Here is a 129,863-nt window from a genome sequence, read left to right on the forward strand (position 1 = left end):
GCTAAACCCGGACTTTCTGTTTTGCCACATTCATGTCTGTTAAGCCACTCATTAAAAACTCCACGTTTATTTTTAAATCTGCTTCAGTGTCTGCTCCTATTACCACCCCGGGTCCACAACAAAACCAGAACCTCACATAACAGTGGTGGGGAGAGAGGTGTCTCTCTAGAATCATTGTGTCCCCCTGTTGCTATTGGGCCCAAAGTTCTAGCTACGCCTCTGATTTGGACACCTGGATGTCTAGATCTGTCACAATCTATTTTACTGACGGGACAACAGGAATAACCTCAACCAACATTATGTGCATTTCATATTTTTTTATATACGTAAAGTATTATTCTATGATCCATATGTTATTTGGGGGTTTATATGAGAAGATACACTTTGGGTATATGTAAAGGAGACTATAGGAACAAAAACAACAATCAGGAAAGAAAGTTTCCTAAAGTGAATTCAGATAAGCCATTACATTTAATTTTCTGTTACAAGTTGTGATTCAAACACCAAAGTGTTTATTTACAGCATTTGAAAATATACAGTGACGTTCCGGGCAGCCAGGTACTCTTTCTCAAGCACCTTGTTTCCCAAAACATTGCTGAAGTGCCTTTTCCTCTATATGCCTGAATATAAATATATATGCCTATATAGTATATACTGATTTTCTAACTGGAACATTAATGATTAGTAAGGAAATTCCATAATTCGCGGAACTGGCACCTTGTATGTGTATGTTCTCGAACTGTGTGAAACTGCTCCTCATTCTTCTACTAAAATGGAGTTTCCCTTGTCTTTGTTACGGTTAGCTACTATTCCAATATATGCTGATCTTATACCCAAAGCTAAGTAAAACATCATTTGCTGGTGTTATTTGGTCTCCTTGTTTTCTATGGTGTTTACTGAGGTGCAACCTAAAACAGATTACCACACAGAAGGGCCTACAATCACTGCTCTGCACGTGCACTTACAGTATGCTCTATGTGTTTAAGAACAAAACCAAATAGTCACATACTGTAACCAGGGCCAGCGCTAGGCAGTTCTGCGCCCAGCACCGTCCTGTGTTGCCGCCCCTTCCCTCCTCCACTCCCTCCCCGTGAGCTTAAATATGTACTATAGTGCAGGGAGGGAGGTGGGCGTTTCCTGCGCCCTCCGGAAACAGTAGCGCTCAGGGCGACGGACCGGCTTGACCGTGCCTGGAGCCGCTACTGACTGTAACAGTAATAATGCTAATAACATCTACAGTATACCTCACAATCATTTACCAACATTGGGGCCTGATTGAGAGGTGGAAGTTACTGCGTCCGCTGGTGCGTCAAATAATATGCAAATGCTGGTATCGGGGTTCCCCTGGTGCAGTAGCCTGCGTCTGAATGTGCAAGCACTGAAATGCCCACTATCAGTGTCTCTGCACGCTGCAACAGTGATTAGGGACAATGCATGCACCATTAACATTTGCACCAGCCCTATGGCAAGTGCAATGTCTCCTTCTGAACATGGCCTCTGTGGCTGCGGCCTGTGTGTCTGAGAACACAGCTGCTTTTGCTAAAACGCCTGCGCCACTAGATGTATTTTATTTGTGCGTTCACTTCAGGCCACCACCCAGGAATGCCCATCGCTTTGTCACCCCATATATGATACCGTCACTGGTGTCACAAGGAGGGTGCGGGGCGCACCGGGTGATACCATCTGAAGGGGTGACTCCAGAATAGCAGAGCTGCTCTGTCACTGAGCAGCAACATTGCAGTGAGAGGCTGGGGGCTGCCCAGAGGCTGCTGCTCCGCTGTGCAAGCCAGGCGTACTCAGCGGAGCAGCACAGCAGCTACTAGGCAGTCCACAGCCTCTACCCTACTTCTAAGCCTATTGAGTTCCGGGAACAGGAGGTGTGACATGCGGCCACGCCCCCAAGAGTGGCACACACGAGTGGGCGTGGCTTTGCCGCACAAGGCCACGCCATCCCCTCCCAAGCCACTGAAAAAGGCACATGTGTTGGAGATTTCATTCTTCTTTTTCAATTTGGGAAAAGTCAATAGGGAACTTTAACCTTGGCAATAAATATATGCATTTAAAAAAAACCACAAACTGTTTATTTCAGTGCATATAGGGAAACAGTATTTTCACAAAATCTCAAAGAAAACATAATTGACAAAAATGAGCACAATATAAAAAGGTATATAATGTACATGGTTATAAAAAATATAATTTGGCAAGTAAATATAAGCATATATATTGTACTGACATGCACTGTATAGGTAGTAAAAATTCAGGCTTGTTAGAACATCATTACAAAGTTAAGTTTACAGATGAATATAAATTGCTGTCAGGCAGAAAGATACAAGAATACTGTTAAGCATTTCAAATCTGTTTGTAATCTTCTATAGATAGGGACTGTTTTGCTGGCATCACATCACACCATGGGTTCCCCACCTATAAAACTGAATGCTCAACGCAATTTTATAAATTCCTTTCATACTTCAGGATGCACAGTTCCTAATAAAGGTGTCTTAGAAGATACTGATCTGGAAGTGTCTAGTTGGTTGCTATGGGTTACAGCACGTGTACACATAGTACAGTATTATTAAATGGGACCAAAATGAGGGGTGTGAAACTGATGCCGCTGCCTACAGTGCAAGGCTGAGGGGAGGCAATGTTACTGCCCTGACTCCAGCTTTTACGTGCCAGCTGCCTGGAGAGCTGCATCAGGGGCTTTTTCTGTTCTGTGACCTGCTACAGCTTGCTTTTTATATAGGCTATTTATGCAACGTGATTCAAACAAAGGTGTGCTGTAACCCATAGCACCAATCAGATATCAGCTTGTTTTAGTCAGATGAAACCTAAACATGGTTGTTTGCCGTGGGTTATTACATATGTCCTATTTGACCTGTTTTATGAAATAAGTGCTAACTAGTTTCATCAACCGTTCTGTGCCAATGCGTATAGTACTGAGGAAGTGGTGAGAGTGATATCTGTCATCTAACACTCTAGGTAGACGTTTTAGCAGAAAGCCCTTTCACAGATCCTGATGCCACCAGACATACAGTAGGGCTTTTGCAAAGCAGATTTGGTTAACCAGGGAACAGCAATGAGTCTGCAGCTAAAGATCACTTATGCTGGGTACTCACTGGCAGATATACGGTATTGGAGCATCGTGCTACGTGCATGGGCAGTAAGCCAACCACTCGTACACTTGCAGCAGAGGCCGCGGGGAGGGGGGCGCGATACGCCCCCTGGCTAGTGGGACCTCCGGCCAGATGACAGATGATGGTTGTTCAGTGTGCATGAACAACCATCAACTGCAGATATATCTGCAGATCACTCAATCTGCAGATATACAGTATCTGTTAGGTGTGTACCCAACTTTAGTAGCTCCCAATTTGAAGTGACAAATGATTCTTTACATTTTCAGCAATAAATCACCCATATATCTGGGTACAAGAGCCCTTTTAAACGTTCATAACAACTTGTATCCGTTAAATATCTGAGTTCTATTACATACAGTAGATTATGACAGATAGTAATGTCCATGTTTTATACACATCTGTCAATCCAATTTAATTTATTATACTTTCAAAGATGTCCTTGTAAAAGAAGACTGACATAGCTGTAGCTCTAAATATGCATTGATAACCCATCCACACATACGTCAGAATCGGAGTGATTTACCGCCGGACCCCTGGCCGGCGGTTCAAATCCCGACAGCGGCAGCCCGACAAGGATGAAAATCCCGATCGTCCCCAGGTAAGTATTCACTAACCTAATTCTACCCCCTAACCCTCCCTTAGGGGTGCCTAACCCTAACCTTCCCCCCCAGTGCCTAACCCTAATCCCCCCTCTAAGTGCCTAAACCTAACCCCCTCTTCCCCGCTTTCTAAACCTAAGTACCCCGGAGGGGTGCCTAACCCTCCCTCCCCCTAGCCTAACCCTAACCTCCCAGGGGGGTGCCTAACCCTAAGTCCCCCCGGGAGCCCTAAGCCTAACCCTCCCCCCCGCGCGGCTGTCCGCACTGGCGCCCGGCATCACTTCGATCGCGATGCCGGGCGCCGGTAAAATGACAGGCGTCTAGATTTAGGATTAGGTCCGCCGGCTTCCCGGCTGAATACCCATACGTCGCACCTATTTACTCTATAACACAGGTTTTCACGGATGTGTAAGAGGCTCTTAGTGACACACTGGTGGCAAGCATTCAATATTTCTGCTTTCTTATGCAGGTAGGGCACACCTAACCTCCCTTCTAACTGTTCTACATTGAACATTTTGTTGCTGGATAAATGGAATTGATGATTGTTCAATAGTCATGATGTCAACAACATCTATGGGGACACTGAAATGCCAGTGCCATTATGGTGACACAATTTTACAGGCGATGGCATTCTGGTAAAGCTGCATGTTTTAGCTTATAATGTCGGCCCCTTTAAAATGTAGTCAGCAGCATTACAGCTGTGTTGCCATAACAGTTCCAGTATTTCAGTGTCCTCATAGAGATTGCCGACATCATGAATGTCGTCAATCTAACTACATCCCAGATAAATGACTGCAATTTAATGAGACTTTCCTTCTTGTTTGGGTAAAATGCATTATTCTTCCTGGACAGAACATTATTGTATTGATACAAAAATATATTATGATTTTAAATATTATAAATTTACATCACACAAAAATGTATATGAGTATTTTTCAAGTGCATTGTTTCATCAAAAGATTATTCAACATGAATGACTTTCAAATACAATAAAACCATGTTAATCTCTCTGTCGATACTGAGCTGTAATCACCATGCAATCTCAGCCATCTCTTTGAACGTGACACTGCCCAATGAGCAATAAACAGATAGTGGCAGCTATAACAAAAACTTCTGAAAAATAGGATCTGCTGCAGTTTGTACAGTTTGAGAAAGTGATCATTTAAATTGAAATTATTATGTGAGGGCTGTTTATACTGTATGAGCGCTTTTCTTTCATTCCTCTCATGCGGTCTGATCAGGCCACACATAGAAGGAAGCAGCAGCCAATTCTTAACAGCCACAGGGGTCTATTTACTAAGCAGTGTTAGGAGAAAAAGTGATAAGGTGCCAGCCAATCAGCTCCCAACTGTCATCTCACAGGCTGTGTTTGAAAAATGACAGTTGGGAGCTGATTGGCTGGCACCTTATCACTTTTCACTCTGTCTCCTAACACTGCTTAGTAAAGAGACCCCTTAGGGACCTCTCATCCCTATGGCAACACACAACTTCTGTTTCCATGTTCAAGCTGTAAGAACCGGTCCAAAAGATAAGAAATTGTGACATGAAAAAGGAAGAAACTACCATAGGGATAAATGGTCCCTTGGGCGGCTTAAGATTCACTGTCAGTTCTCTTTTTGTGCTTCATGATGCTCAACAACCTAAACTTATCAATGTTTCAATTAGATGGGCTTAAATGGTGTATATATTCATTATTACAAATAAAGTATAGAGTACCGCATATACAGTATAACAAACATAATGTGTCACATTCTATGACCTTGTTAGACACGGACAATCTTACGTTTATACATGAAGTTCGTGTCCTGAAAAACTGTACAATGTTGTTCACATGATTTAGTAGTGATAGATTAACTGTGTCACCATTACAAGCCAAGTATGCATATACTTATTTACATTAAATACTGTATCTTTATGATAATGAATCGTTTCTTTCAGTGGCAGAGAGATTTGATATCTCATCCAAATATAAAACAATTTGGGTATCTTACACTGTAGCGTACTGTACCTTTGGCTATAAAGCTGGGTACACGCTATACGATGTATCACACGATATATCGTTTCGGCGAGGATCGTAACAATATATCATACAAATCATGCAGTGTGTACGCCCGATCCATTGTTCACTACGGTCTTTCATCGCATCGTACTATCTGCTGTTCTGAACGGCACATGATTGATGCAATGAACGACCTGGTGCTGTTACATGCAGCATGTAACAATACATCATGGATTGTACAATGTGTATCGTTACATCGCATCTCATGGTCGCACTATCATATAGTGGGCATGATTCAGATTTGGGAATAGAGTAAGGCAGAGCAAATAACTCTGTACCTGGACAAACCATGTAGCAATGCAAGGGGGGCAAATACATAATTTTGTTGCATGTGAGGTAAATACTGTCTGCTTTTGCAAGTAGCCCACAAATGCTGGACAGTTTTATTTTTAAACTGCAATTTAGATCTCAGTTTTGATACACCCCTCCCAAATCTAAATCTCTCTGCACATTTTACATCTGCCCCCCTGTAGTGCAGCATGGTTTTACCAAGATGCTAAATTACTTGTTCTTTCTTAATCTATCCCCGAATCTGCATTAGGCCCAGTCTGTACTCAACTTAGGCCACAGTCGAACTGTCCTTCCTGGAGGACTATTCCATAAAACAGCTGTCTCCGCTCAGTGTGCGTTACAGGACCACCTTTATAGAGGAAATCCTTTGGTCATACCATAGTCCTAGCATAGTAACGTAAGCAGAAGTTGTGAAACAGGATATTCACCTTAACGTCTTTATGTAGCAACTGAATTATGGGGCTAGGTAGCTTCAAAAAATGAAAACTGGTTGTGTTGCTTGTATCATTCAATCAGGTTCTAGCTATCATTTACTAGAATGTACTAGATACATGATAACTTGGTTACTAATGGCTTTACTAAATCTACCCCAATGTATTAAGAGGGAAACTTATCAAAACTTGAAATGAGGACAAGTGGAGGTGTTGCCCATAGAAACCAATCAGATTGTTACAATCATTTTATGGAATGTACTAGATAAAAGATAGTTAGAATCTAATTTTTGCTATGTGCCAAAGCTTCACGTGTCTTTTTTAGAAGGTTTTATAAATCTCCCACAAAGGGCGAGATGTACTAAGCATCTCTTCCGCAATGCCATACATACAGATGTGTCAACATACACCTTTCCTAAATACTAGCCGTATGGCCAAATTTACCATGCCATAACAAATTTCTCTGCGACTTAGCCACACCTTGTGATTTTTCTTAAAATTTGCTATTTTAAACTGTTACTTTAAACAAATTATTTTGCAGCAAAAAAATTGGGAACTTATCCAATTGCACTCGTGGTGAAGCGTCTTAGACGTGCTAAGCATCTCGTACCAAATGAAGCAAAAAAGGAAAGGTGTTAGAGGACACATCTGTACAACCCATTATTAGGTACAGACCGGGGGTAATACCATCTGTATGTACCTACAAAATCACAAAGGACCGGTAAGAGCTGTCCTTTGCGATAGATGGACTTTCGGGTTTATGACCCAGAAGTCTCTCTGGTGTCCTTCTGCGTATGCGCAGAAGGACGTGCGCACTGCGGGGGGCAGCTGGGAGGGATCCGACTGGATCCCTCTCAGGAGGAATCCCGAAAAGAAGCCCATAGGCTTCTATTGGGTGACGCAATATAAAGATTGCATTGCATTCCGGTGCTTAGTACCTTTGAGAAATGCGGTAAAACATCCGAAAACAGGGGGGTTTTCCTGTATTTCTGCCCTTAGTACATCCCGTGCATAATCTTTTAAAGCTCAAAAGTGCTTAATTCACTAGCAAATTAATATATTACATGTATAAACATACATTATGGTGTTCTAGAGATGCACGTTGTAACATTCGTTGCAGTTATTTGTATAGTACAATAGATTCTCCTGATGCCAGGTGACTCATTACATATGCTGCGTTCATGACTCAAACTTGCCGGTGTTCAGCTTAACTCAAAATACATATTAATGACAAAGTTTCTGGGGGACCAACAAAACATAGAAACATAATCATTGTCCATTTCTCTCTGTCACTCCTCATTAAGATGGCAATTGAAATTTTCTTCTTGAACTTGGGTGTCTCTGTAAGGATTTTGGTTGATACTGTGAACCTGGATAAAAACAAAATAAGTTCAAGTTTAAATATTACTTTATATATTTATTTATTTATTTTTAATTTTTTTTAAAATAACTTCTTTCTTTTTTTGTAAATTTCTAAATGGATTAATTAAGGTGTGACTTTTACTGCTCATATTAGCATGTATTTGTGTATTGGAAAAAGACAGTGGTGACATTATCTGGATAATGAAAAATACAATTTACTTGAATGCTTTTGTACAGTAGATTGTGTCACTATATCTCAGTGTAGCCTACAGAGCATAGAGAGGAAAGTAAATACTCCATTACACTGTTGTTTGTTGTTTTGGGTTTTCAGTGCAAATTATTTAACTTGATTATATCATATATACTTATTCTTTTTAAAGTACTGTATTTTATCTGCTGCCTATAAAGTTGTCCTAGTGTACGTTTGCACCATATAAATGATGTTCTACCTAAGTGCACCCTTGCATGTACTCTTTACTATTTGAATGCTTCACAGTTCATAGAATGATCAATAACACATGATCCTTATCAGTTTTGTATAGAAAGCAAGGCCAACTGTTTAAAGTCCATACTGATAAATAGCAATGATTTAAAGAGAAAGCATATAGGTAGAACATTAGTTGTATATTTTAGAAGTAATGTGCAGAGTTCAACTAATGCACAAATGTTCTCCTATTTCACACCACTGTGGGATTCAGAACTACAGACAGGGCCAGATGGGCATGGGGCTGAAAATGATCAAGGGCATAGTGAGAGAAGCGGAGGAGCTATGCCAGTGCTGTGTGGATGTGGGCACTATAAGCCCCAATATCTCCCTAAATACAGTCAGGTGCATAAATATTGGGACATTGACAGAATTTTCATATTTTGGCCTCTATTCACCACCACAATGGTTTTGAAATTAAACAAACAAGATGTGCTTTAACTGCAGACTTTCAGATTTAATTTGAGGGTAATTACATCCAAATGAGGTGAACGGTGTAGGAATTACAACGGTTTCTATATGTGCCTCCCACTTTTTAAGGGGCCAAAAGTAATGGGACTATCAACTCAAAAGTTATTTCATGGACAGGTGTGAGCTATTCCCTCGTTATTTCATTATCAATTAAGCAGGTAAAAGGTCTGGAGTTGATTCTAGGTGTGACATTTGCATTTGGAATCAGTTGCTGTCGACTCTCAATATGAGATCCAAAGAGCTGTCACTATCAGTGAAGCAAGCCATCATTAGGCTGAAAAATCAAAACAAACCCATCAGAGAGATAGCAAAAACATTAGGTGTGGCCAAATCAACTGTTTGGAACATTCTTAAAAAGACAGAATGCACCAGAGAGCTCAGCAACACCAAAAGACCCGGAAGACCACAGAAAACAACTGTGGTGGATGACAGAAGAATTTTTTCCCTGGTGAAGAAAAACCCCTTCACAACAGTTGGCCAAATCAAGAAAACTCTCCAGGAGGTAGGTGTATATGTGTCAAAGTCAACAATCAAGAGAAGACTTCACAAGAGTGAATATAGAGGGTTCACCACAAGATGTAAACCATTGGTGAGCCACAAAACCAGGAACACCAGATTAGAGTTTGCCAAACAACATCTAAAAAAGCCATTACAGTTCTGGAACAACATCTTATGGACAGATGAGACAAAGATCAACTGGTACCAGAGTGATGGGAAGAGAAGAGTATGGAGAAGGAAAGGAACTGCTCATGATCCAAAACATACCACCTCATCAGTGAAGCATGGTGGTGGTAGTGTCATGGCGTGGGCATGTATGGCTGCCAATGGAACTGGTTCCCTTGTATTTATTGATGATGTGACTGCTGACAAAAGCAGAATGAATTCTGAAGTGTTTCGGGCAATATTATATGCTCATATTCAGTCAAATGCTTCAGAACTCATTGGACGGCGCTTCACAGTGCAGATGGACAATGACCCGAAGCATACTGCAAAAGCAACCAAAGAGTTTTTTAAGGCTAAAAAGTGCAATGTTATGCAATGGCCAAGTCAATCCCCTGACCTGATTCCGATTGAGCATGCATTTCACTTGATGAAGACAAAACTGAAGGGAAAATGCCCCAAGAACAAGCAGGAACTGAAGACATTTGCAGTAGAGGCCTGGCAGAGCATCACCAGGGATGAAACCCAGCGTCTGGTGATGTCTATGCATTCCAGACTTCAGGCTGTAATTGCCTGCAAAGGATTTGCAACAAAGTATTAAAAAGTGAAAGTTAGATTTAGGATAGTTTAATTTGTCCCATTACTTTTGGCCCCTTAAAAAGTGGGAGGCACATATAGAAACCGTTGTAATTCCTACACTGTTCACCTGATTTGGATGTAATTACCATCAAATTAAATCTGAAAGTCTGCAGTTAAAGCACATCTTGTTTGTTTCATTTCAAAGCCATTGTGGTGGTGAATAGAGGCCAAAATATGAAAATTCTGTCAATGTCCCAATATTTATGCACCTGACTGTATGTAAAAGTAGCAACATTGCATCGTGTATGGCCAACCGTGTGGTTAGCTGGAAGGTTGGTCATCATCATGCTGTCATGGTGATAGGCCTATATTTATATGAAGGCCTGGGGCTGTAAACCATCCATTCCACTGTAAATCTGGCCCTACGTACAGATAATGTTACTATGTAGTACTTTAATGGGGCTAAAAAAAATTATTGTATTAGTGATAAAAAAAGTCAATGGAATTTGTGGACGTATGAAGTAGTGATAATAATTACTGAAAAGATTATCAACCTATATTAGGAACCAAATACAAGTGAGCATCACCCTTCTAGTCAGATGAAATAAATTATGCTCTGAACACCTCACAGGAATAGGATTATTTATGTATACTCAGAAGGTGCTGTCAGAAAAGAGAACCAGTAGCTCATGTATACCTGAAATCTGTGCTCCTCTCTTCAGGTGGAGGGTTTCCATATATATGTGATGTAACACATATACTGTATATGCGAACGCCTTTTTTATTAATATTACAGATCTGCTTGTTTGGGGCTTGTTTCTCCTTTGTAAAAGCACTTTCTGATTATGTATTAAAACCTTATCACTAATTAGTATTTTAGATGGTTATTGACAATAGTTTTGTAAAGCTAAGATGATGACTCATTGTAACGACTTTGGGTCCTGAACCATAGGTTATATTAGGTGATATTGTAGAACCTGTTGTCAGTGTTGATTTAAGATAAAATGCAGAACATGAAAATAACCAGTTTTATTCAGTGTTAGCCAAGATGTTTTCTTACTTGTCAGGAACGCTTGTCCCGTCCACGTAGTGTTAGCAAAATCCATAGGGGTAAAAGATCTTCTATGTGATGTCTCTGACTGGATTTACAAATAACAATTATCCACTTGCATCTAATTGTACTGTAGGTCTATAAGTTAGTAATATTTTAAATAAAAACACTATGACATGTACATTATTATACCTAAAATTTCCGTAAAATGAAACTCACCCTGTAAGTGTGAGTTGTATTGGGCCTTGAAAGTTGTTCCGCAATTATTGTTCTTTCACGTAGGGGGCGACGTCCTGTGGTGTCAGGTACGGCACTAGATACCCGACTGTGGAAATGCTTACCTCTGTTCTGCTGGACAGGTAAAAAAGCTATTGGAACGCCTGAACACAAAAGTATTTTTTTAATTACTTGTTAAAAATTAGGTTCTTACAGCTGAATGGCGAGATCCGGGAACTGACAGATGTTGGTCAACTGTTTCAGAGCTAATTGGCGGTAATTTATTCCTATTGGTTTGGATGGAAGGAGATGATAATCTGTCTATTCCAGTGTATCTGGAATGAGAAAAGCAAATACTGTACATAATAACATATATAGATTTGATAAAGACACTTTTAATAAGAATATTATAATTAAATAAGACTATATTAAAATCAAATGCTTTCATTTTATTATACATGAAATACTGTATATGCATTTTAAACAACATTATGCTACGAACATTCTTCTTCAATTATTGACTTTATACTATCTGTCTACTACCAATTCATTTTTTTTAAGTTCCTGTGATGCCAATGACACTATATGCAAATAAGGCTGCAGAGAGAGATTCTGATTGGCCCTCAATTATGCAGTAGGGTTCATAAACAGATCTATGCGCTTGCAAGCGGGTGGATGGTGAGGGTCTGCACATGCGCAGCGCTCGCACTGTGCGTGTGCAAGCCCTGCAGCGAGTGACAAATGCACTCGCTCCAGGGCTCGCTACAAAAGGGGCAGCTGTCGATGATGATCGACAGCTCGCCCCGTTTTGCAGGCGGGGTGGGGGGGTGGCCGGACAAACGCGTTTGTAGGCGGCCCTACTGACATCAACAGTGATGTTAGTAGGGTGCTTCCTGCTGTGTTAGAGCAGGAAGCAGCCTGGGGCTTGCGGTAGACGAGACCCTACCGCAAGGGTCTCGTCGCAAGCCCCGACCTAGTCACTCGCTAAAGCCGTGGGTGGCTTAGTGAGCGGCAAATGTAATACCCCGAAAAATGAGAGAATAAAAATGTTAAGGTACGGGAGAATGCTGGAGTTACCTCAGTGGTGGATCAGTCTTCTAGTTATTCCTTTGGTGCAACTCTCAACTCATATCACAGACACAAACAGAATTGCAGCAAAAATGTATTCTAATAATTCTTGCATTTATTAATAATGACACCAAACGGTGACTGGAATGGGTCAGTTTGACTTAAATTAATCATTGAATTAGTTCACACATAACGTTCAATACAAGTATAAATATGAACAACCTCAACTTTAATAATGAATTATCTGGTTCTGCACAATGAGTCTAAAATAACAATATTACTACAGACTTAACTAACGCTGACTATAATACCTGCAGTTCTAGGTCACAGTTGAGTTCCTGTGTGTACACGTTGGGGCCCGTAATTGCATGCATGCACAAAATTAGTTTTAACTTAAACAGTATTGTTGCAGCGCTGTTGATGAGATAATAGCTGTTATATATCCATGCCACAAAGCGACTGCTTGTGTGTGTAATAAATGTCTGTCACAAAATCTGAGGCAGGATCTTAGGATGCAGCTTCCCCTCCGGAAGGTAGGCACAGCTTACTGGAACTTTGTGTTAATAACATGGAAATAGACTGTGGCACTACAAGTCCCAGCCACTCTTTTGCTGTAGCTTGTTTTCTCTGCTTCTGTGCAGGAGCCACCATCTCAGCACACGCCCCCTCATGTGTAATGGCCGCCTCTCTCAGCTCCTCCTCCTGCTGCCATTTCAGCCTGCTGCCCATCACTCTGCTCTCTCCAACTGTTGTTTTTCTGTTTAAATCAACTTTATTAAAAATGTCACTGACTTTCACTCCCTTTTCCAAAATGGCCAATTAAATATCATCTCTTATGAGATGGCCGTTGTCAGAAACACTTGTAAAATAATAGTCTACAATGGCTGGGTATTATCTGTGGCTGGGACAGGTCTTTAAGTGATACCACATACCTGCAGGGTATCACACAAGGAGGCCGCCTTTCAAATGAAAAGCGATTGCCCTCCTTCAGAGCGAGTGCTCGCATTTTGCGAGCGGCTCTGAATGAGGTCCAAAGTATTAGCAAGCTGTGAAATAATCATAGCGCCCAACAAATTGAATATTCCTGTAAAATACTCACAGCTTTGTACCCCTGAGGACTTCATCACTGTAAACATTGGGTGTTTTAGATCGCATGGGATCTAAAGCGAGAGCAGGCAGTCTTCTTTGGGTGGGTGTCTTCCTAGAAGGTGTATGCAGAATCCGAGAGGATGATATAATACTGTTGTCAATTGACTTTCCTAGTCGATTTCTTGCAGAGTTTATTACTCTTGGCATAATACTCAAAGATTTATCTTCTTGTTCACTTTAAATGAAAAAAAATGTAATGTAAATATGTAGACTAGATCATTTTATATAGTTACTTTCAGGAGATGAAACGTTTTAGATACATTACTGTGTTGAAAAACCAAATACAAAACAGAAAGTGCAGATGTGTCCTTAATAACCTAGAATTTTTGCTCCACATGGCGCAAGACACTTGGCACGACTTAAATGTTTTGCCACAGGTAGCGATTCAGACTTTTTCCTAAATCTGCATTTTCTTGGCGGGACTTAGTCAGCATCCTGGCGTACAGGATGCCGACAGTCATAATACTGGTTCCGGAATCCCGACGGCGTCCCAACATCTCCAGCATCCCAACTGCCAGCATGCAGGTAAGTATTGGGGGTTAGGGGATGGTCAGGTTTAGGGTTAGGAACCAGGGGGAGGGTTAGGGTTAGGCACTAAGGGGGGAGGGTTAAGTTTAATGTGTGGGAAGGGGTAGGTTAGGTTTAGGTACTAGGGGGAGGTTAGGGGTAAGGGTTAGCGGTAGGTAGCTTACCGTGTAGTGTCAGGATTCTGACTGTCAGATGCCGCTGTCAGTATTCTGACTGGCGACATCCCGACCACCGGGACCCCATACACAACCGCTTCTTGGCAGTAATAGTCGCTCACAGTGTACCACATACACTAGATTAGTACTTTTGTTGCAAAGGAATTGGTACAAAGTCACAGATTTAGAATAACGAAACGTGGCGGGTGGCATGGCGAGATCGCTTGCATGGGAACTCTGGGCCTGATTCAGAGCCGGACGCTCTTTAACAGCGCTCGCTCTGAATCAGGGCGTTTTTTTTTTGTTGTTGTTGCGGCCTCATGGCCGCTCGCTAAGCTGTGGGTGACCACCAACAGCTTTTGCGGGCGTCCAGGTGATGGTCACGATGGTCGCGACCATCGCGACGAGACTCTTGTGGTAGGGTTTCGTCCGTCGCAAGCCCTAGAGAGCTTCCTGCTCTAACAGAGCAGGAAGCTCTCCACTGACATCACTGGTGATGTCAGTGGTGCCTCCCACAAACGGCAGGCGTTCCTTCGGGAACGCCTCCGTTTGTGTAGTCACCCCCCGCCTACAAAACGGGGCGAGCTGTCGATCAACATCGACAGCCGCCCCTTTTGTAGTGAGTCCCAGAGCGTGAGAATTTCTCTCTCGCTCCGGGGCTTGTGCATGCTCGCGGCGCGCGCCGCACGTGCGCAGCACCCCACCATTGACCTGCTTGCGAGTGCTATGCGCCCGCGAGCGGGTCTAAATCAGGCCCTCTGTCTTTTGCCTTTTTACCCAGATTAGCAACTGAGTCACATACACAGAGGCTTCACCAGGTGTGGTGACACCCGGTTTGCACCTCATAAACCCCCTCGCGCGGCATAGCCTTGTGCGCCCGAAAAGGTGGCATGGTCTAACATAAGAGGGCGTGGCCTATCCCTGGAGCTGCTAGGCTGCCCCCGGAGACTAGTGCCTGCGCTATCGGCTCCTCCTCTGTGACAGGAGCCGAGTGCTGCAGGAGAATGTCACACTGCAGCACCCGGCTCCTGTCACTGAGGAAGAGTCAGCATTTTGGTGTCACCACCTCTGAGGATGACACCCGGTGCGGCCCACACCCCCTGCACCAGGGGCGTATCTATAATGGGTGCAGGATGTGCGGTGCACATGGGCCCCCGGGTCCAAGGGGGCCCGTACCGCACACCCTGCACCCATATTATGTAAAACTTACCTCCGAGATCATGTGTTGGGTCTCCCAGGGCTGCTCAAATGCCAGAAAGTGGCCGCCACGGCCATTTTTCCAGTGTTTTGCGCATGCGCTGTGAGGAAATCGCTGGGAAAATGGCGACTGTGCCATTTCCCCGGTGATCTGCACAAGTGCAATAGACTTCGGGCACACTCTAGTAGCCAGAGTCTATGATTCTGCGGTAGCTGGAATGAGAGGAGGGGGCCCATGACGGGGGATGCACACGGACCCCCTGCTCTCTAAAGATGCCCCTGCCCTGCACCCCAATAGTGACGCCACTGCACATACAGAAGCTGCATGTAATGCCAGCCTCAGCATTCAGGGGACCCTTGCATTGTATTGTTGTCAAATTAGTGATGCGAATAAGATGCACATTTTGAGAAAAAGTCTCTGGCATGATGCTTGGCGCAACTAAGTTGCAAAGTAGATGGTGCGCCAATCGGGGCTATTTGGAGCAACTTGAGGACAGGTGTACAGATGTAGCCGCCGTCATCGATGCCGCAATGCGCTTGCTCAGCGTCACGTATCGTGGCATAGCGCCTCTCTCATCGGGCTGCGACTAGGCGCGGACGGCGTTCTCCCCATTGCAGTCTATGGCGTGCACGTGACACGGACACACTAGTCGCGCCATCCATGCGGCAACGATGATGGTGACTAAATCTGTATGTGGACAAATCTGTAGCATAGAAACAGCAAGCACTGTATGTATGAGAGTCGGGGCAGCATACAGGACTATGCGGCCTTCAAAGACTTCTATCACGCAATGTAAAAGGAAGAAACTCTCAGAAATGGCGCTTAGAATTACAACAAGGTAAAAGCAGCTGTAAGGAGGGGTGTCAGGACTTCTGTGATTCACAAGGAATACAAAGAACTGGAAATATATAGCACAGCGCTTATAACACCCAATAAAATATGGGTATTAAGAAGAATACATAAAATATAGTAATTATTCCTGAGGTCAGGAGATTAAATCTCCTGACCTCAGGAATAATTACTATATTTTATGTATTCTTCTTAATACCCATATTTTATTGGGTGTTATAAACGCTGTGCTATATACTTCTATCACGCAAGCATGAAAGCTAGGACATAGGCTGCATTCTCATTGGGGCAGCACAGATGGTGTAATGATTAAGGTGTCCATCCACTAGAAGACAGGCAAAAGACTGCACGATCACAACATTGTAATCGTGCAGTCGTTTGTCAGCCTGTGATGTGCTTACACTGATCGAGCAGTCGTTCAGTGTAGGCACAATCAATCATCTGCAAACATGCTCAACCTGATGTTATCGTCAAGTTGATAGATGTCTAAAAGATCAATTTTTTAAACAATATGCAAACGATTTTCAAACGATTATGGAATGATTAGCGAACGATCGAACGATCTTGTTATCGTTCAATCGCTCATTTTAATCATCTAGTGGATAGGCACCTTTAGCATTACTGCCTCACAGCACTAAGGGGTCGATTCAGACCCGGACGCTAAGCTGCGCTCTCTCGCTGCCAAAAGGGACCAGGTATGCAAATTCCGCAATCGCACTGTCTGGTATTTGGACGCCCTTTATGTTTTAGAGAGCGACAGCAGAGTGAGCGCACGCCGGTATAAAGACGCCCACTTTTCTTTCTTAGCACACGTCATCTCCAGGAAGTGTATGATTAATCGGAACCATCGAGAGCCATCGGAGCTGCTCGCAGCCCTTGAGGTCGACCCTACCCCGCCGCAAGCACTGCAATCACTGCAGGCTGAAATACAACCAAGTGACGTGTACAATAACGATTCCATGCTAATTATGCACATCCATAAAACTCTGGGGGTCATTCAGACCCACTCGCGAGCGGCAGTACGCTCGCAAGTGGGTCGATGTTCCCCACTGCGCATGCGCACGACGGAGGGAGCTCCGTCGTGTGCATGCGCGAGACCCGGCGAGCAAAGGACTTTCCATCGCTCCGGGTCTCGCACCAAAGGGGGCGTGCTGTCGATGTTGATTGACAGCACGCCCCCTTTGGTGGGCGTGCCTACCGTCTGAAGCCGGCCCCACTGACATCACTAGTGATGTCAGTGGGAGTGATTTTGGCTCTGATATAGCCAAAATCACTCCAGGGCTTGTGGTTGAGAAACCCGACCACAGGGTTTCACTCGCAAGTCCGATGGTCGCGATGGTCAAGACCATCGCGACCATCTTGTTGGACGCTCGTATATGCTGTGGGTGGTGACCCACAGCTATACAAGCGTCCAGGAGGACGCTCCATTTTAATGGAGGAGGGCCCTGATTCAGAGCGAGCGCTCTGGTCAGAGCGTCCGGCTCTGAATCAGGGCCTCTGTTTTGACGCCCAGACACGCTTGCGCTCGCAGCACCACTCCCCCGTTCACAAGCACCTCCCCGTTACCACCCACAAACGCCACATTCTGTCACTCAAAGTAGGGTCCAGTCTGTGTACTACGAGCGCACTATTCCCGATCGCAATGACTGGTTCGCGCACAGCGATGCATATGCATGACTTCACCCTGACTTCTCCACTGGCCATACTCCTCCTCAGACGTCAAAATATTTGCTTTATTTGCCTTGACAAATACATCTCTTAGCTCTGATTATATGTATGTAAACAGGTGAAGGAGGCAAAACACCCTCAGCTGGTAACATGTCAGTATTTATATTAATGCTGCAATTGTTCAGCTGAATGTGATCAATACTACACAATACATACCGTGTCTTCTCCACCAGGCCAGCATGTCGGTGTTGTAGAGGTTTAGCTTGTATTGTCATTACTCCATTTAAGTCACTGCTTAAATTACGATTCACCTGCAACAAGACAACCAACATACTTTAATGCATTTTACTATTGTCAGATATAGTCAAGTGATATTTAGTCTCATCAGTTACACAGGTGACAGCTATAGGGGGATGGCCACACTAGGGCAGACTGAGAATTCATGAAGGAAACAGCTTTGCTCATTTACGAGATGAAAGCTGATTTTGACTTGCATATAATGAGACTGCAATGCTGGCAGCTTAATGCGATCAGAAGTCTCAGGCAAACATCCTGCGGTATTCGGCGGTGAACGCATCTATGCAAATGCACCATCCCCAGTCCTATGCTTGTGACAGCAGTTGTCATTACTATCATCAGCATTGAACCAGCCCATGGGGTAAATTTATAAAAGGTCGATTTGGCATTTTGAGTGATTTGAGGTGCGATTTTCATTTGATTTGTGTTCGATTTTGCTTTTGGGTATTTACTAAAGGCCAAATCGAATGTAAAATTGAATTTCAAATCGAATGCTTAGTCAAATCGCCCTCAAATCGACCATCGGAAAAATATTGGTACTTTTACATAGACCAACACACAAAACTCTTATTTACTATCATTTGATTTGAAATCGGACTTCAAATCGAACTTCAAATCACCAAATGAATAGACCTGCTTCATGCTTTCGATTTGAGCATGAGCAGGTCGGATTCACACAGATACATGCAGACATCAGTGAGATGCCTGCATGTATCTTACTGTAAAAAGTAATTAAACAGTTAAAAGTAAAACAAAAATTGACGTGAGGTCCCCCCCAAAAACAGAACCAGCCCCGGACTGTTCAAACCCAGGTCTGGTTGACTAAGTACAGGGAAAAAATTACGTAGGGTCTCCCTGTACTCAGTACAACCAGCACTTGGCTATGGGAAGCAGGACTGGTTCTGGAATTACAGGGAAAAATTTGCGTAGGGTCTCCCTGTAATTCACAGAACCAGCCCTGGACCCTTTCTAACGGGAGACTGATGCCACAGCCAGGGGAGCCCTTTCACCGGGCCCCCCAGCCGCAGCAACAGCCCTGACCACTAGTCAGCCCAGGCCAGGGATCCCTGCCGCAGGGTAACTAAAGTTTATCTTGCTGTTCCCACCATTGAGTTCAATGGAGGGAGCCGTTCATTGGCTGAGGGGCGGGACCTGACCTCTCTCAGCCAATGAACACTCAGACCCGGAGCTCTAAAGGAGGAAGCCGCGTCTGTGTGCTTCATTCGGGAAGGAATGTTCATCCTAGTTAGGATGAATATTGCTAAGTACGATGGTCGGTTTTATCGTTTTGTTATTTTGGATGCCTACTGGACAAGGGGACCACTCGAGGTAATATAGCTGAGTATGTGTGAGTGTGTATGTATGTATGTAGTAAACTTATACTGTGTAAGGTGTGTGTGTTTCTTTCAACATTTCTTTATAGGTGAACTACAGGTCCCAGTGGGCCCTTAATGCCCCGCATGCTGGTATATGCGGGTACTTGTGGTTCTCCAAGTACCAGCATGCGGGGGAGGCTTGCTGGGACCTGCAGTTGTACTGTAAAGACAATGTTTATATTATTCTATATTTACACTACACTAACACAATCAACCCGCCACCCACTGCCCAGGGGTGGCGGGAATAGCCCTGGGCTATCATCTTAGGCTAGGGGTGCCCTGGAGAGGGAGACCCCTTTATTGGAGAGGTCTCCAACTCCCCAGGGATCCCTGGCCTGGGCTGACTAGCGGTCAGGGCTGATGCTGTGGCTGGGGGGCCCGGTAATAGGGCTCCCCTGGCTGTGGCATCAGTCTCCTGTTAGAAAGGGTCCAGGGCCGGTTCTGTGAATTACAGGGAGACCCTACGCAAATTTTTCCCTGTAATTCCAAAACCAGCCCGGCTTCCCATAGCCCAGTGCTGGTTGTACTGAGTACAGGGAGATCCTACATAATTTTCTCACTGTACTTAGTCAACCAGACCTGGGTATGAACAGTCCGGGGCTGGTTTTGTTTTGGGGGGGGACCTCACGTCAATTTTTTAAAAGTTTTAACTCTTTACTCTTTACAGTCAGATACATGCAGGCATCTCACTCATGTCTGCATGTATCTGTGTGAGAACTAACTGCTCATGCTGAAAGTGAAAGCATGAAGCAGTTCTATGCTATCAGGGATTTACAGTTCGTTTTGAAGTGTGATTTGCCGTTCGATTTGTACATGAACATGCCAAATCGAACAGCATATCACTGTTCAAAACCGACTCAAATTGAATTTGTTTTGCAAATCGCAAAACAAATAGAAAATGCAGTGAAAAAATGGTTTTGACTCAATTCGATTTGAGAAGAGCTAAATCACTCCTCAAATCGACCTGCAAATCGACATTTGATAAATTTACCCCCTAGTCTTGGTGCAGGAGATGCAACTGAAATTAGACGGGTCTCTGGGCCTGATCCAGAGCCGGACGCTCTGAAAGAGCGCTCGCTCTGAATCAGGGCTTTTTTTTGGTGCGGCCTCCTGGCCGCTCGCATAGCTGTGGGTGACCACCCACAGCTATTGTGAGCGGCCAGGATGATGGTCGCGATGGTCAAGACCATCGCGACCATCAGGGCTTGCAACAAGACCCTTGTGGTAGGGTCTCATCTGCCGCAAGCCCCAGAGAGCTTCCGGCTCTAATGTCAGTGGGGCCGCCCACAAACGCAGGCGTTCGCTTGGGAACGTCTCCGTTTGTGAAGCCATCCCCCCACCACGCCTACAAAACGGGACGAGCTGTCGATCAACATCGACAGCTGCCCCTTTTGTAGTGAGCCACGGAGCGAGAGAATTTCTCTCTCGCTCCGGGGGATGCGTACGCGCAGTGCGGCTGCTGCGCGTACGCAGAGCCAACCATCGACCCGCTTGCGACCATCGCTTAAGCGCTTGCGAGCAGGTCTGAATCAGGTCCTCTATGCGCACAGCTTAGAACAGAACGCCTATGCAATTCTATTCTCCCGCTGCCCTGTTGCCATGCAGTAAATGTAATCCAATGCAAAGCATCCCATGCATACGACTCACTTGTAACTATTTTAAGAGGTATATGCAGCCCACGAATATGCAGTTTGCTAAAAATCGCTCAATCTGCATTCGGAATTGCATGCTACTCATAAGAAAACCCAAAGTGTATAGGCAGGTCTGTGGGGGCCATGTGACTCAGTCTTCCTTAGGTAAGTCATCTATAGTTCCATTAAATAAAGCTAAAATCAGTTAGATATAAGTTTCCATAATTTGTACCTGAGAAGTAAATACGTAGGAGCCAAATGACATACTCCGTGCTTCAGAGCCTCGTGATGGGGGAACCCCTGTTGTCCCTGACATAATCCGTGGAACTGGTAGTTGAAGATACTTGTTTGCAGTTATATGAATCATTCCAGCTTTTTTTATTTCCTCTGAAAAAGGATATGGTTTATCATTAGAATACTTTATTATCTTTAATTTGTTAGGCACACAAGGTGTATGCAGCCCAATACAAGGGGTAACAAACACAGAATAAATACAACTCAAAGTAAACTACACAGGATAAATACAACTCAAAACAGTGAACAGTACAAAACATAAATACAAACATTGCAATAAAATCACAGACAAGTACTTCCTCACACCTAGAAAGATTAGGATGTAAACATTCCACTAACTGTACAAAGTGTGGAGATACCTCTGGAATATATTATAAAGACCTTATTAGGTGCTTTAATTGCACTGAAATTATGGGCATGCTGTTGGCCACAGGTGGATGTCTTTTTGGCTTAGTAATACTATGTTAAAGCTAGCTGAGGTATGCATATCTGTAACATGGGTGGTACCCAGCAGCTCTAGGTTTCAGGACTGGGTTACTTTAGTCAGTGGCATGGTAGGTCATTAAATAGTGCCCTGAAATGTGACTGTATTTTGGGTCAGATGATCTGAGTTCCCATATGCTATAGCAATGGTTGTCGGAAAACGGGACACTGCAGGTAACCAATGGGAGACCAGTGCTCATGGAGCGAACAGAGGTGATATCAATGCACTCTTTGGCAGTGGATGTCTCAATGGGATGTAGTCAGCAAGCCGACTCTCTAATCCCGGCGTGGTACTAATGACAGACTCGACGCCTGTCATTAACCATATGCCGAACGAAGGTAAGCAGGGCACGGACAGCTGCGGGAGGGAGGGTTAGGTTTTAGGGTCCCGGGGGGACTTAGGGTTAGGCACCCCCGTGGGAGGGTTAGGTTTAGGCTAGGGGAAGGGAGAGTTAGGGTTAGGCGCCCCCGGGGGGAGGTTAGGGTTAGGCAACCCCCGGAATACTTAGGTTTTGGCTGCGGGGAAGGGATATCGTTATCGTTCAGTTGTTCATTATACTGTGCAGTGCCCATACTGAACGATATGTTGTTCAGTGCAGGCACCCTCCCTCATCCCCGAACATGCTCCACCTGACGATAGCGATGACGACCAGCGGGAACGCGCATCGCTGGTTGTTGCCGACATTTTTCTGCATGATTACTGAACAATTAATGAGCGACTGAACGATAACGATGTCGTAATCATTCAATCGCTCATTTTTCACGGCAAGTGGATAACGCGCCTTTAGACATAGCTAAGATAACTATTTTATAAAACTACTCATATGTAATTAATAATGTCTCTCAGACACCTTACTGTAGTAAAACTTGGTATCCGGTCATTAGGTCTACATTTTCTAGATAGACAATGTTTGGGTAGACAATGGAAGATAGACAGCCAATAGATAGACAGGGTCTGAAGGTCGACACACTAAAGGTCGTCTAGTAACAAGGTCGAAAAATACTGAAGGTCAACAGGCAGTAGGTCAACAGGGACTGAAGGTCGACACACTAAAGGTCGACTGGTAACAAGGTCGACAGGTATGAAGGTTGACAGGCAGTAGGTCAACAGGGACTGCCTAACCCTAACCGTCGGAGTAAGTGCCTAACCCTAACCGTCGGAGTAAGTGCCTAACCCTGACACTAACCCTAAAAAGAAATAAAAGTAAGTGTCGACCATTTGACTATATATGAGTGTCGACCTAGTGCCTGTCGACCTTCATACCTGTTGACCTTGTTACTAGTCGACCCGTCGGAGTAAGTGCCTAACCGTCGGAGTAAGTGCCTAACCCTGACACTAACCCTGAAAAAAAGTGCCGACCATTTGACTATATGAGTGTCGACCTACTGCCTGTCGACCTTCATAGCTGTCGACCTTGTTACTAGTCGACCAGTTGGAGTAAGTGCCTAACCCTGACACTAAACCTGAAAAATAAATTAAAAATGTGTCGACAATTTGACTATACGAGTGTCGACCTACTGCCTGTCAACCTTCACAGCTGTCGACATTGTTACTAGTCGACCCATCGGAGTAAGTGCCTAACCTGACACTAACCCTAAAAAAAAGTGCCGACCATTTGACTATATGAGTGTCGACCTACTGCCTGTCGACCTTCATAGCTGTCGACCTTGTTACTAGTCGACCAGTTGGAGTAAGTGCCTAACCCTGACACTAAACCTGAAAAATAAATTAAAAATGTGTCGACAATTTGACTATACGAGTGTCGACCTACTGCCTGTCGACCTTCATACCTGTCAACCTTGTTACCAGTCGACCTTTAATGTGTTGACCTTCTGACCCTGTCGACCTTCAGTCCCTGTCGACATACTGCCTGTCGACCTTGTTGTACTTGTTCAACGCAAAATGAAAAACTTTATAAAACACAACCCAGATTTAAAAAAAGGAGTGTAATGTGTAATGATATATGATGGGTAAAAATATATCCTAATACTTGGCCAACACTCCAACAGGCCAAAAAGTAAAGCGCATCTCCGTGAGTAAAATTCCCAGATTGTATCACATATTCCCTAGTAAAAACATTGTAAGCCAAGATGTTTGGGAGAGGTTGCTCCAATGGTATTGCTGATTGCAGACATGTCTTACTTGCTCCTGCTGACTGCTTGATTTGATATTCTGGAATGTAGTGAAGATAGTAAGTAAAAAGAAAGTAACAAGTTTAAAAATGTGATTTCTGGAAGCCCTGTGATTACTTGTGCAGAACAGTATACACACACTCATTAATGCACACAAGTACATCTATATCTGTTCCAGAGGAACTGACTCTTCTCTGCAGGAATGAGGGTAAATATAGGAAGTTCCTCGCAATAACCAAAAAAGGAGTTTGTGAAACTGGCCAATGTGTAAACTGTATAATAGTGCTTTGTCTTTCCCTGACTGCAGAGGACCTGCCTAGGCATGAATGTGCTACTTTGTAAACAGTAAAGGGAGCCAGAAGACAGTCAGTGTTGGCATACAGGACCTTATTCAGACCGCACGGCCGCCTCGATGTTTTGCCAGTGCGCATGCGCACGAGGGAGCCGGCTCCCTCGTGCGCATGCGTGAGACCCGCTACAACCGACAGCGCTGGTCGTAGCGGGTCTCTTTCCAAAGGGGGCGAGCTGTCGATGTTGATTGACAGCTCGCCCCGTTTGGAAGGCGGGCCGGGGGGGTGGCAGCCCAAACGGAGGAGTTCCTGTGGGAACGGCTGCCGTTTGGGGGAGGCCCCACTGACATCACTAGTGATGTCAGTGGAGAGCTTCCGGCTATGACAGAGCCAGAAGCTCTCCGGGGCTTACGACAAGTGAGACCCTACCCTAGGGTCTCGTCGTAAGCCCCGATGGTCGTTAGAGCTGTGGGTGTTAACCCACAGCCTAACGACCGTAACAGAGGCGGGCGGTCAGGATGCAAGTGGCCGCCCAGTTTCTGAGCGACCGCTTGCATCCTCCGACCGCCTCTGGATGAGGCCCACAGTACCTGTTTCACTAGAAGTCATTTAAATTGACCCTGGTCCAAATTTTGAGTCTGTGTCCCCCAAATGGTTGAAAGTGAAAACAATTTATATGCTTGTCACAACATAAAGGTCAATGTCATGTTCATTTCATGCTTTTGCATATTTACATACAAAATAATCCTCTTTATAATCCAAACCAATTTTCCTAGTTAAAAATACTAAAAATCAGTTACAAATAAAATAACATTAAATTAGGAACACAATAAGATGGGAAAGCAGTAAGATGGAAATACCCTTTTTCTAAAATTGCTTTTAGTTGCTTTTGGGTTGTACTTACAAAATAATGTAGGTAGAGTTTCATAACCCTAAGAAAGAAGCACAGTGCCTGTAAACGTGCATGAGGTTAGCAGTGCCTCTAAGCGTGCATGAGGCTGGCGGTGCCTCTAAGCGTGCATGAGGCTGGCTGTGCCACTAAGTGTGTAAGAGGCTGGCAGTGCCTCTAAGCGTGTAAGAGGCTGGCAGTGCCTCTAAGCGTGCATGAGGCTGGAAGGCTCTTATCTACATACTATATTTTATTCTGATATAAAGTGTTTATATATAACTTTGCACAATGAATATTTAACTAGTATCGCACTTAAGTGCAGAGAAGGTACATACAAGGAGTGTAGAGAATCCTTGGGGTCAATCCAATTAGGTGTGAATTGTGAGTAGCGAGTTTGTTTCATGGAACTCGCAGACTTTGCACAAATGCGCGCTCCCGAGAATTCTCCAATCCAATTAAAAATGTCCATTCACTGTGGAGGTTTGCGAATTGACTACCAAATGCGATGTGAGATAAGTGCTGGAAAAAGTTAGAAGACCATCTTGGACCCCCCAAAATTGATGTAGTTAGCAGGACCGTATAGAATGCTGTTTGTGGGCATTAGGAAAGTACTGAAGGATTTAAAATGATGTCAAATGGCTGATTTGTGTTTTGTTTTTTTTTTATATGCAAAAAAAGTTACAAAAAGCAAACTTTTTCGTTTAAACTCAAACGAGTTAAACAAAAAATGCAAAAGAAAAGTAGTTTGGGGTACTTTGAGGGCACTTTGAAAAATTAAAAAAAAAATTACAAAAAAACTATTATTTTTCAATTAAAATAATACTGTAATTACATTTGGGGTGCCTAATCTAACAAAAAAGTTGATTTTGGGGTAATTTGGGGCCATTTTTTTACCACAAAAAAATTACATGTAATTATTGAACAAATTAAGCTAATTGGAAACTTCCAATTGCCTAATTAGTCATTAAGGGGGTGTCCAAGGGGTTCAGCCCGATGTCCCGACATTTTAACCTTAAAGGTGCATACACACGTAACGATTTTAGAAACCAACGATTTTCGTTAACGATTTTCATTCAGATTTTTTCTTGAAAAAGTGAACGAAAAACGTTTATAAAAATCGTTGGTTACTAAAATACTGAACGATTTTGTCAACGATTTTCATGAACGATGAACGATTTTTAATCATGCATACAGTGAATGGACATCGTTCATCGTTCATTCTGTACAACATGAACGATTTTCTGAACGAAAATCGTTATGTTGGACAGTCAGAATGGACGATGAACTACAAACTACAAACGGGAGCACGCTTGGACTATTATCGTTCACCCCCAAAAAATGAACGATTTTTAAAACGATTTAACGTTGTTATAGTTAAATCGTTCAAAAAATCGTTACGTGTGTACGCACCTTTGCATAAAGAATTTCCTTTCCATCTGTCACCCTCAAGGTGGTGCTAACGGAAAAACGTGAATTCACTCGGACTGGTTCATTGCGAGTTGCTCAGGGCCGGATTAAGGTTTGTGGGGGCCACTGGACAACAAACTTGTGGGGGCCCCTATTAATATGAGGAGAGAGGTGGACCTCCAGTGTAGTGTGGTTCGGAGTGGAGATGGACGTGGCGCTTAACATCCTCCTTTTGGCGGGGGTGGCTACGAGCAGTGAACTGCACCGTGATGTGGCCAATAAGTCGCGTTGCGCTGACGTCAGTGCAGTGCGACTTTTGCCAGGGAAATTTTGCCAGATGGACTACTGAGAAATATAGCGTGGGGGGAGAACGCTTGTGTGTGTGTTACAGTTCTGGGGCTTTTTATTTACTCTGTTTATCAGTGTAATGTGTGTGTGTGTGTGTGTCTCACTGGAAATAAAAGGGGCCAGAAACCTGTAATATGTGTGTATATACAGTACCAGTCAAAAGTTTGGACACACCTTCTCATTCAATGGTTATTGTTTATTTAATTATTTTCAATATAGTAGATTAATACTGAAGACATCAAAACTATGAAAGAACACATATGGAATTATGTTGTAAACAAAAAAGTGTTAAACAAAGCAAAATATGTTTTATATTTTAGATTCTTCAAAGTAGCCCCCTTTTGCTTTGATGACAGCTTTGCACACTCTTGGCATTCTCTCAATAAGCTTCATGAGGTAGTCTCCTGGAATGGTTTTGAATTAACAGTTGAACCTTGTCAAGAGTCAATCTGTGGAATTACTTGCCTTCTTAATGTGTTTGAGACCATCAGTTGTGTTGTGCAGTGGTAGGGTTAGTGTACAGTGGACACCACTATTTGACTACTGTTGTAATCCATATTATGGCACTAACCACTCAACTCAGTAAAGAGAAACGACAGTCCATCATTACTTTAAGACATGAAGGTCAGTCGATGCGGAAAATTTCAAGAACTTTGAATGTATCCTCAAGTGCAGTTGGAAAAACCATCAAACGCTATTATGAAACTGGCTCTCATGAGGACCGCCCCAGGAAAGGAAGACCAAGAGTTACCTCTGCTGCAGAGGATAAGTTCATTAGAGTTACCAGCCTCAGAAATCGCTACTTAACAGCACCTCAGATTAGAGACCACATAAAGTCTTCACAGAGTTCAAGTAGCAGACAAACATCAACTGTTCAGAGGAGACTGCGTGAATCAGGCTTTCATGGTCATATTGCTGCGAAGAAGCCACTACTGAGGATGAACAATAAGAAGAAGAGAATTGTTTGAGCCAAGAAACACAAGGAATGGACATTAGACTAGTGGAAATCTGTACTTTGGTCTGATGAGTCCAAATTTGAGATTTTTGGCTCCAACCGCCGTGTCTTTGTGAGACGCAGAGAAGGTGAGCGGATGATTTCTGCATGTGTGGTTCCCACTGTAAAGTATGGAGGAGGAGGTGTGATGGTGTCGGGGTGCTTTGCTGGTGACACTGTTGGTGACTTATTCAAATTTCAAGGCACACTTAACCAGCATGGCTACCACAGCATTCTGCAGCACCATGCCGTCGCATCTGGTTTGCGCTTACTGGGACCATCATTTGTTTTCAACAAGATAAATGACCCCAAACACACCTCCATGCTATGTAAGGGCTACTTGACCAAGTAGGAAAGTGATGGAGTGCTGCTTCAGATGACCTGGCCTCCACAATCACCCGACCTAAACCCAATTGAGCTGGTTTGGGATGAGTTGGACCGCAGAGTGAAGGAAAAGCAGCCAATAAGTGCTAAGCATCTCTGGGAACTCCTTCAATACTGTTGGAAAAGCATTCCAGGAGACTACCTCATACAGCTGATTGAGATTATGCCAAGAGTGTGCAAAGCTGTCATCAAAGCAAAAAGGGGCTACTTTGAGGAATCTAAAATATAAAACATATTTTGATTTAACACTTTTTTGTTTACAACATAATTCCATGTGTTCTTTCATAGTTTTGATGTTTTCAGTATTAATCTACTATGTTGAAAATAATTTAAATAAACAAAAACCATTGAATGTCCAAACTAGTACTGTATATACACACATAAATACAAGGAAGTAAAAAGGGGCCAGACACTTTTATGGATATACTGTACTTGCCTGACAGACTGAATGTCTCCTGACCACTCTGTGGAATTCAGCAGCAGCTCAGCCTCAGCCACGGGCGCCCTATGCTCATAACCAACATTGCACTAACTGCAGCAGCTCTATGGGCCTGTCCGCTCTCACTCAGTAAGTACCATGACAGCCTCTGACACACACACATACACATACATTGGGGGTCATTCAGACGCGCTCGGACCGGGTCGATGGCCCCCACAGAGCATGCGCACGACGGCGCCGGCGCCGTCGTGCGCATGCGTGAGACCCACTACGACTGCCAGCGCCGGTCGTAGCGGGTCTCGATCCAAAGGGGGCGAGCTGTCGAAGTTGATTGACAGCTCGCCCCATTTGGAAGGCGGACCGGGGGGGTGGCAGCCCAAACGGGGGCGTTCCCATGGGAACGCCTGCCGTTTGGGGGCGGCCCCACTGACATCACTAGTGATGTCAGTGGAGAGCTTCCAGCTCAGACAGAGCCAGAAGCTCTCCGGGGCAACGACAACTGAGACCCTACCCTAGGGTCTTGTCGTAAGCCCCTATGGGCTGACCATCGCGACCATCACCCGAGCGGTCGTTAGAGCTGTGGGTTAACCTAACGACCGCAACAGAAGCGGGCGGTCAGGATGCAAGTGGCCGCCCAGTTTCTGAGCGACCGCTTGCATCCTCCGACCGCCTCTGAATGAGGCCCATAGTCTTGTGAGATGTTATCATCTCATGAGACAGCAGGGTAGTGAGCTCCGTGTTGGCCACTGTATATGGAACAGCTGAGCCATCGCTGAAGAGAACCGAAGCGCAGGCAGCGATATGCTGCTCTGCTCTTCTGTGTGGTGGCCCCTATGTGTGGGGACCCCGGGGCGGCCGTCCCTGTCCTGTCCCCCCCACCCCCCATCCCTACAATTCGGCCCTGGAGTTGCTAATTGGATTGCAAAATGAATTTGCTGTGCGTATTCAAAGAGAGAACAGCAAATCGCACTTCACAATTCACACCTAATTGTATTGACCCCTTTGTGTTTGTTCTCTGTGGTGAAAGCTATGAGTATTAATATGTTTCTCTATGCTAGGATACTCTTAATGGCTAGCAAAAAAAAGATTACTATCAGAGGCAAGAAGGCCCCATCTTCAGACAGATTTACAAACCTTTTATAAATGTTCCTGATGAAACGGCCTCAGTGTCTTGACTCAAATGGCATCTACAATGTCTGTTTTCCATCACCCTCACACAGTGCAACATTCATTTGCAGCTATATTGATAAATATCTTATTAAACTTGTGTATGAGAAGTGCATCATTATATACTGTACCTGTAGCCACCTCCCACGATTTAATGATTAGTTCTTGCATGGACTCCGCAACACTTCTCCAGGTGTCATCAAAGGCTTCTGCAGCCACTGTGTCTATGATGCAGTCATTAGGAGACACAGGGGGTATACCACGCCACGACTTCTTTTGGCGAAGCTGAGCTTTACTCGGATCTAATCCCTCTTCATCACTAATAGTTATAGAAGATTTCATTTTACTATGATTAAATGTAATGCACACTTTTCTATAAGTAAAAACCAGAGGGTGTCTGCTGCAGCCACATACCAGCTCTACTGTTATTGAACTGCACTAGACTCTGCACATTAGAAACTAGCTGGGATACCTGGCATTGCCCGGATTGAATACTGGACCCTGAAGTACACCTGCAGCCTTTATTTGTTTACATTATCCTCGCCTATAACCCCATGATCCTGAAAAGGACCCCACTGTTTGCTAGCCTGCATACAAACAGTGGCGTAACCACCGTTGGTGCAAGGGGTATTGCTGCTATGATGCCTCAGTGACTCGCCACTCATTCTGCACCCAGTCACGCACAAAGGTGGGCCGGTCCAGTCAGGACCGCCAAAGGGGGCCCGGGTGGCAGCGGTGTTGATTTGGTGCCAGCCCACAGCAGTGGCGGCTCCTGATTGGCTGCAGGTCCGCGAGCTCCAATTGGCTTACAACCGGCATCAGATTCAAATTGTGCTGGCGCTGTCTGTCCATGTCTGCCGCTGCCAGCTGTAAATAACTGACGGCCCAACCCCAAATCCACACTTGCTGGCTGCTGATGGCACACAGGGAAAGGTGAGAGGCTGCTGGAGGGAGATGGGGAGGTAAGTTGCTGGGAGGACGTAATGTGTAAGGGGCATTACTGTGTGGCATAATGTGTAAGAAGCACTACTATTGTGAGGAATAATGTTTTATATGGGGCACTACTACTATGTGGCATAATCTGTAAAGGGCATTATTGTGTGGTATAATGTGTAAGGGGCATTACTGTGTAGCGTAGGGGGCATTATTGTGTGGCATAAAGTATAAGGGGCACTACTACTGCATTGTATAATGTGTATAAGGGGTACTACTGTGTGGCATAACCTGAATGGGCTCTGTGTAGGGGCAAATGTATGTGGTTGTTTTTTACTTCTGGAGGGGCCCTTTTAAGATTTTGCTATGTGGCCCCCAAAGTTCTAGTTACACCCCTTGCATGCAAACACAGAGGGTTGACTAATATGTATGGTCACTTCAAAAGGACTAATTGCCCTTACACACTGCACAATATATTTAACGATTTGACCAATTCCGACACATCGGAAAGACAAATCATTAAACTATGTGTAGTGTGTATGCACTACATAGTGTAGTGCGCACTCCCGTGGCTTCGTCAGCTTCATCGTCTGATCTTATGTGCAGCATGTAAGATCAGGCGATGCGGCTGACAATCCCATGCAGCGCAATGGGGGAAGGGGGGGGCGGCATATCGAGCGGTCGGGCACCAAATCGTCCCAGTGTGTATGGACCACCCGATATGTCTGCCCTTTGGCAGCCGGGTTGTGTGTCGCATCACTGGGTACATACATTCCGTGTGTAGGCATATCGGCCACTGCGCACTCCTGTGAGGTCGTCCAGATCTTTCTGTCTGCACAAGGGATCTGGAGAATCGACGGACGATCTCATGCTAGTCTATGTGGGAGGGAGGGGGGGCGGCATAACGGGCAGCGGACTGTTCGGTGCGTGTGGACCGCCCAATATGTCGGCCATCAGATCGTGCATCACTGGGTGCACATCGCCCCTTGTATGGGGCCCTTAATTCTGGATTTAGTATGAACTTGCATGAGTCATTAAGTTTGACACTTGCACAGACTGTTTGGTTAAAAAAAGATACTTTTGTAGCTTTCACACAGGTTTTTGGCAGACTGCCAATTTCCACAGGAGTCAGCCCTGGAATCTGTGTCATTTAAAAGTGTCCCAATTTTTATGGATTATCTGACAGTGTGTGGCCCTGACACAGTTCAAACCTAGGCAAAAACCTAATCCTGGTCAAACTGCACCACCCTGCCAAATTTAGTGCAACTATGTCCAAAATTCTGGCCGTACATAAAGGACAAACAGACAGAAAGACACGCATTCTCGCTTATTATATAGATAAATGGAAGCACATTAAATAGATAGTGCATACGGTAAAACATATATAAGCAAGTACATTTTCTTTACAACAGTAAAATAGAAAAATTATTATTTACTGCTCTCTGCTGTCATAGGCGAGGTACTCCTCAATACTGCCGTCTGCATCATAGATCTCTTCTTCCAGGAAAGAATAAACCGAAAACTCAGAACCCAGAGAACTTGTGCTGGATGTGGACTTGTCAGGTCTTTGCAGTGGCGATGCTGCAGGAACTAGCCGTGACCCAGAGACACAGAGTCTGCAATAAATTAGAAACAGGACGTTTTCAAAGAGGTGTTTCAGCTTTTAAAACATGGAATCTACACCATGGGAAGTGGCAGTGGGTCACATATTTCTGAACCGTGTCCTTTTCTGGACTGTGGCACATGGGCAATTTTAAATGCCAACATTCTCCAGACACAAAATAGCAGCTTCCATGGTATGACATTGCATTACATGGGGAAGGCTCCCAAGCACCATTCCATAGATTGTAAAGCTGCAGTGGGGGATGGTGGGCGAAAAGTTATGAGTTCTAGGGGCCCATACAGTTGCGATGGATTGCCGCAATTCCCTGTTCTGCCGATGTGGGGGCCAGGGGATCGGGGAAATTCAACATGTTCAAAAATCACTATTCCCCGAAATTAGTATTAGTAAAATTGTCAGAATCTGCAATTCGGTTATGTTTAACATGTTGAATTTCATGTGCTTGGATCGGCGGTTTTGGTTGCCGATTAGTGGGTTGGCGTTGGCAGAATGGGGAATCGTAGCTCATGTGTATGGGGCCCCTTAGTTTGAATGCAGAGATTATCTGAGCTTGGAAATACCTGTGTGCTACAGATCTAAGATTCATAAAAATGAACAAAAATAAAAATCTTCATTAGTGTCTAAAATGGATTGCTGAAATATTTCATGGTGTGAAGATAAATAATACCGGGCACATATACATATAATTATAATAGACATACATATATTTATAATAAGCTCTACTTATTTGTGCATTAAAACATTTGATAGCATGAGCTCACCTTTGTCACAAGTGGGAAGACAGTGCACATATGTTATAACTTTGTCACACGTTGGGGAACAGTGCACCTATGTTATAACTTTGGCCCTCATTCAGAGCCGTTCGCTATTTGCGTTCGTTCGTTCAAAAACAAGGGGTGGCTATGCAAATGATCCGTTCGCACATTGCAGTCTGTTCACACCTCTAAGTCTGAACGAGCGAGCAAAACATACGCTTGTTTATTTGATAAAAACGCCCCCTGGCCGCTCGCACCATACGTCATGTCCGCTATTTATTAGATTAATCGAGTACATCGAACGGGATATGAACTGCTCGCTATTCTTGTGGTTGGTTTTTTCAACCGCTATTTTGCGAGCAGTTCTGAGTTAAAAAAAACCAAGTGACGTGGTCATTGACGCTGCTGTATTAATTATGCACACCCATAAACCGCCCGTTTTGACCTTTAAGCACGCCTGCGATCGGATCTCCACTCCCCGTTTTCAAGCACCTTCCCCTGTTACCACCCACATACGCCTCATTCTGTCACTCAAAATAGCAGGCACTCGCTATATTGCGTACAAATGATTTTCGGCCGCACTGACTGGTTCGCGCATGCGTACTAAAAACCATACGCATGCGCAGATGTGCGAACATCGCTCGGAACGAGCGTACTGCTGCTAGCGAGTGGCTCTGAATGAGGGCCTTTGTCACATGTGGTGATACAGTGCACCTATGATACAGTGCAACTATGTTATAACTTTGTCACACGTGGGTGGACAGTGCCTCTATGTTATAACTTTGCTACATGTGGGGATACAGGGCACCCATGTTATAACTTTGTCACACGTGGGGAGACAGTGCACATATGTTATAACTTTGTCACACGTTGGAGAACAGTGCACCAAAGTTATTACGTTGTCACGTATGGGGGGCACCTATGTTATAATTTTGTCACACGTGGGGGGACAGTGCACCTTCTAAGAAACTGTCCTGTCAATCATGTAGTTTTTGACAGCTAATATATTTACAGTCAACTCCATTATGGCCCCCTTTTTATGTTTTGTTAGTTTTTTTGTGCAATTTGCAATATTCCAGTGGGTGGCTGCATATTAGTTTTGTGTATTTAAGTTTTGTTTTACACCAAAGAACACCCCCCACCCCTTTTCTCCAATAATGTAAATGCCTGTCTCACAATACATTATAGTACCAGTGCAGGTACACCATGTGTGTGACTGTACAGAGCTCTATTCAATGTTCTCCCTACAATATCACCTAGGTAGGTAGAGGTTTTCTTAGCGGTCTTTTCGGCGCCATAATACTTGTTTCTTATTATACTAATGTGCTTCGTCATAGCTCATTGGAGACTCTCCCCAAGGTCACTTAGCCATATCCAATAACACATATATAAAAATAAATCTCCTTACTGCGTCAAGGAATTGGTGCTCGCAACAATACTTTGAGGACTTGTAGATGAACCTGTAGATGAGGAATTTGAAGTCCTGCTCTGAAAATGCTGGAAGCCTTCATCCTTTGGAAACATAAGTTGTTTTCCCAATATTCTAAAAAACACAATTAGAAACCTTTAGATTTAGTAAGACACAACTGAATTCTGCATAAGGCTCATTAGTAAAGACTATTTACGAAACGCACATGAGAAGTAACACAAAAGACTAGCATGTTATTTTGATATCACTGTACCTGGTTTGCTTGGCAAATGGAGTGTAGTGGCAGCTCTGCAAGGATGCACAAAATGTGTTGTTGTATTTGGGTAAGAGCCAAAGGACAGTGAGCCTGATTCAGAGCCGGACGCTATTTGCGCTCGCTCGTTCAGAAAAAGGGGCCGGATATTTAAATAGAGCGCTCGCTCTTTGCGGTCTGTTGACGCCTCTATGTCTGAATGAGCGAACGAAATATGCGATCGCTATTTTTTTAAAAACGCCCCCTGGCCGCTCGCATCCTACGTCATCTCCGCTATTTATTAGATTAATCTAGTACATCGAAAGGTGTATGAACTGCTCGCAGTGCTTGTGGTAGGATTTTCCTACCGCAATCATGCGAGCAGTTCAGGCTAAAAGACAACCAAGTGACGTAGTCGATGACGCTGCTTTGTTAATTATGTACACCCTTAAAACGCCCGTTTTGACCGTTTGGCACGCCTGCGTTCGGATCACTACTCCCCGTTTTCAAGCACCTTCCCCTGTTACCACCCACAAACGCCTCATCCTGTCACTCAAAATAGCAGGCATTCGCTATTTTGGGAGCACACAATTTCCGACCGCAATGACTGGTTCGCGCATGCGTATTACAACCCATCCGCATGCGCAGTTGTGCGAACATCGCTCGGAGTGAACGAGCGGCCGCTTACGAGCGGCTCTGAATCAGGCCCAGTGCCCATATTACACCCAATCAACAGCAAAAACAAGAAGCTTTAAAAAGCCTGATCTCCAAATAAGCAATCTGAGTCACTGGACACAACTGGAAACATTTTATGATGTACATGGATATTTTCTGGTTACATGTTAGAAAAAGAGATTTTTTGGAAGTACATACAACATGTCGACAGTGACAATGTGGACTATCGTATACATGGAGGTTACTGTCAGCAGAACTATGCTGGCACCGCAATGTCGACAATGCTACTTAAAGCATTTTGGCATTATAAAATGTCACTGGAGACATAATGAATGTTTTCACATTTCTGTACTTATGTGAAAATGCTTGCCTTGCAGTACATTGGGAGCCATGGGAACCATAGTGTACTGAGTAGTGTGCAGAAGCTTGGGCACTTATAAAGTCTTAGGGCCTGATTCAGACCCGCTCGCTAAGCCGCGTACGCACGCTTTGGGCGATAGTTTCCCGTTTGCGCATGCCAATATGTGCATGCGTGCGTCACTCAGTGCGATCGGGAATCGTGCGCTCGTACTGGACTGGACGCTATTTTGAGTGACAGCGCCGTTTGCGGGTGGTAACAGGGGAAGGTGTTTGTGAACGGGGGAGTGGTGCTGCGAACGCAGGCGTGTCTGGGCGTCAAAATGGAGTTTTATTGGTGTGCATAATTAGCAAAGATGCGTCATTGTACATGTCACTTGGTTGTTTTTCAGCCTGCAGTGATCGCAGTACTTGTAGCGGGGTAAGGTCTACCTCAAGCGATGCGTGCTGCTCCGATGGCTCTCGATGTTACTGATTGTTCCTACACTTCCTGGAGATGACGTGTGTTAAGAGAGAAAAGTGGGCGTCTTTATACCGGCGTGCGTTCGCACTGCCATCGCTCTCTAAGACATAGAGGGCGTCCATTCACCAGACAGTGCGATCGCGGCATTTGCATACCCGGCCCCTTTTAGCTGTGTGAGAGCGCAACTTAGCATCCGGGTCTGAATGAGCTCCTTAGTCCCTCCCTCTCTATAGAGAAAGTATATTGAGACATCCTGCATAGCGCTTATCGCAAAGATGCAGGATATCTTAGCGCAGTAATGTATTAAAATTGGAGTCACCGACTATCTCATTCCAATCTGTATGACAGCAAGCTAGTGCTGATTGTTTTCATGCGCAAGGTTAAGAAATACTGTGAGATCACATTACGAGCAAATCGCATATGCGCAAGGAAGCCTGGCAGCAGCTCAACATGTAAGTAACCATAGCACCATTCTGAAAGTGTACTATGTGTAGCTAGACAAGTGACGAAAGGCTCAGCTTTTTATCCCTTAGTAAATGCCCATCATGCATCACCGAAGGCGCCGCTAGAGAAATTTTTGATTTTTCCACGTTCTTCCTTTGAATGCGGTTTGGAGAAGCAGTGATTACCCCTTTATTGGAGGAAAACACAGAAAAAATGGACTTTGAGAAAAGGCTTTACAGATGTGTCCTTATACACTATTGCTGCAGTCACGCCAAACAGCCCTTATCGGCGTGCCAGGTCCTGTACGATTCAACTTGCACTTAGCGTCTTTTTAAAGCGAAATCGAGTCTTGGTAGCAATTGTAAGTGACAAACCGCTTCCTGAGACTGCACAGATTAATTTGATATGCAACACTCTTATATCTGTGTGCAACTGAGTCTGGATCTGTATACGAAGTGCTACGATGCAGCAGCCCTGGTTTTTTCCACGCCAAGTTCTAATGTGCTTCGTATACAGGCTCAATCGCACACAGATATACAAGTGTCGCATATGAAATTAATCAGTGCAGTTTCATGTAGCCATTTGTCATATCTTATTGTGACTAAGGTGCATTTTCAGGTGAACAAAACACGAAAAAGGAACGAGTATAGGATCTGGCGGCTCTCTTGTGCCAGGCGTCTCGAGCCGCATAGCATATTGAGGCTAGGTTCCACAGAATCCAAAGTTTCAAACAGAGGATTTTGTAAGCCCATCAAATTAAGGTTAAGATCACACAAGGCAATAGGAGGTATATATGGAGGTTTGACATGCAGTACTCCTTGCTAAAATGTTTGTACCCCTGGAACCAGTGCCCGTTTTCTCTGAGAAAAGACTGAACAAAATTTTCAGCTTCAACCACTTAACTGGCACGTTCACATGGGATATGCCCGCAGCCAGCGGGGCTTTAACTTTTAATAACGAAATACGTTCTGCACATGTGCAGAATGGATTTCCTCTGGCTCCCTGCCCCTTCCACCGGCAGTGGTGTAGCAGTCTGTGACTACAGTCATAACTCCCGGAATTGCGTCCCAAAACGCTGTGCTAACAGCATTTTGGAGAGCATGCGCCAGGGTCAAAAGTACGAGGTGCAAGGAGATGGACTTAGTCCCCCCCAGCACTAATTGTCTCATCTCTGCCAAATAGTGCTACACTCTGCATATGAGAAGGAGGAGGGGTAATGTCCTATGAGGGTTGGGGAATAATACCCCTGGTGGTAGCTCTACCTGCACTGGGGATGGGGGTAATTATTATTATCCTTTATTTATATGGCACCACAAGGGTTCCGCAGCACCTCACAAAGAACTTAAACAAATGAGGAATAATAACCCTGGTGGTAGCGCTACCTGCACTGTGGATGGGGGGTAATTATTATCCTTTATATGGCGCCACAAGGGTTCCGCAGAACCTCATAAAGTACATAAACAAATGAGCAAACAAGAAAACAGCGACTTACAGTACAACACAATGCAGGACAAGGACATAGTTTATAAACATTGCTGCAATAGCGATCGTAGCACTCGGGCAAAATCTTGGATACGGGAGTGGGAGAAAGTAATCAGCTGGCAAGAGAGGCGGCGTGCATTTGTTGAGCAAAGTGGGTATTCAGGAGTGTGTAGGGAGATGAGGTCACAGATGTAAATGGCAGAGGATTGGGTGAGGGCTTTGTAAGTGAGTGTAAGAACCTTGAATTGGGTTCTGAAGGGGAAGGGGAGCCAGTGTAGGGCTTGTAGGAAAGAGGAGGCAGATGTAGAACGTTTGGAGAGGCAGATGAATCAAGGGGCAGCAATGAGGACAGATTGGAATGGAGAGAGGTGGGAATATGGGAGGCCAATTAAGAGGAGGTTACAATAGTCCAATCTGGAGTTGACTTGTGAGTGGATGAGGGTCTTAGTTGTCTCCAGGGTGAGAAAGGGTCTGATCCTGGAAATATTTTTGAGATGGAAGCAGCAGGACTGTGAGAGGTACTGAATGTGTGGTTTGAAGTAGAGGGAGGAGTCAAGGATAACTCCAAGACAGCGCACTTGGGGGCTAGAGGAGATAGTTGTGCCGTTAATAGATAATGAAATTGTGGGAAGTAAGGTCATGCGGGAGGGTGGGAAGATTATCAGCTCAGTCTTAGATATGCTAAGTTTAAGAAAGCACTGGGACATCCAGGAAGAGATAGCAGAGAGGCAGTTGGAGATACGAGTAAGGAGAGAGGGGGAGAGATCAGGGGAAGAAAGGCAGATCTGAGTATTACCGGCATAGAGATGATATGCGTTCACCTAAAGAAGATGTACAGAGGTAGAATAGAAGAGGTCCAAGAACAGAACCTTGGGGAACACCTACCATTAGTGGAAACGGGGGGGGGGGAAGAGGTGACATGAGAGTAGACAGAGAAGGAACAGTCAGAGAGGTAGGAGGACAGCCAGGAGAGGGCAATATCACATAAACCAAGGGAGTGAAGGATCTGCATGAGGAGAGGGTGGTCGACAGTGTCAAAAGCAGCAGAGAGGTCAAGTAGAATGAGCAGAGAGTCGTGGCCCTTGGATGTGGCAGCAAGGAAGTAATTGTTGACTTTTGTAAGGGCAGTTTCAGTGGAGTGGAGAGAACAAAAGCCTGACTGAAATGGGTCAAGCAGGGAGTGGGAGGAAAGAAAGGTGGTAAGGCGGTTGTAGACAATACGTTCAAGGAGCTTAGAGGCAATAGGGTAGGTTTTTTAAGAATGGGGGAGACAAGGGCATGCTAGGTTTGGATATCAAAAACTCTGAGGGAATGATTCATTCTCTAAGGCATCAGAGGGGGGCACTGAGGAGGGAGCTACACAGGGTGAGCAGATGTAATCTCTGTGATGATAGGGCCAGGGTTTTTGCACAGACTAGCTCAGCCATTTCAGCTGTCCATCCTTCAAACATGCATGGTCCACGGTCCCCATTTTCACAAGCTGCACATTGGGCATCAAGCTTAGGTCATCAATTAAGCCTGACAACTAGATCAAGTAAAATAAATAAAAAAATAAAATAATAAAATGACAAAGAAAATATTAAGGAAGCTGCATAGAAATGCCTTTGCTCCCAGGCACCTAGTTAAAGGTGAGTTTCCCTGATGGGAAGGTGATATAGATAGGTGGGAGCTTTTCCAATTTGTGAAGAATTCAAATGAAGTTCCTAATTAATGGACTGCCCTCTAGATCCCATGGTCGCAGTCTCCCAACTGGATGAAAGAAAATGGAGATTTGCATTTTCTGTAGCAAATAAACACAAACGACAGGAGCATACAATGATGAAAAAGAATGTCAATGAAAAACATTTGATAGTATATTAAACTAACACATGTTCAAATAATACAATACAGTATGAATTACCTAAGGTGAAGAGATCTCTTGGTCCAGTCCTTACACTCTGCTTGCAGGTTCTTATTTTGAGAAGTCACGCTGTCTTCAAACAGCATCTCATCCACGTCCCAGAATAGTTGATGAACTCTCTGTGTGTTGGCTTTATCAAACTCCTAGCAAGGGTGGCACAGAATGACAAAAAATGTTTCAAGCAATGGCATATACATATTTAATTAGTGTTTTTTTCTGTGAGAAAAGTTACTCATTTTATTATCCACTCAATTTCCCTATCTACTGTATAAACACAGCTGCTTAGTAAATGACAAACATATCAACCACTGTACAATAGTTCAGTTTGTTTTATACTGGTACCAATTTGTTTATTTTGATTATGTAACCATGTAACAGAACATATTAGTTGGATATGGCGGTTTTGAAGAAAACTTTGGCAAGGCAGTACATACTGTAAGGTTGAGAGGTCCTGCAAAGGCAAACTATATTCCAATAAGGTATCCAAATTATTTCTTTAGCCATAAAAGTACCATAAATTTGGTTACTTGCTGTCTTAAACCCAAGTTTTAGGAATTATATTTGGGAGGTGCTGCTGATAATGGTAACACTGATGGTGATAATGATGATGACAATTATTATTGTAATTAGAGGCTAGAGCTAAATTGAAGTGCAACCACTAGGTCACACATTGTTTATATTAAACAATTTAGGGCCTTATTCTGAGTTGGACGCAAGTCAAAATGTGAACGGATCTCGTAGATAGCTGCAAACTATGCTAACGCCACAGAAAGCAATCGCTGACTGCGCACTCGCCATACCATGCATATGCCCGTATGTACAGAGATTGAAAGTGAGGGCTGACTGATCCGCCCTTTGACAGATCTCTCTTCTGTGGCTTATTGTAGCGTGCAAACAGAGATGGGATGCCTGTTTCTGACGGATCTCCTGTACCTAGCATGAGGTGTGTGTAAGACCTGATACTAAGGATGACAGCTGCGTATGGAAAAAAAAGCTGCAGATGAGTCTGACTTAGACCCTTAAGGGCAGATGTACTAAGCTCTGGAAAGTGATAAATTGGAGAGTGATAAACTGCCAACCAATCAGCTTCTAACTGTCATTTTCCAAACACAGCCTGTAAGATGACAGTTAGGAGCAGATTGGTTGGTAGTTTATCACTTTCCAGAGCTTTGTATGAGGTCACATCACTGCATTGTAAGCTGCAATAAACTCACCAGGATAACAGAGTTTAAGTGTTAAATCTGCATCTCCAAGCCTCCTTACACCAAGGCAGCTGCCTATCCTGTCTTGTGAACCACATGTGGTGGCTCATTGAGTTTTCCCAAGTCTTAGACATGCCACATTTGGTTCAAAAGTATTTTATCTGTGACCCTTGCAACCACAAATGCTATCTTCCTTTTACTAGTTAGATGACCTGTGTGATACCCAGATAATGCCCAAACCCCTTTAGATATATGACCAGCTGACTATGCCTATCTACCCTGTAAATAGAAACACCAACTAGTCCTGGCTGGTACTAATGCTGTGTGTACATGCAACAACAGATCTGACCTACAACCATGGGTACTGTGAACATCTTCTGGAAGAAGAAATGATCATACTAATCTCATCAGCTATGTACAAATGTTCACGGTTAACTTAAAATCCATGTATGAGTTTCTTGACACCATATCCCCAATATAAGATAGCAATGAGAAGGAACATACATCATCTCTCCAGGAATAGACTGAGCTCCTTTCAGTGGACAGTCCAGTAGTGTAGCTTTGTATCCCTGACCAGGAATTATTTAAGTCTGTTGGGGTGGTTTGTCCACTGGAAGACAGAGATGAAACCGATTCACTGTGAAAAGATAAAATATATAAATATGCATGGAATTTACTATGTGTCATTTGAAACTGTTTTCCATTTTCTTTTATATACTGTATGTGTATATATATAGGGATGTACTTAACAATAAAAACCTAAGATTATGATGCTGGCTGATGATACTGACATGAGTGAAAATGGCGACGCCGGGATCCCGACAGCTGGCATCCCAATCATAAGTATAGCATGCGCCCTTATCTGCTAGCCACGTAGGGGGGTGAGGGTTAGGCTGCAGGAATGGGGGGTTGGGGTTAGGCACTAAGGGGGAGGGATAGGTTTAGGCACTAACCGAGGCGGTTAGGGTGTGGGGTAGGGAGGGTTAGAGTAGAGAAGAGGAGGGTTAGGGGGTGAATGGGGAAAGGATAGCATACTTACTTATCCCCTGTCGGGATCCTCAGCATCGGTATGACGCTATCGGTGTTTTGACACCTGGCATCCCGAGTGTCGGGATATACATACACACACACACACACATATATACATTTACGTATTCATTATACTGAACATCATTAAAATAAGCAGGTAAAAAAATTGATGTCAAATAAATAGCCTTCATTCCAAACATTGCTGTAAAGTAGCACTTACACACAGAGCTCATATTTATTTAACTACTTAACTGACGATTTTTTCCGGTCAGATATTGCCGGGTCCATTGGAGAGTCCGAGGAGTCAGCGGACATCCATTATGCACATGTGTAGAACAGATTTCCTCTTCAAAAACACAGCGGGCGGTGCGCTAACACCTTCGCATCTCATGCAACCACATCGGTTAAGTGGGGGGTGGGATTTATTGTCTGCATGGTACACACATCACTACTACAAAGTACGGACATAATTTAAGATTTACAGTACACTCCATGCACAGCACAGATATTTTGGTTTTGCATTGTTGAATGTAGTATGTAGGTCCACCCTGTGCAAATCAAGGTGCAGTCTACTCTCCATTGTAAAGGAGATAGTCAGCAAACTAGAAGCATGTCTAGCGGTGCATAGAAACAGTAATAATGGAAGATGTGAAGCGTGCATCATGTAAACATCAAAAATCAAATCATACTGCTGAGTGGACATTGCTGTAAGCCAGGAACATAGCTAGTGACAGCTGAGGCGAGTTCTTTTGTCTCAACAGATACATCAGTGTAAACTTGCTATTTACAGATGTGTCCTCACTCATCTTTGCTGCAGTCACACCAAACAGCCCCTCTTGGCGCGCCTGGTCACGTGAGACTCTGCTAGCATGCCTTTTTGACACCGTAACTGGCTCTGGCAGCGGCATTATTGGGCAATCACTAAGGCACCATTGGAGAAATCTCTGAAGCCATAATTCCCGTTATCAGAGAAAACTATGGAAATGTGGGGTTATCACCACTTGATAAATCGGTATCAGTATGTAATGCCAGCTGTCGGGATGCCTCCTGTCAAAATACCGACAGCGGCATCCTGATGGTTGGTATCCCAACAGGGGTCGGGTAAGTATACTTACCCTCCCCCCTTCTCCCTATAATCCTCCCTCTTTGTAGCCTAACCCTAACCCTCCCCATTAGTGCCTAAAAATAAGTCTTCCCCCTTTGTGCCAAACCCTCCCCCATTAGTGCCTAACCCTAACCCTCCCCCCTAGGGGTTCCTAACCCTAAACCCCCCTCTAAAACCTAACCTAACCTCGCTACATTGCCTGAACCTAACCCTCCCCCCCTGCGGCTAACAGTAAAGGCGCCCTGGACTTACCTCGTTCAGGCTGCCGTCCTTCTGTATCCCGGTGTCGGAATGAAAATAGGCGTTGGTATTTCGACGCCTATCTTAAGTACCTTGTCGGGCTTCCCCCTATTTAGACCTGTGGCATTGCGGCTGCCGGTCCCATAACTACATACTGATAAATCTACCCCTTAGTGCACTACACTTTTTAGGATGATAGTTACCCATTGATACTGAGCTGAAAGATATGAATCTATGTTTATATGTATACATTTATCTCTCTATATATTTTCCTTTACTGTAATAATTAGAGTATACATGCTCATGAATCTTTGTATTGTCAACAAACAGAACCCTGAGATTTAGAAAAGCATATGAGTGCATACAGTACCAAGTGTAGTTATGGATGGCTTCCTGTACAGGCCTTGTAAAATGTACTGGTAGGAGGTCTCCACCTTTCTCCAAGAGGCGAGGATCAGCGTTTCCTCGAGACAATCCTTTTCTGAAAAATATGAAAACATGGTTATGTACGATTCCAAGCTGTGTAGGCAAGGGTATACAGTAAGTGCATTTGGCCCTAAATGTAGTTGCCTACAGATGTGCCATCATACACCTACACTTTTTGCACCAAATGGCACGAGGCGTCCGGCTCAACCCACAGGAAGCAATTCCCGCACTGACTCTCAATTTTTTGACTTTTTTCTCAATTTTGCATCTTAGTTCACATACAGGACCTGATTCAGAGCCGCACGCAATACACATGCAATTCCTGAAACTGTGCATGTGCAGGAATTACGCACAAAGTGTACACACAAAGGTGCTCTGGCAATCCGGACAGACGGTATCAGAAATATTCTGGAAAAATAATGGGCATTCCTGAGAGGTGACCGGGAGGTGACTAGCGGTGCTCTGTTCAGTGGGTGTATAATGGGAATTTCAGGGGTGTGCCAATGAAACCGGCTGCTCTCACAGATGCACAGCCGCAGGCATAGGAGGTCACGGTCAGAAGGAGAAACTACACCTACCATAGGGCTGCCGCAAGTATCGATGGTGTGACCGATGGTGGCATATAAGAACGCACCAATCGGTAATACAGCATGCACAAACGGTTCTGCAGAATGGATCTACACATGGGAAGGAGTTTGTAGCGTAATTTGCATAAATTCGTGGACGTGTGACCGCCAATAGATGCTGCTGAGTGCACTTCTGCGTCCGACTCGGAATCAGCCCCGTAGTGTACTAGGTACTTACGATTATTATTTTTTTGTCGCAAAGAAATTGGTATAAAGTTGCAAATTAAGCCTAACAACACATGGCGCAGGTCATTTCTATCGAATCTGTCTTTTACCTTTTTGCATAGACTGCATACTTTTCCCTCAGTTTTAATACTTTTCCCTCAGTTTTGATACTTTTTCCTCAATTTTGCAACTTACTTTGCTTAGAGTACTAGGGGCCTGATTCAGCAGCAATCGCAATTGCAACTACGTACGCAGATCGAGAGATTGTTAGCCATTGTGTATGCGTATGCACGGCAGATAGGAGTCCACCGCAAAGTGAGTGACAGGCCGTGAGCATTTGGGGGTGGTGACAAGGGAGTGGTTGCAGAAACGCAGTTGCATGGGCGTGCATAAATTAGCCACTGCGATTGCCTACGCAGCTTGAGAGCCTTCTGCATGCGACGAGACTTGCAGTTTCTGCGATGGGTCAGACCTGCTGTAATGGTGCGTGACGGGCCGATGTGCTTCGATGTTACCAATGTATACGCAGGACTGTGATGTGAGGTATTATGGATGTGAGAAGGCAGCAGTGGGCGTCTCTATGCTGGCTGAGCTGTGGCAGACATTAGCATATTTTTGCAGGTGCATTGTGTGCGATTACGGAGCTGCGATCGCAATTGCGATCCGTGCTGAATCAGGCCCTAGATACTTAGGATTAGTATTATTGTTGTAGGGATTGATATAAAGTTATAAATTAAGCATATCGATACATGGCACAGGTTATTCATATTTGACATGTCTTTTGCCTATTTTATATTTATTTATTTTATTTTTATATCTTCTGCCTATTTGTTTGTACTTTTTCCTCTGTTGTGCTATTTTTTCCTCAGTTTTGCATTTAGTTTGCTTATAGTGTACTAGGAGCCTGATTCAGCATGGATCGCTATTCTGCTAGAGCGCACGCACCGCAGTTGCTAATATTAGCGGTGAAAAGTAAATATTTGCAATCGCATTGCGATCAGAGCCTAACATAAGGACGCCCACTTCCCCCTACACATATCCATAATAGAGAAATAATCGGTCTCATACGCACAGTTAAGGCAGGTCTGACCTCACTCAGACATTGCTTACTTCAGCACACGCTATGAGGCCTCATGCTACGTATGGTATTGTAGTGGATAATTTATGCATGTCCCTGCAACGGCGTTGCAACGCACTGGCACACCTGCGTTCGTCCAACCACCCCCTCATCACCACCCACAAACGGCACTTCCTATCAATCAATGGGCTGATTCAGACCTGGTCGCAAGCGCTGAGCGCTCGCAACCGGGTCGATGGTGGCCCACAGCGCATGCGCATGACGGAGCCGGCTCCATTGTGTGCATGCGCGAGACCCAGCTAGCGACGGGCAATCCGTCGCTCCGGGTCTCGCACCAAAGGGGGGCGAGCTGTCGATGTTGAGTGACAGCTCACCCCGTTTGGTGGGCGGGCCGGGGGGGTGGCTGCCCAAACGGAAGAGTTCCCGAGGGAACGCTTGCAGTTTGGGGGCGGCCCCACTGACATCACGAGTGATGTCAGTGGAGAGCTTCCGGCTCTGTTAGAGTCGAAATCTCTCTGGGGCTTGCGATGAACGAAACCCTACCACAAGGGTCTCGTCGCAAGCCCGACGGTCGCGACGGTCTTGACCATCATCATGGCCGCTCGCTATAGCTGTGGGTGGTAACCCACAGCTATGCGAGCGGCTAGGCCGCTCCAAAAAAAACACCCTGATTCAGAGCGAGCACTCTTTCAGGGCGTCCGGCTCTGAATCAGGCCCACTGTGCTCGCGCCTTTGCTATTGCGATCCTTGCTGAATCAGGCCCTAGGTACTTTGGATTAGTGTTTAGGTGTGGCTAAAGCTGGGTACACACTAGACAATATACTGAATGATTTGCTGTTGTGAGGCGAATTGGAACGACAAATTGTCCACATCGTCCAGTGTGTACACACTATTGCGTGATATCCCATGCGGTGCAGTGCATATTAATGGTCCAGGGCAAAGGTACATTGTCCAGACCATCGGCAAGCTTAAATCCATGGCATGCTAAACAGTGCTATTGGGTGCGATTTGAGGATAGGTGTATGTGGACACATCTGTATTTAACTATACAGTATATCTATTTCACTGATTTAGCAGCGAGATTTAAACCAGTTTAGTTTTGCATTTTAAAAAAAATATGCTTTAAATCTTGCAGCTAAATCTCCAAAATCTCGGAAACAATCCAAATCCTGCAGACTATTACATGTGTACATTTAAAAAAAAAAGAATAGAAAAAAAGGAATGTCTATGTAGGAGATACATGGACAGATTTGGAACGCAACAAGAATCCTGGAGTTTTCAGAGAGATTGGGGCTCATGCTGAGTTGGACGCCAATTGCATCTATTCCTCCTCATTGCAGGAGTTAATGTGCCCAGAATGTGAAAGAAGGTGTGGCTTGACAACGATTTCAAAATAATGCTTTAAGATCAGTATACAATGCATATGGATTATAGTACAAGGCTGGACAGTGTAACTCCTAGATAATAGAGCCGTAGGGAGCATGTAAAAAGAAAACTGAACAACTGAAATGCAAAATTTTATTTTATTTTTAGACTAAAATAAACATAGTAATCCACTTCCCATATTTACGTTGACTAGGAAACATGTTATTACTGCAAACCAATCGCTCATTTCTGCATTACAGATAGGTCACTTAGCAAACTTTTGACTTTAGGTCATTCAAAAAATTTTGTGTAGTGTGTACGCATCTTTAATCAAGCTGGTAAGATAAAGGCAAGGCTTATCATATGGAATACAATTTCTAGCTATCACTGCCTCTGCCTTTAAATATTATTGAATTACTGGGTTACACAATGCCAGTAATAATCCTATTGGCTTTGGAACACATCATTAGACTGGCCACAAATAGGTATATCCAGCCAATCAGCCATTACACTCAAATAGATCTATGGGCCTGATTCAGCAAGGATCGCAGTTGCTAATATGCACACAATCGGCGGATTGTTGCGTTCTGTGCATGCATCGCAGTGCGCGAACTATCCACTGTGATCGGGAATGCGATCGCAGTGACTACGCAGAGCCATCGTAGAGTGATTGTCAGGAAGTGCCGTTTGTGGGTGGTGACGGGGGGTGGTCGAGGAAATACAGGCGTGCCAGTGCGTTTCAACGCCGTTACAGGGCCGTGCATAAATTATCCACTGCGATGCCATACGCAGCTTAAGGACTCATACAGGGGTATTCAATATGGAGTGAAAAGTAATTTTTTTTGTGATAATTTCGCACCGATTACGTCATTTTCGCTGGTTTTGGTTTTACACCGTATTCAATTTCAAAGACTTTTCGCAGGTTCGAAAAGTCTTTGAAAAAAACGGGGAGAACTTTTCACCACTGAATAGGTGACGAAAAAAAGTGCAGAATTTGGGTTTAGGGGTGCAGGCTTAAAAAAAAATAGCCTGCATCCCGGGGAATGTCATTTAAAAAAAAGTTTTAAAAAAAAATAGGGACCCCCCAAAAAAATTATTTTAAATTTGGGGTGGAAAAAAAAAATGGGAAAAAAGTGTTTAAAAATAGGGAAATAGGTTCAGGGCTATTCTGCAAATATGTGGCAGGTGTTTTCTAGAATAAGTTATTAGCGGCAGGTGCATATTTGCAGAATTTTTAAATAAAGACTTTAGGGACTTAAAAATATGCTAGTACCCTTTTTCATGTACCCCAAATTTGATGGGACCACTAAAAAAAAAAATGAAAAAAATAACCTAGGTGCTTTTCTGTAACACTTCTTCAATGTCGGGAAAAAAACACCTGCAGCCGCTATTTAAATCCCCAACCTTCATTTGCAGGCTAAAACGGGGGTACCCGTAGTGATCCTCCATGTTTTTACAGTTTTAGGGGGGTCCTACAATTTATTCCAGGAAAATTTCATATTTATTCGCAGATCCCACTTCGCAGGTTCCCGTTTTCGTAGCTTTTATATTGAATACAGGGATAAAGCGGGCGCGCGCCCGATACTTTATCCCTGGAAAATCTCAGATGTGGAGCGAAAAGTCCAGCACGGACTTCTTGCTCCCATATTGAATACCCCTCATAGCGTGCGATGAAGTTAGCAATTTCTGAGGAAGCACAGAAACAGACAAATTTCAGGTGCACAACTCCAAATTATTAATAACATATAAATGCAATAAAATTTTGCAATCAATAGAGGTTTTTAGCATAATCATGGCCAAGGTTATGGGCCTACCCACCATATCCAGATAACCTCTTTCGGGTAGGTCCCTAACATACTAGGGTTCAAATCCAGAGCGCAGGACCCCCCAAAACTGTCCCAGCCAAGCTGCCCCAGGGCACCACCATAGTAAGAAAAGATCAGTGTAAAGATATAGTTTGGAGCAGCTGCATATAAAGATTGAAAATAAAAAGTGAAGTACATATATATTAAACACACAGTGAAGGGTTAAAATGTGTTATAAAGGAAAATGTGTTACAATGCGGTGCCCTGAGACAGATCAACCAATGCAATCCAGGGGGACCCACGCCCCAAAAATGAACCAAAGTTGCACTACAGTATATAACTTGTAGGACTTACCTAGAATTGTGCCCAATACAGTGTGCATATACATTACCATACTCCATGCTTTTAAACCAATAAGGAAGGGTGCTAATCCAGAATGGGGGCGTCTCCTTTCCCTCAGAAGTGCAATAAAGCACATTAAATGGAGTATATGGAAAAGATTTCTGGACTGCACAACCTGACTATATATATAATGGGAGGTGCTACCTGATGAGACTAATTGCAGGCACAGAAACAGACAAATCTCAGGTGCACAGCTCCAAATTATTAATAATATATATAAATGCAATAAAATTTTGCAATCAATAGAGGTTTTTAGCATAATCATGGCCAAGGTTATGGGCCTACCCACCATATCCAGGTAACCTCTTTCGGGTAGGTCCCTAACATACTAGGGTTCAAATCGAGAGTGCAGGACCCCCCAAAACTGTCCCAGCCAAGCTGCCCCAGGGCGCCACCATAGTAAGAAAAGTGCAGTGTAAAGAGATAGTTAAGAGCAGCTGCAGCTATTCATCACCTTTACAGAGTTGACACAAGTATTTTTCCAATGGCAGTAGAATGTTTATGGTAGTCAATGTCTTTATCCACAGAGTATGGGTGATCACTGCATGGTTTGATGAGAATGTCATTTATGTAATGCAAAATCTGTAGTCTTCCAAGTCAACATATCTCAACCCAACTGAACATGTATGGTGCAGCCTTTTATTAATGGAATTTGTCATAGTAAGGATGGTAAAAACAATGAAGAGGTAACACTGCAACTGTTCTGAAATCTTGCTTTGGCTAATACCTTTTTAGGATTATACGGATGTTGCCTGTACTACCTAAATATACAGCTGCATTGGTACTTTTATTGCAGTTACTGTTTGGTCTGGGAAACACAGCGATTATTTGCATGTAGATTGCAGAGCTGACTACAATGGTTCAATTATTAACAAGCAGCTTATCAATTTAGCCAGGCTGTTCAGGGAGGAATTATTAACTGCTGAAAATGCTGTCCTTGAAACGTCTAACAAAATGATTGTCCAAAGTCCCTGTAGCCTTTGTTAGGATAACATTTACCACAGATTTATCATAATACTGCATAGTTCTCCAGAGGTTGTGAAACTTTTTTTATCCTAAGAAACTATTTAGAGCCTGATTCAGAGATGCACAGTATTGCAGCCGTGACTGTCTTCTGCCGCAGCGCTACTGCATCCGTATGCTAACGCAGAAGCCAATTGTATTCGTAACAGAGACGCCCACTGGCGGAAGCGCTAATCTGTCGCTGTGAGCAGAACATTGCACCAGCCCTATGGAGAGGCAGATTATCCGAACACAACTGTCTGAATCAGTATAACTGTGTCTGTGGTGTGCAGCTCCAGGCGGTAACCATCGGGATACATGCGCAGTACGCCTGGGACGCATGTGCAAACTGAAAACATTGACCGCTTGTGTGCGGCATTGACATTGCTTGCATCTCTGAATCAGGCCCTTGTGCTAGGTACACACTATGTAATATGTAATTCAATCAGCTGATGAATGACGTATTGCAAGTGCTTCTGTTTGTGTGTGCAAAAGATATGTCTGTGAACGACGTTGGTGACAGACATATCGCACCAGCTTTGCAGCACAGCCGATGCTGATATATCTTGCAGATATATCAGTACATCTGGCTGTCTGTACGGCAGACCCACCAACCAACCCATATGCTGACCCAGGAACTGCCGACAATGATGTCACTAGCGGTTCCTGTGACCAGACATGTCTGGCGGCATATTGGTAAATGTGTATGCACAATATCGTTTGTGCATACCACTTACCAAATTGTCGGATCGGTCGGTCCATCGGGCGAGTGGCCGATCTATTGCTCAGGTGTGCATCCAGCATTAGTTTCTGTGTTTATCTATATGTCATGTACTGTCCATTACCAAATCTGATCTCAATCAAGCTTTTATAGGATATTCTGGAAAGGTATTCAAGACAGTATTTTCCACCATCTACAAGAAGTTAACTGAGTATCTCTAATGTGAATATTGCTGCATCCTTACTGCATAATTCCAGCCATTAGTTAATTCCATGACACACTGCATGCAGGTACATGGGAACCCAAAACTTTATTAAGTGACTTTACATGGGATTTTCATTTTTGTCCATTACCTGTATGTCACAATGATCGTATGATAAAGCCGTTATATAAATCTTGTCACACTTATCACGCATGCATCTGTACATGAACCATATTATTACTTTCTAGATTGTGTTATTACAGTATTATTATTGTTGTTGATTTGTAAGGCATCATAGTGGTGAAAACAGGGCATTCATAGAACTTACAACAAGGTAAACAAAATAAATGGTGTGAAGCTCCCTGCTCATGTTAGAGCTTACATTCTTGTGGGAAGAGGTCAGAGACAAGAGGTGCGAGTGTGGCTTAGGGGAGATGAGGACAGATGTGAGGGTGCACTACTGTGAGAGTAGTACAGATGGGAGTTGGGTAATATCTAATAAAGTCTGCTACTACTCAATAAGAAGTAATGATTTCACTATGGAATGAATCTTTATTTATATATATATAATTTGGCAAGAATATCTATATTATAACAATACCATTGTCATGCATTATTGTTCAGTGAGGTTCAATACCTACAAAACTTAAATAGGTTTAAGCCTGATAAGTATGTTATCACATGCAAAAGAAAATGTGTCCATTCATCCTACGACAAATGTAGGTCAAGGAAATCAGCCAGCACATTTCATAAACCATTCTGACCAGGTTAGTAGGTAATACCGCCAGCCGCATGGTTCAAATCCCGACAGCAGAAGCCTGGCACGGGTGAAGATCCCGATCGCTAATAAGGTAAGTATAACTAACCCTATTTTCCCACCTAACCCTCCCTTAGGGGTGCCTAACCCTAACCTCCCGCTCAAGTGCCTAACCCTAACCCCCCACTAAGTGCCTAATCCTAACCCCCCCTCTCCCCGCAGCCTAAACCTAAGTCTCCCAGGGGGGTTGCCTAACCCTAACCTCCCACGGGGGTGCCTAACCCTAACCCCCCTTCCCCTAGCACCTTCCCAGGGTGTGCCTAACCCTAAGTCCCCCCGGGAGCCCTAAAACCTAACCCTCCCCCCTGCGGCTGTCCGCGCCCGGCACCCGGCTTACCTTCGTTCGGTATGCCGGGTGTCGAAAGTATGCCAGGTGTCGGGCTCCCGATGTAGGTCTAATGACAGGCGTCGGGTTTTCGACCCCTATCATTAGTACCTTGCCGGGTTTTGACAGTCGGGAAGCCGGTGGTCAGCATTTAGACCGTCGGCTTCCTGACTACATCCCTTCTGATCATGTAATTTCCCCATCCAATTTTCTCATTCTGACAGTTTAGGTTAATGCAAAAATGAGTCAGTATGTTGGTGACATAGGTGATGAAAACAGATCTCTAATTCTCAGTGAATAGTTATTTACGGTTAGATAGAGAATATGTACAGTATATTGTGACAAGAATTCAAGCTGCTTTCACACTCCCTAAATGCTTTAATAATAGATGAAAGCTATATTAAGTGATTAATTAAGAAAGTATGAACAACCTGACATCCACAAAGGTGACAACTGAAAGGGCTTAAATTGAATTCTACAACAAAGTCATATTAAATAACACCTTGAGGACGAAATGCAATATTCCTTTGTGATGTAATATTAATGAGCGCATATAACGAGCGTGCATAGGTCGATATAATCGTTTTATCAGCTGTTAGCACCACACCTTCTAGAGATTACTTTAAACTGGCATCAAATAGCTCCTGTTTGCTATTATGTCCAATAAATACCTTAATCTGAATAAAAAGTACATTAAGAAAAACTATACAACAACTCTTATATAAAATTTAAATTTCAGGGAGTTTAAACTTGGCACTAACATATTTATGACTATTTTTACACCATATGCTACTTTATCTTACAATATTTGTATGGCCCATAATGTTAATTTACATCAAAATATTTTTATTGTCTATAGTCAAGAACAATACATTGTAATTGTTTGGGCCAAGCTCACATGCAAATCTGCCCATGTGCTTCAATTGTTCATTGTGGATCCATTTATTCTTTTTTTATTTTTTTCACATATTTAAAAAAATAAGTTTATTTCCAGCAATACAGCCCAATAAGATGAGAAAGTCACAGATATGAAAGCTACACTATGAATACTGCATATATATATATATATAGTCTGTGTATTAGATGTTATTGAATGGCATTGGACACACCCTGTGCTAAACCCTGCAGGCTACAAATAAATAATATTCATGCAGATAAATAAATGGGCTAGACTAGAGTAATGAATAACAGTATGCTGTATATACTAGGTTTGTATACATCACACACATATACACACTGTAGTATGATACAATGATGTATGAGGCTATTTTCCTCAGGTGCACCTATGCCAACAAGACAATGCAATCCTAGTTATGTGTGTGACAGGCATGGTAATGATATGAGATATAGCACATATAGGGGTGTGGCCGCACTCACCCGACCACCACAAGCTCGGTGTCAGTGCACAGGGGAATGTGGTGATGCTGCTGCTGTATCCGGCGCGTAGTGTGGGTCAGTCTGCAGGAGGATGGGGCAGCTGTGTGCATGGAGGATACAGGCAGCAGGTTACAGCTGACACAATGGAGACCACCATCTATTGCCCGCTAGAACCGCTGAGACCACTGTGCAGCATGCTGCACCCCTGCAGTAGCGGTCATTGTTGCTGAGCAACTAATAATAGGAGTCAGCAGTGATGAGACTAATAATGGTGCATAATATAATCACCAGGCTGGGCTGGGATTCTCTCCTGGTGCAGATGTGAGAGAGTGTGAGTGTGGGAGGAGAGGAAGGACTGTGAGTGAGCTGGTAATCCGGGGAGGAGTAGTGATTTCTTCTCAGCTACCTGCACACACAGTGCTGATCTTCCTGAGGTCACCTAAGCAGCCCCCTCCTCTCTCCCTCCTCTCTCCCTCCTCTCTCAGGACACAGATTGCTGCTACTGTAAATTCTAACATGGATGCGGGAGACACCATTGGCTGTTCTGTCATTGTACTAGCTAATCCCACCCTCATTCTGTACATGAATGAATGATAGACTGGGTAAATCTCATAGCACTGAATGATGCAGCCATACTCTCCCTATAGGATAGGCTGCAATTGCTGAGTGAGGACATCTTCATGCTTGCAAGATTGTTTTTATTAAAGTGGAAGTACCTGAATTTACTGGCCAGAGACTGATTCTGTACTGACATATAGGAAAGTTTCATCTTCCATTCAATAATAAGCAGTCCCCAATTCACATAGTTTTTAACCTACACCTTTTATTCTCTCTATCGTACAGTATTTGGGGGCGATTTATCAAAGCTTGAAGAGAGATAAAGTACTGTACCAATCAATCAGTTTCTAATTGTAATTTTTTAAACACAGCCTGTAAAATAACATATAAGAGCTGATTGTTTGGTACTTTGGGTCTATTCATGTATAACATGAAGTGGCTACCTATAATTACCACTATATATTGCATAATATCGATGCGATATATAGTAGTGTTATGTAGCCATTCAGTAATACCTGTCCGGCGCCAACCTCCGATAAGCAGCCCCTCTGCAATCCCAGCAAGTAGCGCGGAGAGAGAAGTATTGTGGGTCCGGTAAGTTTTCTTCACGCTGTACATGCACCAGCAGTGTCTTCTTCACACTGTGCACAGTGACCTTCACTGCTCCTCTCCCACTATATATATATATATATATACACATATATATATATACACAGATGTGTCCTGCTACATCTTTGCTCATAGCGTGGCATTCTGGCTCCCCTGCCGTGGCATGTCAATACACGTTATGGCAGATATGCATGTTATGGCGTGGGGTACTGTATGCCATGAAAGACTACACGCCATGCAGTACATAGTTTAAATGCTAGGTGGCGAATGCTCCACAGATGACAACTACAGTACAGAATACAATACTGTAGCAGGGACGGTAATCCATGAGAGGATGGCCAATCATGTTCAGCCAGTATAAACAGTCCTCGTGCTTGAAATGATCACTTTGTGTCAAGCCTAAAGCGCTATAGACATTATACAAATTACAGGCCGTCCGTCCTGTATACTGTCGCTACTTTTCATAAATAGAGATCTTTCAGATTCAATACCATTAAAGTACTCTGCTCAACTTTATGCATTGGTCCGCACTTTCCTCATCCCTTCATCTCCATATTATGACATCCAGCTTCATTAGACTATAAACCGTTATTGACATTGTATTGTACAAGTTATCACATACACAACAGGTGTGGATCTTGATACAGCTGGTGTATGTGGGCGAGTGGTTAAGGTGAGTGCCTTACAGAGTGGGTGCTCTGGGTTCGAGACCTGGAAAGGGATTTTTTTCTTTTAATCTTCACTACAGGATTAAATAAAGAATAAATCATTTGGTGTGTGAGTTCTGTCATTTATAAATATATATATCTGTGTTGGCCAGAAGACCAACACTCAGCATTAAATAAAGACAGAGCAATTCAAGTTCAATATTCTTAAAGAACTCTGCTGAACTCAAATTGCCACCACCTTGCATTAGGCTATACAGTTGATATTGTATTGTACACATTACAAGGCCGTCCGCATGATGCACAGTAGTAAGTTTTACATAAAGAGAGATCATTTCAGGTTCAATATTTTTAAAATACTCTGCACTTTCCCCCTCCCTTCCTCTATGTGTTAGGCCACCCAAGTCCCTTCCCCACATATCAAAGGCAGCATGAGTCATTCATCACAAATCTCACAGGTGGGTGGGTGCAGGGGGTCGCGAACACGGGGCACCCTCTTTGTAAGGCGCTCACCTTACCCACTCGCCCATACACACCAGTTGTATCAGCAGTCACACCTGTTGTGTATGATGTCCAGCGTGCAACTTTACACCAAGTAAAGTGTACAATACAATGTCAAGAGCGGTTTAGCGTAAAATGCAGCTTGGTGGTATACAGTAGCATAGAAATGACAGGTGGTGGGAAGTTGGGAGCAGTGTATTCAGTTCGGCATAGTTCCTTAAGAATATTGAACTTGAATTGGTCTGTATTTAATGTTGGGTGTGATTCCACACAGATGTATTTTTGTAAATGACAGAACTCACCAAATTATTTATTCTTTATTTAATCCTGTACTGAAGATTAAAAAAAAAAAATACTGATGTACAAAATAAATTTGTCCCTTTCCAGGCGACGAAACCAAGGCACCCACTCTGTAAGGCGCTCACTAGCCCACACATGTCAGCCGTATCAGCAGTCAAGCCTGTTGTGTACAGTATGTGTACAGTATCACAGGCTGGCCAGGGAATGCCGGGAGCATCAGCCTCTCCCAGCAGCAGTCTGTGAGCAGGGGAAGGGGTGCCCAGGAGACCTCCAGGCCAGTAGCAGCCACACTCCTGACTCCCTGCACCCGGTGAGTACCCCCTGCGTCCTAAGCTCAGGCCCCGCCCCCATTACCTCCGGTCTTGCCCATGCGCAGTCCGGATTTTTATGCAGGGCTTTGTTAATGCGGGGGATTCAGCCTACTTTGCGGGGTGGCGGGAGCTCCCACCTTAATTCGGGAGACTCCCGTGAAATTTGGGAGGGTAGGCACCTCTGCCGTGTGGCTTGCTGGCATCTGGTCATCATCAGCATGCTGCTTGATGGGCCTATTTTTATGTGCAGGCCTGGAGCTGTAGGTACATCCGCCCCATTGTTAATGTGGACCTGCCTATAGCGATCATAAGACCTATGCTACTCACAGCCAATAATCATACGCATCTATGTGCAGGACCAGATTAGGCTAGAGATGGACATCGGAAGCCGATGGTTAGCAACCATCAATGCTTTTGATTTGCTCCGGCAATGGGAGCAGCAGCCGATGAGAGTTTGTCTGACTCTCATCAGCTGCTAAAGCAAACACACAGCTGCCAGCCCCGGTGGCTGTGTGTTTGTGCTGTGTAGTGCTGACCGAACTACGTCCGGTCAGCGCTACACACGCGGTGCAGCTGTGTCACAGAGACACAGTGTGCCCTCGGCCCGCATGGTACGCAGCTGAGGCGCCCTCCACTATGTCGCGCCCTACTCAGCTGCGTACCATGTGTAATGGGAGAACCTGCATCCTTGCCTACTCTCCAGGGGCGGCTGGGAGCCTCCTGAAAATCGGGTGCTGCTCCCCAATGAATAGGTAAGTTTCCCGGTATGGCCAGCCACTCGTGCCCGCACCCTGTAGCACCCACTTAGCAAGTGAAAGTGGGTGGTCCGGCGAGCCGACGACGCGATTCGCACTGGATCACAGCATCGCAGCCTTGTTCCCTGCTTTATAATGCTGGTAATATCGGCATTGTAAAGCGGGGACAGGGCCGCGATAGCGCCGGCATGCCTCCGCTCCGCCCCCTTAAGCCTCCCCAGGCCCCTGCTGCACCCTCCTGGAGGTTGGTGGGGCCAAGAGGACCACAATACTGGCATCTGTACCCACGGTAATGTTTTTTAATTAATTAATATTGAATATGCATATACTTCTTAGAGAATGCTATCTAAAGTATTGCAAACATTCTGCTGATTGTGCACAGGCCCGGCAACAGGAGCGACTTATAGTTACAACTGTACCGGATCCCGAGATCCTAGGGGACCCCGAAGTGTAACTGCTGCCTGCGCTGCTGCTGCAGTGATCAGCAGGGTGCAGGCATGTATGGGGCTCCTGCTGATCCCTGTAGCAGCAAGTCCAGTGGCGGGTTGGGCCAGAGGGCAGGGTGCCATTTGATACCTGGCCAGTAGAAATTAACTGCAGCCGGCCTGCACGATGCATATTCACATAGCAGCATGGTCTGTGTCACTCACTGCTGGGATGACCGACGGGGCTTGGAGAAGCTGCTCAGCAATGTGGTGGAAGCGGGGCTGCTGCTTGATGATTCCTCATGATAGTGATCTGAGGAGTCTGATGTAAGTTGAACTGTAGGGATGGCCATCGACCACGAGTGTTTCCAAAACATCGATGGTTGATGGCCGATGTCAACTAGCTTTGCCATCGATGACAGAGAACCAAAGGTTCTCTGCCATCGAAGAATAGGTTGGGGCCGATATTTAATTATTTTTTTTATTGACAGAGCTTAGCCCCGCCCCCGGTGGGCGCTAAGCTCACCCCCCATTGATTGTCCCACAGCCGACATACTGGCAGCAGAGGTGACCATCGAGGTGATGCAAACCATCGTTGGTATGCCATCGATGGTTTGTGTGCCATCAATGGTAATCCCCGATGGGCCCATAGATGGTAACTATCGATGGACACCCCACCGATGACCATTCCTATTGAACTGTCTCCTCGGATTATTGGCTGTGAGATCTGAGGAGTCATCAGACAGACCCGTCCCCACCCCAGTGCTCTGCCTCTCCAGTCCTGCCCAGAAGCAGCAGTCAGTCCGGTCTCAGCAGAAGTTGCCTGTATATCACAGCCAGGAAGTTCCAGCACACTACTGGCCTTATACAGTAGGTAAGGGCAGTCTGGGGGAGGGGAGGGGGGAACACAGTGGGGGATGAGAGAGGGCAGTATGGGATGGGAAAGCAATGTGGGATGGGGGAATGAGAGAGCAGTGTGGGATGGGGGATGGGAGAGCACAGAGGGGGTGGGAGATGAGAGAGCAGAGTGTGAGATGGGGGATGGGAGAGCACAGTGGTAGATGGGAGAGCACAGTGGGGGTTGGGAGAGCACAGTGTAGCATGGAGGATGGGAGAGCACAGTGGGGGATGAGAGAGCACAGTGGGAAGGGAGAGCGCAGTGTGGAATGGGGGATGGGAGAGCACAGTGGGGGATGGGAGGGCACAGTGGGATGGGAGAGCACAATGTGGGATGGGGATGGGAGAGTACAGTGTGGAATGGGGATGCGAGAGCACAGTGTGGGATGGGGATGGGAGGGCACAGTGGGATGGGAGAGCACAGTGTGGGATGGAGATGGGATTGCACAGTGTGGAATGGGGGATGGGAGAGCACAGTGGGGGATGGGGATGCGAGAGCACAGTGTGGGATGGGGATGGGAGGGCACAGTGGGATGGGGGAGCACAGTGTGGGATGGAGATGGGAGAGCACAGTGTGGGATGGGGATGGGAGAGCACAGTGTGGGATGGGAGAGCACAGTGTGGGATGGGGATGGGAGAGCGCAGTGTGGGATGGGGATGGGAGGGCACAGTGTGGGATGGAGATGGGAGGGCACAGTGGGGGATGGGAGGGCACAGTGGGATGGGGATGGGAGAGCACAGTGTGGGATGGGATGGCACAGTGTGGGATGGGGATGGGAGAGCACAGTGTGGGATGGTGAAGGGAGAGCACAGTGGGGGATGGGGATGGGAGAGCACAGTGTGTGATGGGGAAGGGAGGGCACAGTGTGGGATGGGGAAGGGAGAGCACGGTGTGGGATGGGGAAGGGAGAGCACGGTGTGGGATGGGGATGGGAGAGCACGGTGTGGGATGGGGATGGGAGGGCACAGTGGGGGATGGGAGAGCACAGTGTGGGATGGAGATGGGAGAGCACAGTGTGAAATGGGGATGGGAGAGGACAGTGTGGGATGGGGATGGTAGAGCACAGTGTGGGATGGGGGATGGGAGAGCACAGTGTGAGATGGGGGATGGGAGAGCACAGTGTTGGATGGAGATGGGAGAGCGCAGTGTGGGATGGGGATGGGAGAGCGCAGTGTGGGATGGGGATGGGAGGGCACAGTGTGGGATGGGGATGGGAGGGCACAGTGTGGGATGGGGATGGGAGAGCACAGTGGGGGATGGGAGAGCACAGTGTGGGATGGAGTTGGGAGAGCACAGTGTGGGATGGGGATGGGAGAGCACAGTGTGGGATGGGGATGGTAGAGCACAGTGTGGGATGGGGGATGGGAGAGCACAGTGTGAGATGGGGGATGGGAGAGCACAGTGTTGGATGGAGATGGGAGAGCGCAGTGTGGGATGGGGATGGGAGAGCGCAGTGTGGGATGGGGATGGGAGGGCACAGTGTGGGATGGGGATGGGAGGGCACAGTGTGGGATGGGGATGGGAGAGCACAGTGGGGGATGGGAGAGCACAGTGTGGGATGGAGATGGGAGAGCACAGTGTGGGATGGGGATGGGAGAGCACAGTGTGGGATGGGGATGGGAGGGCACAGTGGGGGATGGGGATGGGAGGGCACAGTGGGGGATGGGGATGAGAGGGCACAGTGTGGGATGGGGATGGGAGAGCACAGTGTGGGATGGGGAAGGGAGAGCACAGTGTGGGATGGGGATGGGAGAGCGCAGTGTGGGATGGGGATGGGATGGCGCAGTGTGGGATGGGGATGGGAGAGCACAGTGGGGGATGGGAGGGCACAGTGGGATGGGAGAGCATAGTGTGGGATGGGGATGGGAGGGCACAGTGTGGGATGGGGATGGGAGGGCACAGTGTGGGATGGGGATGGGAGAGCAGTGTGGGATGGGGGATGGGAGAGCACGGTGGGGGATGGGAGGGCACAGTGTGGGATGGGGATGGGAGAGCACCGTGTGGGATGGGAATGGGAGAGCACCGTGTGGGATGGGGAAGGGAGGGCACAGTGTGGGATGGGGATGGGAGGGCACAGTGTGGGATGGGGATGGGAGAGCACAGTGGGGGATGGGAGGGCACAGTGGGGGATGGGAGAGCACAGTGGGGGATGGAGATGGGAGAGCACAGTGTGGAATGGGGAAGGGAGAGCACAGTGTGGGATGGGGATGGGAGAGCGCAGTGTGGGATGGGGATGGGAGGGCACAGTGTGGGATGGGGATGGGAGAGCACAGTGTGGGATGGGGATGGGAGAGCACAGTGGGATGGGAGAGCACAGTGTGGGATGGGGATGGGAGAGCACAGTGTGGGATGGGGATGGGAGGGCACAGTGGGGGTTGGGGATGAGAGAGCACAGTGTGGGATGGGGATGGGAGAGCACAGTGTGGGATGGGGAAGGGAGAGCACAGTGTGGGATGGGGATGGGAGAGCGCAGTGTGGGATGGGGATGGGAGGGCGCAGTGTGGGATGGGGATGGGAGAGCACAGTGGGGGATGGGAGGGCACAGTGGGATGGGAGAGCACAGTGTGGGATGGGAGGGCACAGTGTGGGATGTGGAAGGGAGAGCAGTCACTGGCGGTTCTTGCAGCAGCTCTACGGGAGGTCAGTGGGTCGCCCATACACACAGCAAGATGTGTCGATATACTGTATCTGCAGATATATATCGGGCATCGGCTATGCTGCAGGGCCATATGTCTGTGAACTAAGTTGTTCATATGTTCTGTACACACTTGCCAATCCGCAAACAAAATATATAGTCCATTCTATAGAACAGAGGATATATTGTCTAGTGTGCACCCAGCTTAAGTCTTCTGTCCACCAACATAACAGAACAACCATAATAATTTGTAGTGTTCCCGCTAGGCTGTTTTAGGGTGCTGCGCCCTGCTCGATTTTAAAAGGATGCCCTGCCCTATTATCGGCGCCCTGCTAAAACAGCCTGCCCTGAGCCTTCCTCATCCGTGAGCTGCAGTGTCCCGCGGGTGGGAAAAGTTGTGGTGAACGGTCACCACCGGGTATATAGACACAGTGTACATGTGCACAGCATCTATTTAATGTGAGGGGAAAGCTTGGGGGGAAGCCCAGCACCTCCGTTAGTGCTGGGCATGCCCTTCCTGGCCAGACATGCCCCCTTTTCTGGAGTGCATGCGTAGAGGCTGCCTGCCAGCACCCTCAGTATCCTGCCCTGGCCGCAGTCTAGCGGGAACGCTAAATGTGGTATTACTCTGAAGTGCAAAAAGTTACGGGATAGTCATGGAATAGATGCCTAGTATTGTGTAGGACCCCCCCTAGCCCGGCGAAGTGCAGCAACTCAACGTGGGATAGGTTACACAAGTAGATGGAAGACCTTTGGAGAGATGTTGACCCTTTGAGCCAGCATCACTTGTCTGTTACCACAGACAATTCTGGCCAGGCACCACTGGTCACGATCATTAAGTACCCATTGTCGGCAGCCGCACTGTCCACGGTGGGTGGTAATGCCTTCTATGAGGTATTCCCGATACACATGTAACACCATAGATCGAGAATTGTTGAATGTTCGCACAACTTTGGAAATGGAATGTCCCATCCATTGGGTACCTACTATCATGCCCCGTTCGAACTCCGATAATTCACGATGTCTAGCCGGTGTTCAAACTAACACACAAGATGTCAAGTTACAACTGATGAAGGTCTGGGCATTTCCAAGATGTCATAGTATGATGGCACCACCTACCGTTACCTTTACATAGGGCTATCCCATGACTTCTGGCACTTCAGTGTATATTAAAAAAATACCTGCTTAAAAAAAATCTTTACCTGTAAAATGTATGGTGTCAGATCTAACAGCATACTGTATGAACTAAGGGCCTAATTCATAGATGGATGCAATGCCGATATTTACGCAGATTGAGCGATTGTTCGCCATTTTGCATGCATGTAATCCTGCACCGTCCACCACTGCAGCGAAATGCAGGAGACAGAGCCGTAACTAGACTTTTTGGTGCCCTGTGCCAGAGAAAGCATTGGCGCCCGCCCACCCCCTCTCCATTTTTTATATAGGGACATATGGCACCTGAAAAAGGGTCATATCCACATGGGGAAGGGCCAGGGAAGAGATATCGGAGGCCAGGAGAGAGATTGTGGGGATAAAAGAGGAGGAAGCTACAAGTGAGAATGATAATAAACAGGAAAATTGACAGACCAAACCAATACCCCCTGCCCTGCGGTGCCCTGTGCCATGTGCCATGGCACTGGTCGCACTACCCTAGTTACGTCCCTGGCAGGAGGCAGCAGCGGGACTGCTGCAGGAGGCGAGGCCATGGCGGTGGTGGCAGGAGGCGGCAGAAGGACGATGCGAGAGGAGGCAGCAGGCGATGGCACGGTTTCCCAATTTAAAAATGGCATTGCAATGCCATTTTTGAAATTCAAGATGACCGCGTCATCGCCCCGCACCCTTTATGCAGGCCTATATAAGCCAGCGCAAGGCAGCGGGTGTCAGTTCACAGGCAGAGGAGGAGCGATGAAGTGCTCCTAAAAATAGAAGACGGCGGGAAGTCCTGGATGGGCGGCGGCCATGTAAAAAAGCTTAAAGGCCGCTGTCCTCCAGGTGAAGGTGCAGCAAATAAATTACTAAAACATTCTGTGTTTTGTTGTTATTTTAATATTTCTTACAGGGGTGCCAGCATATGAGGAAGGATTGCTGGGACCTATGGTTACATATGTAAAAGACACTATTAAACTTACTAATAGACTATCTACTCGACACCCAGAGCCCAGGGGTGCCAGGGATAGCCCCGGCCTTGGGTGCCCTGTAGAGGGGGGGGGCCTTTATTGGGGGGTCCCCACTTCCCCAGGAATCCCCGGTCTGGGCTGACTAGTTAGGGGGGAATTAATGCTTCGCCCAGGGGACCTCATCAAGTGTGTCCCCTGGCTGTGGCATTACCCCCCTGCTATTGGAGCCCAGTGCTGGTTCTGAAAATACAGGGGACCCCTACTTGTTTTTTTCCTTGAATATTTAGAACCAGTGCCAGCTACAAGAGCCTGGTGCTGGTTAACAAATATGGGGGATCCTACATGTTTTGTTCCATGTATTTTTTTAACCAGGGCCAGCTCAAAGAGCCCAGGGCTGGTTATGTCTCTGTGGGGGGAACCCCATGCCATTTGTATTTTGTTTTTTTGGAAACCTGAAATCCTGTCCCCATCCAAATATTAGGTTATTAATTCACAACCTCCCCCTCTTCATCATTATAATTGATTAAATTCCTCATTCATAAATCCCCATTCCTGCACAGCCGAATGTATTTTTTCAGCAGACTGTTTCAGCAGACCCAGATTGGAGGTCTGCTGAAAAATTGGTGAGTAGCGAAGGTTGGATGTAGAATCTGCAAGCAGGTCTGCAGTAGGTTTGTATAAACAGTCTGATCTGCGGTCTAATCTGCTGTGGATTGTGTACCCAGCTTTACTCAGAAGACTGATGGTCGCCTTCAGTGTTTCCGGTTTTGTGCGTGATCGGCGGATGTGAGATGCTTTCAGTGGGCGTTTCTGAGCACTGGACGGCGAGTGAGTAATTAGTATGTTTTTATAATTGCATTCCGTGAGAGATCGCAGCTGCGTTGGCATTTACCTCTATCTCTGAATCAGGCCGTAAATCTTTTTTTTTTACATTTTGTTTTGTTAGTAAAGTAGTTTTCCTCTTAAATAAATTCTTAGAACAATTACATAACTTCTATTTATGTTTCATATTTCTCTATATCATGGCCTCCTGATCGTGCGTGGCAGAAGAAGTGGCATGCTAGTGTTCATTTGGGGGATTTAACAAGTGTAAACATTGTTAGAGACAAAACCTTCCACAGAAAAATATTTAAAGGTAAATCCACTCCTAAGCAAAGTGCTGATAACACTTACATTACCCGCAGATACTTAATTTTCACCTCATTAGTGTTGAACTGAATAGCACATATAGCTGAATAGCACAGATAGCATTTCATGTTACTTAATTTAAAAAGCTGACATTGGTCAAATGAAGACAGGAGTAGGCCTAGAACTACATATGGCCAACCCCTGTAGATGGAGAGTCTAAAATAAAGGTTACTGATAGACACATATGGGCTGACAGGCTGGTTGGCCGCAGATGGGGCCATATTGCATGGTCCTAAATAAATGCTGTTCTCTGCTATTATTGAGTAGGCCGTATCTATATGGCTGCACCTATCCATCTGCTTATGAAAATAGCTATCAGTGCTTAATTGCACCATCCTTATCCTTGGTGCATAGACTTCAATTCATACTTGCCCACTTTCTGGCAGCCCCCTCTGGGAGGGGGCTGCCAGGCCGGTGCAGCAGAGAGAGTGGGGGTGGCTTAAGTGGGCGGAGCAGGGGCATGTCCTCGCGATCGGGTCATTGCGGGCCCGTCCCCACTTTATAATGCCGATATTACCGGCATTACAAAGCAGGGGGCGGGGCTACGATGACGCGATTCAGTGCGAATCGCATCCCTGAACTGCCCACTTTCACGTGCAGACGGGGAGGGTCGCAAGGGCCGGTGGACAATGTGGGGGACTTGTCTACTCTTGTGAGGTGCCGGGAGCAGCACCCGATTTTCAGGAGGCTCCCAACAGTCCCGGGAGAGTAGGCAAGTATGCTTCATTATGACTACATATTCAGGACACACTCTCAGTACCCACTCAGCAGCAAGAGGAGAAGCGGCTCTTCAGCACATGACTTTTCACCCATAGATGATCAAGTTTGTGTATAGAGATATGCGCAGTTCGAAGACTCACAAGACCAATCCATAAAGCAGGCTTACTTGCAACTCTGAATAAGCACAAGGGGTTTATTTATTTAAAGGGCAATGCTTGTAATAGCAAAACACTGGGTGTCCATGGGCCTGATTCTGAGTTGGAACAGACGCTGCTGCATCTTATGATAATTCCACAGCCGATTTTTAAATACTGAGACGCCAACTTGTGGTGTCTAGCAGCTGTGTACATCTGTCTTGATGCATCTTTAGATGCACCATCGGACAATTCATCAAACTTGCACCAGCCCCATGATAAGTGCAGTTTCTCCATCTGAGTAGGGCGTCCTGTGTGAGCGGTTGTGCATCTTCAGACACATTCGCTATCAGCTACACGAGCACATATGCCTAGCCACCTCCCTACTACCGTCCAGGAACACCCACTAAAATTCACACTCCCAGCTTCCAAATTCTTTCTGCGTCTCGGTGTGGTAACAATCAGGCTGCATGCGTAATGTTTAAAACATCTGCAAACTGCATCAATATCGTCATAGCGTGCGACTCAGAATCAGGCCTTATCACCCTAGATGGGAGCCTCTGTCCATGGGAGCCTCTGTCCATAGGAGCAGTAGCATCATGAGGGGGTGCGGGCCTCAGAGGGGGTGACCAAAATGCTGGCTCCTCTGCAGTGACAGGAGCCGGGTGCTGCAGTGTGACATTCTCCAGCAGCACCCGGCTCCTGTCATAGAAGAGGTGCCAAGAGCTGTCTTCGGGGGCAGCCCATCATCGCCAGAGATGCTGAGCTGCCCCCGGAGACTGGGCTGTCAGCCCCCGGAGTGACGTTATTGGGATCCCTGCAAGGCCACGCCCCTTTACTTTAGGCCACATCGCCTTTTTGGCCGTGACACTGGGACAGTGAGAGTGTGCGCAATGGGTGCCACCATACCCCGGTGCCACCTCTGCATAGGAAACTGCCAAATAGCCAGTGCCATAAAGGTCGTGCAAGATTTACTAGCACCCTAGGCAAAGCTTCAGCATAGTGCCCCTCATCCCTCCCCCCCATCCACATTCTCCGTTCCACCTCTTTGGCGGTAAGGGTCCATAGTGCACATAGCCGCTTTTGCTAAACAGGTGTACATTCATCACCGCATCAGCACCATAGTTTATAATGTATAGTAGATTGATCATGTAGTTATGATCCATCCAACATTCAATGCAACTTTTGTAATAATAATATTCCACATTATGTGTGAGCTGCCCCAGAAAGTGTGTGACTGTAGTTTGGGCTGATTGTACCACAAATGTTTATAAATACCTCAGGTCATCTGTGTACTTTCAAAGAGGGGAAGAGGACAGACACTGCTACCTACCTGCAATGCTGAAACAGCCAGGCATATTACACTTTAACAGAAGAGCAGGGGAAAAGTACGGAAGCAGCAGCTGTCTATATAATCCAGTGACGTGCAGAGAGGTAAATGGCTGGGGAGGCACACATATCTTTTTTGTATTTTCTATTTGTTTTTATATTAAAACTCTGGAGCATGACAGGGAGTATGATAGGGGAGGGAGTATGACAGGGAAGTTTTGTGTTGGCGATCTCAGTCACCTCAACGGTGCCCCTCAGGAGCCTAATGGTAGCACCGGCCCTGAGTGCCATGGAAACTCCGCCCCTGGCTGCACCCTTAGTCTAGCCCTCCCTTTCCTGTGCGCCCTATTAAGCTCCAGCCTTCCCACCCTTGTGCCCCCCCAGGTCCAGTCCTTTATGACCTGTGCCCCCCATTAAGTTGCAGACTTCCTTGCCCTGTACCACCCTCCACCATGTGCCCCAATAGATTCAGTCTTTCCTGTCTTGCACTACCCCTTAGTCTAGCCCTTCCTGCCCTGTGCCCCCCATGTCCATCCCTCCCGGTCCTGCATCCCACTTGGTTCAGCTCTCCCTGCCCTGCATCCCCAAGGTCCTGTCTTTAATGTCCTGTGACCCTCCAGTTGCAGCCCTCCCTGTCCCTCATATCCAGACATCACTGGTCTCAAATATATTTCCCCCACCACCCACCTTTACCCTGTGCCCTTCAAAAACCACTTTTCCTCTTGCCTTGCACCTCATCCCACCACCTCCTTTCATCTTCCTCTTCTCCCTTCTTCATCCCTTACCATCCTCCTCCTCTTTTGCTGAAGGCGATGGAGTCCTACTGGGCGTTAATTTTCTGACTTATAATTTTTCCCTCTAAAGCTACTATCGCTGGAGAAAACCCTGACAGCATTAAAATTTGCCAGTTTTGGCAAGTGAAGGCTTTACGAGTGTTATGGTGGTACTTTATGTGGATCTGGCTTTTTCAATTTTTTAATGTGGATCTGGCTTTTTATATACAGTATTTTATGTAGATCTGGCAATTTCAGTGTATTTTGTGTGGATCTGGCTATTTCAATGTATTTTTATTTGTTTAAATTGGGCAGCACTTACTGCCTCACAACACTGAGGTTGTGGGTTCCATTCACACTATGGGCCTGATTCAGTGCCGCTCGTAAGCGGCCGCTCGTTCGCTCTGAGCGATGTTCGCACAACTGCTCATGGGTATGGGTCGTAATGTGCATGCGAAAACCAGTCATTGCGGTCGGAAATCGTGCGCTCGCAAAACAGCGAGGGGCTGCTAATGTGATTGACAGAATGTACCGTTTGTGGGTGGTAACAGGGGAAGTGGAGATCCGAACGCAGGCATGCCAAAAGGTCAAAAGGGCGTTTAATGGGAGTGCATAATTAGTAAAGGAGCGTCATCGACCACGTCACTTGGTTGTCTTTTAGCCTGAACTGCTCGCAGTGATAGCGGTAAGAAAAACCTTCCACAAGCACTGCGAGCAGTTCAGATGCCTTTCGATGTACCAGATTAATCTAATAAATACCGGAGATGACGTGTGTTGCGAACGGCAAAGGGGCGTCTTTACAAAATAGCGAGCGCATTTTTCGTTCACCCGCTCAGACATAGAGGCGTCAACAAACTGCAAAGAGCGAGTGCTCAATTTAAATAGCCGGCCCCTTTTTTGGAACGACCGTCTGCAAATAGCGTCCAGCTCTGAATCAGGCCCAATAGCCCTAACTGTGTGGAGTTTGTATATTCTACCTGTGCTAGAGTGGGTTTCCTCCGGGTGCTCCGGTTTCCTCCCACACAGAAAAAATATACTGGTAGGTTAGTTTCCTCCTAGCAAAAAATAACCCTAGTGTGTATGTGTGTGTGCATTTGATAGGGAATATAGATGGTAAGCTCCACTGCGGCAGGGACTGATGTAAATGGCCAAATATTCTCTGTAAAGCGCTGTGGAATATGAAAAGGGGATGTGTCTTAAAACTACGTCCCCTATTTGAGTGACCACACTTTTTTTAAGCGCACATGTAAGGCACACGAAAAATTAAATTTTTCACTGACAGGCACCCTGCCGTTTGCAACTCTAGAATATACTGTATAATAAGCTAAAACTGGGACCACCCATTGCTGGATGTCTAGTTTTGCCTATGCTTTCAGCATATATACGAAAATTCCACAAATGTGGACGTATTCTTTAAATTCATCAATAACTGTCCACAGTTGTTGAGATTGAAAAATACAATTCAATATGTACTGTTTACAAACTCATGTTAGCTCATTCAATACAAGTCAAACATCTCATAAAAGCCATTATCTTTTCACATTTATAATTGGACTTCTGCATCGTACCATCACTTTATAAACCTTCCATTATTGCTAGAATACTCACATGTAGTAAATGCTATTTAATTTATTTTGTGGTCTTTTAATGTCAGGGTTCTAAAATGTTAAGCTGGCCACAGACATAGCGATGTGCTCACGATGAGCCGATGTGTACGATTTCCCTTGAAACTCTCCCCGGCAGCTCAGCACACGATCTTCACACAATCTGCACATGATTTGGTGTCCAATCTTCATACAATCTCTCCTGCATCCAGACTTTCACAGTGCATCGATTTCCTAGATTGTCAGATCTGCCCTACTGCACGGCAGATCTGACGATGCGATGTGCGACCAGCAGAGACGCGCATCGCATCGTGATCATGAGTGGGGAATCACAATTTACTCTCAGTTTGGCCATATTTTACACGATCTGACGTTCCAATGTGTCGGAATCGGCCAGATCTGGTAAAATATCGCTATGTGTGTGGTCAGCATTAAATCCATTGATCAGAAACCTGTGGCTCATCATGGAGTAGGAATATCAGTTGGAAATAAAATGCTGGACATAGAGGCTGATTCGACCGTGCAAAGCTGAACGCAGATTCCCGATCTGGAATCTGAGTGTATGCAGGAACCATTGTGCTCATGTGCAGAACGGGTCCTGCGTGATCGCACGTAGCCCTTGCTATGTCTCTTTCTGATTGACTGGGGCATTTTCAGGGTGTGGGCCCCCAGACAGTTGGCGTTTCTAGAAACGGAAGTACCAAGGCCCGGATCTGCATCAACAGACGTAGATTTCTGGCCTCGCAAGCCAGCCAGCCTGCCAGTCTAAGCTGAGGCTTACTTAGCTGGCCAGTGCCATTCGCCATCGCGACCTGCGACCTCGGTCGCAATGCTGGGATAGCAAATGCAGAAGGGGGTGTCAGACACTTCTTGCTACATTTGCATATTTGCTTTAGTGCAGCTTTGCAATTCTGTCCACTACAGAATCAACCCATAATGCGGACCTGTTACCAATGCCCAATGTTTTCATATTTGACAAGATGATACGTGTACAATTCAGACAATGAGGACCTGCAGGAGAGCTCTCAGCAGGTTTCCGAGTGCAAAGTAATTGTTTGTGATTCCAGCAAAAACGTAATGATGAAATAAGTGTGTGATGGCTATCGCAAAGCAGAACACCCAGACAAAACATCAGCTTGATAGCATCACATTAATGTTTTAGTGGTGTGAGGCCATTATCTCACTCTCGGCTCATGACCATTACCTTCGGCAATAACTGATAATAGTAGAATAAACAAATGGAAATTGCGCTCCTTCCAGGACAAGAACAAAATATTTTATACCATACAGGAATGAATAATGTCCACCAAAGTCCCAATATCCTTTAGTTAATTCTCTTCAATAAATAAATTTGAATTTCTCCTTCTCCACGTTCCCTTTGAGATACCGCTGTCTTAGTAGACCTCAAAAAAGAACACAGGAAATATTCCACATAGCATAATACTGTTTAATCACCACAAACAAACAAATATTTGTGCACTTCTAGGGGTGAGTGATCCTGCGTACCAGAGCAAGGCAAAACATATGCATATCACAAGTAGGTAAGTTCTCTAATGTTCCCTCCAGGCCTGGATACCTCTGGATATCACCTTGAGGAAGACTTTTATGGTCGAAACGCATCGGTGAAGGTGGGGAATCACTGCAGGACCAGAGGAGAGGAACCATAACAACATATCCGAGTAGAGGTATCCAGGCCTGGAGGGAACATTAGAGAACTTACCTACTTGTGATATGCATATGTTTTGCCTTGCTCTGGTACGCAGGATCACTCACCCCTAGAAGTGCACAAATATTTGTTTGTTTGTGGTGATTAAACAGTATTATGTTATGTGGAATATTTCCTGTGTTCTTTTTTGAGGTCTACTAAGACAGAGGTATCCCAAAGGGAACGTGGAGAAGGATTAATTCAAATTTATTTATTGAAGAGAATTAACTAAAGGATTTTGGGACTTTGGTGGACATTATTCATTCCTGTATGGTATAAAATATTTTGTTCTTGCCCTGGAAGGAGCGCAATTTCCATTTGTTTATTCTTCTATTTGTATTTAGTATTGGTGGTACTATTTGGATAATTTCCTGCGCCTGTTATTGTGCGCGATAGGGATTATAATATTATCGTTTAACTGATAATAGTGTCAACATCTTTACAGTAAATGGGCCACACTACCGTGACAAGGGATATATATTATAGGGAATATTATTAATTTATTGTCTCTGTTTACTAATGTAAAGTCATTCTTGCCTACTTTTGAAAAAGCATTTCAGGGAGATAGTGAAAACATTACCTACGAGTGCATGTTAAAGTGGGCGTGTACTGTTACATCTGAGAGGCGTGTCATAAACTTGACCAAAGGTGGGTACACACCTGACAGATATATCTGCAGATGATGGTCGTTCATACACACTGAGCGACCATCATCTGCATGCTGCAGCGGGTCGGGCAGGACTGGGGGTGGGTAGGGGGTGTGGCCTAATCGCAGAAGCCGTGGCCATGCCCCCTTCGGGGAAAAAAACATTTGTGACGCGGCGCTGGCGAGGAGGGTGCTGTGTGCCCCTCAGCCCTTCACACAGCCAATGGGGGCGCAATCAGCGTGATCGCTCCCCCCTTTGGGATAGGAGACTGCTCGGGCTGCTGCTTTAGCAGCCTCGGACAGTCTCTCAGTGCAGCCCAGCACACAGCAGCGTGTACTGGGCTGCTGTGGATGGGGAGCTATGCCAGACCCAGGTAAGTAGTACCCGCTCGTGGCTCCACCACCATCTCTGCACCCCTGTGTACGGGCGATCGGCTAATAAAATGGCCCTGTTTTTGTTCCTACAGTATAATTAACCTCAATAACATTTATTTCCAGTAATTTCCAATCAATTTTGACCACCTCACAATATTATTTGCTTCATCTAGTTAAGGCCAAAAGGTTACATCCAGCTAGCTGGCTGACTAAGCTAAGTGACACAGTGGGCGGCGCTAACATGTGGCAGTTCAGCTTCTAATTTTCAAAACGGATGCAGTGTGTTATTCAGTGTGGGTTGGATACACCAATAGTGCACTTACTGTGACAGCAGTGTCAGCAGAGCGGGGTTGCTGACGGTGTCCTCAGTACATGGAATGGCAGTGCTGGCAATATCTTCAGTGAAGGGTACCAGTGATGTCGGCAGTGCGGGGGTGCCAGTGGTGTCTTTAGTGCAGATTTGTTGGCTGTATCGGCAGTGCGGGGGTTGTTGGCGGTGTCCTCAGTACATGGAATGGCAGTGCTGCGGTGTTGGCAGTGTCCTCAGTGAAGGGTACCAGTGATGTTGGCAGTGCGGGGGTGCCAGCAGTGTCTTTAGTGCAGGTTTGCTGGCTGTGTCGGCAGTGCGGGGGTTGCTTGCGGTGTCCTCAGTACATGGAATGGCAGTGCTGCGGTGCTGGCAGTGTTCTCAGTGAAGGGTATCGGTGGTGTCGGCAGAGCGGGGGTGCCAGCGGAGTCCTCAGTGCAGGTTTGCTGACTGTGTTGGCAGTGCAGGGGTGCTGGTGGTGTCCTCAGTGTGGGAGGGTCGGCAGTGTGGGGGTCGCTGACGGTGTCCTCAGTACGTGGGGCAGCAGTGCAAGGGTGTCTGTAGCAGTGGAGTCGGCAGCGGCGGATGCTGCCAGTGGGGGTGCCGGTGGTGTCGGCAGCATTGGGTGCCGGCATTGTCGGGCAGCAGGGGATGGCGAGCGCCATCTTCATTTTCTTCTATGTGCATTTTCAATGGACTTAGAGCTGATTGGATGAGAGCCGTGTCAGACGGCTCTCTCAGCCAATCAGCGTTAAGCCCGCTCAATACAAAACATCGCGACCTGACAGCGGGGTCGCGAGGTTTTGTCTCGAGTGAGGGATCAGGGGCAGGCAGGGAGATCCGAGCTTCGGTCGGATCGCCCCGGATCCCCGAAATTCGGGTGGGTTCGGATCTCTGAGATCCGACCCCACTCATTTCTAATGTAAAGTGCACAGTGGGCCTGATTCAGAGCCGCTCGCTAGATGCGATCGCTTGCACGTTGTATATGCAAATTGCATAGGCAGTGCTATCGCACAGCAATGCATTAGCACACCCAGTATTTCTTAGAGAGCGATCACATAGTGTACCCACCAGCCTGTTTTAAGACAACCACTTGTGCGCTCAATGTCCAGGAAGTGTATGCAACCATCGGTACATTGGGTAACATCGTATGCTATCGCAGTGATTGTGGTTGACCATACCCTGCCGCAAGCACTGCGATCACTTCAGTGTAAAAACAAGACAGGTGACGTGTACTATGATGCTGTCTTTTAATTATGCACACCTCTAAAACGCCATTGAGATGCTCAGGCTCGCCTGTGTTTGCACCTCCACCCCCCCCCCCCCCCACCCCACCCCATTTTTATTGCCCAGCCCCTGTTCCCACCTACAAACAGCTTCCCCTGTCACTCATTCTGCTGGGCTGTCTATGCCCAGCGAGCGAATGCATTGTGAACTTTCGATAATTTATGCTCATGCACACAATGCATACACAATGCATACCAATGGCAGCAGCGAGAGTATGCATCTTAGCGAGTGGGTCTGAATCAGGCCCTGTGTACAAAACATTCAATTGCTGCAAATATGACTTCAATTGACACAATATTTACCATCAATTATATATTTTTATACAATATATGTGTATTGAAGTATAAATAGACAAATGTCAAAATTTGTACAGAGCAATAATACACATGAATTATATCTAGATTATATAATATAAAAATGGGAATGGTGATTTTATACATAACTGCCTATGAAAGTTTGAAGTAAAATATATTAATGTCTGTTGGCTGACTGTGCCATGTTGCCAAGCTGGCACGTTAATTGCATGCAAATGGTGATGATGAACCATATAGTTTGCTTTTCTTAGGGTCTAAATTCGTTTTTTTGTTGGATGTCATATTCTACTCATCACAGAATCTGGAGTTGTCACCATATGGCCAATACATGGCTACTACATGAACACACTTATAAGAACTCCATCTTTATGTTCCGATTACAAAACCCTCAGCCAGGAATCCAGAATACTGAATCGGAGTGGCTTGAGCATTCTGTCTGCCTCTATCACAAGCATAGTCGTTGTGTTGTGGCTTGTTCCCCTACCAACATGGAGGCTCGTTATAAGACAATGGAATGATGTTTTATCACTAGAACACTGAAAACCTATAACAATGGTATGTCTATTTTGTCTGAGATACATTGCTGTTTAGAGTTCTATGCCCTCTACAGGAACGAGATAACACTGTTTATCAAAGCTTTGCACAACAAGACTATTCCTATTCTTCATGTTAGTAAAGGGATTGCATAAACCGCTCAGCAAACATCAGACCACAGTAGAACAATAGAAACATTTTATACTGGAATGTGAGTTTAGCATTGTGTACATATACAGTATGACCTGCCCAATCAACACTAGGATGTACCGAGTTATTAATATGCACTTATTAACAGATATAAATGTAATGATTGCTTTAGATAAAACAATTATTTATCCTTTATTGCAGGGTAATAGCCTAGTTTATATTTACTAGTATATGGAGTATTTTTCAGTAGTAGTGTGAAAAGTATATAAGGCCAAGTACATTTTGAAATACAAAAAAAGGTTTTTTTTTTATCCCTTATTGCATAGTCTACTTTATTAATTTCCAGATTCAGAGTTCTGTTAAGTAAACTCTCTTAGGATTGTAATTTATCAACCTTTTTTTTTGCAAAACAAAAGTGAAAAGGGTGTTCCCACAGTATTTTAGTATCACATAGGTGTATTAAAGGGCTTTTAGAGCAATATTAGCAAAAAAACGACTCCAAGCCCTTTAATTTGCAAATTATGCAAAGTATAGGTCAACAGATCGCATTTCCCATACTTGTAGCTGCATTTAAGACTTTTTGGCAGGCACTTCTGTTGTACCTCGCATCGCCATGCCAATGCACTTTGGCTGCAACTTTACGCCGACTGTCCGCGACTGTACACACTTTGCCCATGACTACACGCCCATTACAGTTCTGGTTTTACCTCCAAAATCATACACAATCACAAGCCGAATTTACAACTGAAACAAAGATAAAATTTGCTCGTGCAATATAAAGAAATGGAACTTGACAAGAAAGATGCAGAAAAAAACACGTTTCTGCATGAATGGGCCTGAAGAAGACATGGGGCTCTATTTACTACAATCCGCATTGGTAATGCAGATTGTAGTGTGATATTACCGAGTGAATTCGCATTGCGAATTCAGCCAATATCACAGGGATTTACTACAAATCCCTTGCAGGGACAGAGCTTGCGATAAAGCTCTGTCCCTGCTAATCCCCTTCGGAGCCTTATCACGGTATTTTCGCAAAAAATACCGTTATTAAGTGCCTGCGCATGCGCCGACCGGTCGCCGCAGCTACCCCCCCTCCGGCGCTAAGCCCCGCCCCACGGCGGTAAGCCCCACCCCCTGCGATCGCGGACCCCCCGTAACCCCCCCTCCCCCCTCTTCCTTACTTACACTTACCTGCATGCTGCAGGCCTCCAGTGATGTTCTCCATTCCTCCAATCAGGTGATCTCCCATACTGCACTGGGGCCCGATCACCTGATGGCCGGGCAGCAGTGCACTGTGGGAGACCAGCTGACCGGAGGGGAGTCATCTCCGGAGGCCTGATCACTGGTCCCTGGAGTCAGGTCAGTCATTTTTTTTTTTACTATTTTTTTTTTTTTTTTTTTTACAGTAATCAGTTTGCGGTCTGTTTAGACCACACAGCTGATCACTGGGACCGACTCCCGACTCTGCTCTCCCTGTTAGAGCAGGGCAGGAGGCCGGTAATCCGGGGGAGACCCTGGATAACGCCACCTCCAGGTGGCGTTATTATCACAGGGCTTTCCCCAGTATTTTTATCACATTTATTTTTAGTAACTCTGGTCGGATCACATTTCCCATTACAGTTATGGAAAATGCGATCTGCTTTACTAAAAATAAGTGATACTTAGGGGTTGGAGTAGAATTTTACGAATTCTACTCCAATTGCCCTGTAATAACTATAGGTGATACTAAAATAATGTGAAAAGGGTGTGAAAACACCCTTTTTCACATTATTTTAGTAAAAATAATGTTGATAAATAGAGCCCTTATTATCCTAACGAGCATTGAAGTGGTGAAACGCGAATTGTTAAAACTATTGAAGCTTTTATGCATATATTGATATCACTGCCATTACTTGGACAGGATAACAGTTGTGTTCCTTGTTCAGCTGATATCTACATCTATAGACAGCCCACACTCTTTGTGGCAAAACACATTAAAGCAGCACACAATGTCAGTTAGTATGAGTCACCTCACTCATAGGAATCAGATATATATAATGTAAATGACACAAACATGGGCTAAAATACAAGTTCAAACAGCAGAGTTCATATAAAGTGGTACTTATCATCAGATGTCCACTAAATTTTCCAATTTTCAATATGCAGATCCAAACGTAATAAAACATAAAAACATATACAATTATGTAGTGCTGTTGAATCAGTATAAAAACATATAAACATATAAACATATAAAAACTATAGAGACTGATTTAGCAGTACTAGATTATTGTATATGTTTTTATGTTTTATTACATGTTTGGAGCTGCGTATTGAAAAATGGAAAACTCAGTGGATATCTGATGATAAGTACCACGTTATATGAACTCTATTGTTTGAACTTGTATATTAGTGCATGTTAGTTATTTACATATATATAAGGAACAGATCTTATTTACACTGGTCTATTTATTGCAGGATAATGGTTTGATTCTACTACAAAGGTTATTGGAATTTGTCACAACACTGCTGTTCATAGCTGAAAGCAAAGCTTAACTTTGTATGTGAAAAGGCTTTATCTCTATACTCCAGTAATTTCATGTAAATTACCTGTGAACCCTACCATACTGTATGTGTGGTGAGATCAGCTCAACATACAACGTTTCACTGACCTCTTCATTGCATATCTATAGTCATGGTAATAAAGTAGTTTGTAATAACTCATAAGACAATAGATTGAGAGCAACATTAATTGCTGCCTCCAGCAAGTTTTCAGGACAGGTCTGTGCTGATTGGTGGCATATTTTGGTCCTTGGTGCCTTCCTGGCAGGTTACTATATAATCTTGGGCATAACTAATGTCTAATGAATGACTAGGTCTAAATAAAAAAAAACATTCTATATGTTATTTTTTTTTAAATAATTATATATCATTCTGTGTACTAAGCTCTGAAAAGTGATAAACTGGAGAGAGATAAACTACCAACTAATCTGATCCTTACTGTCATTTTTCAAACACAGCCTTTAACATGACAGTTAGGAGCTGAGTGGCTGGTAGTATGGTAGGTATCACTTTCCAATTTATCACTTTCCAGAACTTAGTACTAGGGGTGTGCACCGGCCACTTTTCGTATTTTGTGTTTCGGTTTAGTATCTGGATCTTTCTTCGTGTTTTGGATCTGGATTGGTTTTGCCAAAACCATCCTTCCGTGTTTTGGGTTCAGGGTTTTGTGTTTTGGATCTGTATTTGTTTGAAAAAAAGCATAAAAACAGCTAAAAATCACAGAATTTGTGTGTTTTCCTGCTCCTATGCTATTATTAACCTCAATAACATTAATTTCCACTCATTTCCAGTCTATTCTGAACACCTCACACCACACAATATTGTTTTTATTCAAAAAGGTTGCACCAATGTAGCTGGATGACTATGCTAAGCGACACAAGTGGGCGGCACAAACACGTGGCCCATCTAGGAGTGACACTGCAGTGGCAGACAGGATGGCAGTTTGAAAAACTAGGCCCCAAACAGTACATAATACAAAGAAAAAAAAAAGAGGTGCAAGATGGAATTGTCCTTGGGACCTCCCACCCACCCTTATGTTGTATAAACAGGACATGCACGCTTTATCAACCAATCATTTCAATACCAGGGTCTGCCACACGACTGTGGCTGAAATGATTGGTTCGTTTGGGTCCCCACAAAACAAGCTGGCAATTAATCTGTCCCTGCACAAACTGGCTCTACGGAGGCAAGATGTCGTCCTCATCCTCCTCATCCACCGATTCTTCACCCTCTTCAGTGTTGCCTACATCCTCATCCTCACAGAGTATTAATTCGTCCCCGCTGGAATCCACCACCACAGGTCCCTCTGTACGTTCTGGAGGCTGGTCTCCCTGGAAGAGTTGATAATTAATTTTTTATGAACATCATCTTCTCCACATTTTGTGGAAGCAACCTCCTACGCCTTTCGCTGACAAGGTTCCCGGCTGCACAAAACACTCTTTCGGAGTACACACTGGAGGGGGGGCAACTCAGGTAAAATAGAGCCAGTTTGTACAGGTACCTCCAAATTGCCTCTTTTTCCTGCCTGTACAGGTACGGACTGTCTGACATCCCTACTTGGATGCTGTCACCAATGTAATCCTCAACTGATACATGTCAGTGGTGACAGTATCATATGCAGTGACAGTAGACATGTCAGAAATTGTTGGCACGTCCTTCAGTCCGGACCAGATGTCCAAACCGCCTTTGACTTATGACACAGGCGCATGCTTGGCGCTGCTACTGTGTTGATGCACGTGCGACTACAGTGCACACAAGTCACAAACACAGAAAAAAAATAGTTTTTTATTTTTTGGAGCACTTTGGGGATTACATACCCTTTAACAGACTTATGGGACACAGGCGCACGCTTGGCACTGCTCCTTTGTTGATACACGTACAGCTACACTGCACACAATTCACAAAGACAGAAAAAAAAGAATTTTTTAATTTTTTGTGGAGCACACTTTGGGGGTTACACCACCCTTTAACAGACTTATGTGACACAGGCGCATGCTTGGCGCTGCTCCTTTGTTGATACACGTGCAGCTACAGTGCACACAATTCACAAAGACAGAAAAATAAGAATTTTTTATTTTTTGTGGGGCGCACTTTGGGGGTTACACCACCCTTTAACAGAAAGACGCATGCTTGGCGCTGCTGCTTTGAGGATGCACGTACAGTGCACACAATTCACAAACACAAAAGAAAATGTTTTATTTTTGTTGGAGTGCACTTTGGGGGTTACACCACCCTTTAACAGACAGACGAGCATTTGGTGCTGCTGCTTTGACGATGCATGTACAGTGCACACAATTCACAAACACAGAGGAAAATGTTTTATTTTTGTTGGAGTGCACTTTGGGGGTTACACCACCCTTTAACGGACAGAGGCACCCTTAGCGCTGCTGCTTTGAGGATGCACATACAGTGCACACAATTCACAAACAGAAAAAAATTATATTTTTTGGAGTGCACTCTGGGGGTTACAGCACCCTTTAACGGACGAGCCAGCCGGCCCTTTACTTATGACACAGGCGCACGCTTGGTGGTACTTTGTTGATGCATGTGCGGCTACTGCGCACACAATTCACAAACACAGAAAAAAAATATATTTTTTGGAGTGCACTTTGGGGGTTACAGCACCCTTTAACGGACGAGCCAGCCGGCCCTTTACTTATGACACAGGCGCACGCTTGGCGCTACTTTGTTGATGCAGGTGCGGCTACTGCGCACACAATTCACAAACACAGAACAAAATATTATTTTTTTTGGCACTTGGGGGGGAGCACCCCTGATGGACAAAGCACCCCCTGGACAACACTACAGCACCTCTTTAGGACTGGGACACTGCACAACACAGCCCAGCCAGCCCCCAGCCAGCCCCTATGGACTTTGGAGGAGTGGACACAGTCCCTATGGACAACAGCAGCACAGCACAACACAGCCAGCCCCTATGGACTTTGGAGGAGTGGACACAGCCCCTATGGACAACAGCAGCACAGCACAGCACAACACTACACTACACAGCCCAGCCAGCCCTAACTCCCACCCTTCCTCTTCACTGTCCACAGCCGAGTAAGAAAATGGCGCCGACGTGGGTACCTTTTATAGAATCCAAAACCCGCGAGATCCGGAAGGCGGGATGATGATGTTTTGCCTCGATTTCAGATCCGAGTCAGGCGGGAAAAGTCGAGCCTGACTCGGATACGACTCGGATCAGGGGGATTCGGATTTCAGAAATCCGAACCCGCTCACCTCTACTTAGTACATTTCCCCCTATATGAGCTGGTACAGATGCATATGTCAGACGTAACTTTACTACAAACTATAACTTGTCACCAACAACGGAGATCTCCAGCCAATGTGTCGGTAAACATTCTACTATAGTTTGTCACGATAAAGCTATCACAAGAACATAGGAGGTACAGGAGGAATTTCAGAAATGAAGCTGAAGTCTTTATTAGCTAAATAAAAAGGAGTAAGAATTAGCCAGGATTTGCCTTTTTAAGGCTATTACATACACAGGGCCGTTGAAACAGCCATGGGGTCCGGGTACTCAAGGGGGCATTGTCATATCTGGGAGATGTGGCCCCCTCCAGGAAAAAAGGAAAAATAATATGTGCTGCGACAGAAAGTGGCACCGCACACTGCAAAATGGGACATTTGTAGCGCTCAGCAGCTCGCCCGGGCCCCTCGAACAGGCTAGGGCCTGGATAATTAGTACCCCACTCCTCTTGGCGCCTCTGTATATATATTATATATATATATATATATATATATAAAAAAATTCCAATCCGGATGGCAGTTGGGGAAAGCAATAGCAGAGCAGCGGTGAAAGGGTACCATATGCACCAGCCATAATACACAGAGCATTAGGGGTTCTTTTAGGGGAAGAGAATAAGAAGGGGCAGCCAATAGTGCTTCTCCAGCCCTTGTAGCATGTGCCCACGCTCCCACTGATATGTTGTCACGCCCCCTTCTCATGCACAAATAGGGATCATGAACTCTGTTCTCTCTCTTCACCCAGAAGGAAAAATAGCAGGTACGGTATAGCAGGTATGTTATATTTGGAGTATATTAACTAAAATGCCGGTTTCTTAGAAGTGGAGATGTTGCCCATAGCAACAGCTCTTTAGTAGATATACCCAGGGCCGTAGGTAGGGTAGTGCGGCCGGTGCCATCGCACAGGGCACCACAGGTCTGGGGGCGCTGTTTGGGCCTGTCAAATTTCTGTTTATTATCATTCTTGCTTGTAGCTTCCTCTTATTTCATCATCAGCATCTCCTGTCCTCTCCTATCTCTTCCCTGGCCCTTCCCCATGAGGCCATGGCCCTTTTTTGGGTGCATTATGTCCCTTTGAAAAATGAGGGGAGCGACAATGCTATTTCTGGCACAGGGCACCAAAAAGTCTAGTTACGGCTCTGAATATACCCCTTTATATCCTGCTTATGTGAGGTGTCCTCTGTTTTGAAATGGGTATGGATTGAACAACCTGTATGTCAGAGCAATGATTGTGATTGATTCTCCTGATTGTGGTGGCAAATGCACTTCTATATGAAACAAAGGGCCTGATTCAGAGCAGCTACGCATGCGCGAACCAGTCAGTGCGGTCGAAATTCATGTGCTCGCAAAATAGCGAATGCCTGATAATTTGAGTGACAGGAGTAGGCGTATGTGGGTGGTAACGGGGGAAGGTGCTTGAAAACGGGGAGTGGAGATCCGAACGCAGGCATGCTTAAAGGTCAAAACGGGCGTTTTATGGGTGTGCATAATTAAACCAGCAGCGTCATTGACCACGTCACTGGGTTATTTTATAGCCAGAACTGCTCGCAAAATTGTGGTAGCAAAAACCAACCCCAAGAATAGCGAGCAGTTCATACCCTGGTCGATGTACTCGATTAATCTAATAAATAGCGGACATGACGTAGGATGCGAGCGGCCAGGGGGCGTATTTTAAAAAAAAACGACCGCAAGATTTGTTCGCTCATTCAGACCTAGAGGTGTGAACAGACCGCAAAGAGCGAACGGTTGATTTGAAAAGCCACCCCTATTTTCTGGACGAACGAGCGCTAATTGCGTCCGGCTCTGAATCAGGCCCAAAGTTCTAACATCAAACTTGTTTTAAATATTCATATTTGCTCATAATGATGATTTTAATACTAAACGTAAGTGCTGGACATTGCCGGCACGTTTTACAATGAAAAACCCAAACTTACTAATCAATGTTTTTGACTGTATATTTACATTGGTGATAATTGATTTCTGTCATGTACAGATCAGTCGATTTGCCCTGTTTACAATAGACTTTGCTGAAAAATAGTCGGCAGGGGATTCAAAGATCAGTATGATCTCTGCAGACTTTAGTGTTTAAAAGAATAAATAAAGGGTTAATTAAAAAATAAAGTATGTGGGGTTCCCCCTCAAAAGCATAACCAACCCCGGGCCTCTGAGCCTGGTCTGCTACTGTAATATTGGGGGAAAAACTGTCATTGAGTTCCCCTTATTTTATAGTAACCAGCACCAGGCTGAACCAGCTGGACGGCTTACACTATAGCAGGGAGACACACAGTGTGGGGTCCGACTGACATAATGTAAAACCAGTCCCAAACTGGTCAGCCCAGGGCTAGAAATCCTCAGAAAGTGGGGACCCCAAAAATAAAATGGGGTCACCCCTCCCAAGGATCTAGCAGCTAAATGTTGTAATCCTTTATTAAACATTCACACATCATACCTACCTTGTCCTTGGATGTGCTTTGCCCCACTTGTCCATGTAGAAGTCCAAGGTAAGCCCCCTGGCTGTTTCAGCCCAGTGCTGGTTAACAGAATATTGGGGGGAGGGCATTTTATTTTAAAATCAACCCTTTATTTACTCGTTTACAACTGGCAGCGGATTCATGCTTCTATTTGTCTATTGTAAACAGGGCAAATCGACTGATCTCGCACATGCCTGAAACCAATGAGTATTACCATCAAATCAAAATAGACAATCCAACACGCTGCTTAGTACATTTGTGATTTTGAGTCTAAAATTTTCCGGCGATGTCCAGCGATTTGCTTTAGATGACAAACGCGATTCTTAGTAAATTTAGCCATCAGGGCGGGATGTATCAAGCATCACATTTTGAATGCGATACATCCTGCCACTTGCCACGTTTATTAATGCTGTTTGCATGTACAATTACTTTTACAACCACAAAGCACAGCTATTCCGATAACAGCCGTCCTTTGCGGTGTGAGGACTTCAGGGTTTATGGCACGGGAGACCTTCTGCGCATGTGTAGCCGTCGGCCAGCGCATGCACAAGCTGTGTGTGAATCCTATTGGATCCCCCTGTGAGAATGACGCTAAAAGAAGCCAAAAGTCTCCTATTAGGCAATGCCATCTATAGATGTTGCCTGTCATATAAAGTTTTGCATTCCACAGCTTGGTACATATGGGGAATGCGGTAAAACCTTAGAAAACTGTGATTTTCGGAGATTTGACAGCATTTCAGTGATAATACATCTCTCCTCATTCTGATAAGGATCTCACACACCTTTTTTATGGCAAGAAGTAGTGTTGCAAAGGATTGATCACAACTTTTGTTGTTGGCAACTGTCCCTGCTTTCTACATAGCGAGGGTTATTTAATACCATTGTTGAAATGTGCAATAATAATACTACACTAACCCGGAGCAGTCAATCAGACATTTGCTTACATTGGCCCTCATTCAGAGCCGCACGTTACCAACAGTACGCTCGTTGCGTTCCGATGTTGACTAACCGCGCATGCGTCGGTGTTACACTGCGCATGTGCGTACGGCACATTGCGAGCTTTTTTTCTCTCGTTCCTAAAATAGCGTACAGGAAGTGACATGTCAAATGTGATTGACAGAACAGGGCGATTTTGGGTGTTGACGGGGGTGGAGATGGAAAAACGCAGGCGTGGCGAGGCGTTTTTGGGGCGTACATACATTAGCAGATGCGAACGTCAAATGTGTTCGGACCGTCACATACGTCACTGGAACATCCTCTTTCCCTTCAAAATGCTCGCACAGTTTAGGGTCTGGATTACTCGACCACATTGGCGATGGCCTTCTCCTCCGTCCCGGGACTCCATGATGTTGCAGCGATTAATTGCGGGTGGTCACAAAAGCAATTAGTGTTGTATTGAAAACCGGCTTGGTATGTGTTTGGAAAGCAGTTTATTGGGATAGCACAAAACCGTACGCAGGTGGAAATCATACCTGCTAATGTCAGGATTACACAATCAATTGGCGTACATTTTTGGGGGGTTTTTTTGGCCTCAATTTGTTGTTTATGGCCTATTGTGACAATAATGTCATCATGTTTTAATTAGCTCCCCTTTTTTTTTTTAATGTGGAATTTGCATCGTTATGTGATTTTTTAAACGTTCCTTCAAGAGGCCTTTTTTTTTTACAAATGAAATGGTTTTTTGTGTCCTTTTTTGCCTTTAGGGCCAGGATTAAATGTAACCCATTTGTACAATAATGTCACAATACAATGTCAGATTTTTATCATAAATTTATTGTTTAAACACAAACCAATTGGCATAATATTTTGTTTTCTTTTTTTCTGACAAAGATACTTTTTATCAAAAATAAATAATCAATAACTGCTAACATAAACGTACAAAAATAAATTAAAAACATTTCACAAGAAAGGAGAGGGAAGTTTTGACCAGAAAGGAATATGAGCCAAGCACAGAAGGAGTGTGGGAAAAGTCGCCATTGCTGTCACCGTTTTTTCACCCGTTTGGATGGGGGAGGGTGGGCGCCAGACCGGGTCCGGGATGCCATCGGGCTGGCCTGTCCAGAGGCAGATGTTGTGGCCTCTGGACTAGGCACAGGGCTAGGCACATTTGGAGGATTGGCTGATGTTGTGCCAGAGGTGGAGGATCCTGATGTTCCGGCAGGAAGGGAGGTCGGCTCCACCATGTGCTGGCGAACGAGCTGCTCCAGGGCATCGGCGATGCGGATGTTGGCCCTGGTATTTTCCGCCAGGGCCTGACCAATGGTCACGTTGGCCGCAGCATTTTGCTCCAGGGCCTCAGCCACCCGTATCAGACTGGCGTCCATCCTCTGCAGAATCTCCGTATGGAAATCCGATTTGAAATTGAGTTCTGTGAGGAGGCCCACTGCCTGCGAGGGGGCACGCCCTGGACTGGCTTCTGCAGGGTCCTCAGCCGGATGTACTGGTTCCTCCCCTGCAGAGCCAGCAGAAATTCTGCGGCCAAGGCTTCCCTCTGGAGCAGACTCATCCGCCTGTGTCTCTGTTGGAAAAATGAGAAAAGAGTCACATTAGAATCTACATATTGGCACAATAGCATTTCAGAGTTGGTGACATCACAATACTTACCTGGGCCAACATGAGGAGCCGCAAAGTCTGGCATGTCCGTATCCATGTTGGACACGCCAAACACCTCCACAGGCTGCACACACCCCTGTGCCAGCTCTTCTAAATCCGTCAACTCCAATGACACAGGGGTGGGACCCCCACCTGTCCCCCTTGCATGCCTAGCCCTGTCCGCGAGTTTTTGCTTTAGGCGATATTTGAAGTCGCCCCATCTGTGGGGAAAAATGGAAGCCATTATCCTTTGGTTTAAAATGGGGTTTGTTTTTAGGGGGGGCAAGGGTTTACTTACCGCCGTTTGACATCCCGGGCTAGACGGACATAATCACCCACTCTATTGACAGCAACGGCTACCTCTTCCCACATTCTCCACTTCTGGCTTAGACTCATATTCCTGTCTGCCTGTGGCAGGATGTCCACACACTTCTGGATCAAAACCTCCATCTCCTTTCTTGTGAAATGTGGCTGCCTTTTTTTTTTGCCCGCTTTGGCCGGAATACTGGGCCCAGCAGCCTCTTCCATGTCATCCTCCTCACCTATTTGTGTAAATGTACAGAATTCACAAAATCACAACTTGCCTAATCTTATGTTTCAAATTAATCGTTGATAGAAAATGCATGAAAGACTTACCGCCTGACTCTTGGGCATTTTTTCCCTGGTCTGTCGCCATGTCTGAGGTCCAAACAAGAAATACACCAGAATTTGAATGTGTTTTCGTGACGTATTTATACATGCGTCCTTATTTTGCGGCCGCATCATTGATTGTGCGGCCCTATGATCCCTCCTTAATTTGAGCGGGAAACGAAACACTATTTATGGCTTGGTGTGTCTCAAGTTGAGGTGGCGTTTTTGGATTGTTGGAGGTTATCTTGGCTGGAGTTTATTGATTGCGTAGAAAGGAGTTGGAGGTTGGAGATTCGTTTGTTATTTAGATTTGCGTTTTTTTTTCCGTTATCTTTGTTGGTTTATATTTTTGGGACCTCGTTTCTTGATTTGGTAAGTTTTGTGAAGTCTAACTTTTGTTCAATTGTTGTTTAATTGTGTTTCGTATATTTTGTAATTTTTGGATCCCTAATTTCTTCTATTTTAGATTTTGTTTATTTTCGACCCCAAAGACCTTTTGATTTTGCATCTTAGATATTTGCTCTTGGTAAGTCCATTTTTTATCTTGTATTTGCAAACTAATTAGCGCATTTTTAGTAGTTACTCTTGTGACTTGTATTAGCGAACTAATTAGCGCATTTTTAGTAGTTACTCTTGTGACTTGTATTAGCGAACTAATTAGCGCATTTTAAACAGCTTAATAATCATTCTAACTTTTTGGTGGTTTATCTTGCGCTTTTTGAGCCAACATTTCGACCCGTTTTAATGTACTGTGTTAAATGTCGCTTTGCGGTTTTGCTAAATGGGTGTTTGGCATATTTTAACTTTGGTCTAGCACAAAATTTATAAACAAAAATGCACAGAGTGAAATGTGTCAAGTAATTTTGGTGTTTGTTTTCAGTTTGGACGTATCATGACAATACCCCGGCATGTAAGCAGCAATGGATGGTATCATCAAGCTAAGTTGTTTTAATATAGTTTTGGGGTGGGTCAAAAGCCTTACTTTGAAATCTTTGAATTTCAGGTTGATCTGGGGCGGATTGTTCTGGCCATGCTCCCGGAAGCCGACCAACCTCAATCTCATCCCAGGCGTAGGCATCGTAGGCATGCAAGGCCCCAGATATTTCGAACACGTGTCACCCTTTTTGGAATGCCCGATGATGAGGTTTTAAGATGCTACCGTCTACCTCCCAAAATCATCATAGACACTCTCTCATTAATAGAAAGTGATCTTGAGCGGCAAATTGACAGTCCAACAGCAATACCACCACTGACGCAATTTATGGTGGTGTTACATTTCTGTGCCTCAGGATCGTTTCAAACAACGGTGGGAATAGTGGCGGGCATCTCCCAATCCTCCTTTTCCCGGATCCTGAGGGCAGTGATGGAGGCACTTTTCAAGCACCTCCATCATTTTATTCAAATGCCTTTGGATATGGGTGCCCTTAGTGTGGCCAAGGCCAATTTTTACCAAATAGCTGGCTTCCCACACATCATAGGGGTTGTGGATGGTACTCACATACCACTTCAGCCTCCAGCACGGCTGGAGGCAATATTTAGAAACAGGAAACACTATCACTCCCTGAATGTAATGGTGGTATGTGATGCCTCCCTCCAGATCCTGTCCCTGAATGCTAAATTACCAGGAAGTGCACATGACTCTTTCGTCATCCGGCAATCAGGGATATGGCAGAAATTAACCAACCTACAAGCTGGTGATGCGTGGCTTCTGGGTAAATGGAGACCTTTAGTACATAACAATGTTAAGCTTGATACACAGTGTTCCTGATGTTGTCTCTTATTTTTCACAGGAGACAGTGGATACCCTTGCATGTCCTGGCTGCTCACTCCTTATTTGGCTCCCACACCAGGCCCACAAAGTGAGTATAATTCTGCACTTACAGCCACCAGGCAAGTGGTGGAGCGCTGTATCGGCCTTTTGAAAGGCCGATTCAGATGCCTCCACCGCTCTGGTGGCGAGCTCATGTATTTGCCGGATATGGTGTCGAAAATTGTGGTCCTGTGTGGGATATTTCACAACATCGCCATAAGGAGTGGTGTCCCAATGCAGCCAGAGGATGCCTTACCTGAGGATGGCCCCCCCGAGGTTGGTCGGAGGTCAGTATGTGGGGGGGCCATACGCGATGATGTGGTGGCCAGATTTTTTAGGTAAGTTTGACCCAAACTACATTGTTTATACCTAATGTGTTTGTGTTTGTTTGCGAACATCTAATTTATTTTTATTTTTTTCACCATCTTCTGTTTATTCACATAATCTTTGCCACTCCAACGCTCACTACTTCCTGCTACCCTTACCAAACCTGGATCTGGTGATTTTGGGCATATATTCTGGAACCCATATCGCAACGCCATGTTTGTGGAATCATGTTGGCATGGTCCTTCGTCAACCAGTTCTTGATTGTTTTTTTTATTTAAATATTTTATTTGTATGTGTTGTATTTGAGATTATCACTGTTTTTTTTTTTGGGAGTGACCACTTTGATTTCTCATTTATGTTGTGAATAAATGTTTGGAGAGTGAAATGGTCTTCCTTTTTTTGGACGTTAACAGCAAGTGTAACCAGGTTAACACACCTTACATTTGACTAAGGGGTAATCCAGTACTGACACCAGTTGATGTAAACTGAAATATGTTTTCAGGTTCCCAAACCACACCAAAAGGAAGCCTGTCAAAACCTTTGGATTTTGAAGATTGGCCTAAGCAGCTTGCACACCAACTAGGAACCTGTAAAATGTCGAAATATCTAATTGACACTACACCCAAAAAGGGAAATGACATTGTTACTGTTATGTGTTTCTTGTGGCTGTTTAACATACAAATACAAAACACAATCTAACTTTTAAAAAAGGGAAATCCTTGCAGGAACAGTCTACTTATGTCAGGGCAAACTATTTTTGTTTTGGAAAAAAAGAAGCCAGAACGTATATTAGAACTAAAAAATTTATTTAGAAAACGAAAATAAACAAAAAAAAACTACTGGCGAAGGATGCCAGACAGCCGGTCAAGGCCCACAAGAATGCCAATGACATGTTGGCGCATCTGGCCAACACATGCGTCCACCTCTTGTCGACGCCTCTGTTCCTCTGTGGGTGAGAAAAGTGTGTGGATTAATAAAACAATAGGGAATCCACATTAAAAAAACAAAAACACAACGAAATCACTCCTAAACCTAAAAAAAAAACCAAAACAAAAAGGGGGTGCTGCCAAAAATACAAGGCCTATGTACAAATTCCCACAGGTGTGATATGTGTATGTTGAAATCAGCAGGAAGAGGTAAAGGCAAACTGCTAAATCACCAAAAGTAAACCAAACAAGCACGAATAAAGGCACGACACATGATTACATACAAACAGTTTGTGGTTAAAAAAAATGTGAAAGAAAAACATACCGGGAGCCAAAACGGGAGCTCCGGAAGTCCCTCCATGTTCCTCCTCGGAGGAGCCTTCATTCCCCAAAGAACGGGGAGGGGTAATGACAGACTCCGGGGAGGGGGTAATTGGAAGAGGGGTGGGTGGATGAGAGGGGGAAGTGGGACGGAGGGGAAGGAGGCCCGACAGTTCCGGGAGAGGGTCTTGGAAGGCTGGGGAGGAGTGGGATATAGGGGAAATATTTGGGGTGGAGTGTTGGCTGGGGGTTGGGGATAGTGGCCGGGAACGCCGTCTGGCCGGACGGTGACGGCGTAGTCTTGGCTGTCCTCCTAAAATATGTAAAACAAATTGAGGTTAGTTTCTAGGCAAATCCGGGGCCCAAAAAAAAAAAAAAAAAACCACCAACAAAAAACATGCAAATAGGAGTAGAATGAAAAAAACAGAAATAGAGGGAAAACATGCACACGCAGATATGAGGACAAATAATAAATAGGACAGACAGGAAAACATGCACACGCAGATATGAGGACAAATAATAAATAGGACAGACAGGAAAACATGCACACGCAGATATGAGGACAAATAATAAATAGGACAGACAGGAAAACATGCACACGCAGTTTGCCCCACAAACACAAACATGAAAACCACAATACATAACACTTACTTTCCAGGATCTGCATGCGAAAGCATGCCAGCAAGCGGGGCGTTCGCCGTTGCAGGTCTGACCACCTGCGCTCCAGCTGCCCGATGTTGCGGCGTGAACCCAAGGACCGCAGGCGGGACCGTTCCTCCGCATACGCGGAGCGCTTCTGCCGGTTGGTGATGGGTGGAGGCTGGCTGGTGATACGGCGATCCATCACCTCCGTAAGCACCAGCAGCTCGCGCCTGGTGAAAGCGGAGGCTCTCATGATGGCAATGGAGTTTTTCATACAAAACATTTTTGATAAAGTGTGCAAAAAATTTCTGATTGGCTAATGTATTTTGGAAATTAACAGGAGCAATTTTATTGGTTAGTGTATGAGTCATGTGTTCAACAGGGCCAGAAATCTCTGGAGAGTTATGATAGGCTTGATGCAGTGACATGCGTTTGCAAATTTAAATAAAGAAATGAACCCCGGAAAATATGCGGGGATCCACACCAATAGAACAATTGTTTAATTGTGGTTCACATGTTTTTTGAACAATAAAAGCGAATGTTCCATCCGTACGTATTCTGCGGGTAAACACAAACACGGACAAGAGTAAAGTTTCTTGCATTGTGTTGAAAAAAAAAAAACAATTAAGCTAATTGATACATTGATTGGCATGATACGATTGAGGGAGGTAGGCAGAAGAAAGGAGCAGGTAATCGACATCTGACAAGGCCACTTCCGGTTTCACTTGTGCGTGCGTTCCCTTCAAGCCATTTCGGGGATGTACGCTCGCTATTTCGCACGCTCGTTAGTTAGAGGAGGGGTCGCCTGAGTTTAGGGAGGAATTTTAGATGCGAACGAAAATACGAGCGAGCCATTGAATTTAAATAATTTTGTACGTACGCCTAACGTACGTGCGCCCGCTTGCGAGTGGGTCTGAATGAGGGCCATTGTCCAGTTTGATTTGTTTATACAAAAAAAAGCTAATTGCTAATTATTTGCTTTGGGTCATATGTACCAGTATTTTTAGTGTATCAATGTCCTAACGGCCCCAGCACAACTATATATATATATATATATATATATATATATATATTATATATATATGTATATATATATATATTATATATGTAGAGTATCATACAACGCACATCTGTATATATTCTCTCTGTTCTTGCGTGGGTTTCCTCCAGGTGCTCCAGTTTACTCCCACACACCAAAAATATACTGGTAGGTTAATTGGCTCCCAGCAAAAATTAACCCTAGTGTGTATGTCTGTGTGAATGTGATAGGGAATATATAGTCAGGTGCATAAATATTGGGACATTGACAGAATTTTCATATTTTGGCCTCTATTCACCACCACAATGGCTTTGAAATGAAACAAACAAGATGTGCTTTAACTGCAGACTTTCAGATTTAATTTGAGGGTAATTACATCCAAATCAGATGAACGGTGTAGGAATTACAACGGTTTCTATATGTGCCTCCCACTTTTTAAGGGGCCAAAAGTAATGGGACAAACTAAACAATCCTAAATCTAACTTTCACTTTTTAATACTTTGTTGCAAATCCTTTGCAGGCAATTACAGCCTGAAGTCTGGAACGCATAGACATCACCAGACACTGGGTTTCATCCCTGGTGATGCTCTGCCAGGCCTCTACTGCAAATGTCTTCAGTTCCTGCTTGTTCTTGGGGCATTTTCCCTTCAGTTTTGTCTTCATCAAGTGAAATGCATGTTCAATCGGATTCAGGTCAGGGGATTGACTTGGCCATTGCATAACATTCCACTTTTTAGCCTTAAAAAACTCTTTGGTTGCTTTTGCAGTATGCTTCAGGTCATTGTCCATCTGCACTGTGAATCGCCGTCCAATGAGTTCTGAAGCATTTGACTAAATATGAGCATATAATATTGCCCGAAACACTTCAGAATTCATTCTGCTGCTTTTGTCAGCAGTCACATCATCAACTGACTGTAGATTGTAAGCTTCACTGGGGCAGTGATTGTTGTGAATGGCCAATTATTTTCTGTAAAGCGCTGTGGAATATTTGTGTGCGCCCTACTTGCCTACACTCCCGGAATCTCACAATTTTTAGTGTAGCCCCCCGCACCCCCAGAAGTGTGGGCAGAGCTCCTGCATCCTGCCCACTTCCTAGTGAAGTGGGCATGATTGGGAGATTTAATGGGGAATTTGCTGGTCCGTATGGAGGGGGCTGAGCTAAAGACGCAAATCGTGCCATTTAGCCCCGCCCCCTCCGCGTGGACCCGTAAATTGTGGAATTTCCCGGGAAAGGGACAGGGCCTAATTACAACAACAGTTCGGCCACGACCCCCGAACTGACCTGCAGCAGGCTGCTCCTGGAAAGGATTTAATCAAAGTGGGTAAGTATGGTATGCGCTATATAAATAACTGGTAATAAATAATAAATAAATAAAAATGGAGTTGACCTTTAGACACCTTGACCTCATGACGGAGGATTTGGCGCAGGGAGATGGAGAAGTAGTGGCTCAGTCGGGTGTGTGATAATGATTCTCCTCAACACCAGCTCTGTCCACACCTGTGCAATGTCGCCATCAATAGCAAATATGGGGAAAAGGGTTGGAAACTCACCGCTAACATTGTGTTCCAATAGCAGCCATGTCATTACTCCACTTCGTCTAGTTAGTTTATATATTTACTTTTTTTTTTTCAAAATCGTTTTTCTTCTGTCTCCAGTGTCTAAGGGCTCTATTCATCATGTTAATTATCGGACCCCGTTAATTAACATTTGAACTTGCCGCGAGTTTCGGAGTAATTCATCATTGCTCCGGTGCAGAGACAGCTGATCCAAAAATCAGCTGTCTCCCTGGGATTTTTCACTGCTTCTTTCAGAGCAGTGAAACTAGTGCGGCTATGTGACCTTGAGTTCACACAGGCGCACAAAAGCGGAAGGAACCGGACAGGAGCGGAGGGATCCAAGAGGATCCTTCTTCGCAACCCGGGACTCCTTCCCATAGGGAAGGAGCGTGTTGTGGGAGCAAACGCCATCTGAATGCTCCCACAGTATTTTAGAGTATGGGGACAGCGGGCTATTTTGTAAGTGAAACCCCGAAAACTTAATTTCTATAAAACCAGGTGAAAAAGTTTATTTTCACCTGCTTTTGTAGAAATTAAGTAATAATGAATAAAGCCCTAACGCCGATCTTTTCAGCTCTTGTTATTAGCATTGATTTAAAACTAGCAGTGTGGTGGTTATGCTGTTTGGTGCCATCATTATTAGTCACACTAGTCGTAACAACTGACCCACCCACCCATGTGTGTCACAGGTGACTGATTCAGTAATAGGTGCAAACACATCATCATCACATGTCATCGCTGACATCAACACTGTTCAATGTGCCCATTCGTCCATACAACTTCGGGTTTTAAAATAACACCAGCATAAACACCACGTATTCGGAAACTAAATGCTGCTGCATTCTGCAGGGAAATACGGTATACTTTACTATATATACTTTCTGTTGCAGTGCACCTCTAAGGAGTTTTCTGTCTCCACTGCAATCTTAGGTGCAGTAGACATCACCTGAGAGTAGAATATACACTACATGCACTTTGAAGTGTTCCGGGGGACCATGCAGGTGCATCAGGGAATAACCAAGGTGACCTCCAATGGGCATCCAGTGCTCTTCGTAAATGAGGTCCACTGGAACTTTTCCTTACAAGTGTTTACAGATTGAATTACTGAATTTCTTTTGAACTTCAGTATCTGATCAGGCAAAGTATTACTGAATAGTATTATAGTCAGGGCCGATTCTTCCATTGGGCTTGTTGGGCAGTTGCCCATGGTCCCGAAGCTTCTAGGGGCCCGCCAACATGCCACCCTGTAGCCGCGGCCAGTTGATAAATTTGTGAAATTTTTTTAAACCCCCCCCCAGTGACGAGTACTCAAGCCCCCCCCCCCCCCTCCGGATGACAAATACTCACCTCAGCCCCAGTTCCACTTCATCTGCCGGCTTCAGACCAGTCAGACAGAGTCTCTGTCATGTGAGAGACGACTGCTGACTGGTTGATGAGCAGCAGCAGCTCCGCCCAGGCCAGGCAGTTTGGGCGTTGCCTTACCTTGAGAGCTGCTGCTGGGTGTGCCGCGCAGCCGTTGCCGCGTAGACTCGAGTCCCGGACCCGGAGGACCCATCCTGGTCTCAGCCTCTTCAGGAGACTCCTCTGCCAGCTACTGCCTCTGTCCTGGCGACTCCAGTCCCGGCCACAGGTTCACCCACCCTCACTGCAAAGGTAAGGACTGCGCTGCGGCTGAGCTGCGTAACATGAATCAAATGACTGCGCAATCCGCAATAATTATAACCCAACAAAATCTCACTATGACGGGACTTATTGCTGCAATAATACCAGATCATACTATATGATAATACCATATCAAAGTGTCATATGGTATTATTGCAGCAATAAGAATGAGAATGTCTTAATGAGAATGCCTCCACCTACTGGATCTGTGGGAGAGCTGAGTTAATTAAAATGTTTATACATTGTTATACAGTTGGTACACTAAATCTAAAGGTTTAATTTGATTGATTATTTAAATTTTTTTCCCGTGAATGGGTGGGTAGGGATCCCAATGCATTGCTTTGCCCAGGGCCCACACTGCTGTTAAGACAGCCCTGATTATAGTCATATACAATAATGATTCTCAACAATTGGCAGATCACTATGCAGCTTAAAATGAGATGGTGTCAAAAACTGTAAAAATGTTAATCAATATACTGTAAAAGATTTTCAGATGATAGAGCTTCACTGTTTGACATTTCTTCAATTTGTGGTACAGTACAGTATGTGGCTGCATTATGTTTCAAGATATGTGAATAAATAATAAACAATTCTTAGGCCCGTATTGAATTTGAAGCAGCGTTTTCACCTCTGCCGGCGAAATCCCGTTTTCTCCTACATCGCCAGTTTGAAGGCGAAAACTTTTCGCGCGTGTGCCCGCTATATCCCCGTATTCAATTTGAAAGTAGACGAAATTGGGAACAGGCGAAACTTTTGATCGGTGAAAAAAAACTGGATTTTTCTGGAAATAATTGTAGGACCCTCCTAAAGATGTCCAGACCAGGGGGATAACTATGGGTACCCCTGTTTTTGCCTGCAAAAGAAAGTCGGGTTTTTAAATAGCCGCGGCAGGTTTTTTTTCTCCTGACTTTGAAGAAGTGATGCAGAAGAGCACTTAGCTTTTTTTTTTTTTTTTTTTCTAAAAGTGGTCCCATCAAATTTGGGGTACAAGAAAATGGGTACTAGCATATTTTTAAGTCCCTAAACGCATTTTTTTAAATTCTGCAAAAATTAACTTGCCACGGCTATTTGAAACCCCGACTTCCTTCAGGAGATAAAAATGGGGGTACCCATAGTGATCCCCTATGTCTACACATCTGTATGGGGGTCCCTGTAATATTTCCCGAAAATTCCCATTGTGTTTTACCTGCAAAAAACAGGTTAAAAGTAAAAAAAAAAAAAAATGACATAGGGTCCCCCCCCCCAAAAGCCAAACCAGCCCCAGGCTTGCAAGCCAGTCCTGGTTTCTAAAAATACGGGGAACAAAATGTGTAGGGTTCCACCGTAATTTAGAAACCAACACCAGGCAGCAGGGACCTGTCCTGGTTTTAAATATAGGGGGAAAAAAAGATGTGGGGATCCCCCTATATTTAAGACCAGCACCAGACCCAACTGACTGGGGTGTAATGCCACAGCCCGGAGACCCAAACACCGGGGTTCCAGGTCCAAAGCATTAGCACCCCAAGTCGGTCAGCGCAAGCCAGTGATCTCAGGGGAGTCGGGGACCCCCCAAAGAAGGGCCCTCCCCTCCCGAGCACCACAGGCTTACGCTGAAGCCAGGGGCTTATCCCTATACCCCTGGAGCGGTGGGTATGGGGATAATGGGGAGGGCCAAATAATGTAAAACTATTGTATTTTACAGTGGAACTACAAGTGCCAGCATGCCTGCCATTTTGCACTTGTGGAACAACATTTGCCAGCAGACATGCGGCACCTGTCGGGTTTTCTAATAGCCGCGGCAGGTGCATAAATGCGGCTTTGAATAAGGTGATGTAGCAGAGCATTTAGAATTTTTTTTTAGGGAAAAATAACTATGCCCAGCAAATTTGGGGTACTTGAATTTGGGGTTCCGCATATTTTAAAGTTGCTAAAGTGAGTTGAAAAAATTGTGTAAAACCCACCTGCCGCAAGCAGCTGCAATGAAAAAAACACGTGGGGCATATTTGTGGACCATCCCCAGAGTCAAGTTCGCTAGTTTTTAACTTTGTCCCCCCCAAAAAAATGTTGTTGCCCCCAAATTCAAAGTGATTTTTTGGGGTGTCCTTAAGTGTTTTTTCATATTTTTTTGACACAGTTTACCTTTGGGGGGCTGTCTAAAGGCTGCATGAGGATTCCCGCAATGTTGCACCCCAAAACCCCAATTCTGCACTTTTTTCCGCCTGCTAGTCATAGGCAATACTTTTTCGCATATTACATTGCATTGACTTTCCGCCAAATTGAATACTGGGTAAGAGCCAAACAGGCGAAAAAGACGTCATCGACGAAAATTTTTCGCCGAAAACGGCTTTTCGCCGCAAATTGAATACGGGCCTTAGTGTAACCCGTGATACCATGAAATGCATCAGTGAGGACTCCTGGTGTGTGATAAAGGGACCCGGACACTTCAAAAGCATCTTCAGCAACCTGATCCATATCCTGGGATATTACATCTGGTTTTATGATAGGTTGATCTTGGCTTGCAGCCCCATAGGCATTCTGGCACACCCCAGGTGGGGAATTCCTTTTATCTTTTTTTACTGTGTTTTTATGCTGTTTTTATGCTACAGTGTTAAATAAAGGATTTTACACTATTTTTAATCTCTTTTACTGGGTTATTTAAATGAGTATTCGGGATTCAGATATCAGGATTTGGTCATTTCTATTGGACGGTGGAATAGAGAGTATTTATACAAGGCTCAAATATTTTTTACAGAGTAAGTGCAGTCAAAAGAGTGCAGCAAATTGCTGGTTACACTATGAATTGTTCATGTTTTATTCACGTAACTTGAACTATCAGGACGCCTCTTTACAGGGTTGGGTACAATATCCATCCCATCTCACAATACCGGCAGCGGATCCCTACGTTCAAAATCCAGACTAATTTTGTGGGTATTCTAACCCTAACCCACCCCTCTTGCAGTCTAACCCTAACCGTCTCCCCTCTCGCAGACTACAGTAACCCTAACCGTCTCCCCTCTTGCAGACTACAGTAACCCTAACCATCTACCCTCTCGCAGACTACAGTAACCCTAACCATCTCCCCTCTCGCAGACTACAGTAACCCTAACCGTCTCCCCTCTCGCAGACTACAGTAACCCTAACCGTCTCCCCTTTGGCAGTCTAACCCTAACCGCCCAATTCGGCAGTCTAACCTTAACCCTAAACCTAACACTAGGTTTAGGTCACCTAAATACCCTTTTTATGTTATGATCGTGTCCAGTGGTAAAATTACACAGCGGAAGATAAAGTGTCTTTGCAAATTTATAAAATGTCAGTAAGGGTTTTGAAACCCCTTACCTAACTATTGTAAGAGCATATAAAAGCGCCTTGGCATCATTTAGTAGTATCTGCTACACAATGCTGCCAAGTGTACGTAACTTAGCCATCCCTGTTAGGGGAAAAGTCATGAGAGAGCTGTACCCAGTCTGTGGGACATGATTTAACAGACTGTACTAAACCATGCTGCATCTTTATAGGAATCACTTACTAAAATAAATTAAAATATCAATACCTGTAACTTTTGTTTTTTGTGTGTTACTTTTGCCAGATCATTAGCGTGCCCTAATTTTCTTTTTGTATGTCCAATGCCAGACCAATCTTTTATTCATGCTGCAAATACCTGTATTGTATTCCCAGAAAAGTAAAAGACACTGAAGAAGGAACAAGATATTGTGTCGCTGAAGGAAAGGTTACACCGCTCTTTAACTTATTTTTAATTAGCTTAGTTGTTTCCATTTCGAAGAAGAAAAATAATTAAATATTAAGTGCAGTCACCTTAGCTTTGAACTAGTCTTGAGTATATTTTTAGACACGAACCATTTTACTTTTTTAACTCTTCTTATATCGTACCTCCTCATACCTCCCAACCGTCCTGTTTTGCTGGCACTGTGCCACTCTCCCACCCGCAGGCCGCAGTGTCCCGCAGTGGGGAAAGGTTGGGTGGTAGCTCTCACAAACGTTGCTCTGCATTGCATTGCATTGCAGAGCAGCAGTGAACAGAAGCTGCACGCATGCGCCAGCAAATTCTAATGCCCTTTACAATTAGTACATGTATGTGGGATGCAGAATACCCAAGAAAATTTGAAGTCACTGAACATTTCTATGACCTTATAAATACAAAAGGCCATAGGTTAAGACCTAATTACAGACCATAGGTTGACTGCTCAAGTTCTTATAACTGTCAGTAATGTGTGTGCTATGTGAAAACATAAGAAGTTCCTTCCAGATGTGATGTCTTCATGGATAAATTCGTATATTGAATCCCAGAAATGTTTCTTTGGCTTCTTCATTTATATAAGCATCACTATATTATAATATTTACAGGGATATTAAATACTTGGCTATGGCCCACGTGGTGTTCAAATCCACATACAGTAACTACAAGAATAACGGAAGTCACTAATTCTCCTTCGCACATCTATGGGGTATAAGGTCATTAAGTGTCTTTCCGACTATTCCGGGAGGCTCTTTATGGCCTTGGCGGAGAATTGAACCTCCTCCATAATGTGTTACTGTTTCCAGTAATTGTAGTAACTTACTGTATAAAGTTTAGTGTTATGACAATTTGTGTATGAGAGTATGCAGAGGATCATATCAGGGAATGCAGAGAAAGGTGTGTCCATAACAAATCCTAACAAACTATAAGGAGTAAATTTACTAAAGTGAAAGTTTTTAGAAGTGAGTTTTAAAAGTGATGTTGCCCATAGCAACCAATCATATTCTAGCTATTATCTTTTAGAAGGTGCTAGTTAAATGTTAAGTAGAAACTGATTGGTTGCTATGGGCAACATCACTTTTAAAACTCACTTCTAAAAACTCTCACTTTAGTAAATTTACCCCTAACAGCCGTATTCAATTTGGAGCGAAAAGTCCGTGCTGGACTTTTCGCTCCAAATCGGAGCTTTTCTGGGGATAAAGTATCGGGCGCGCGCCCGTATTAAAAAGTTACGAAAACAGGAGCCGGTGAAACAGGATCGCCGAAAAAAAACGGGATTTATCTGGAATAAATTGTAGGACCCCCCTAAAGCTGTCCAGATAATGGAGATCACTATGGGTGCCCCCGTTTTAGCCTGCAAAAGTAAGTCGGGGTTTTAAAAAGCTGCAGCAGGTGTTTTTTTCCCCGACATTGAAGAAGTGATGCAGAAGAGCACTTAGGTTATTTTTTTCATTTTTTTTAAGTGGTCCCATCAAATTTGGGGTACATGAAAATGGGTACTAGCATATTTTTAAGTCCCTAAAGTGTTTTTTTAAAAGTTGTGCAAAAATGCACCTGCAGCTAATAATCTATTCTAGAAAACACCTGCCGCATACTTACAGAATAGCCCTGAACCTATTTGCCTATTTTTAAACACATTTTTTTTCTTTTTTTTTTCACCCCAAATTTTTAAATAATTTTTTTGGGGTGTCCCTATTTTTTTTTTTTTACTTTTATTGACACAGTTATCTTTTAAATGTCATTCCCAGGGGTGCAGGCAATTTTTTTAAAGCTTGCACCCCTAAACCCCATTCTGCACTTTTTTTCGCCATGTAAAACAAGGTGAAAAGTTATCCCCGTTTTTTTTCAAAGACTTTTCGCACCTGCGAAATGTCTTTGAAATTGAATACGGGATTAATTGAAATCGGCGAAAATGACGTCATCGGCGATAATTTATTATTAACTTTTCTCTCCAAATTGAATACCCCTGTAAGTGTCTCTGTTAGCCATTAGGAGATACTGCAATGTCCTTATTTTATGCGTTACAATGTAATTTGATGATTTGTGCTACACTATACTATATAAAAAGCTTCTCTGCAACTTATACTTCACTGTGATACCCGGCATTCTAGGAGATTCCGAAATGAAAGATTTGTATTAAAGCTCTGGAAATTCAAATTCTTTACAAATGGGCCTTGGAAGCAAATAAGTGAGAGCAAAGATAAAACATAGCCATGGAAAGGGATGTAGTTTACTTGTTAGCACGCAGAATGTCAACAAGCATTATAGAGACGCCGGAAAGCAGGTGCCGGGATGTCGGCAACTATGAAAAATTACAGCAGTTACAGCATTTTACGCCTGCCAGCACTAGCAGTACCACTGTAAACATGATCAATTACCTACATCACAGGTTCTTAAACTTGGTCCTCAGGATCCCAAACAGTGCATGTTTTCCAGGTCTCCTCAAAGAATCACAAGTGAGATATTAGCTGCACCTGTGTATTTTTTAAAACGTGTCAGTGAGTAATGATAATGAATACACCTGTGCACCAGCTGGGTCACTTGAAAAAGGTAAACTATGTGGGGTCCTGAGGACTGAGTTTGAGAACCACTGACCTACATGTTTACAGTTGTATTGCCGGCACTTTTAGTAGCATTTCACAGATGCCGACATGCCGGCGCCTGTCTTCCGGCATCCATATACTTCTTGTCGACATTCTGATTATCGAAAAGCTGTATGTATCCCCCTTGGAAGAATCTGCAATACTATAAGATGGATTTCCTACATACCATCTAAGACACCACTGGTTACTGTCTAGTTACACGCAGAACACACACAAAAAAAGCATTGTTTAGGCTCTACTGCACAGACTGTCAGTTGTGCTGCACCTTCTCTTTATAGCCAGGCTATAAATAAGAATCCCAGACAGCATTCTTTCAACCATAGAAGACAAAACACTGGCAGTGCATGCTGGGAGCTGGATCCAACAATGAGCAGAAATCTTGTTCTTAAGGGAACAGAACAGAATAAAAACAAATGTGTTACAGTTGTGCAATTCATTTCTTATTTATACCCTGTGTGCATAGTTCTACTATGCAGTGTTTTTTAAGCCACAGCGTCTTCAGGCGCTGGATTTAAAGAGGCAATTACATTTAATACAAAAACAGCTGGTTTTATATTGAATATAACAAGTCAATTCAAATTCAGCATCCAAAACTGGTGAAGGAGTGGTAGCTTTGAAAAACATTGCATAGCATAGTAATATCTATTAACATCTGATCTTTAAGAAGCTTTATATATAGGTTTCCTCACAGTCTAATCTCCTACCTCTTTAGTACCACTACCACAAAATGAATACAGTTTTACGTGAAACTTTTGCTTTTGTATTATGGGCAAGTCTCCCGGTTGGCGCCACATCCCCCGGCACCCCCCTTCCTCCGGCATCCACTCTGGCTTGTAAGTGCCAAAGTTGGCAGTCCGGGGGTGCCGATGATGGGACTCGGGCCCTGCCCCCTGGCAGGTAATCTCTGCATTGTATGGCGGGGGCGTGGCCGCGATGACGTGATCGTGGAGTCATGCCCCTGTGGAGGCTATGTTTAGCCGGTGCTCAGAAGAAGATACTGTGCCAGCCATACACTAGTGCAAGTGTCGGTGGTGGATGCGATGGTGCACCGATGGTGGAATGTTCAGAAGCATGGACACTGAAATTGGGCTTCTAAGGGCTTGCACAGTCAGGCATTCGCTAGTGCACAAGGGGAGGGCTGAAACTAGCACTTGCATATTACCGCTGCTGCGACTCTGCAAAAAATCATAACTGCGTCCACCTCTGGATCAGGCCCTGAGTGGCCTATTTACCAATGGGAGAAGAACACTACATTTAGGACTACTCCCTATATATTAAGCCCTGCAACCAGCAATGGCCATCACTGGGGATCTCATGCAATAGCTTACCCATGCACATTGTGGGGAAGCTAGTTACTGCATGTTTACCACTGGGCTGGCGGTCCTCCTATGCTATCGCTATCTAATGATGGCAATAGCAAATGTGATAAACAAGAAAGAAAAGCTTATTTATATTATAATAATATTTTTTTCTAGGTTATTTCAAATGTTTCTTTTTTTATTCATTATTTGTGTTTAGTATGGGTTATGCACATGGAAGCCTATGAGCAGGCTCCCTGGCTGGTGCAGTGCACATGAGTGACTTGGCAGTGCTGGTTTTTACATGCACAGAAGTGAGGCTAACTGGCCGGTGATTGTGTGCAAACAGTTTGTTTTCTTTGCTCATTAGTCACCTTCATATGTTTCTGTTTATGGCCTCTGTGATGTACAGTAGGTCATTGCTACTACACTATGCCTTTGTTTTTCAATATGAAATTCTTGGTCCAAGTAGTTTTGGCTTACGCATGGATGGTGAATGCTAAAGTTATGCCTGATAAAAAGTACACATGTGGGAATGTTAGTGCGCAAAATCATCAATACTGCTGTATTTTTAATTAACTAAATTTAAAAAAAAACAATTTTGAAAGACATAATCATAGATTAATTATTTAATAAATAGACCCCTATGGGTAGTAGAAATAGATTGGAGATCTGCAAAAGTTGTAGCTTTACCAGGAGGCATGGCCTAGTAACACCACAACTCATGATGACACAACTCGCACCTCCATGCCATCTGTACTTGCCCCCTGGACTTCCCCTTCAGGATTCCTTTGACGGAGGTAAAAAAATTACTGGTTAGTATTAGTATGCTCTTCTAAAGTTCTAAATAACAGTATAAAAATAGAGCTGACAAGTATGTGTCGGCAGCATGCATTGCAAAAGCATGCAGTATTTGCACTACAAAAACAATGGGTTTGAAAAAAATAAAGCCATGCAGTACTACACAGTATGCTTTGCTGCAAATCCTGCCCCTGGGCGAAATGTTCACCAAGCTCTAAAGCTGCATACACACGTAAAGATTTTCTGTCCAGCCATCCAACTAGTTGATTGGTTGGAATGAAAATCTGGTAATGTATGGTAGTAACTGATGATCAGCAATTTGCTCCTAAATGCCAGAAAACAGATGAAAATGGCCGTCAGACAAGTTTGTTAAATGTTTGATCTAAACAATTTGTTCAAACAACAGTTTTTGTCCATTTTCCGGCATTTGGGAGCAAATTGCTGATTGTCATTTGCTTTCATACCTTACCACACTTTCATTCCAACCAATCAACTTGTTGGATGGTTGTACAGAAAATCTTTACGTGTGTATGCAGCTTAACTCAGTCCTATGGTAAACTATATAATACTATTATTGTTTGTTGCTCTATGTTTTACTGACTTTCACATACAAACATAGGATTAGCAAATGTTATAATCAATAGAATGTGATCAGGAAGCGCTACAAACACTACTAATGCTGGGTACACACTGACCGATATATTGGCCGATCAATTGATCGGCCAATATATCGTGCCCCCGTCGGCCAGTGTGTACAGATGATATGTCTGTGAACAACGTCGTTCACAGACATATCGCATTGGCTGTGCTGCACAGCCGATGAACAGATATATCTGCAGACATATCTGTCCATCGGCAAGTGTGTATGGGCGATTAGCCGATCACCCGTACACAGGGGCCGGTACCACTCCCCCTCCCTCTTAGGTCACAGCAGCCCACCACACGCTGCTGTGTGCTGGGCTGCACTGGGAGACTGTCCGAGGCTGCTGAAGCAGCAGCTGGAACAGGTACACAGGGGTGCAGAATGAGGGCGGGAGCCGCGAGCGAGTACTACTTACCCGGGTCAGGCACAGCTCCCCATCCACAGCAGCCCAGCACATGCTGCTGTGTGCTGGGCTACACTGGAAGACTGTCTGAGGCTGCTAAAGCAGCAGCCCGAACAGTCTCCTATGACAAAGGGGGGAGTGATCACGCTGATTACGCCCCCCCATTGGCTGTGCGCCGGGCTGAGGGGCACACAGAGTTCCCCTCCCCAGCGCCGCAAATGTTGTTTTTTTTCCCTTTTCCGAAGGGGGCGTGGCCACGCCTTCCATGATTAGGCCACGCCGACTCCCCCCCCCACCGTTACCCGCTACAGCATGCAGAAGATGGCCGTTCAGTGTGTATGAACAACCATCGTCTGCAGATATATCTGTCAGGTGTGTACCCACCTTAACTGGTATAGAGTTAGGTGCAAATTTGCAGCCAACCAAACCATGCCGTACTGCAAGGGGTGCGAGCACAAATATTGCATATTCTTACATGCTGCATACCTATACTGGACAAATTTATTTTTACATTGCATTTCCCCTTTAGAGTGTAAGCTCTTACGAGCAGGGCCCTCTCCTATCTTGTGCTTCTCCCTACTTTACTTTCATGTACTTCTTACCCCCCACCAGGGCACCTAACACTTGTTTGCTTACGCTCTGTTGCTTATATAGGTGTTATGGTCACTAATGTAGCAATGTATATTATACATGTCCTTGTCCTATATTGTATTGTACTGTAAGTCGCTTGTCAAATTATTTGTTTATGTACTTTGTAAGGCGCTGCGGAACACTTGTAGCGCCATATAAAAAAAGGATAATAATAATAAAATAGTTAAGCTGAGCCATGCCCCACTTAACACTCCAGTCCTGTTGTGCATTCTACAGTCCTCCTGCAGCACAAGATGTTTTTTCAAGGGGCTAATTTTGTGCATCCAACAACTCTAAATCTGGTACAAATTTTAAATGTGCAAACATTTACTAAGTTTGGACAGGGCACATTCTATCCCAACAATTACAATAAACTTAAAGCTGGCCGGTACTTGTGTGTTACAGAGGTGTCCACATACATCTATCCTCTCCTCCGTGTGCTACAAGTCGTGTTACACATGCAACTTGGTAGCGCGAGCATCTTTTTGTGCAACTTTTTCCCTTAAAATGCATCATATTCGCAAAGTGGTGCAATAGGACGCACAAGCACCTTATAGTGAATAAACTTATATGATTCTGTGTACGCCTGTGTTTATATCTGATTGCATAATGCTATGTATACATGCGCATCGCACACAATATACACATGCCGCATCTCATTTTAATCAGCATAAGCTGCTTGGGCGTCCGATTCGCATTGCTAGCGAATAAGATGCATTTTAAGGGAAAAATTGCATGAAAAGATGCTCAGCGCTACTGAGTCACACCATGGCATGACACGACTAGAAGGGCTGCAAACACGTAAGGAGGCTAGATGTATGTGGAGTCGTGGACACATTAGTACATGTAAGAGCAGGCAGTATTTTCCTTGTATGAAAAAATAAATGATCACATTTGTATGCTTTGCATTGCAACATGTTATGTCCTCAAGGACATTCGTACTCTCCAAATCTAAATAAGATTTTGAGGAAGCATTTGGTGTAAGGGGAAGTGTAAGAGGTGCAGAATATGAATAAGATGTGTACCTCATCCAGATCAGACAGAGGGGCCTATTCATCATAACTAAAATATCGATGGAGGTAATTAGGTTTAGAACTGGCATGGAGTCCTACCTAATTACCGGAGGAATTCATCATTCCTCCTCTCCATAAGTATCTATTCCGAAAAGCTGTCATTTTTGCATTTACAGCTTTTCCGAAAATAGATCCTTTTCCCTGTCTACACTAACTGACCGCAGCTGTAATCAGTGCGCTGTTATGTTCACAAAAGCGGAGCATGCGCAGCACTGTCTATAGCTGAGGTAACTCTGTGTACCGCCAACCCCCTCCCCGCTATTCCCCCCTCCTCCCCTCCGCTCACCTCCCTGTCCCCCACCTACCTGGCCACTGCAGCCACGGACCCCGACTTCCCATCTGAAGAGAAAACAATAAAGTAAAAAATATATATATTTAAAAAAAACAGCTTTTCTGTTATCTGCCGGGAGAACACAGTTGGAGCCAGAGCCGGAGGAAGGACCAGGGAGTGACGGAGGGAGCGGAAGAGGATCTGCTGACGCTGAAAGCAGGTAAGTGCAACCCGCTGTATGCCACCTCACAGTGACGGATAGTAACACCATCAAACTCCGAAAATACATCATTTTCTGAATTTGATGAATAGCCTAATTTCCGTATCCCCACACTAATGTATGGGGAGTGTGGAAATGAACGCAGATGGATTTAACCAGGAGATATTAGTGATATCTCCTGTGTTAAGTGTGTTCATGAATACTAAAACAAACGGTAATTAAGGAAAATGTCCTTAAACCCATTATTTTAGTGTTGATGAATAGGCCCGAGTCCCAGAAAATGTTTCAACAGTTATTTTTCAATTCATTGCTGCCGTAGTACTTTGCCACCAGGAAAATATGTTACGTTTAAAGCAAACTTTCTAGCACATTGGCTGAACAAAGAATTGCTTTATTGAAGTGTTACATCATCCGTCATCAGTTTTGGGACTATTGTAGGAGTGCTTTGACACAGCAGGTGCTGCTGAAAGATGTACATAGAGAACTGTGTAACCACCTGAAACTCGATGCAATGCATGGATGCTCAGTAATTTAAAGAGTCCTTCGCTGGTAATTAAAACAATGGCAGAACAGATGGTGTAATGGTTAGCATTACTGCCTCACAGCACTGAGGTTGTGTGCTCAATTCCCACCACGGCCCTACCTGTGTGGAGTTTGTATATTCTCCCTGTGCTTGCATGGGTTTCTTTCGGGTCCTCCGGTTTCGTCCCACACTCCAAAAATATACTGGTAGGTTAATTGGCTCCAAGCAAAAATTATAATTAACCCTAGTGTGTATGCGTGTGTGCATGTGATAGGGAACATAGATTGTAAGCTCCACAAGGGCAGGGACTGAAGTGAATGGCCAAATATTCTCTGTAATATGTGTGCAGTATATAAACAACTGGTAATAATAATAATAAATATTGTATTTAATTAAATATGGGAAACAATTAGTATTGGATGGAACAGAGGGCCTGATTCAGAGCCGGACGCTATTTGCGCTCGCTCGTTCAGAAAAAGGGGCCGGCTATTTACATTGAGCGCTCGCTCTTTGCGGTCTGTTGACGCCTCTATGTCTGAGCGAGCGAACGAAACATGCGCTTGCTATTTTGTAAAGACGCCCCCCTGTCCGTTCGCATCATACGTCATCTCCGCTATTTATTAGATTAATCAAGTACATCGAAAGGCGTCTGAACTGCTTGCAGTTGCTTGTGGTAGGATTTTCCTACCGCAATCATGCGAACAGTTCAGGCTAAGAGACAACCAAGTGACGTGGCCGATGACGCTGCTTTGTTAATTATGCACACCCTTAAAACGCCCGTTTTGACCGTTTGGCACGCCTGCGTTCGGATCTCCACTCCCGTTTTCAAACACCTTCCCCTGTTACCACCCACAAACGCCTCATCCTGTCACTCAAATTGGCAGGCGCTATTTTGCGAGCGCTCGATTTCCGACCGCACTGACTGGTTGGCGCCTGCGCATTACGACCCATACGCATGCGCAGATGTGCGAACATCGCTCGGAGCGAACGAGAGGCCGCTTACGAGCGGCTCTGAATCAGGCCCAGAGTGTAAATAAAATCTGTAAAAGTGTTTTCATAGCTTAATGTATGAATAAGTAAATAAATGATTTGATATTACTGTATGTTGGTTACCGAATTATTTTGGCAATAGCTTTAGAATAACACTTACCCTTGGCTGTGGTGGCTGTCTTCATAGTCTGTGCTCTCCTCCCCAATATCAGGAAGGGTAAAGAGCATGGACTTGGTATTCCACACAGAAACAGAAGTCTCTTGAAGTCTTGGGGATCGACTGGAGTGGTTTGGTTGCATACTTGGTATTATTGGGTTGGTACTTGTGGGTGCCGGGCGTACAAGAATTGTAGTCGGTGGTGTTGGAGAAGGCGCTGTAGGTTGGGGACCTGCCCATGGTTCCTCATAGACCTGTATAAGTGGTGCCATGCTGTTGGCTGTTGAGTTTGCATGCTGGGGCTTTGTTGAATGAGCTGGACTACTGGGTGCAGAAATTCCACTCGGAGTCCCAGCTTTCCCAGAAGGAACACGAGGCAGGGAAGAGGAGGAAGAAGTGGATGTGCTGAAGATGTGCAGAGGGGATGATGGTGCAGAAAGTAGAAGGAAGGGTGTTTTGTGGGCCAGGGAAGGGGTTGAGGTTCCTGAAGAGTTTACTGCACTAGAACCTTGAGGGAAAGGATTGCTGGTTGGCCCTGGACATATAGGTGATACAGTTGGTTTGAAGAATTTAGCAAAGACAGTTCCCAAGTCCAAGACGGCAACCTTCATGTCTATATATTTATATAATAATCCAGCAAATTATACAATTCAAATGTACTTCAGAACTTCAAGAAGATTATTATGAAATGCGATTCATCCCTGATCTCTGTTGGCAATAGGTGTCCGATAGCTAAGGAATACAAAGTAAAATAATGGGGTGCTATAAATATATTCTGCAAAGGCATCAGACAATTTTCTTGCCAAGTAAAGTATTGACTTAAAATAAAACAATTCTCTTTTCAAACCAGTCTTCTTGTCTCTCTAGTTACTTAGACATCTCTGAGGAGGACTCTTGTTTAAAAATGTAAAAATCCATGTAGAGGAAATCTTGGGAAGAAATAAAACCTGCATATCCGTGGTCCTGGGAGAAAGGAGAAAGCTGCCTGTTTATTTCTAGATTCAATGGCTTGGAGCAGCTGACACTAGAGGGGCGGGAGGTTGCTATGATAAACAAAAAGGGAGACTTGTAATTGGGCCTTTCCAGCTATGAGGCTTGAAAGATAAAGCTTTCACCCTGAGAGACAGGATAAGAAAACAGATTAGTCACAGTATTGTACTCTCTGTAGCAGAAAGCCTGTCAGAGTGTAGACAAAGGAGGTGCCATGTCCAGATTTAGTATACCATATTAATGTGCAAATGTATCTGCTCTGAAATACTACACACAGTTTTTCCCACAGGTACAGGGCACAAATTGGATAATCGCTGTTTGTGAGACTGATATCACTGACGCACTTCTGACCAGTCCATTGTATTTATCTTACATCTTTTTTTCCCTATTACCATTGAACAGGTTTCTGCTGTAGAGTTAACTCTATAGGCCTGATTCTGACCCGCTCGCGAGCGCACAGTGCTCGCAAGTGGGTTGATGGTCCCCGACTGCGCAACAGGTCTCGCTACAAGACGGGGTGGCTGTCGATGTTGATTGACAGCTCACCCCATTTTGTAGGCGGGGAGGGGGGTGGCTGCACAAATGCAGGCGTTCTCGTAGGAACGCCTGGTGTTTGTGGGCGGCCCTACTGATATCACTCGTGATGTCAGTAGTGGACTTCCTGCTCTATTAGAGCAGGAAGTCCACTCGGGCTTGCGAGAGTAGAGACCCTACCACAGGGTCTCCTCGAAAGCCCGATGGTCGAGATAATCGCGACCATCGCCAGGCCGCCCGCAAAAGCTGTGGGTGGTCACGCACAGCTTAACGAGCGGCCTGGAGGCCGACAAAAAAAAAACCCCGCCCTGATTCAGACTGAGCGCTCGCAAACAGCGAGCGCCTCTGAATCAGGCCCTATGTCCTTACTAATTGTAATATACTGAATACATAGTTTTGCCTAACATATTAATTAAAATAATTATGCACATATATTTTTACTAGTAGAATTTTAGCCTATTTCATTGGTTGTGGAGTACAGATTACTTACTGTAAATATTATTTGCTGTTATAGGGCCAAAAGGGTCATTTCAGAATATAACCTGTGTGCATGTTAATCTACCTGGCAACTGTGCACATACATATCGTACATACGGACATCAGAACAGTGTTTATACCATGTGTCACAAATTATTTATTTAAGTTATATTGGTACTTCTCTCTGTAAGAATACTTCTATATAAATGAATGTGCCAGAATGCAAGGACAGTCATAAGCTGTCAGTGCATGCTGGCACTTGTAGTGCCACAAGCACTTGCAGTAGATATAATGTAAAAATATCCATGGCATCCACTGTCCAGGGGTACAAAAGGCGCCCATAGCTTCTGATCGGGAGCGGAGCAGCAGATTTGGGGATCAGCAGTATAGAGGTGGTAGTTGAGACTGAAGGAATTAATTTAATCTCCAAGGGATGTGTGCACCAAGAAGAGGGCTAAGCGCACTGCCCTGTGGGAGGTGTTATTGATGCTCCAGTTTCACATTAAGACAAGGATACCCCATGCCGGGAGTCTTCCAGGTATAGTGAGCACAGCCCAGATTGTTGCTGAGGGAAGAACAATTTAGAAAAAAAACAGAAATAATGATTTAATTAATTATTCTATTTTAATGCATAAATTGTCATCATCAAGGGAGGTATCCAAATAGCAGCGCTAAAGTAGCGCAGCTAATTGATCGAAGCAGGGCTATCCTATTAGTCCATGATAAATGCCGTTTTTTCACCCCAAAAAAGACAAAATCACATAGGTCTGCGAGCTTATCGCGGACCCAATGCGTTTTCTTGAGATATATCCTATTATTTGGTTCGAAATAATAGGATAGATAGGGTGAAAAAAATACTTTCGAAGAACGGGTATAATTGGCGAAAAATCGCCTTTTTTTTTCGCAGATCATGGGAATCCATTAATGCCCAAACAATGTTCGGGGCTAATTGGATTTATAGTAGAGATGTGCGGTTTGGTTTTATGGATCTGTTCGGATCTCAAAAACTGCATCATATTGACTATCCGGCTGTCACGTGTTTTGGATAGCCTATAAGAGAAATCCGAACTAATCCGAACTTGCGATAATTTGGCGATAAGAACTGAATAAAACCGAACCTGCACATCTCTAGTTTAAAGGGATATGGCAGGATGTCCTAAGGTTGTGGTGACCATTCTGACAGTCGCTGCAACCTTACTAATCGCATATTTACTAACATATGCGATTAGTATCACAAAGAACAGCTCTTGCGATAAAAGCTGCCCTTTGCAAAGCAGCCGACGTCGGGTGAGGGGGTCTCCGTGGGACCCCGCCCCCTTCGAGCCGGGGAACTTCCTGCTGGTAACCTGTCACTGTGCAGGAAGTCCTGGGCTCCTCCTCCCTGCATCCGGAAGATTAGGAGGAGGAGGAGGCGGGGGACCATGGAGAGTCAGGTGAGTGGGGGCCATTGCTGGGTGACGGTGGGGCGGCGAGGCGACGACGAAGCGTAGGTTGCGAGGTGTGGTAAGAAGCCCATAGGCTTCTATAGGGTAATGCCAGGTTTTTCTGGCATTACCCTCCGCACCGATAATAGGGTGGCCGGGGCTTAGTACATATGGAAATGCGGTAAAAACCCTGAGAACTGTTTTTTAAACGCATTTTTCCTTTAGTACATCCCTTACAGAGTTCTAAAACAGAAACAGTATGAACAAAAAAAGAAAAAACAGGAACGAGGGTGACATACAATCAGTGGCGTAACTAGGGCAGGGCGAGCGGTGTGCGTGCCCTGGGCGCCGTTGGACCGGTGGCGCGGGGGGGGCTCCTGCAGTGGGTAATGGGACAGACGTTATGACATCTGTCCCATAATGCTGAGCGCGCCAGCCCGAGAGGACTGGCGGGCGGCGGCGGGAGCGACGTCGCGGACCGGAGCAGCAGCAGCAGCGTGGATTCAGATAACTATGTTTTTATATATATATATATATTTTTTTTTTAACCTATCTGCACAACGGGGGAGGTGGCGGCTACTACTGGGGGGACCTCTACTGGGGGTGGGGGCACAACGGGGGAGGGGTGGCTACTACTGGGGCACCATTATTGGGAGGACCTCTACTGGGGGGGCTACTACTGGGGGCACTTAATCGGGAGGGGGAACCTCTACTAGGGACTACTACTTGGGGGGAACTACCACTGGGGGCATTATAAAAGGGGCCTACTACTAGAGGCACTGCACTCGGGGGACCACTACTGAGGGCAATAATAGGAAGGGCCACTACAGGGGGCACTGGATAGGGGGGATCACTACTGGGTGCCTGCATAAGGGGACCACTACTGGGAAAACTGCATGGGGGGGACTACTGCTGGGGGCACTATATAAAGGGCACTGCATAAGGGGATACCGCTACTGGGCGCACTGCATTGTGGGGACTGCTACTGGGGGCACTGCATAAGGGGGAACACTACATGGGGCACTGCATTTGGGGGGGCCACTACTGGGGGTACTGAGTAAGGGGAACTAATTGGGGGCTGTATAAGGGGGACCACTACTGGCGATACTGTATAAGGGGCTCTACTATGGGCCTGCATAAGAGGGACCACAACTGCATACTGGGGGTACTGTATAAGGGGTACTACTGGGGTTAAGGTGCATATGGATAGGAATGTTCAGTGTGAAAATAAAGGGGTGTGTCATGTTGACACGCCCCATTTTTAAGTGACCACGCCCATTTTTTGGCGCACATTGGGGGGGCTCCCTTTTCAAATTTGCCCTGGGCTCCAAATACCCTAGTTACGCCACTGCATACAATACTGAGCATTGCAAAACATGGACATTGTTTATGATCTTAAAACTCAAATAGGCAGCAGGGTGGCAGAACCCAAAGGTTGGGTGCCATTGTACTGTAAGCAGTGGGAAGGATATGGTGGTACTGTAGAAGTAACTAAAGGAAAAGCATATGAGGGAAGAGGGCCTTGCTCATGACAGCTTACGGAGATATAGTAAAAGGCTAATTCAATAAACCGTGATCAGCAGAGTGTTTGCACGGGTAAAGTTAACGCACCTATCATAGGCTATTTTCAGCATACGCACACCCGTGACCTGCGCTATTCAATTAGAAAATGCTGATCACTCAGTAATTCTACAGTGCACCGCCTGGGGGAAAGTGCATGAAAAAGTAGGGACAGCAGAAAAGTGGCAAATAACACTGGATAACAGTACAGAAGGCTATTAGTGGTCATAATAAGCAAATTATATGAGGCACTTAATCTGGCTGATTTTTACCTTTTTATTAAGAGTGGAAAAATCATAGTAAGCAAGTGTTTCACCAAATTAGAGCCTCTAGAATATTTAGAGGTACAGAAAATGGGCGGGATGTATGACACATCGCTACTCTTCACATGCACACCGGCGTTAATTACATCGGTATGCATGAACAAAATCACAAAGGACCGCTTTCTTGGTAAGAGCTTTCCTTTGCTCATGAGGGACTTCCGGGGCTATGATCCGAATGGTTCCCTATCACAGCACTCTCCGAATAGAAGGCCATAGGCTTCTATAGGGTAACGCCACATCCAAGCCCCAGAATGCATTGGAATGCATCTACCTGTACCTACTCAAACTAAAGCTGTGTTAACTCCCAATGAGACCCGTTTAACTTAACATGGATTTTTTAACTGGATAGTAAAAAGTCACACACGAAAGTTAACAGACCCCGCTGCTAATTCAATTTGGGCCTAAGTGTGCACAGTAAAGCATAGCACACAGTGATAAAGTAAATGTGCCCACAAGACCTAATTGTCTAGTATATACTGTACATAGCTCAAAGTCAGTATACATTATACAGTCTAATAAGAGGGAAATACTATACAATAACATGGCACTATTACAGTATTAGGAAAGATTATTTTCATTTAAAAAGATGCTGTCACATACAGAAAGCCAGTCGTGTTTTGTTCTTCTTTACAGATCTTTTTTTGTAGACAAAGGCCCTCATTCAGAGCCGTACGCTCTGAGCAGAGCGCACGCTCTGAATGAGGGCCGGGCTCCATTTTCATGGAGCGTCCTCCTGGACGCTCGTATAGCTGTGGGTCACCACCCACAGGCTATACGAGCGTGCATTGTGATGGTCGCGATGGTCGAGACCATCGCGACCATCGAATTTGCGAGCCGGAGCCTGCGGTTGAGGTTTTCAACCGCAAGCTCCGGAGTGATTTTGGCTCTGTCAGAGCCAAAATCACTCCCACTGACATCACTAGTGATGTCAGTGGGCCGGCTTCTGACGGGAGGCGTTCCCGTGGGAACGCCCCCGTCAGGGAGGCACGCCCCCGGCACGCCCACCAAAGGGGGCGTGCTGTCAATCAACATTGACAGCACGCCCCCTTTGATCGGACACAACGAGCGAAGGACTTTCCTTCGCTCGTCGCGTCTGGCGCATGCGCACGACGGAGCTCCCTCCGTCTTGCGCATGCTCAGTCCATAACATCGACCCACTTGCGAGCGGACAGCTGCTCGCGAGTGGGTCTGAATCAGGCCCAAAGACTTGCTATTACCACAGGAAAATCATTTAGCGCTGAAATTCCAGGCTATACTGTCAGCATTTGTCAGCTATTCCTGCATGAATCGCGTATGACTTACCTTTTCCCATACCTCCCAACATTACAATGTCTCATTGCAAAATGTAACACACAAAAGGGGGCGTGGTCTTTTGCCAACGCCCCCTGGTGCATGACGTTTGGGGGCATGACCATGTGTCTTGTCATAATGGGGGTGAGACCAGCACTCCGGCAGTTGCCCCCAGCCTTTCCTGGCACTACATGGATGCTGCATGCACCCATTAATTGCTCCTCTGCAATGCATAGCAGAACAGCGGTGTCATAGTTCTCCTCCAACCTCTCCCAATACATACAAGCGGAATGATGGCACTGTCTCGCCAATATCAGGACAGTTGGGGATTACATCTTTTCTGGTTCACTCATGTACAGTGGACTCAAAGCCTGGACTTGGTTTAAAGTTCCAGATTCATTAAATATAATAAAAAGTAAGGTTATTTTGTTTAATTTATACATATATATATATATATATGTATATATACTGTATATATATATACATATAAAAGTCAAATCAATTCGGCACTCCTATGAATAATAGACAATGTAGCCCGGTGCCTCCACAATACAAATAGCATAATATAGAATCCCTGGGTGCCGCACGCCCGGCGATTAGAAAGTAGACAACAGCAAACATAAACGTTTCAATCACATTTGATTGTCATCAGGAAGTAAAAGATTACAAACAATTCATTCTTACCTTATACCCCCATCACCAGCGTGCACAAACGCGGCGTTCAAGGTAGGCGTGCAGTAGTGACGTCATCGCGCATCAGAGTGACACATGTCACTAATATATATATATATATATATATATATACAGTATATATATATATATATATATATACAGTATATATATAGCAATAATCTAAATGCTCTATTTGCTAATAGTATCAGGTATGCCTAGTGTCTGGGATTAATGTTGGATATACAGTAAGGCCCACAAGCCTGTAAATTCAGTAACAGTAATCAGGACTCTAGTGAGAAACATTGAGAACAGTGGCAGGGAGCAGCTTGGCCTTGTCACTGTGGCCTTAGCAACTGCAGTAATTACACCACTGTGCAATAGGTGGGTTCATTGATTGGATTATACTTAATAACAACTGCAAACATGAATTTTTACTTCACAATCACATAGATCATAAATGTGGTACAAGCTATTGTAAGATAATACCAATTACATTAAGTAAGTTTTTTTAGTACAGGGCTAGATCACTTTTTTTTTATTCAAAAGTGTAATTTGTAAAACTGGGATTACATAGGAAAGGCATGATCCCCTGCAGTTGCGGATAGCTGGCCACCGCCCTAAAACCTCATTTACGATTTTGCCAATGCCTATGATAAAGCTACCTGTGCGTCATGTAATTCTAAATGTAGTGTGCTTTCCAACATCAATCTCATGGGAAAATACTAAAGTAGTGGGCTTTCCAAAAATTAAACACATGGGAATGTAGTGAAGTAGTGTGCTTTCCAACATCAATCTAATTGGAATGTAGTGAAGTAGTGTGTTTTCCAACATCAATCTAATTGGAATGTAGTGAAGTTTTGCGCTTTCCAACATCGATCTCATGGGAATGTACTGAAGTAGTGTGCTTTCCAACATCAAACACATGGGAATGTAGTGAAGTAGTGTGCTTTCCAACATCAATCTAATTTCAATGTAGTGAAGTTTTGCGCTTTCCAACATCGATCTCATGGGAATGTAGTGAAGTAGTGCGCTTTCCAACATCAGTCTCATGGGAATGTACCGAAGTAGTGTGCTTTCCAACATCAATCTCATGGGAATGTACTGAAGTAGTGTGCTTTCCAACATCAATCTCATGGGAATGTACTGAAGTAGTGTGCTTTCCAACATCAAACACATGGGAATGTAGTGAAGCAGTGCACTTTCCAACATCAATCTCATGGGAATGTACTGAAATGGTGTGCTTTCCAACATCAATCTAATGGGAATGTACTGAAGTAGTGTGCTTTCCAACATTAAACACATGGGAATGTACTGAAGTAGTGTGCTTTCCAACATTAATCTCATGGGAAAATACTAAAGTAGTGTGCTTTCCATCATTAAACACATGGGAATGTACTGAAGTAGTGTGCTTTCCAACATCAATCTCATGGGAAAATACTAAAGTAGTGTGCTTTCCAACACGAAACACATGGGAATGTAGTGAAGTAGTGCGCTTTCCAACATCAATCTCATGGGAATTTACTGAAGTAGTGTGCTTTCCAACATCAATCTCATGGGAAAATACTAAAGTAGTGTGCTTTCCATCAATAAACACATGGGAATGTACTGAAGTAGTGTGCTTTCCAACATCAATCTCATGGGAAAATACTAGTGTGCTTTCCAACACGAAACACGTGCGAATGTAGTGAAGTAGTGCGCTTTCCAACATCAATCTCATGGGAATTTACTGAAGTAGTGTGCTTTCCAACATCAATCTCATGGAAAAATACTAAAGTAGTGTGCTTTCCAACATTAAACACATGGGAATGTAGTGAAGTAGTGCGCTTTCCAACCTCAATCTCATGGGAATTTACTGAAGTAGTGTGCTTTCCAACATTAAACACATGGGAATGTACTGAAGTAGTGTGCTTTCCAACATCAAACATGGGAATGTAGTGAAGTTGTGTGCTTTCCAACATCAATCTCATGGGAATTTACTGAAGTAGTGTGCTTTCCAACATCAATCTCATGGAAAAATACTAAAGTAGTGTGCTTTCCAACATTAAACACATGGGAATGTAGTGAAGTAGTGTGCTTTCCAACATCAATCTAATTGGAATGTAGTGAAGTAGTGTGCTTTCCAACATCAATCTCATGGGAATGTAGTGAAGTTGTGTGCTTTCCAACATCAATCTCATGGGAATGTACTGAAGTAGTGTGCTTTCCAACATCAATCTCATGGGAATGTACTGAAGTAGTGTGCTTTCCAACATTAAACACATGGGAATGTACTGAAGTAGTGTGCTTTCCAACATCAAACACATGGGAATGTAGTGAAGTTGTGTGCTTTCCAACATCAATCTCATGGGAATGTACTGAAGTAGTGTGCTTTCCAACATCAATCTCATGGGAATGTACTGAAGTAGTGTGCTTTCCAACATTAAACACATGGGAATGTACTGAAGTAGTGTGCTTTCCAACATCAATCTCATGGGAATGTAGTGAAGTTGTGTGCTTTCCAACATCAATCTCATGGGAATGTACTGAAGTAGTGTGCTTTCCAACATTAAACACATGGGAATGTACTGAAGTAGTGTGCTTTCCAACATCAATCTCATGGGAATGTACTGAAGTAGTGTGCTTTCCAACATTAAACACATGGGAATGTACTGAAGTAGTGTGCTTTCCAACATCAAACACATGGGAATGTAGTGAAGTTGTGTGCTTTCCAACATCAATCTCATGGGAATTTACTGAAGTAGTGTGCATTCCAACATCAATCTCATGGAAAAATACTAAAGTAGTGTGCTTTCCAACATTAAACACATGGGAATGTAGTGAAGTAGTGCGCTTTCCAACCTCAATCTCATGGGAATTTACTGAAGTAGTGTGCTTTCCAACATCAATCTCATGGAAAAATACTAAAGTAGTGTGCTTTCCAACATTAAACACATGGGAATGTAGTGAAGTAGTGTGCTTTCCAACATCAATCTAATTGGAATGTAGTGAAGTAGTGTGCTTTCCAACATCAATCTCATGGGAATGTACTGAAGTTGTGTGCTTTCCAACATCAATCTCATGGGAATGTACTGAAGTAGTGTGCTTTCCAACATCAATCTCATGGGAATGTACTGAAGTAGTGTGCTTTCCAACATTAAACACATGGGAATGTACTGAAGTAGTGTGCTTTCCAACATCAAACACATGGGAATGTAGTGAAGTTGTGTGCTTTCCAACATTAATCTCATGGGAATGTACTGAAGTAGTGTGCTTTCCAACATCAATCTCATGGGAATGTACTGAAGTAGTGTGCTTTCCAACATCAATCTCATGGGAATGTACTGAAGTAGTGTGCTTTCCAACATTAAACACATGGGAATGTACTGAAGTAGTGTGCTTTCCAACATCAATCTCATGGGAATGTAGTGAAGTTGTGTGCTTTCCAACATCAATCTCATGGGAATGTACTGAAGTAGTGTGCTTTCCAACATCAATCTCATGGGAATGTACTGAAGTAGTGTGCTTTCCAACATCAATCTCATGGGAATGTACTGAAGTAGTGTGCTTTCCAACATCAAACACATGGGAATGTAGTGAAGTTGTGTGCTTTCCAACATCAATCTCATGGGAATGTACTGAAGTAGTGTGCTTTCCAACATCAATCTCATGGGAATGTACTGAAGTAGTGTGCTTTCCAACATCAATCTCATGGGAATGTACTGAAGTAGTGTGCTTTCCAACATTAAACACATGGGAATGTACTGAAGTAGTGTGCTTTCCAACATCAATCTCATGGGAATGTACTGAAGTAGTGTGCTTTCCAACATCAATCTCATGGGAATGTACTGAAGTAGTGTGCTTTCCAACATCAATCTCATGGGAATGTACTGAAGTAGTGTGCTTTCCAACATTAAACACATGGGAATGTACTGAAGTAGTGTGCTTTCCAACATCAATCTCATGGGAATGTACTGAAGTAGTGTGCTTTCCAACATTAAACACATGGGAATGTACTGAAGTAGTGTGCTTTCCAACATCAATCTCATGGGAATGTACTGAAGTAGTGTGCTTTCCAACATCAATCTCATGGGAATGTACTGAAGTAGTGTGCTTTCCAACATCAATCTCATGGGAATGTACTGAAGTAGTGTGCTTTCCAACATCAATCTCATGGGAATGTACTGAAGTAGTGTGCTTTCCAACATTAAACACATGGGAATGTACTGAAGTAGTGTGCTTTCCAACATCAATCTCATGGGAATGTACTGAAGTAGTGTGCTTTCCAACATTAAACACATGGGAATGTACTGAAGTAGTGTGCTTTCCAACATCAATCTCATGGGAATGTAGTGAAGTTGTGTGCTTTCCAACATCAATCTCATGGGAATGTGCTGAAGTAGTGTGCTTTCCAACATCAATCTCATGGGAATGTACTGAAGTAGTGTGCTTTCCAACATCAATCTCATGGGAATGTACTGAAGTAGTGTGCTTTCCAACATTAAACACATGGGAATGTACTGAAGTAGTGTGCTTTCCAACATCAAACACATGGGAATGTAGTGAAGTTGTGTGCTTTCCAACATCAATCTCATGGGAATGTACTGAAGTAGTGTGCTTTCCAACATCAATCTCATGGGAATGTACTGAAGTAGTGTGCTTTCCAACATCAATCTCATGGGAATGTACTGAAGTAGTGTGCTTTCCAACATTAAACACATGGGAATGTACTGAAGTAGTGTGCTTTCCAACATCAATCTCATGGGAATGTACTGAAGTAGTGTGCTTTCCAACATCAATCTCATGGGAATGTACTGAAGTAGTGTGCTTTCCAACATCAATCTCATGGGAATGTACTGAAGTAGTGTGCTTTCCAACATTAAACACATGGGAATGTACTGAAGTAGTGTGCTTTCCAACATCAATCTCATGGGAATGTACTGAAGTAGTGTGCTTTCCAACATCAATCTCATGGGAATGTACTGAAGTAGTGTGCTTTCCAACATCAATCTCATGGGAATGTACTGAAGTAGTGTGCTTTCCAACATTAAACACATGGGAATGTACTGAAGTAGTGTGCTTTCCAACATCAATCTCATGGGAATGTACTGAAGTAGTGTGCTTTCCAACATTAAACACATGGGAATGTACTGAAGTAGTGTGCTTTCCAACATCAATCTCATGGGAATGTACTGAAGTAGTGTGCTTTCCAACATCAATCTCATGGGAATGTACTGAAGTAGTGTGCTTTCCAACATCAATCTCATGGGAATGTACTGAAGTAGTGTGCTTTCCAACATTAAACACATGGGAATGTACTGAAGTAGTGTGCTTTCCAACATCAATCTCATGGGAATGTACTGAAGTAGTGTGCTTTCCAACATCAATCTCATGGGAATGTACTGAAGTAGTGTGCTTTCCAACATCAATCTCATGGGAATGTACTGAAGTAGTGTGCTTTCCAACATTAAACACATGGGAATGTACTGAAGTAGTGTGCTTTCCAACATCAATCTCATGGGAATGTACTGAAGTAGTGTGCTTTCCAACATTAAACACATGGGAATGTACTGAAGTAGTGTGCTTTCCAACATCAATCTCATGGGAATGTACTGAAGTAGTGTGCTTTCCAACATCAATCTCATGGGAATGTACTGAAGTAGTGTGCTTTCCAACATCAATCTCATGGGAATGTACTGAAGTAGTGTGCTTTCCAACATCAATCTCATGGGAATGTACTGAAGTAGTGTGCTTTCCAACATCAATCTCATGGGAATGTACTGAAGTAGTGTGCTTTCCAACATCAATCTCATGGGAATGTACTGAAGTAGTGTGCTTTCCAACATTAAACACATGGGAATGTACTGAAGTAGTGTGCTTTCCAACATCAATCTCATGGGAATGTACTGAAGTAGTGTGCTTTCCAACATCAATCTCATGGGAATGTACTGAAGTAGTGTGCTTTCCAACATCAATCTCATGGGAATGTACTGAAGTAGTGTGCTTTCCAACATTAAACACATGGGAATGTACTGAAGTAGTGTGCTTTCCAACATCAATCTCATGGGAATGTACTGAAGTAGTGTGCTTTCCAACATCAATCTCATGGGAATGTACTGAAGTAGTGTGCTTTCCAACATTAAACACATGGGAATGTACTGAAGTAGTGTGCTTTCCAACATCAATCTCATGGGAATGTACTGAAGTAGTGTGCTTTCCAACATCAATCTCATGGGAATGTACTGAAGTAGTGTGCTTTCCAACATTAAACACATGGGAATGTACTGAAGTAGTGTGCTTTCCAACATCAATCTCATGGGAATGTACTGAAGTAGTGTGCTTTCCAACATTAAACACATGGGAATGTACTGAAGTAGTGTGCTTTCCAACATCAATCTCATGGGACTGTACTGACATAAATATTAAATGATTATGCTAAATGCCAAAACTTTTTTGATCTGCATCATAAATTTATGTTTCTACTGTATATTTGTTTATTACAATGACTTCAAATCATTCACATGAAAGCAAAGTAAAATTACGAGAACATTTTAGTAGCAGGGACGCCAAGAGGGGGGTACAACTTACCCGAGTCGATTGGATGGGCCTGGCGGGGACCCGGGTGAGTATCAAAATGAGTAGGGAGAGAGAAGAGGCTGCTGCTGCTCAGCAGCAACAGTCTCTCTCACTAGCTCAGTGTACACTGCTGTGGCCTGGACTGCAGAGGCAGTCTCTCTCCCTGCAAGTGTCACGGGTGGTCTTGGGGGGCGATTGCACACATCTGCTCTCTGGATGAGGGATCAAATTTGCCCCCTTCCCAGTGCGGGGTGCCACAAATAGTACTTTTTACAAAAATATTTTTGGAGGTCCCAGTGCCTGAGCCGGTCACTGCTCTCAGCAGATATGTAGTAAAGATAGTTGATATTAGGAGGAAAAAGCTACATTGTGGTAATAAAAGGGCTAAATTTAGTATGCTGTGCTTTCATCTTCCGCAGTTTTGGCCGCTAGATTTAAAGTTGTAATTACATTCAATACACAACACTCCTGGTTTTGTATTGGATATAATTGCCTCTTTTTATTGAGTGAAACCTCTGAAGACTCAGCGGCTTTGAAAAACACTGCATAGTAATTTTAGCCTCAATTGATCATTTAAAAAGAATATTCTGCAAGCCTTTAGGTTGTTTTGTTAATGACTATAAGCACTGTCTGTTGTTAGGATTTCTTTTTTGTACAAAACATTTTTTATCCAGATGGCGTCAGATAGGAAAATGTTGACTAGACAGGTATGTCTTATTATTTCCTGAGTGTGGATGATTTAATGGTGAAAACAAGAAGTAATTCCAGAGCATGGTATCACTACGGGTGCCTTGTACGTCACTTACCAGTGGTGTGTGACACACGTCAGAGCAGGATGCAGGTCACACATGTACAACTCTTGTGTAAACAAGCTCTAGGAGAAAGAATATGCCACCAAGATATAAAAGGGAATATGAGCTGCAGGTATCACATAAAGGTTAATCCAATCACTCTAATTAGGAAATCATGACATATTAACTCACTAGTAATTAAAACCAGTGTCACAGCCGATTATCTGTAAACAAATACACAAGTAGAAAAGGGGGTAAAAAGTTACATGATTGTGACAGAGAAAACAGGAAAAGGCTGCTACAAAAACTGGCCAATAGCAGCATTTGCTTACATCCAACTAATAAGAAAGGAAAATAAATTATAAGGGGACACATGTTTCAGCACATTCAATGACTTATGTAGCGCATAATGGGCAAAGGAACTATAAATATCAGAATCTCAGAGTAAGTAGGTGTCTGAGAGTATACTGAGCTACAGTGGAGGGTAGGATAAGACTGTCTGCTACATACAGTGGACGAGATGCATGACACATCGCTGGCAGAATGCGATGCATCCCTTCGCTCTTCATCTGCATGGCGGCGTTGGTAACGTCAGTATGCATGACGAATACCCCAAAGGAGCTGCCCTTTGTGATGGAGGGACTTACAGGTCTATGACCCAGAAGCCCCTCTGGCTTTCTTTTGCACATGCGCAGAAGGATGCGCATGCCGGGGGGGCTGGAAGGGATCCGATCGGATCCCTCTCTCAGCACTCTCCCGATAGAAGCCCATAGGCTTCCATAGGGTACCGCCAAGATGGCTTTACCCACCGCATATGAGAAATGCGGTCAAACACGCATTTTGGGGGTATGACCACATTTCTTGCTTTGCTGCATTCCGCCCGGTATATGATCATTTATATTTTTTATAATTGTGTTTATTATTACCACAGGGAAGTTTATTTATCTTTGTTCCTCTTACACTGTAAAATAATGTAGCATTTTATTTTCAGTTCCTTCCTTTAAAACTCCCAAATGCCAAACACACATGACAATTACAAAGCTTCTATTTTTGGAACTATGAAAACACTGACACCATAATTTCAATGCCGCAAAAGCACTTTTACTCAGTGCCATCTTATTTCACAAGGTCATTCATTTAAGAACTAAGTGGTATATTTATTAAAGATCGATTTTGTTTTCTTCAGGTGTTTTCTGTCGGTTTTGTAATCTGCTGATTTACTAAAGGCCAAACTGTCAAGAAACTCACTAGATGACGACTTTAGATCGCAACAGGACATCGGACCAACTATTAAATACTTTTCATAGACAAGTGTAGAAACGATAGAGAAAAGGGGGGTTTGGGACCCGCAAAACACCGTCCCCGGTAGTCGTATATTACAGAGATGGGAGGGTGAAATGATAATTGGACATAATCAACTTAGATTCAAGTAATAATACACAGAATGTGGAAAAAAGATTTCAAGAGTTGGTGGTGCTCCCCTGAGTCAGAGACATGCAATGTTGTAGGTAAATAAAAGAAGACTCTTTGTTGGGGGCACTCTAGTGATAAATCTTAATGGATTAATAAAAGAATTAAAACTTAACTTTTATTCTTATATATTTAAGTGAATGATATACAGTACTCTACATATAACATACAAACATAGAGTCGCAATAGTCACTAGGTACTGACTAGGATGCCACTCCTAATGAGTGGAAATTAAGTGTGCAAAATGCACCAAAGTAGTTGTTGAATAGCAACTAATCATTGCTATAGGTCACGGCGAATATTGTAAACATGTAACGGCCCAAATAGTGTTCTCTTAAGAATTTGAGCATGAAATAGATGCCAAAAGAAATTAAATACCTCCTGATACTGCACATGTAATAGCTAGATTCTGTCAGCTCTGATGCAACAAAACTAAAGGTCAAAGTGTATAGAACGAGATCGGAGTTATATAGGTCCCAGTATAAAGACAGAAATCTAGGTTATATATTCAGAGAAACTGTAAGGTAGAGGTCATCAAATGATATTAATATAAATATAACCAGTATACTGGTTAGTCTTCTAGAGCGTGGTTCCTATCTAAGATACACTTAGAGTTAGCATAGTATGTTTTTCCCAGATTGTATACAAGATACATGTGTCTGGCATGGAACTAACAGAAAACACAGAGTCACAAGAATAGAGTTAGATAATGGCAACCCTCTAGTGGAGACGCTGAGAAATTGAAACATACGTATCAACAAGGTTGTTAAATTGTATCAGATACATGTATCAGTTCTCAGAAATGGTTCCCACCTTGAATGCATTAAGTCACCCATTGTTTGAATCTTACATTATGCTAATTCACTCACTTAACCACTAACTAGAACAACCACACGGACACATATGTGGAATTAAAAGAGGACGCAGATGAAATTTATTGATCAATTTGTAATTTAAAGATGGTGGCAGTAAAAAAACAGTGCTCCAAGGCCACAGCCCGGCAAATATATTTGACCAAATAAATAAGAGGCGGATCCCCGCCCAGCGCAAACTGGCTTGAGGTAGAACCATTCTCCCTTAATTGGCATACATGTATACCTGTGTGCACCTGAGTCTGTATATGTACTAACAATATTATTCAAGTCCTGTATTGTATTTTACTGTAAGTCACTGGTCACCCTATTTGTTTATGTACTTTGTAAGGCACCGCGGAGCACTTGTGGAACCATATAAATAAATTATGATAATAATAATAAGTGATACTGAGAAGGACATGCAGCACTAGTAAAATTCAAAGTGTATAGAACGAGATCGGAGTTATATAGGTCCCAGTATAAAGACAGAAATCTAGGTTATATATTCAGAGAAACTGTAAGGTAGAGGTCATCAAATGATATTAATATAAATATAACCAGTATACTGGTTAGTCTTCTAGAGCGTGGTTCCTATCTAAGATACACTTAGAGTTAGCATAGTATGTTTTTCCCAGATTGTATACAAGATACATGTGTCTGGCATGGAACTAACAGAAAACACAGAGTCACAAGAATAGAGTTAGATAATGGCAACCCTCTAGTGGAGACGCTGAGAAATTGAAACATACGTATCAACAAGGTTGTTAAATTGTATCAGATACATGTATCAGTTCTCAGAAATGGTTCCCACCTTGAATGCATTAAGTCACCCATTGTTTGAATCTTACATTATGCTAATTCACTCACTTAACCACTAACTAGAACAACCACACGGACACATATGTGGAATTAAAAGAGGACGCAGATGAAATTTATTGATCAATTTGTAATTTAAAGATGGTGGCAGTAAAAAAACAGTGCTCCAAGGCCACAGCCCGGCAAATATATTTGACCAAATAAATAAGAGGCGGATCCCCGCCCAGCGCAAACTGGCTTGAGGTAGAACCATTCTCCCTTAATTGGCATACATGTATACCTGTGTGCACCTGAGTCTGTATATGTACTAACAATATTATTCAAGTCCTGTATTGTATTTTACTGTAAGTCACTGGTCACCCTATTTGTTTATGTACTTTGTAAGGCACCGCGGAGCACTTGTGGAACCATATAAATAAATTATGATAATAATAATAAGTGATACTGAGAAGGACATGCAGCACTAGTAAAATTCTATATTACTCTTTCTATTGTGGTCATGGTGTGGGCTGGGGAGGGGGGTTTCTAGGCAACCGGAAAAACCCCTGCGTTTGCCTATGATGTTTGTACATGTGTAGTGGTCTCATTTACCCACAACTGGCCAGCATTGCAAGGGTTCCCTCTCCTCCATACTTACCATTAACTCCCTGATCCCTTCATACTCACCCCTATCTGCACCATACACCCCTGACTCCTCCTTACCAAACACTGGGTCATTCAGACCCGCTCGCGAGCGCTGTACGCTCGCAAGCGGGTCGATGGTGCCCAAGTGCGCATGCACACGACGGAAGGAGCTCCGTCATGCGCATGCGCGAGACCCGGCGAGCGATGGGGAAGCTGTCGCTTGGGGTCTCGCACCAAAGGGGGCGTACTGTCGATGGTGAGTGACAGCACGCCCCCTTTGGTGGGCGTGGCTGCCAAGACGGAGGCGTTCCCATGGGAACGCCTACCGTCTGGGTCCGGCCCCACTGACATCACTAGTGATGTCAGTGAGAGTGTTTTTGGCTCTGATAGAGCCAAAAGCACTCCAGGGCTTGCGGCAACGAGACCCTACCGCAGGGTCTCGTCGCAAGCCCGACGACGCTCGCTCATCATGGACGCCCGCATAAGCTGTGGGTGGTAACCCACAGCTATGCGAGCGTCCAAGAGGCCGCTCCAAGTTTAGGTAGGAAGGCCCTGATTCAGAGCGTCCGCCTCTGAATCAGGCCCACTATCTCTCTGCAGTGCACAACATCCATGACCCCTGCATACTCATCACTACCCTTCTGCACGAAATCAGTATGAAATACCGCCGATTCCCAGCGCCTGGCCGACAACAGCAGAGTTCCCGGCAGCGGAAGCCCGACAGCGCTGGAAATCCCGATCATGGATAGGTAAGTACTAACTAACCTAACCCCCTAACCCTAACCCTCCTTAGGGGTGCCTAACCCTAACCTCACCCCCCAAGTGACTAACCCTAATCCCCACTCTAAGTGCTTAACCCTAAACCCCCCTTCCCCGCTGCCTAAACCTAAGTCCCCCCCGGGGGTGCCTAACCCTAACCCTCCCTCCCCCTAGCCTAACCCTCCCTGGGGGGCCAAACCCTAAGTCCGCCCCCCCCGGGTGCCCTAAACCTAACCCTCCCCCCGCAGCTGTCCGGTATCCCGGCGTCGGGGAAATGTCAGGCGTCTACATCTAGACGCCCGGCATTTCATCCCGGTATTAAGGCAGCCGGCTTCCCGATTGTATACCATCTGCACTACCCTCTGACCCCTCCTTACCAAACATCTCTCTGCATAATTTATGCATGCCCATGAAACTGCGTTTAAAAGTCAGACACACCTGCATTGGACTAGCCATCCCGCGTTACCTCCCCCAAACACTATCTCATTTTGCAAATGGATCCTCTTTGTGAGCGTAATCACAAAACTATCGCTGCGCATTCATAGTGCGGCTTACACGCATGCCCAATGGCAAACAATCGCTCAATCTGTGTAAAATTTGCCATAGCACATAGCATACATCTCTGAATCAGGCTCATATTCCACAGCACTTTACAGAGAATATTTAGCCATTCACATGAGTCCCTGCTCTAGTGGATATTGGGCCTGATTCAGACCCACTCGCGAGCGGCTGTCCGCTCGCAAGTGGGTCGATGTTATGCACTGAGCATGCGCACGACGGAGGGAGCTCCGTCGTGCGCATGCGCCAGACGCGACGAGCGAAGGAAAGTCCTTCGCTCGTTGTGTCCGATCAAAGGGGGCGTGCTGTCAATGTTGATTGACAGCACGCCCCCTTTGGTGGGCGTGCCTCCCTGACGGGGGCGTTCCCACGGGAACGCCTCCCGTCAGAAGCCGGCCCACTGATATCACTAGTGATGTCAGTGGGAGTGATTTTGGCTCGGATAGAGCCAAAATCACTCCGGAGCTTGCGGTTGAAAACCTCAACCGCAGGCTCCGGCTCGCAATTTCGATGGTCGCGATGGTCTCGACCATCGCGGCCATCACAAAGCACGCTCGTATAGCCTGTGGGTGGTGACCCACAGCTATACGAGCGTCCAGGAGGACGCTCCATGAAAATGGAGCCCGGCCCTCATTCAGAGCGTGCGCTCTGCTCAGAGCGTATGGCTCTGAATGAGGGCCATTGTGAGCTGTGCGGTGGTCAAAATTAGAATGGAAATATCTGGCAATTAATGGTATTGATGTTAGTAACCAGGGGCATTTCTAGAGAGGAGGGGACCCATGTGCAATCTCCAACACGGCCCCCTCCTCTCCGCCCGGCAGTGCACTGAGCTGTGCGCGGCCAGTGCCGAAGTTATAGACTCTGGGCACTAGAGTGTGCCCAGAACCTATAATGTATGCACAGGTCACCGGGAAAATGGCTGCGACGGCCATTTTCCCTGTACTGCGCATGTGCAAACAACGGGAAAATGGCCACCGCAGCCATTTTCCAGTTGTTTTACAGCGCCGGACCCCGCACCGACGTGGGACTCCAGAGAGGTAATATTATGGGTGCAGGGTGTGCGGTGCAGGGCCCCCCCTGGACCCAGCACTGTAAAGGGGTAAGCTGGGATTTGACCCAAGACCTCAGTGCTGAGAGGTAATAATGCTAACCATTACACCATCCATGACCCATCCACAAATATCAGCCCATTGAAAGTAATGGCAATGTGCCCAATCACTGCCCCCTTGGAGGATGTAGAAAAATCAGCTTGTCTGTCCAAAGAGGCTTTTCTGGCACCTGCAAATGTGGAAAAAAATAATCCTGAAGCAAATTAGTATTTTTTTTTGCCTTCACAGAATTGAAAAATTAGCTTTGGCGTTTATTACATTTAATAGCTCTAAAAAAATTCATTAGTTTCACTGCTCTGAAAGGAGCAGTGAAAGGTTTCAGAGAGACAGATGATTTTCGGATCATCCGCTCGGACTGTGATAATTAGCTTAATGAATAGAGCCCTGAGCATGATACGTGGTGCAAGGCATGGCATGGGTCACTCGTATCCGATCTCTGACCTTTGCCATTTTTTACCCAGATTGCTTACTTTTTCCTGCACTTTGCTTATTAATTACGTCAGTACAAAGTTAGCACAGCATATTTGTCATGGATACAAATACACAAATAGGTTTATTTAGTATTGGATTTAATTACAAAGACTAAGGGGTAAATATATTATTTTACGTCAGTATTAAAACCGTCAGAAACTGATGGCGTTTGTGTCTAAAAAATGTGTATTTATAATTCGTCGGTTTTCAGTGCCAATTGAAAACCAGTGGTTATGTTGTAGGTTTTGTCATCGATTTTCACATTTGAAATATGAAAATAGATGATAAGACCGACCAAAAAAAGACCAACAATTCTTGGTGGTTTTCTCTAGGGTAAAACAATCCACATATAAAAATCTACAT

General features: G+C 44.5%; 1 protein-coding gene across 4 annotated transcripts; it reads right to left on the reverse strand.

The window, feature by feature from the left end:
* Positions 1 to 5,147: 5,147 nt before the first annotated feature.
* Positions 5,148 to 109,181, reverse strand: FAM149A (family with sequence similarity 149 member A). 4 transcript variants are annotated; one of them, XM_088478771.1, is made up of 14 exons: positions 108,230 to 109,181; positions 44,322 to 44,432; positions 42,082 to 42,214; positions 40,376 to 40,518; positions 34,802 to 34,936; positions 32,454 to 32,633; positions 30,216 to 30,403; positions 21,489 to 21,643; positions 18,169 to 18,263; positions 13,505 to 13,729; positions 11,552 to 11,672; positions 11,341 to 11,469; positions 11,131 to 11,209; positions 5,148 to 7,884 (listed from the first exon to the last, which is right to left on the reverse strand). In XM_088478771.1, exons 1-14 carry the CDS (start codon positions 108,835 to 108,837, stop codon positions 7,814 to 7,816), a joined length of 2,373 nt encoding a protein of 790 aa, XP_088334897.1. In that variant the 5' UTR covers positions 108,838 to 109,181; the 3' UTR covers positions 5,148 to 7,813. The 4 variants fall into 4 exon arrangements, with proteins under 4 accessions (XP_088334897.1, XP_088334896.1, XP_088334899.1 ...); XM_088478770.1 differs by having other exon boundaries at positions 11,341 to 11,472; XM_088478773.1 differs by lacking the exon at positions 108,230 to 109,181 and adding an exon at positions 54,263 to 54,466.
* Between the last annotated feature and the right edge of the window lie 20,682 nt (positions 109,182 to 129,863).

Source organism: Taudactylus pleione, unplaced genomic scaffold (assembly GCF_031769625.1).
Source record: "Taudactylus pleione unplaced genomic scaffold, aTauple2 ptg000218l, whole genome shotgun sequence".
Classification (NCBI taxonomy): domain Eukaryota; kingdom Metazoa; phylum Chordata; class Amphibia; order Anura; family Myobatrachidae; genus Taudactylus; species Taudactylus pleione.

Excerpts from the sequence above, each read along its gene's own strand:
- FAM149A (XM_088478770.1), bottom strand. The coding sequence starts at position 108,837 with ATGAAGGTTGCCGTCTTGGACTTGGGAACTGTCTTTGCTAAATTCTTC. Across the intron at positions 21,644-30,215 it reads ATCGTGGGAGGTGGCTACAG|AGGAAATAAAAAAAGCTGGA; the intron begins GTACAGTATATA and ends ATCCTTTTTCAG. Across the intron at positions 11,210-11,340 it reads ATACAACTCACACTTACAGG|TCAGAGACATCACATAGAAG; the intron begins GTGAGTTTCATT and ends TTGTAAATCCAG.